This window comes from Paroedura picta, chromosome 2, assembly GCF_049243985.1.
Source record: "Paroedura picta isolate Pp20150507F chromosome 2, Ppicta_v3.0, whole genome shotgun sequence".
NCBI lineage: Eukaryota > Metazoa > Chordata > Lepidosauria > Squamata > Gekkonidae > Paroedura > Paroedura picta.
This window is the reverse complement of record NC_135370.1, coordinates 141,503,570-141,647,748: the sequence shown is the minus strand read 5'-3', so window position 1 is coordinate 141,647,748 and position 144,179 is coordinate 141,503,570. Positions and strand designations below refer to the sequence as shown.

Here is a 144,179-nt window from a genome sequence, read left to right as displayed (position 1 = left end):
ATATATCTGTTTAGGTAACTAAAATTACAATTTTACATATTTAACAGAGACTTTAAAATGTAGATTCAGGTGGGTAGCCATACAGGTCTGAAGCAACAGAACAAAATTCAAGTCCAGTGGCAGCTTTAAGACCAACTGTTTTATTCATAGTATGAGCTTTCGTGTCCATGTACGCTTCTTCCGATACATTGAAATGGAGGTTACCAGTCCATCCATATAGGTGGAGGATGAGTAGCAAATTAGCAGAAGCAGAACAAAAAGTGGTAAACAGATGCAAGGACCAGAAAGGAATCACAAGCTTAGTTAATATAATCATCATTTGTTAGGATTTCATTTTGGGAGGAAAACATATCAAACATATCAAAATGTACCCCTCTCAAGCCTGGAGGTAACTAACAGCATCATTTTCTTGAAGGTGAGGTGACTGGGTGTGCTGTTCTGTCTCCTCCGTCACCAGACCAGAGAAAAAGATTCCAGTCTATCATTCCAAATTACATTAGATTCCACAGTTTGCTGTTGTCAACATTTGCATTATAAATAATTAGTTTGCTTATATTTAATCTGTTAGCTCAAACAATAGGTTAAGGGATGTGAAATGAAAGTTTATTGCTGATTATATCTTTGATCAGATTTGATCCAGAGCTGATGCATTAATGAGATCAGATCCGTACAGCTTGCTTTATATCCTTAAGTCATCCATTATCTGATTTGGCACACAGAGTCACCTAACACTTTAATGATTTGTTTGAATTATTCCTTATTGCATTCTAGGCCAGAAGGCTCCTAAGTACTTTCCAAAAATTAATTAAAGCTATCAAATCAAACCATAGAGTTTTGGAATGTGAAGTCAAACGGGCCTTAGGAAGTTGGAGCAACAATAAAGCTAGTGGAGGTGACAGCATTCCAGCTGAATTATTCAAAATCTTAAAAGATGATGCAGTAAAAGTGCTACACCCTATGTCAGCAAATCTGGAAAACTCAACAGTGGCCACAGGAATGGAAAAGGTCAGTTTAAATTCCAATCCCAAAGAAGGGCAATGCCAAAGAATGTTCAAACTACTGCACCATTGCACCCATTTCTCATGCTAGCAAAGTTATGCTCAAAATCCTACAAGCTAGGCTCCAGCAATATGTGGACCGAGAACTTCCAGAAGTACAGGCAGGATTTTGAAGAGGCAGAGGAACTAGAGATCAAATTGCCAACATACACTGGATCATGGAGAAAGCTAGGGTGTTCCAGAAAAACATCTACTTCTGCTTCACTGACTATGCTAAAGCCTTTGATTGTGTGGAGCACAAGAAATTGTGGCACGTTCTTAAAGAGATAGGAATACCAGAGCATCTTAAGTGTCTCTTGAGAAACCTATATGCAGGTCAAGAAGCAACAGTGAGAACCGGGCACAAAATCATTGATTGGTTCAAAATCCACGGCTTACTGGCTTTGACAGTTTTATTTCTAATATGTCTTTGTGAAGTACAAATGGATTCAAGGTGTTTAATTGGCTGGTTTGGCAGAGAGTTATGTGGCTGTGTTTGGATGCTGTGACACAGTTTACTAATGTAACATGATTAAATTTTGCCTATATATTCCTACTGTTATGTTGGTCAGTTCTTAGTCTGACAAAGTGCTTGCACTCGAAAGCTCATGCCTTGAATAAATCTTTGTTAGTTTTAAAGGTGTTACTGGACTCTGATTTTATTGTGCTACTTCAGACCAACACGGCTACTCATTTGAATCTATTCTACACGTAGTTAATACCCATTACTACATGTCCTATCCTTGGTTGCCAACAGGAACCACTCTCTGCCCACCTCTAAGTGACAACCTGTTGGGATTTTTGTCTTGGATTTGTCCTGAGTCCCTCCAGAGAAATAAAACTGCAGAGTAAAAGAGCATTTGAAAGTCCACAGTTATTAACTATTTTTGTGGATGAGGCACAGATCCAGGCTCATAGCACTTTGAGGTTAAAAATAGAGAATCTTTACTGGGAAAGAATATACATGAAAATATATCATATTCATCTGTCTTAGACTTCTTACTGAAGCAGAGTACAAAAGCTTAAAATATAATTACAAAGAAAACACATTGCAGCCACTTGTAGCTAGGCTGCAGCCATATGCTTGGTGGAAAAGTGTCATCTTGACCACTCCAGTTAATTGATATTGCTGCTTAAATTGAATATGTTACATAAACAGCACCAAATATATGTTCAGCAAAGTGTCTAGTCCCTATGAGTGCAGAGACACTGTCCTCTCATCAAGTGGCAATGGGCAGGACTGGAGTGGGCAAGCACTATGGGGAAGTCATCCTTTCATTGTTTTTAATGAGTTCTTAATGATCTAAACCCATTAAATATTAATGATCTCCTTTCCCCTATTTTGTTTTGTTCTGATTTGTTCATTAGCATGCTGTAGACTATGGGGTCAAATACCCCTCCCCCAATCTCACTTTTCTTAGATAATGCATGTGAAGCAGGAAGATCAATTGAACAAATCCATCCAGACCACTTTCTGTCTTCCCTTGGTTCCTACAAAAGAAGACTTGTCCCTGCTAAGAAACTCATATATGAATCAGGAACCCCTGCCCCAGCTGAAATCTCACTTTGGCTGCCATCCAATCAGATGATTTTAGACGAGAAACAGTCACTTTAAGCGACTCACTTATACACCCATCTAATTATGATCAGAAGATTGTTGTAAGGGTTCCTATGACTGTTAAGTATTTGCTTCACACTGGCCCATTATGCACGGCCGCCGAAACAGCGATTTCAGGTCACATGGAAAACACGGAGGGGGAAGAAGCGAAGCAAACCGCTTATGCACGGGATAGGATGCAACGGCGACAAAACCCAGAGTAACCGATTATGCACGCGGCAACCCCAGCGCCACTTCTGGTTGCGCCCCGGTCACCCGGAAGCTGTGCTTTCTTCCGCGTTTTGCACCGAATCTGCGGCCAGTTGAAGCCGGCTCCATGCGTTATCGGTGATGTTAGTCGCCACCATTCCACCCCGAATGTGCGCTACCCCCCCCCCCCCCCGTGCATAATGGGCCACAAAGATGATGTGAGGTCTCAACACACTGAAGAAGAAGAAGAAGAAGAAGAAGAAGAAGAAGAAGAAGAAGAAGAAGAAGAAGAAGAAGAAGAAGAAGAAGAAGAAGAAGAAGAAGAGTTTGTTTTTATACCTGGCTTTCCACAGCTGAAAGGAGTCTCAAAGAGGCTTACCTTCGCCTTCCCTTCCTATCCCCACAACAGATACCTGTGAGGTAGGTGAGCCTGAGAGAGAGACTGCTCTGTGGGAAGAGCTTCTTTCAGGGCTATGAGCCCAAGGTCACCTAGTTGGCTGCATGTGGAGGAGCAGGTTTGCCAGATTAGAAGCCACCACTCTTAACCACTACACCAAGATTCACACTAGAAGACTAGATCGCAAGAACCGTTACTTACAAATGACCAGGCCTAGAGAACACTGCTAACAACAGCCACCAAGCTAGAACTTCTAGACCAGGGCAGAGAAACAGAAAGCATATTTAAAGTTACAGTGTCTACTTACAGAATTGTTTCATATACTGCAGTGATAAAGTATTTGAAGTGTTTTGCACACTGTGGAGTGCTGTATAAAGAGGACATCAGATTCTATATAAATTGCCCATTTTTATGGACACATGAAGCTATCTTCTACTGAATCAGACAACTGATCCATCAAGTCTACTCTGACTGAGAGCAGCTTTCCAGGGTCTTGGGTAATGGTCTTTCATATTACCCATTACCTGCTTTAAAAAACAACAACAACATTGGAGATGCTGTGTGGTAAACCTGGAACCTTCTGCATGTCAAGGAGTTACTTTGCCATAACCCTTCCCCTAAATCCTCTCAGAAGGCCAACTCTTCTATAGTTTTATTTGTTTCCTCCATTGTAGGTCGGTGCCTAGCTGGAAGAAACTCTATCTCTCTGCAAATATCAGATGAATATACCACAAACAATCACTGTGTCCATATCTTTTTAAATGCCAAATAGAATAGAATGTATTTTTAAAACACAACAAATTAATATTGTGGGGGAAAATTCATTTAATATTAAGATCTTTCAGTTTCACACCTAAAGGAGCAATACGTTACTAAGCTAAGCAGCAATCATAGGCATAATTAAAGAAGTGATTATATGTATATTTAGAACCTCAGCTGATAATTCTTGATTTGAAACAGAAAACAGGATTTCAGGGAAGCAAGGCAGCCTTTACAGTTTCATGTGTTAAATAAACATCTTAATAAGTACATAAGAAATTGTTTCCAATTTATGTTTGAAAACCTGCAGAATTTGAGAATGGAAAATAAGGAGGAGAAGGCGAGAAGATCAAGAAAGTAAATCTGAATGTGTATTCTATCAGTCAAAATTACATGTCAGTGACATTAGGGCTGCTTGTAGTGCAGCATAGGTTCAAAGGGGAGCAAGGTTTAGCACATGTAGTTCTTTCTCTGAATACAACTTACCTTCTCCCAGTTCCTGCCCATACCAAGTCCTGGTGTGGACTATGGCAGTCTAAAACACTGATCTGGATTAATGGAATGGAGTTGTCACAATACCACACTGCTCTACAAAACCATACTTGATTAAAGAAAAGCACGCATTTCAGAGTTGCTTTCAGTATTAAAGAAATGATACTGATTCACACATGCAAATACCTAATATGGTTTTTCAACACGTGATTACTCAGAAACCTGGTGTATGTATGAACAAATTCCATTGGGGGGGGGGGATGTATCTGAAACTATATCAATTGGAATGAAAGTTGTAATGACTGGCCTATGATGGTTCATTCACACAGGTTAAGTTCTATTTCATTATTGCATTAAGTAAAAAAGAGCACATATTGAAAGTCCATAATTAAGCCCACATGCAAACATTTGTATCATAAAACTTATCAATATACTATGTAGGATGGGTACTCCCACTGATACCGTAGAATCAGCTTGAGGGAAGATATGCATTTATATGCCATTTTTTGTTGTTAGTTGCCAAGTCACGTCCAACCCATTGCGACCCCATTGGACAATTATCCTCCAGGCCTTCCTGTACTCTACCATTCCATGCAGTCCATTTAAGTTCACACCGACTGCTTCAGTGACTCAATCCAGCCACTTCATTTCCTATTGTCCCCTTCTTCTTTTGCCCTCAGTCGCTCCCAGCATTAGGCTCTTCTCCAAGGAGTCCTTCCTTCTCATGAGGTGGCCAAAGTATTTGAGTTTCACCTTCAGGATCTGACCTTCTAAAGGGCATACAAATCAACACTGGTTCTAATCATGGAAAATTCAAGCAGTGTGTTACCTTCAGTGGCCATCTCTGCAGTAGATTTAGGGTCCTAAAAATCTTCCAGGTTTATCCTAAGAATATTATAAAATTCCTGAGTCAAACAAAATCACTGGGTTGTGTCATTACTGTCATTTCCTGGAATGGGAAGAAAAATCCAGGATACAAATCACAAACCCTTCATCCGATGAGCCCAGATCTTTTCTTGCTGCACACCCCTGCCTCTTATTTTTGCAACTAACCTCTTGTTGTGGTGATTGTTTTGTCAGCAAGCCAGACAAAGCTGTATATGAATACCATAGACTTCATGGTGAACACAACGGATAAGCAAACATATCATTTTCAATAGCCATCGTTATTCATCACCCCCACATCTGATGTACCTCATACAGCTCTTTGAATACTTTGGAAGTTGGGCAATAGCTATTCTGGTGGTATTTCATTTCCATGCCATCTGAGGGCTTTTTCATCTGTGCAGCTGACAAGGTGATTTGACCATGTGATCAGATAAATAAATTATATGAGTTGGGGAAGTACACAAACAAACAAAGAAGTGTCTTCAGTAAGGCCTATTATGCACGGCCGCTGAAACGCTGGCATGGAGAACGAGGAGGAGGAAGAAGCGAAGCAAACCGATTATGCATGGGACGGAACACAATGGCGGCAAAACCCAGAGTATCTGATTATGCACGCAGATACTCCGGAGTCGCTTCTGGTTGCGCCCTGGTCACAGGAAGCTCCTTTTTCTTCCGCATCTCGCTAATGTGGCTTTTTCGGCAGCATACATTGACTCTGCACCCAGTTGCTGCCTGCAGCGTACATAATTGGTGATTTTAGCCGCTGCCATTCTACCCCAAATGCAGACTTTCCACTCCGTGCATAATGGGCCTAAGACATTTTTCTTTAAACCTAGTATTTAGTTATCATTGGTAGCTGATTGATTGATTTAAGGACTCTATATGTTTGGCTGCCAAATAGCATGCAACAAGATCAGTGAGGGAAGGGCAGAGTAGGACATCAGCCCATTCCATACACATTGGATAATGCACTTCCAATACACTTTAGAAGTAGATTTTCCTGTTTTGCATAGGAAAATCCAGTTGTTAAAGCACATTGAAAGTGCATTATCTAATGTGTGCAGAATGGGCTATCAGCTCAAGCTTATCTGTTTTGACCTCCTGTCACTGGCTCTAGCAACACTTGCTTGTCACAAAGTCAACTCAGTTCTGCCTTCTAGGTACCATCTGCACTCACATTTTTCCCTACTGTCAATCCTGACAAATTCTGATTGCTCTGAACCAGGATCTTGCAATGCTCCTTTTTTCTGACTGGAAACAACTTTTACTAAGATGCTACATTCTGCACTTCAATTGTTCCAATTGTCAGTCTCCTCTCTCCTTTGATTGGGGGGGGGGGCAGCCATGTGCACTTTCACCTCTATTCCAGGCCAGCTCTGAAGCTAGAGTGGGGAGGGGGAAAGCTCCAGATAGCATTGGACTAGCATGAGGCTAGAGAGGGCTTTATTTCCAGCTTTTTGTCCCCAAAATTAAATTACATACTAATTGCCCCCAATATGTATGTAATTTTATTCCAACATTTCTATTATGATTGACTCATCAATGGGGACACAAACCAGCTATCCCTCTCCATTTTATTCTCAGAACTAGTGGCAAAGCTCGTTCATAAGAACGCACTTTGAAAGGGTCACACACAGGGAGGCAGTGAGGCCTTTCCAGGCCTTCGTGAAATGCCCCCACTCCCCCCCACACCCTTAGCTGGATAGCTTCCCAAAAGCCTTGAAAGCACACCCGCAGCCTGTGCGAGGCCTTTGCAGGCTTTTGGGAAGTGGACCCTCTCCCCCCCCCACCCCCTCTCAGCCGGATGGCCTCCAAAAGGCCTGGAAAGCACACCACGAGGCCTGTGTGAGGTCTTCGTGAAGCCCTCCCCCCCCCACCCTGTCTTGGCCAGATGGATTCCCAAAGGCCTTGAAAGCACACCCAGGGCCTGTGCAAAGGCTTTTCCAGGCCTTTGGGAAAACACTCCCCCCCTCCCCTTGGCTGGGTCTCTTACCTGGGGCCCTGCAAGTGGAGCAGGGGAGTTACCACCTGGCTGGCTGTAGTAGTCAGGCATGTCTGTGAGGCAAGGGGTGAGGGCTTAGTGAGGGAGGGCAGGAGGTGTAGGGGCAGGGCCAATCAGGGTACAGCTAGCTGTACCCTGATTGGCCCAGGTGAGGCCAGACAGTCTGTCCCTCAAGGCTGTTTCACAATTATTAAGAGGCACCAAATGGATAAGATCACAGCCATGTGAGATAGGTTCTCAGCAGGTGGGCAGGGTTGGGGTAGGTCACCAAGCAAGCTTGCATGGTAGTGTGGGAATTCAGTTTTGTCACTTAGATCTTAGTCCTGTAGACAAAGTTTAAATATGCAAAGAGGATCAAAGAACCAAGCTGCTTAAAATAAAAAAAAAAGTTTATTATGGAAAGAAACACACTGTATAGAAATATAATAACTAATTCTTCTGTTGTCTTCAGTCTTTCTGTTCTGGGGGCAAGCTGGGAGGAAGTATGCTCAAAGGAGCAGGAAGTCAATCAGGTCCCTGGGGGAGATTATTTTAAAAACATCAGGAAGTTCCTACCTAAGTACGCTAAATGCACATCTCCTCTGATACTGCTTGGTAATGGTTTCTTGCTTGATTTCCCACTTATTGTGGTCAATTAGATTGTGTTATTTATATCAGTGGTCCCCAACCTTTTTATCACTGGGGACCACTCAACACTGGGGACCACTCACCGGGGACCACTCAACGCCTTTTACTGAGGCCCGGTGGGGGGGTAGTTTACTCCTCTACTCTCAACCCCTGCCCTAACGCTCTCTGATCGCTATGGTAATGTTTAAACATCCCTTCAAAATAAGATACAGACACGCCACAACAATTTATATTATTTAGTTTATGTTCTGTGTTTTTGTATTATTTTACTATTTCATTCTAATTTTGATTATGGTTCTAATGTGAATATGAACTGCATTTCGGAAATTACTTGGTTTTAAGGCAGGGTACAAGGAACACCAACATCAATAATAATAACAGCAGTAGCAATAATAATTATGCTTTAAGATGAAGAAAAGTTACCCTTAGTTGGCCCTATTTGTTTGTTTATTCCTATACCATTCTCCGTTGCAGCTCAGGGTAGTTTACAACATAGGCCATATACATGCTTTGATATAATATAAAATGCAGAAGACTCCAAAATTATGCACAGTAAATTGCATCAGTTAACCTTAAAACATTTAAACATTTAATAATTTCTCAACTCAATAGATTGGCCATACTGTAGATTGCCTCATGATGTATCCATTGAGCAATTCTGAAGAAAGGGGATTCTGGAAGGCTCACGGAATCCTAGAAGGTATTTTTATTGAGTAAAGATTGCTATCAGATCACAAACAGGTCAGAAGGTATGTTCTGAATGAGCGGATAACATATAGCAAAAGGTTCATGTCCTTTAACAAAAGCATTGATATTTTTGCATAAGCATTGGTTTGATTGATTTAGACATTAGAGTAAGATGTATTTTTTTATGCAAACAGTTGTATGCTTGAAAACAATTTTGCATACAACCATTTCCATTAATTGCTTATTAGCCACGTTTCATCAGTTTCTGAAGCGTTACTCAAATGAATCCCTCTGGTTATCATTAGATCTGTGAGAACGTGGGAAAACCAAACCAGAGTGCAAGCCAAACTCACTGACAGCTGCAAAAAGAATGTGAGGGTGGTGTGTGTGTGTGTTTTTTTTAGAACAGAAACTGTTATTGTTTTGTAAACACCTCAGCCACTCAAACAAATTGCATAAACAGAGAGAGAAGAAAACATATTTTGAAAATAAATTCATGTTTGAATGGTGTAGGAGAGGCATAAGCCTTATGACCTTGCCATAGTTTTGTAAAGACATGGACTGTGGGAGATCTTTTTTTTTGGGGGGGGGGGATGGATCAGAGTCAAATCCTAAGTCATGAGAAAATTAGCTTCAGAAGCAAAGGAGGAACAGAACACTCAATTATTTTCTTTAAAAGTTTGGGGAAATATGATCAGTGTTAGTTTAGTGCAGGTTGTGGCACTTTGACTATTCTTTACATTTTAGGAGATCAATGGAAAATATCAGAATATTCTAACATTTGCCAGTCAGTCTAAAGGCCAATTGACTGTCCCAGGTCAATCACTAAATTTTATTGTGTTCCCACAGTCTCCTAGTAAAGAATCAAATTTTTCATGACTGGTGTGTAAATAGCTAGAGGACCCTGGCACAAATAGCTTTGATAAATGCTGGTGGGATGAAGGAGAAATCTTAACTTTTTAATGAATATCTGTCGGTGTCATGAAATTACCAACAAATGTTTACTGAGAAGTCTGAGCTTCATAAACTCCATTCTAGATCCCTGACCCAGTTTCTAAAGTGGCAAAATCATATCTACAGCTATCCCTTCTTTTGCTTAATTTGGCAATATCATGGGCCCATTCCGCACAAGGACCAATGTTGCCAATTGGTTTCACAAAGCAATAATGCTATTTTAAATAGTGGAATCTCGGCGTTCCGCATACCTTCATTTATAGTGCAATCCAGTAGCATTTCATTCATTCCCCACAGGTTTCCGGTCTCGCAGGAATTGCTAGAAAGGAAGTGATTTTTTCTGTGCTGGTTCCCGCCCCTGGCCGTCAATCAAACAAACAGCCAATGGGCGGTTGTTATCATGCTCCTGAAAAGCCCCTTTCCCTTTAAGCACCGTTAAAAAAAACACATTTTAACGAATATGCCTTGATTCTTCCTAACATAGAGACCCATCTAGCTGGCGTGTGAGCTGGCGAGTCATCGTTACCACGTTCCCCTGAGTGGAAAAAAAAATCCCCCCCCCCGAACGGGCACGATTTTTGGCTGAAATTAAAGGGAACTGGCAAACGGGGGGGCTGTGTTGTGCTTGGGGACTTAGGGGAGCTTTAAAGCAATTCTGTGGAGGGACTGTTGCCGGAGAAGCCTCACTGGGTGATTGAAGCCTCGCTGGTTCGTTGCTTTCCCCGCTTGCTCCAAGGGGAAAAAAATGGCGATCGCTTCGCTGGAAGTTCAGAGGAGAAAACCAGGGGGAGGGACTTTGTTGCAACTGCTACATTGAGAATGCACAGGGGGTGCATTCTCAAGTGTTGCAGGTTGTTGGCAGGAGTGTAGCGATTTTCTGAGGGTAAATCCACTTTTCTGGATTCCCCGGAAATCGCTACAACGAGTTATTTGGATTATGAAAACGAAGCGATTTTCGTGCTAGTGTTGCAGGAGTGTTGCAGATTGCTCACGACGTCATGCGGAACAAAATGCAAGACTAGTGCTATATTAAAGTCATGCGGAATGGACCCATATCTACAGCTATATCTTCTTTTGTTTAATTTGGCCATACAATGTGATTCATAGGGTATGCAACTGATCCATCCTTTCTGCCAAAGAACACAATAGAGTACATGAAGTTAGCCTGTTGTATCCTTTCAAGAGCTGGCAAACATATCCCCCTATGGTGCCCTGATTGAAGCTGAAGTCCATAAGTCTAGTTATGACACTGGGGACAAAAACTAAGTATTTTTGTTGGAACATGTAAGATCTGTACTGTGAGTGATTTAACAACATGAGAAGAATATCCTGTAGGGAGCATCAGAGGTGATGTGTATTTAGCATAACTAGATTAGGTACTTTCTGATATTGTTCAAAGAATCTCCTTCAGCATCCTGACTATCTCAATTGGACAGTTTCTGCTCCTTTGAACACACTTCCTCCCTGCTTGCCTCCAGAACAGACTGAATTTACAGAACAGTTAGACAGTTAGCTAGGACTCTCTCTCTCTCTCCCTCTCTCCTCTTTCTTTACAAAGTTTGTTTTTCTTCTTAATAAAACTATTTTACTCTTTTAAGCAGCTTGGTGTTTTGCACTCTACCAACATATATGAAGTCACTTTGTTCCTGATAATACTTGTCCATCATTTCCTTTGTCCTGCACATGAACTTTCCCCTGCTCTCACATTATGACTAGGGCATTTGGCTGCCCAGCACAGGCATCATTTTGCCATTCTCCTTATTGGCTAGAAGTCCCAGGGTACCATTCTTGGTAGCATTCTGAGTCACCCAGGTCACTTAGCCGGCTGCCCTGGGATTCTTTTTTGCTGATGGCTGAACGTGGGCATTCTTTTGGGTGGGACAGTATTATTTCTTCAGAGTAACCTGGGGGTTTCAACAGGATTGGATTGCCCTATGGAAGCTCTGTGTGGAATCTTGTTCTGTTGCAAGAATCTTGCCGTTGTGTCCAACAATATTTATTATTGACAAAAATAAATTTATTTGGATTATGAAAAGTCTCAACAATTTTTTGGGGTGGGAAGTAAAATACATTCTCAAACAAGCCGTCAAAAACAATATAGAGGAGAAAAAAGACTGTAAAAGTTACGTTCTGCATCAGTTAATTACTTCAAGGGGGTTTCCATTAGATATATGCTGAGTAGTTTCCTGGGAAATTATGTGACTACCACTTCACTGTGAGAAACCTTTTAAGGACCATTACAGCTCCCTTAGCTGTATTTCTTCCCCCCGGAACAGCCACTGTGGCATTGGGCAGGCTGCTCAAGCGACCCAGCCTTGCATTAATTTCAGAAACCTAACTGTTGATACGTCAGGGAGCAGAGGCTCTCAGCTGTATCAGAAATGGCAAACCTGAGCAGGAATGAATGAAACATGATTATACATTTAAAATTAAAATGCCCCTTGCAAATGAACCAAGGTAAAAAAAACTTTATCAGTTCCTTGTTTGCCGCATTGGACTTGCGGAAAGAAAGATATAAAGTCTCGTGCAGCATATTACTATTCTTTTTTAGCGCTGGAAAAGAGCAGTCTGTGGGGGTTAAATGAAGCTTGTGGATATTCTAGACACTAATACAGAGGTGTGTCACATTGAGATTACAGGTCTGGGCATGCTGAATGTTTGATGCTGGGGGTGGCGGGGGCCTGACGTCTCGGAGACTCTACCTGTGTTGTCCTCTAGGGCCTCTGTGAGCTATGCCACTATGGGAGGCTACCGTTTGTCCTGTATAGCAGAGGTAGTCAACCTGTGGTCCTCCAGATGTCCATGGACTACAATTCCCATGAGCCCCTGCCAGCATTTGCTGGCAGGGGCTCATGGGAATTGTAGTCCATGGACATCTGGAGGACCACAGGTTGACTACCCCTGCTGTATAGCACTGGTGGCTTTCTTCCATCTGCTGACCAATTAACTAACTTTTTGATTTATTACTTCAAAAGGAAAAATGTGAACTGGTGTGTCTGAAGAACACAATTTATTTCTTTACCAAAACAGTTTGGATCTAGTGTGTCAAGGTCATACAAAATTAAACATTTCTAGGTATCCTTCCCTTGGTAAGAGTCACCATGGTATAGTGGTCAAGAGTGGTGGTTCCTAATCTGGAAAGCCAGGTTTGGTTCCCCACTCTTCCATATGCAGCCAGCTTGGGCCAATCATAGATGTCTTGGAGCTCTCCCAACCTCACCTATCTCACAGGGTGTCAGTTGTGGGGAGAGGAAGCATAGGTGATTGTAAGCCACTCTGAGACTCATTTGGGTAGTGAAAAGTGAGGTACAAAACCCAGTTTTTCTTCCTTTGAGTTCTAAATATTTTTACTGAGTTCTAAATATTTTTATATGGAGCTCAGCTTTGTAATGTTCACTAGGTCTAAGGTCACCTAGTGAACCCTCCAGTCTAGTTTGTCTTTTGAATAACTATACCACACTAACAGTTATTTCGCACTTGTTTTAGTCTACTTAGCAAGAGATCTGTACTATGGATCAAGGATTATGCACATGCATTCATAGTTAATCAACTGATGACACTGGTTTCTATCCAGTCAACTTGGTTGCTAAATCCTGATCAACTCTCTCTTCATTATAACCCCCTTTCGCACACATGTTTTGTTCATACAGGCCCAATGATCCCCAACATGTCGTTTTTGGTGGCCCTTCTCCCTTCTGACACTGGTGGAAATTATGGCAGGTTCCTAACCATTATTACACGAGAACAGTCTTGCGATTCAGAGAAGTCCATTATCCAGGTCTTCTCTTGAATTCACCTCCGAGCACTGATATTCAGAAGGTTGCTGCCACAGTGTTTAGCCACTGATGGCCCGATCCTTCATGGATCTACTTAATCACCTTTAGGGTATCTATGTTCATGACCATTACTGTGTTCACTGGCAGTGAATTCAGCCATACCAACACTTATTGAAGAAAGATGTCTGTCCTGGAATCTACTGCCCATCCATATCACTGGATGCCCCTGAAGTTCTCTCTATTCACTTTTCCCACCCTATAGGCTGATTCCGCATTGGCGGTGCCACTCCGGGGTGCCGCCAGTGCAGTGTTGTGGAACTCTATGCTCTGCACCTTTCTGTGTCCCCATGGTGAACATATCTCAGCAGGGCACCTGGTAGACCATTGAATTGTGTCTCCCTGGGGGATGCAGCTGTGGTGGCCAGGTTCCACTGTGAAGGGGCCACAGGGGGTTGTTATTTTGCAGGAAGGTGGGATTGCATGATAATGCAATTCCACCTTTCCTGCAAAAAATTCCACAAAGCTGACCAGAGCATTTTTTGCTCCTTCCCAGCCTGCATAGGGTGGGGAGGCTCCTTCCCATTCACATGGGTCGGCTGTGGAACAGGCCCCATTGGCCCCCATAGTGTGAAAACGGAACATGGAAAAATTAGTATTCCCTTAGCACAGAGTTACTGAGGGCCTAATCTGCACCAGGCAAAGGAAGGTGCCAGTCTAGCAGCAAGATCATGTGGATGTGAGGATTAGCCCCATATGAGCCCCCTCTTGGGCTTTTCCACCAGTGCAGAATCAGCCTATCATGACCCATATTACCCATATTTTTTAAATTGAGAAATCCTAGATTCTTCAGCCTTTTCTCATATAAAAGACTCCCCAACCCCTTACTAATCTTGGTTTCCCTCTTCTTTTTTTCTCCTTCTAGCTGTGCAATATCCTTTTTGAAACTGAAGGAATTATTTTCAGTGTTCACTGCTGGAAACAGTGAACAGAAGGACAGATCTGATTTCCTAAGTAGCAGCAGTCCATAAGAAAAGCAGTTCAGCAGTTGAACTGACTGCCTAAGGAGGTTGTGGGCTCCTTTAAGCAGCAGCTGGACAAATACTTTTCCTGGATTCTTTAGGCTGATCCTGTACTGAACAGGGGTTTGGACTAGGTGGCTTTGTGGACCCTTCCAACTCTATGATTCCATGAAAAGTTTCCCCCTCCCCCATGTCTGGTTCAAGCTAGAAGAGTCTGCACTGTAGTTAAAGTTCTGCAAAGAATTTCTGTGCCATTGTGCAGATTAGCAAAGCATAAATTGCTATGCTTCATATGGCAAGCCAGAACAGAGTTAGATCTTTTTAAGCTCACTGACTTCAAGCTGACACAGAAGGGGGATAATGCTGCTTACTGCTAGTCATTTGGTGGAAGAGAAGAAAATCCATTTGAAGGATTATATTAAATTATCCAAACATTGGGCAGAAAAACGCCGGTTGTTTTACTGTGTTTGAATATGAGGCTTCTCAAAACTAAATAAGAGCCAAGCAATCCTTTTCAGGAAGCCTATTATAGGAAATCCATTTTGACTGAGCTCAAAAGCGACACCTGTGTATGTTGTTATCCGTGGCTCAAAATTGTAAAAGAATTGATACCTCTCTGGATTCTTATTCCTGTTCTATGACAGGTGATTTGGAAGGAACAGAATGTGTTCAAACCATTTTAAGGTAAAGAAGCAAATATTAATTGACATATATTGCAACACTCGATGGAGCATAGTGTGAAGAATTACACTGAGGCTGTGTGAATTCATTCGTCAGTCCTGTCACTTCAGTTTTAAGATGTGTTATCTGCTATGATTTACAGGTACAAGGGACTAAAAAAGAAGACATCACCATTTCACACTACGAAGAGTTCCAATTATACCCTGCTACCTGTATGAGCAATTTACAATTGCAAATATTCAAAGGGATGGGCTCACTCTTCCTAGGCTGTTAATTGATATAGGTGTGAAAGTGCTAATGCATTTTGTAATTTTTAATGATATTGAATGAGAAATGTAACGATTATTTTTATTAACTGCATGTATCTTACAGTTGTTTTGAAAGAAGTCACAGTCCTCTAATGAACATATTCACTTATATTTACTGTGTGCGCCCTCAGCATGGAATGTTTAACTTTTAGGCAGACGTGATAGTTGAAATTTAAAAAAAAATGTACAGGCAATTGGTCAGCTTTTATCAAAACATAATTGCTCTGATGAGAAACTATCTGAATCAGTGTAAGTGGCCTGGGTATTAATTGGGTATATAGTGTGAGCAATGACTCATTTGTAGCTCTTAGCTGGCCAGCATGTTCATATGGAAGAAAGTTATTCTCCTAATCTATAAATCAGTACCAGATCGCTGGATTGTCTCCAGAAATTAGATCTTTCCATGGGATTTGCCGCAAAACTATGCACTAATATGAACCTTATGAACAGTTTTCCAAGGTATCGCCACATAGAAGACACTGCAGGGATTCAACCTGGATTTTATATTTGTTACTTTTATCTGGGTCTATTACTCACTAATGGAATTCTACAAGCTGTAGTACTGATTCCTCAACTTACACATTGTAAGTCGCAACACTCGTCGGTAAGAGGTGGTCCCCTTCTAATGTTATCATAGCAACTTCATGAAGGAGCTTTTATTAAGTGGTGTTTCAGCATTTACATTTTCAGCATTGAGTTGAAAGAACTGCTTTGGGGGAGTAAAATGTTTGGGGGGGAAACTTAAGTTTCTAACTTGCTTCTTACAGTTCTTTCTCCAATGGCATGAGAGAACACTTAGACTAGTTTGAACCACCAGCAGCTATGCATGGCATTAGCCTTCTAAAAACATCTCTTCCACAGGTAATAGCTAAGAACCTTACAGGGATCCGTGCTTTGCCTGTCTCTCCTATTCTCCACTTATGCCTCTTCACACAACTGTCTTTTTACAAACTGCTGCTCGACTGTCAAGAAAGCTCCATGTATTAATAACTTGGCTATCATAAACCATGCTGATTACTTGCTGTTTGTTTGCTGCTATTGAAGCTTGGCTGCTACGGTGCTACAAGATATTTCACAGTCAATGTAACAGTCCTGCTTTGTGGGGGATTGGATATTTTTTACTCCTCATGTTATTCATATTAGAGGATGCAGCTTCCTTGATGCTCTATAAAGCTTACAAAATTCAGGCTACAAAAAATTGGTGACTATGTTTGAGCTGAGGAAGTGGTCACTCCTCAAACCGTGTATTCAAGAAGAGTGATTGTTTTCAGTGAACATTCTCTTCCGGCTTTGATTATAATAGAATATGTTATCTTGAAGTGAACACCAGTCTGTTATGTCACATGTTGTCCTGTATGAATGCAGCAGTGTTTCTTGAGGGGATATCCCTTTTCTGAAGCTTGTGCGATCCAAACTTGTCCACCAAAGCTAAAACCAGCTTCCAGCCTGCGTGATAGAATACCTGCCAGTTCTGCTCATATTCTGTTCAGTGGTTGTGAGCAGATAGCTAGCCTTTCATTGATCTTTTCAATTGCTTGAGAGCAGTTCGAGTCAGTTAAGTTACTTCTGCATGTTCAAACAGTATAGTAGAGTTCAGTGCATATGTCACCATTTCATAAAGGCACGTTTTCATACAGGCCTATGAATGTTAAGGCTCTCCCCCTTTCCCACAAAACTCCTCCCCACCAAAACAAAAAATATTGCCCCCAATTTTTTTTTAAGATTCAAGGCTCCAGATTGCAAGAGGGCTTGCAGTAAAAGGAGCCCTATGCATCTATGAATAGATGTATATGTGTTTAAATACATAAGTCTCATTAAAAAAAAAAGCTCACATCACTGCCCCTTTAAAAGAGGGAGAAAGGTGATTGGCTGCCTGTCTTGATTGACAGGCGGAAGAGAGGAGCGTGTACATACAGAGTCATTGATCAGTCCCTGACAGTTTCTGCAGTGGGAACTTCACTGTTCTGGCTCCCATGCAATCCACAGCAGATGAGGGCCAAATGCTCCCCTGTGTGGGAGCAGGAAGAGGTGGGGCAACCTGTTCTGGCTCAAATCCCAGCCTACAGCCATGCTTCCCCCCCCCCCCAACAAATACGAGCTCTTTGAGGTCATTTTATATATGGAAAAACATGTCAAAGAAGGCAGAATTTAAAATTGCACTCCCTAGCACCACAGTCAGAACTGGAATTTGGATCCTGAACATCTGGTTTATCAGGACATTATGCTACTTTATCCCAGCATCACATTTAGAATATTGTGCAAGTGAGCTGAAAGAATTCACATAGTATACAAATGAATGATAATGGCTTGTCCAGAGATGCATGATGGCATGAAGTATAAATATAATATCCTGTTGGGCATATGCTATTTTTTCCCCTTGGGAAGTCCAAAGGAGAAGGGAAGGAGTAGGTGGAACTGCTGTGTGTACTTAGTATACCGGATTTGCTTTTAAAAGTAAACCTGTTGTGAACTAAGGAAAAAATTACTCTTCTAGCCACCTACTCAGAGAGATCCAATTATAAAGCAGTTTGCAGCCTTTACCCAATAGCAAAGTAATTCCCAAGAGAGGCTTTTATAACTCAAAAAATATCTATAAAACTTCTAATATTAACAAAATAAAAATGTTTTGCCCGTTAAATGTGGCGGGGATCTCTAACATGAAATGTTAACCAAAAAAATCATAGAGATAGCAGCTGCTTTGTGATGTCTGCTGAAATTGGAGGTGCATTTTACACTCTTCCTACAAGCCCATCATGACCAACATGAAAGCAGACAAACGGCTAGATTTGTCTGACAGTGTAATACTACTCAAAGTTATCCTGTATCCTAATAGGCAAGTGGGACTCAATCTGCAGATATCTAAATCCACAGGTAAAGGTCACACTGTCACAAAAGAGATTTTCCTGCAAACTTGGGAGACTACCCAAGTTTGCAAAAGAATCTGAAAACATTTTCTTAAAATTGAGAGGTACAAAATCCCCCCAAACAAGGCTGTTGTCTGAATACACAGAGACAAAGCTCTAGTATTCCTTCTCCATCCCTAAGCTCCTGAGGCAGTGAAGTGACAAGCAGGCAGGGAAGAGTCACTTCCATGAGCAAGGTAGCAAAGGTACCAGGCAGGTGGGTGAGTCACTGCCACAGCTGAGAAAAATTATTTATTGCTTTATTTTTAGTTTGCCACTCTGGCGAGTGGCTCGTGGTGGGTTGCAGTTGCTGCTGCTGAGGTAGTAAATATGATTTATGAAGATAAAATGGAAAAGGAGATAACAAAGTTGTAAGTACTTTGGTTCTCCATTGGGAATAGAAGCAGGAGATGGATGGATGGATGGATGGGTGGGTGGGTGGATGGGTGGGTGGGTGGGTGAATGAAGACATTTCCTGGGTCATGATGGGAAGAAACCAGAGTCTATTTATTGCATGGCGTTCAAAATGCTTCTTTTGGTAGAGAATGTGATACACTTATACAACTTTGTCTACCCCCTGGATGATTCAGCTGTAGCATTGCAGGTCATAATTTATGCTAATACAGTTTTTAATGTTTATTTTAGAAATACTTGGCTAAACATTTTCTTTTGTTTTTGAAATTCAGTCACCTGCACATTCTTGCTGAAAATTAGGAACATTTCAGTATTTCAACCATTATAACAAGGCTTTTGCAAATATTTAAAAACAGTCACACAAACAGTGTAACATCAGAGCCATGAACTCATGTAAAACTGTGCCTCCTGTCTGTAAACCAGCAAAATACTGATGGTCACGGGTTCCTCATATATCCAGGGAAAAAATTCTCTGTGACCCAGTCAAAGGAGTCAATACAAAATGATATGGGCCGATGGTCTAACTTGGCATGCACTTTGTATGAAATCTTATCAACACTTCTCTCCTATATGATAGGTACTGTTTTGATTACTACAAGTTTCCTATCATTTCAGAGCATGGTTGCTACTGGTCAATGTCTGTAAAATATTGTTTTCTACTGCATTCCAGATAATGTCAGACGTCAGATATTAACTATTCAGTAAACAGCACACACTTTTCATTCAGAAGTTCCCTGATTCAGCTCCCAGCATCTACATTTCAAAAGCAACTCAGGGAGCAGAACTAAGACATACCTCTGCATGATGCTCTGGAATAATCAATGCTAGTACTTTTACAATGCTAGTATATTTACAAGTATGCAGGTTGTGTGGACCAATAATATGACTCAGTACAAGGATTCAGCAGTTGTCACAGAGGGAAAGATTCTTAACAATTGTTATGTGTGGTTGTAAAGTACTGTCAAGCAACAGCCAACTCATGATGCCTCCAGCAAGGAGCTTTCAAGGGACGTGAGAAGCAGAGGTGGGCTTCCATCACACTTCTCTGGTGGTCTCACCTCCAAGGACTGAACCTGCTTAGATTCCAAGAACTGACAAGATCAAGCTATTCATGCTGCCTTCCCAACAATTGCTATACCTAATATTAGTGAACTAGAAATTAAGCCCACTGTGCTGTAAATACAGAAGGCGCTAGCGGGGTGACTGTGGGGTTTGGGTGGCTCTGTGGGTCGGCGTGGGCACGGCTGCAGCGGAGGCTGTTCTTGGGGCTATGGGTGGGTTCCCCGGCCCCGTGGTGGCGCCTAACTGACAGGCTTGGCAGGGACGTTGCAGGCTGGCTCCGGGAACATTGGTGGCAATCGTGGCGGCTTGTGGCGGCTTGGGGCGCTCCCAGCAAGGGGTGTTGATGAGGGGCTGGCAGGGACAGTAGTAGGCATGTGCCATAGTCAGCGCATGCCTGGTCTGTAAGTGGGGCGGGGCAGGGGGCGGCCTTGTTGGGCAGCAACCATGCATGCGCGGTTCTCCGCGCATGTGTGGTGCAGTTGTTGCCAGTGGCTGCAGGTGTGCGGGTTGCTCGGCCGGGGTGCAGCCATGTTGTTCCGCGGGTGGGACGGGCCGCAAAGGGGTGACCCAGTGGACCGGTGAGTAGGGGCGAGGGGGCGGTCAGTAAAGGCGGCGGTCGGCCAGAGCGAAGGGAGGTGGCGGTGCGGGTCGGCGATGCATGGGAATGGGTGGGGGGTGTTTGGATTGGGAAAGGGGGGTGAGCAGAGCCGTAGGGGTGGTTGTTGCCATGGTGGGTGGGATGTCGCGTCGGCGTACCGTGGCGACGGCTGCAGGGCAGCGGTCAGGCGACAGTGCGTCATGGCGGCTCCCGGGAGGCGGGTGGCAGCATTGGTGACGGGCCATTCGAGAAGCGCGGCCTGTGGAGTAGGCGATTGGGGGGGCTCGGGAAGGGCCCCCGGCCATCGCTGGCAAGGCTCTGCACGCAGTTCTTCGGGTTGTTCTGCGAGGCGGCAGCTGTGATCATTGGGCGAGGAGGCTCTCTGTAAGGAAGGGCGATGTTTCGGCGCCGGTGGCACTTGGAGGATCCCAATCAGGAGCCGCTTCGCGGCTCCTGATTGGCCCCTCCAAGTTTTTATCCTGGACAGGGCCTGCCCTAACTCCTCCCCAACAGCTCTTAGCCTTTTATTTAATCCGCTCCACAGGAGCGGATTAAAGATACCTAATATTAGTGATGCATTCAGATGCACAGTGACTTCTAATAAAAAATAAAAACTACCCTGACCCCTGGGAATTGTGACAAAGTTGTATGGGTAATATTTGGAGAATGGCTACTCAGGAAAGATACCAGACATCATTCATGTTTTTAACAGTAATTCTTCCTATTCTAAAACAGCCTCATTCTTTAAATGGAAACCCTAATTGCCTCAAGAAAGCTATAGCCATGACCATGTAGTATGTGGAATTTATTGGAATATTCAAGATTTGTAATATGCATGATTCAAGAGCATATGAGGAATATCTTACAGGGGCATCAGAAATGTGCATTTAGCATAGACTAGAAACTTCCTGATATTTGGCTCAGTTGGAGATTTCCGGCTCCTTTGAGTACACTTTCTCCGTGCTTGCCTCCTGAGCAGACAGTATGACTGCAGAGCAAAATAGGTTAGACTATTAGGTCTCTCTCTCTCTCTCTCCTCTCTTTCTATACAAAGTTATTTCTCTTCACCATAAGTCTATTGAATGCTTTTAAGCAGGCTGGGCCTTCGCCCCTCTTTGCATATCTGAACCTTGCCAACAGAATTCATGCCCACAGTCATTGGTGAACCAGTTCTCCCGAGTATCCAGCATCTCAGTATGTCGCTAGTCCCAAGAACAAATGAGCTTGTGTCTGATGAGAAAAGGATGTTACCCTTCAGCAGATTGCAAGGGGTTGCAGGATCCACTCCAAACCTGCTCCTTTATCCTGTCATTATAACCAATGAGTGCATTGAGCAGGAGGGGAAATTACTGGCCCAATTTCAGAAAAGGCCAGCCTCTTGGAAACCAGGCACTGTTTGCTGTTCCCATGCTACCCATTTGGCTTTTTTTTTTTTGTCCTTGGCCACTAATGTCTATGCAATTTTGTGCTGGATAAAATACTTTTTATTTCTGTGTTGTAGCTGGTGCCAGCATGCTGTAATTTGGTAAAGCATGTACTTTCTTATAAATCCCCGTTATTTCTCTCTAAGTCCTAAACTTAAATGCCCCCACTTATTTTCTCTTTCAGTGACACTGGGAACCTATATTTGGGTAGTATAAACTTCATTTTTTGCTCCCCCTATTTTCTGCAGTGTCACTAGTAACAATCTAAAGCTACATTACTGTACTTGTCGTTATTGTTATAACAGCGATGTTGGCTTGCCTCGGGGTTGTCTTTTTCCCAGCCAGTGTGGGACCTTTATGCTCTTGTTCAGCTGATTTCATTATCAGGTTCATTGCAGCTGAAAACACAATAACCTGCAATATACAACCTGTTGTAATGCCCTTTTCCATCCTTTGCCCTTTTTCTAGTTTGGAGGCCTATAATAAACCTCCTGAAAATTGCTTTATAATAGTCTTTCACCTGCTGCTGCTCTATGTCTGCTACTTTGTACCTTGCTAGGATTTCCTGCACCAACTTACGTGGCCTAGCCGGAGAGGTATTATCCATCCGAAGCTGTTGCTCAGCTCCCTTTGCTCCCACGTTACTTAACAGAATAATACCTGTAAGTTTCAAGGAAACGGCAGAAGTCTGAAATTAAAGCTTTACAGTGCTATTCATACCATAAATATTGATTGTTTGAAGGCCTTATTTACTGTCGTTGCCTCTCTTGCATTGGCAATTATATGTTCCTTTCAGAAATTTAGGAGAAAAGCAGCTGAACCATAACAGTCAATAAATGCAATAAATGAAAAATGGCATAAAGCCTATAAATAACTATACATTGCAATAAAACATATTACAAGACTGGCTCGATTCACCTTTTCCCAAATGCTCAGGGAAACAATAAGAGGTTGGATCCTATAAACCGTGAATAGAGGGAGTTTACACAATGGATTGCTAGGCTCCCCCAGCTGCTCCAGAGGTTTAGTGAGCTGGGGTTGCTGGACAAGTCAGGCAACTGCTAGAAGAGTTGAGGGCAGGGACTAGGGTGTCCATTCAGTATATCTGAGCTGAAAAAATAGCAGAATTTTTTTCAGCAGACTATGCCTTTGAAGATTATTTCTGCTGTCCACTGTAGCTGATACCAAGGAACTCAAAAATATTCAGGATTATCTAGGAAAGCCAGATAGCCACAATTAAAGGGTTTGCAGTCACTTTAAAGACTTTCAGAGTGGACAAGCAGGACTCACAGAAGGTGTTTAAAGGGCTACAAGCTATTTGGGGAAACCTTGGTCCATTCTGCATGAGTTAAAAGTAGCAGAAGTCTTACAAATGGTAAACGCTATAAATTTGACATTCTGCATGATGTTGCACACAATCTGCAACACTCCTGCAACACTAGCGCGAAAATCGCTTCATTGTAGCTTCGTTGTAGTGATTTCCGGGGAATCCAGAAAAGTGGATTCACCCTCAGAAAATCACTACACTCCTGCCAACAACCTGCAACACTTGAAAAAAAGACCTGTGCATTCTCAATGTAGCGGCTGCAACAAAGTCCCTCCCCCTGGCTCTCTCCTCTGAACTTCCAGCAAAGTGATCGCCATTTTTTTTCCTTGGAGCGAGCGAGGAAAGCAATGAACCAGCGAGGCTTCATTCACCCAGCGAGGCTTCTCCAGCTACAGTCCCTCCACAGAAGTGCTTTAAAGCTTCCCTAAGTCCCCAAGCACAACACAGCCCCCCTGTTTGCCAGTTCCCTTTAATTTCGGCCGAAAATCGCGCCCGTGCGGGGTGGGGGTTTTCACTCGTGCTAGTGTGGTAACGATGACTCGCCAGCTCACATGCCAGCTAGATGGGTCTCTACATTAGGAAGAATCAAGGCATATTCATTGAAACGTGTTTTTTTTTTAACCTGTGTTTAAAGGGAAAGGGGCTTTTTGGGAGCATGATAACAACCGCCCATTGACTGTTCGTTTGATTGATGGCCAGGGGTGGGAACAAGCACAGGTCCTTGTGCGGAATGGGCCCTTCAGTTTCTACTGCAGAGATTCTATAGTTTACCCTGGTTTGTTTGTTTGTTTGCAGTCCCCCACCATTGGAAACAATGCAGGAAAGGAGCACCCTCTTGGGGAGCATATAGATTGTGTCTCTTCTCGATGTAGAAACACATCTACTGGCACACCCCCTGAAATGGAGATGACTATGAATGTGATGTCTGTTTGTCCCACCCCAGGGAGTGCACCAGAAGAAGAAGACAAAGAAGAGTTGGCTCTTATATGCTACTTTTCTCTACCTGAAGGAGTCTCAAAGCAGCTTACAACCTCCTACCCTTTCCTCTCCCCACAACAGACACCCTGTGAGGGAGGCGAGGCTGAGAGAGCCCTGATATTACAGTTCAGTCAGAACAGCTTTATAAGTGCTCTGGTGAGCCCAAGTTCACCCAGCTAGTTGCATGTGGGGAAGCATGGAATCAAACATGGCTCACCAGATTAGAAGTCCACACTCCTAATCACTACACCAAGATGGATAGGAAGACAGGAGGAGGTGGCTGACGAAGCCTGGCACTGAGCCCCGCTAGTTGCACTGCCTCCTTTTTTGATGCTCATCTTCCATGGCCAGTCCCATCATCAGAATTGTAGGGCTAACCTCAAAAGACAGGTGGTAGAAGCAGCTACTGTCAAGACCTGGTGCTGAGTCTAACTCACTGCCTGATGGCCACCTCTGCTGACTGTCTTCCACATCAGGAGTGCAGTGCCAGCCTTGGAAGATATGCAATGGAGGCAGCAGCAGTGGTACAGCAAGCAGAGCACAGTGCCGTCCCTGCCCAGCCACTGATTCTGCTGTCCCTCTTCGATGCCCAGTCCCACACTCCTTCCAGAATCATTTTGTTGCAGATAATGTGTTTCCACATAATCTGCAACAATTTGATTCACAAAATTTTTTCCAATCTTTTAGAAACTTGGGAGTTCTTCTGAGAAGAGGCGCCAGCAGCTATTTGGCAAATCTATCTCAAAAAACAGGCCCCCAGACAACCAGATACACCCAGATAGATTCCCCATTGAGTATAATGGTCCCCAAAGGGTATAATGGAGCAAAACATTTTTTCAGGATTTCCAAAACATCTCAAATCCGAATACAATCCAGTACTGGAGTAAAGGAATATTGGGAATACCAATGTTTTTCATGTTTAATATACCCAAATCCCCCCCCAAAATCCCTTTTTGGTATGCATACCCCTAGCAGGGACATGGTGAGGAGATGGCATCATAAGTGTGAGGAAATCTTTTCTTGGGAAATCCAGAAAAGATGGTGATAGTTCTAGGTAGCTCTAGGAATACAGTAGAATTACACACTAGTGTAGTCCCAACCAAAATACCAACCATCCCTGGAGAGCTTCAAGACACCAGTGTCAAGGACCTATCTTGGATGCCTTGTAATAGCTTTAATGATGCCTGGCCAATGCCTGTGGACATTGCACTCTCCTTTTACTGTTAAACCCATCAATTTACCTAAATGAAAGTATGTATCCTGAAATACCAGGCGGTCACAAGGACAGGACATTGGAGGCGGATGTAGCGCTTCCTCACCTCCATAAATTTCTTATGCTGGTGGCCTGCTGGTTGTCCATTGGGTGATAGCGCTTTTTAGGTTGGTGAATCCACTTTTTGAGATTCACCAACTGGCCAGAGGCAGGAGGTTGGAGACATCATGCGGAGCAGGCGGAATATAGCATCTTCAGATGGTAAGCATGACGCTAAATGTATGGCGCTTGAACATTGAAATAATTGCAGCTTAAATCCTGATAAATTTTATTGTAGCTTCTGTGCTCCTCAGAGCAGTTTATCATGTGACATTAAGGAAAACATTATTGTGCGGGGCTGTGATTCCAGCAAAACCATCATGCAGCAATGGCTCTATAAACAGATCTCTCTGCTACGGTGTATTCTTTCAGCCTTCAAATGTTTTGCTGACTGCACATCTTCTATGTCTCCAAAAGACTGACAGTGCTTTTGCACTGTAAAGGAGGAAATACATATAGGGTAATACCTACATATTTAGCCGCTGACTTCATTTTTGCCATGTTCCAGTTCTTTGAATGAACTGGAACATAATGGAATGAAGTATTTGTATCCTTTTAAGATGTGGAGAATGGAGAAGAAGAAATATTTTTCAAAATGTTGCAACCAAAGCAGAGTTTCAAATGTTTCCTCTCTCCCTCCAGGTTTATAGAAATGACCATCGAAGGAGTTGGCATCCTTTCCTGGTACAAGTACTGGAAAAAAGTTCAACTTCTACCTGAGTAGATGGTCTAGAGCAGCACAAAAATTTCACAGCAATACAGGGATTTGCCCTGAATTCAGTTCGTTTTTTTGCAAGTCTGGGAGGACATGATGGGAATAGGCCATGCTTACTGCCTTCCCCTGCACCACCGGCCTTGGGGGGGGGGGACGGGCGAAGGGGGAGGTTTGTCAGTGTTTTGGTTTGCTGGGTGGAGATCTGCCAAGCAAATTGGTCTAGTCAGTGCATCATTGCTGGTACACATGTTGGTGGTTCTGAATTCCCCCAGCTTTGAGGATTCAAAATGTATCCTTTTCTGCTGTTGAATGTTGATGGTTAACCACTCCTCAACAGCCTCTCTTTCTCTGTGTGTTCTCTGTTGATCTTCAGGCACTAATAATATTAAGAAACTATTACGATGCTGTGACAAGCAGGTACCTACAAATACTTGCAGGATGAATATTATTTACCTCTTCTCTACCATTTCCTTTTTCCCTCCTTGAAAGCACCCATAACCTCTCTCCCCTCCCTGCTTCCTTCTTTATTGGGCATAATTAATGTGGTGTAGTGGCTAGGAGTGCGGACTTCTAATCTGGCGAGCCGAGTTTGATTCCATACTAATAAAGACTAGATTGATTGATTGATTCCATGCCCCCCCCCACAGGCAACCAGCTGGGTAACCCTGGGCTCGCCACAGCACTGATAAAGCTGTTCTGACCGAGCAGTAATATCAGGGCTCTCTCAGCCTCACCTACCTCTGTTGTGGAGAGAGGAAATGGAAGTCGAATGTAAGCTGCTTTGAGACTCCTTCAGGGAGAGAAAAATGGCATATAAGAACCAACTCTTATTATTATTATTCTTGTGGGGAGAAGAAAGGGAAGGCAAGCTGCTTTGAGACCCCTTCCGGTAGAGGAAAGCAAAATATAAGAACCAATTCTTCTTCTCTTCTTCTTGGTTATAATTAATTTATTTATATCCAGTTTTATCTGCCACAGAGTTACCGTATGACAGGGTTATGTATTTGTAAAATTTGTAAATTTTATATAGGGATTTGTTCTACGTTATCCTGTCCCATGGAGGATGGCCTTGTTTCCATTTTATCTCTGGTTTTATGTTTCATGTTTTACCATTGTTCTGCTCTATGACCTTTTAAATCAGTGGTTCTCAACCTGGGGGTCGGGACCCCTTTCAGCATATGGATGATAAAGCACTTTACCTAGAATGGCTACCACATTGGGAACCAAATGAAGTTTCCAAACTATTTTTAAAGGCAGCCCCATGTAGAGTGCATTACAGTAGTCTAATTTAGATTTGAGCAGAGCCCATGGATTGATGGGCCAGATTGCAATTTTCAAGGATTGGCTGTAGCTGGTAAAGCAGTTGGTAAAAGGCACTATGTGCCATTGAGCCTCCAGCAGGAACCCAAGAATAAGTAGCAACCTCAAACTGCTCTTTCAGGGTGCATGTAATAGGAATGGGCAAGAACCAATCACAAAATAAAATTCGTGACAATTTGTCCTGTTTATGGTTCAAAAACAGTATTTTGTGATGGGTCAAACTTCTACACATTTTTAAGTGGTTGGGACAGTTTGTTGTAGTTTGTGGATGGAGGAGAAAATGGGCATTTAAAGGGAATTTTCAGTCCCTTTAACCCCTGCTTTCTGTTCCCTGTGAAAGCTGCAAAAAAACAAAAACAAAAACAAAAAAAACCCTGCATGGCAGGGAGTGCCTCCTCATCATGCAGTTGTTTTTCAGGCTGTCCTCTGCAGGGTCTTCACAAGACAGCCTAAAACAACTGAGCAGCAGGAGGAGCCTGCTCCCTACCACTCAGCTGTTTTGGGGGGCTTTCTTCAATCCACATTTAAAGGAACTGTGGTCCCTTGCATGGCCACTTGCATGGCCACTAACGGCACAAACCAGTTCATAAACAGACCTTCTGGCTTGGTTCAGTTCATAGTTCAGTTCATAGTTCAGCCATGAACTGAACCACATTTTTCTCATTCATGCCCATCTCAAGTACTGCATATACTCACATATAAGCCGAGGCACCTTATTACACCACAAAATGCTGGAAAAATTATTGACTCACATATAAGCTGAGGGTGGTATTTGGATAGTGGCTTTTTCTCCCTTCCTCCCCTCCCCATTGTTTTGGGCAGGATTTTTTTCACTTTTCTTTCCACCCTCCTCCTCCTTCCTTTTTCCCTCTGATTCCTCTTGCCTTTATTCCTTCCTCTAGGGGTGTTTCCTCCTTTTGCTCTCTGCTCTCCCTCTGAGACAGAGGCTCCAGAGCTTCCTGCAGGGCTTCCTGCAACACGTACTAGCCTTGTGCTGGCCTCGTTAAGGCAGGGAGGCGGGGGGAGGCAGAGACTGCTCTTTCCCTCCCAGGCTTGCTGCATCTCTGCTGTTCCTGCCTCTACTTCTTCAGCCAAGTATACTTGTCTCCCACCCTCCTGTCTTGTCTGGAAGCTGTTTTTTTAATACCCACATATAATCCAAGGGGGACTTTTTCAGCTTAAAAAAGGGCTGAAAAACTTGGCTTATATGCAAGTATATATGGGTATATACCAGCACAGGCTCACTCCACACTCTCCAAGCAGCTTCTTCATTGACCAACAGCACCTCAGTCTTGTCCAGACTGAGCTTTGGTAAATGGTATATGGGGGGGGGGGTGTGCCCTATGAAATAGTGACTCAATGGGGTGGGGAATTGTGTTCTACAACACAAGAGCCATTGCGATTTAATGGTTAAGAGCGGTGGCCTCTAAACTGGAGAACTGAGCTTGATTCCCTATACTTCCACATGCATCCAGCTGGGTGACCTTGGGTCAGTCACAGTTCTCTCAGAGCTCTCTGAACTCCACCTACCTCTCAGGTTGTCTGTTGTGTGGAGAGGTAGGGAAGGCAATTGTAAGCTGCTTAGAGACTCCTTCTGGTTGTGAAAAGTGGGATTAAAAAAAACAACAATCCTTCTTCTTATATGATTTAGTCTCTTATCAAAATCTCCTAAAACCAAACTGAATGGCTTGTACATGAGGCACTAACTTTCACCATAAATCCCCTCCCAAACAGGCAGTCAATCAGTGTATTATGTAGGTGGTACAGTCCTGTGAGGACTGAAGCCAGTGTAGATTTATGTCACCTCTCACTCGTCACCTGGTATGTCACCACAAATCAATACCTGCTGCCTTGTGAAACCAATGTCTCAAAATGGAAATCTAGCTGGATGGAGAAGGTGATAAGCAACCAGGATCTATCATGACTTGTCATGACCAGACTGTTCCTCTCCCTCTTCACCTTAACACAGCCAAAACCTTGTAAATGAGAAATGGAACGAATACCTCATCTCCAATTACTTGGGGACTAATAGCTTCCTTAAAATCAATAAGTGAGAAATCATAACAAAAAACAAACAAACAAAATCAATATTTTCATTTCTGGAAGTTAGAAGAACTTTTCTTGTTCAGCTTCACTTTTTAATCCTGAAGGCATTACTTCAGTGTGTATACATTTATGCTAATCATATACTACAGCCACGGGTTCCTCTATCAATATGAAATGTTTTGTACTTGCTGTTTTTGTGCATCTTGTATTGTTATGTGCAATATACAAAATAATGTGTCTAACTATGCCATTTATGCTTTTGAAAGAAAAAGCAAATTACTTACTGAAGAGAATGGCATTTGCATGCATGTGTGTCAGCTTTCAAGCCATTTCCTTCCACAAAATATTGCTTTCTACACTTAGAAAATGCATCCATCCATCAGTTACAAACCATTTCAAAGCACTTTATGAATCTACAGAGCAAAATGTACTTATCTTACATTGGCAGTGTCCCAGCTGCTACAAAATTGCTATTGTCCTAATACTTACAAGGCAATTTTAGCATCAGTTAATAATTTTACAGGATAGATAACTTCTAAAGCATTATAAAATGACAGACATTAAACAATAGCAACTTAGCATTTTTTGAAACAGTTCATGACAGCTTAAAAACTAAAGTGATTTTAATGTATAGTCTATGCAGTTTTAGTTTCTCATTGACAATTCCTTAGAAGATAAAAATGTGAAAATCCTTTTAAATAGTGGGATGAAAGAATCAAACAAATTTATCTTTAAAAGATATTCAGTAAAAAAAAATCTCAATTATGAATAATGTTTCAAACCTTCCAGTACAGTTAGTAGGTGACAAGAATATGAATTTGGATTGAAAAAAAAATTGATGGTATCGTTTAATGGTAGGGAACCACAAAATAAAAAAAAGTATTTATTCATTAAATCTAATATTAAAAAAAAATAAATACACACTGAGAAGCATTTTGTATAATTCATTATGTGCTCCATTTTCAGAAACTGGTTTCTATTTTTTTTTGCTTAAAACCTGGAGCCCAGGAAGCATTCCAGTTAACCCAACTAGGGTCTTTTTCATCTTAGCTTCAGTATCTGGAAGTGACCCCCTACTTAAATTTTTGGTTAACCATTTATGGTATCCTTCAGCAGTTCATACTGTATGGTGCAGTGTGTGATGATGAGGAAAAGTAGTCTGGTGATGTGTAAAGCACAAAGTATTCCAAACAAATTAAATTAATTGATATTTTTAGGCTTTACTTTGGGAATAACGAAAGAGAACCTTTCCAGTGCAACTAATGTACCCCACAGTGGCCTTTTTCACGAATGTACTTATTAAGTTAAACCAGTCGTACCACTTGCTGTCACATTGCACAGGTAATTGACCACCTCATCAAACTGTACCAAAAAGAATCCCTCAGTGCCTAATTACTGCATTCTTCTGTACCACTGAACACATTAAAGTAACGTTAATGTATTGTGCTATATACATCATTAACTACAAGCAATGGCAAGTCCCTTGTACTGAAGAAAAGAGTTCTGATTAATGTGTGGTAATTTCATATGTTCTATCAGTTTCTATTTCTGAATAGTTAGGTAGACATTGAAAGTGAAGTAACCCAAAATGCTAATATATATATATATATATATATATATGTATGTATGTATGTATGTATGTATGTATGTATGTACGTATGTACGTATGTACGTATGTACGTATGTACGTATGCATGTATGCATGTACGTATATACATACATACATACATACATACATACATACATACATACATACATATATATATATATATATATATATATATATATATATATATATATATATATAAAATCCCTTATTTAACCCTCTAGTTCAGCAGTCCCCAACATTTTTCTGGTTGAGGACCGCCTCCGGGGGTGGGAGAGAGCTGCTGGCCCGGGTGCCGTGCATGCATGTTTTTGCCAGTAGGGGCGCTAATGTGCATGCGCGGCAGCTCCAGGCATTTTCAGTTTCCAAGGTTCAGGTGTCTTCATTACTGTCAGGGAGTTACAGTTTCAGACTGCTGATTTAAAGCATTACACAACCCATTTGAATGTAGGGAGTGGAAGAAATTGCTCCATGCAAATGCCATAGAATAGATTTTATGTTTCAATCTTATGGAGGAGAGCAGAACTTCTTTACAAATCTTCCCACAGTGCATAAGTTCCAGGATCTTATTTCTGGAAACATGGTTAGTGCCAGTGTACAAGATCCATTTTTAAGAAGTCAGTTTGGTGAATACTGCACATGCCAGCCCCACAATAGGGGCCAATAATGACCCTCACAGCCATTTCAGCTCACTGAAACAGGGGGAAGAGGCAGAGGCCTCTTCTCTCCACAAGCCTCAATCCCATGTAGTATTTTGAAAAATAAGATCCCTGAAGCTGCCATTTGGTGATGGGGAAAGTGAGTTGAGCCAGGAGTCCCCTTACCCAACTCAGTAAAATCATATAATGTAAACATGCCTCTGCAAAACAGTGAGGTGTATTTACATAAGATGGAGCCTATTGTCCGGGAGTCCAGTTGCTATCAGACTCCTTAGGGCTCAGGGCCTCCATAAATGAGCACAGCTGATCTGGCTGGAAGGCCAGGAGCTCATTTTGCCAGGTGGCCTGTGGGGCTGTCAAATAAGGTTTGCACCCTTTGACCCCTCCTCATAGGACCCCTCCTCCTTATTGATGGACTCCAGTAGGCAAGGGGATCTGCAATCCCAGCTGAGAACATTGAGGTTCTCCAGGGTGCCTATGGACTATGGGGGGGAGAGAGATGTTCATGCAGTCCACTGACTGCTAGGTCAGGCTCCCTCTCCCATTTGGTGCCACCCCTCTGATGTGAAGATAATAAAGCTGTGGCTATGTATAATGCCAACCAGTGGTGTCACATCTTATTCTAGCCAAAATGCCCTCCCATCAGTCAATGTACAGTGAGCACCAACACACATACACTTGTTTCCACATAAGCACCTGCACAAGATCTGGAGTCTTTGTTTCTGTAGTCTGCTCTTCAATTGAATATGCATGCCTTGGGGCAGGGCCAGTGGCCATATTCCCACTTTTTTCCTTGTTTCAACCTTCAGTCAACCATCAGACAAACATCTGAAGACTGATTATGTATGTAGCTGGGCATGTGGAGATGCCACCAATTCCTAGCTGCGGTGCAGCATGCCTTGCCACTTCACGTGTATGCATGGGGAATGCAATCCCTTAGTGCATACAGTCCACCTCATAGTTTTCTGTGCACACCCCCAACTTTGTGGTGGAAAGGGTCTGTTACACCGCACAGCATCAGCAGCAGGAAGCAGGGGTCATGGTGTGATAGCAGCATGTTGCTATCCCACCATCATGGTGAGTGTACAGATGCCCAATTCAGCTCTGCAGCACCATGAAGCCAAATGGGCATTTTGTGTCCCTGCAGGGACACCACAGACAGGCCTCCCCCTTCTGTGCTGGGCCTCTGCTGGCCATTGCAGTAAGACAGGAAATGTGGAAGAATCCATGTTCTCTTGCCGTGGGTCATCAGAGGCCATAACATGGGTCAGGGCCAGGAAGGGGCCTGACATCATTCATAAGCAGGGATTAGCCCTGCTGCCATGTAGGTGCCAGCCTATCTCTCCCAGCCCATGCATAATCAGTCACTAAGAGCTATTGATTATGCTCGTTGGAATAGTTCTTCATGTTTTTTGGTAACCATGTTCCCAGTCTTGAGAATTTTTTAAAAAATTATTTTAAATGTCAGGTTGTTGATATTGGAATCTTATGGATACTGTATACTGCAAAAAGACAAATAAGTGAGTTCTAGAGCAAACCAAGCTTTAACTCTCCCTAAAAGCTAAAGTAACCAACCTGAGTGTGAATAAATGGACAATTCTCATAATGGAAGAAAATAAGCAGTGGCACCCCACCAGGATTGTTATTGGGACTGGTACTATTTAATTTTATGAGCCTCTTGTGGCGCAGAGTGGTAAGGCAGCCGTCTGAAAACTTTGCCCATGAGGCTGGGAGTTCAATCCCAGCAGCCGGCTCAAGGTTGACACAGCCTTCCATCCTTCCGAGGTCGGTAAAATGAGTACCCAGCTTGCTGGGGGGTAAACGGTAATGACTGGGGAAGGCACTGGCAAACCACCCCGTATTGAGTCTGCCAAGAAAACGCTGGAGGGCGTCACCCCAAGGGTCAGACATGACTCGGTGCTTGCACAGGGGATACCTTTACCTTTACCTTTTACTATTTAATTTATTCATCAGTAAACTAAGAGAGACTAGTGGAGTGGCCAAGTTTACAAATGACACCAAATTGTCATTAACTGAATGTTAATCTTTCACTCATGTGGGAGAAAGAAGTATTCTCAAGAAGGAGAGTAAACCTGAATCAGAATGAAAAGCAGTTATGATTTTCTCTCCTCTCTGTTCCAGATTGAACCTCACTTTTTCATGGAATTTAAAAACCATAGGAATCTAGTCTGGTTGTATCCATAGAGCCCCACCTCTAAATATACATACCCCCCTCTCCTGTGTTGTCTTTTATGATCTTACTAGAATGTACATGTGTAAATATGTAACTAGCTGGCCCAGTGGATATTCAAGGACAGAACTATAGAATTTCAGAATCTATGCTGGAATGCTGTTTATTTATTCCCAGCAGTCTTTAGTGGGCAATAGGAAAGTACATACAATTTTGTTTTCTATTTATAGAATGTTTTTAGCAACACCTTTTTCCTACCATTTATGCTCTTTAAAATGTCACTGTTTTGTGCGAGATACTAAGTGTGGTCCAATTAACTGGCAGTGTTTCTTGCCAAGACTAAATGTTGTAGTATATTAAACAAGCTTAAAGGTTAAATATTCTGAAATGGAAATGTGCAGATTGCCTGGCTACTTGTGAGTAATTCACATTTAATGGCACCTGAAAATACATGAGTCACAAGTTATTACTGTAGGAATAAATTAAACCAGGAATTAATAAAGTTGAAGGGGAAAGACCAGATCCTCAAAGAAAGAAACAAAAAGTTAGAACAACTAAGCTGCATGCTGTTGCAGTTGGCCAGCACAATGCAATACAGTACAAAATATACAGGGCTTTTAGCTAACTAAAGAAATCCCAATCAAGGAATCATATGGATTTTAATCAATGAACTGATTAAATGTACATCAAAGCCCAATAATTCTGAAGATAATGCTTTATATTTAGATGTTTCATAGGATGCATCCTCTTAGAAAAGGCTATTCTGCTGCATGGGTAAGAAGGGGGGGATGCATCTCCTATGAGAGCACATTTTTAAATTCATTTTCTTTTTTAGTTAAAACAAGTTAATTATTTTTTAAAGTGCTGCCTAATTAATGGGGAATACTTTTAATCATGCAAAATGTACAAAATCACTAATTTGGATTAATCAGCCAAACTGCAAAAACTTTAGAATAAATAAATACTTGAGGCCCATTATGAAATTTCTGAAGAGTTTGGAATCCCCCCAAATCCTTCTCTGGGATTCTCTTATCTTTCAGGGGGTTGAATAGGCCTGTTTTCTCCCCATCCTTTTTTTTTTCAGTTGACTCACAAATGCTTTTACCATCCCATCCCCCCCTTCTTTCTTTAGATGCACCAACAGTCAGACTATAATGCCTTTTATTTTGTACCTGCACAGTCAGTAGCACCTTTGAGAAAAAGTGATTGCAATGTTATCTGGATTCATGGGCAGACTTCAGAGGCCCAGAGTGACACCTAAGTAGTAATTCTCCTCAAAAGGTATCTATTTTTTTTACAGTGTACATTTAAAAACTAAAGGTGTCAGAGGATGAGTATCAAGGAATAACATCTGAAATAAAATATTCTACTTATGCAAGAAAACAATGCAAATCTTATACATCCAAAATCACTTGATCACAATAAAATATTCAATGAATTATCAGTAGTTTTTCAAGCATAACTAAACTTCACTATGGAGATCAGGGGCAGGATAAAACCACATGAGGAATCACAGTAAAGAAAAAAAGATGTAAATCCTACCCCACAGTCAAAAAGATTCTCTAAATTCTCAAGGCCCTGAGAAGGGCAGCTTCTTCTCCATCACCCCCTTTCCCCCACTGAAATGAGATTCAGTTGCTCTCAATGCTCTTTCACCACTAGAGCAATTTTGGTCTCATCAGACTCTTGCTTTTTTGTAAATATTTTGCATACTTGGAAAGTCCGCCAAGCGTATAATAACTTTGCTTGTCTGTGAATGAGTTGACTTTGCTGTCTTCATCACCTGCACACAGGCTGGTCACTACTATTGGGTGTAGTGATTCATAGAAAATACCTGAAAGAGGTGTTCATGTCACTGTTTCCTGCTTTGCACTTTTTCAGTCCTGCAGATTCTGTGCTTTATGGAGGGAAGAGGTAGGATGTGATGAGTTAGCATCATTCAAAGCAGGATACAGTGATGAAATTTTCATGAAAATGGCTGAAAATAGGTTCAATATGGAGAATGAAAATAATGTTTGCATTTGATATCTAGACTGGCTAAAAATTGTGAAATTATACTGGTGTGGATAACATCTTTTTTATTGTTCAACATCAATGTTTTTAAAAGTAGTGTAAGGAAAGTAACTTGGTAATCCTACAGTTGTATCTTTACTCGTGAACAGTAAGAAATCGTTGTTCTAAATAATTACGAGCTCATTTTGAAAGCTCCTTGAAACATGACTTGAGGAGAGGCTGGGGCTCAGTGGTAGAACACTTGTTTGACATGCAGAAGATCCCAGGTTCAATCCCCAGCATCTGCAGCCAAAAGGATCGTGTGGTAGGTCATGTGAAAGACTTCTGCCAGAGACGCTGGAGACACACTACCAGTCTGATTGGACAATATGGCACAATGGTCTGATTCAATATAAGGCAGCTTCACGTGTTGTTCATGACTACCATTATAGCAGCACTGCATCATGTCAAAATCCAGCAACATTTCCTCCTCCTCCTTTTCCTCAGGACGGATGCGTGGAAAGGGGAAATAGCATACATGAATTAATACCATTCAAAATTCAGTTTTGAAAAAATATATGCACTTTTCAAATGCGGCAACTGCAGATGGGCAACACACGTCATTGTATTTCCAGACACTTTCTAGCTTTCCCCTGCTTTCTGAACCCTTCCACACACCTTCCTTATCATTTTTAAAGTCCCCCCTGTGCTCCTTTGGCCTTCCATCCTTCTTTTCCCCCTTTCCCTTGTAACCTTGAACTCATGATTGAACACATGAAGCTGCCTTATACTGAGACAGAGCAATGTCAATATTGCTTACTGTAACAAGAAAGAGCTCTCCAGGGTCTCAAGCACAGATCTTCCACGTCACTTTCTGCCTAATCTTTTCAACTGGAGATGCAGGAACTGAACCTGGGGTCTTCGGCATGCCAGGCAGATGCACTTCCACTGAGTCACCGAGGTCCCTTTCTCTGCTGTCTTTCTTCCTCAAGTCTTTCTGTCCTTCCCCTCTCTCTCAGGCTACTTTTCCAAATGAATGTGGTCCAGGCAATGGGAGTAGATGCATATGTGTCCCAATGGAGAAGTTTCACTTACAAATAAACACTTGCATCACAGTCCCTTTAAAACAGGGAAAAACATGATTGGCTTCCTGCCATGAGTAACAGGCAGGGGGAGAGTCATGTGTACAGCATTTCTTTCTCCTCTGCCATTTCAGGCAGCTGTGCAGAGTGCCAGGAAGCAGCAAACAGTGGCAGAAGAAAGCAGGAGTGCATGAAGGTGAGAAATAGCAGAGAGATACTGGTGTTTTGTTTTGTTTTTAATACAGGTCTAAACAGTTCCCAAATACTTTGGTTCATTCTTACTACATGTGGTCAAACTCTAGATATGTATTGTAAAAAGGTGGCCCTCCACCTTGAACACAGCCCACAATGGCCTGGCTTGAAGAATGAAGTATTGAATTTGGCCTCCATGTTTCTGGCAGCAAATAAATCCAAAATGGGAAACAAACAATCACATAATATCATTTACCATTAAATTAGGCTCTCCCAGCTTACAGAATTAAGTGGTCTTGGGATAGGCAAAGCTTACTTTTGGAGAAAGATTCTATTTCTAGTGACGGGGGAACTGATGTTACTCCAAAAGAACAGTATCATTCTTTGGAAACCAAAGGCAGGTGGAGCCATCTGTGTGCCCTAAATGTCTCTATATAATTGGTTTAGTTTTAAAAAGAGAAGAGGGCAAGGGACAAAATCAAGCTCTGGGGGAAGTGGTGGGCCCAAATATAATAATGAAAGCTCTGCCCATGAGCCTGGGAGTTCAATCCCAGCAGCCGGCTCAAGGTTGACTCAGCCTTCCGAGGTCGGTAAAATGAGTACCCAGCTTGCTGGGGGGTAAACAGTAATGACTGGGGAAGGCACTGGCAAACCAACCCATATTGAATCTGCCATGAAAATGCTAGAGGGCATCACCCCAAGGGTCAGACATGACCCAGTGCTTGCACAGGGGATACCTTTACCTTTACATAGATGCTGATCTTTCTGCCACCTACTTTCCAGGTGGTCTGTTGAGATCTCTGAAAAGCTGAGGGGCCTATATGAACAAGAAGTTGTGAGGGGCACGCAGTGAAGGGATGAAACTGGGCAAACCCACGTCCATCTTCCTTGATTCCATAGGTACATGAGGCTCTGTTGACAGACTGTGGAATCAATGTAATTTGCTACACTGTGTGTGTTTGGGGTTGTTTTTTATGGTTGGTTTTTGCTCTTCTGTTATAGTTTCAGTATCTCTTTTGACACAGTGTAATATTTGCTATTTCAATCTTTGTAAAATGATGCCACAGGAGATTGTTTGTGGAATACACAAAATTTACTTAATACTCTTCAACTCTTACTATGTCTGATCTGGAAATGATTATTGCCTTATACTTCAGTTTTCTGCTAGTATTTCCCAGAACTGTTCTCCTCTAAAATCCCAGTCTTGGAACTCCTAAGTTCATACTATCATTGCAGCAGAATACTGTCTGAAATACTGTACTGTCTTCAACAGGACCTGTGTGTGAGGAACACTGCTTGATGGGTGATGAAGTCTAAGAGGACAGGAAGCATGAAGAATAAGGAAGTAAAGCTGCCTGTACACAAAGCTTTCTCATCATGAGCTTATACTAGATCCATTCAGACAATGAAAGCATGTGGTAACAAACTCTACACTGATCTCAGTGAATTAATGGGAAAAGGCTGCAATGGATATATGCCATTTGGCATTTGTCATATTGCTGAGCCCCAAGGATGCTAGCAGGCTTTTCTGTTCTGTTTATAAAATCTCAGTTTGAGAGCCATGGTCCTGGCCCCAACCTGGTGGAATGAGCTCCCAGAAGAACTGAGGACCCTGTCAGAATTGTCAGCTTTCTGCAGGGCCTGCAAGATGGAGCTCTTCCTCCAGGCAGAAGAGTCTATTAGACTTGCCCCCACTCACTCCTCGTGGAAGACGACTCGGCCTCCATCTGAACTGTCTGAATGAAGTGGAATGAGATAGATTATTAGTGTTTTTGACCACTTGCTTGTTTTATTGCAAATTGGGGGTTTATGGGGTTTTATTGTATTTTAATGTTTTATTCTGTGAACTGCCACGGGTTCCAAGGAAATGCAGCAGTATATAAATCTAAATAAATAAATAAACAAACAAACAAATAAATTAATCTGATTGTTTTGAAATACTGTCAAAAAAATCTGAGATATGAACTGAGTAATATGCAAGCACAGTAATATACAGGTAGATTTTGTTATGTACAGGTAGGACGCTACCACTAGCCAAGTTCCTTTAGTATGTTTTTGGCTGATCCTGCATTGAGCAGGGGGTTGGACTAGATGGCCTGTATGGCCCCTTCCAACTCTATGATTCTGTGATTCCTGACTTCACGAAAGAGGCAATGTGTATACAGCAGCACATAGATTGTTGGGATAGACAATGTCTGGTGTACAAAAGTAGGAAGAGAAGAAGAACCTGAAGGAGGCAGCAAGAAGATCATTAGATAGGTCAATGAGATCAGGACCTTTTCTAACCTTCTTCTTTGTCTCTAGATTGCTACTCTTGGGGCAATTTCCCGCTTCTTCTCAGAAGCTTCTCTCTGTTTCTCTCTCTGCTCGTCAGCCATGTAGTCAGGATATTTCTATCTCTGCACTATCAAGTATGGTCATTCCTTAATAAATCCTTTTCACCTAATCCTAAAATACTGCCTGTGCATATCTATGACTTACTTACTCTGCTAACAAATGAGTTATGGGCCCAGAACTCATGAATATGCAGAAGCAGAAATGCAGCCTACAATCACAACCCTATTCTCCCCTCCATTCTAGTCACTGCATCAATACATGAAAGAGGACCACGGGTTCAAACAGTTGTATGACATGGGTATGATAGGCCATCTAGCCATAGCCATGGGGTAAGGGCTGGCAAGGGCAATGCCCAACCCCAAATGTGCCCTACCCAGCCTTGAAAGAGGTCACCTCATCAGTTGTATCAAGGGAAGAGGGAGCTGTATCACGTGCAAATAATTAGTTGGGCTCTGCACCAATGAAGGCAACAGCAAGGGCAAAACAGGAGGCAGGACTAGTTGGCCAGCTGGCAGAGAGGAACAAAATCAAAACGCAGCTGAGCCAAGGCACTGGCCACTTGTATGAGCTGCTCAAGATGTTTTCACACCTCAAGACCAGCCTGTCCTAGATGCTGCCTGCCAGACACCAAGCTCTCTCAGCTGGAAACACTCACCGAGCTTAGCCTCTAGCAACTGTTACACAAAGATGTCATAGCTAGGAGAATAGCAATTTACTTCAGCTCCTGCCATTTTTTAAAATTTATCTTGTGGGTAGCATTCTGTCAGGCTGAAGTTCAAATGGGCCATGTCCTGTCCTTGGAAAACAAGTTCTACACGCAGCCTGCATGATTACAGAATGTAGCTTGATTGTTGGTGCCAGTGGCTGATCTCAGCTCATTTTTTCAGAAGAAAACCTTTCTTAGGAGACATACAGGTAGTCCAATGCAGCTGTGTTATAAGGCTATGGTGCTAAATATGAATATTTGAAGATCTACTTGGAAGTAAGTCTAATTTTATTCACTGGAGCTTTCTCCCAAGAATCAGTCCTTAGATTATAGCCTGAGTGAGACTGAACCAGTCGCAGAGTTCAGCACACAACCTTCCTATTCATTTGAATAAGCAAGTGCCTCCTTCCCTGTAGTCCATGGGAGTTTAGTGTGTTCTTGTGTCTTTTGGTTGAGGCCAGGGGGTGCCCAGAGTTACAAACTGAGTGTCCCACCCTATGCCCAGTGCCTTGCATTAGATGCATAACAAAAAAGTTCTAACAACCATTAATAGCGGCTGCGGCTTGCCGCGGCCGCCATTGAAGCTGCGGGGGGTGCCCTGGGATGACACGGCTCCCAGCAAAGTCATCAGGCCATGCCCGAGGCACAGCTGAAGAGGGGCAGGGCAGCCAGCCTATAAAAGGCCGAGCACAAGGCTGCCCGCCCTCTTCGCGCCAGCCGCTCGCCGGAACAGACACCCGCCCTCCCTCCCTCTTTTTATCATGTTTTTTTTTTAAAGAATTCGTCGCAGCTGCGGTTATGTTTGGTAGGGAGCCTGTTGGTAGGGAGCCCGCCTGCATGCTGGGCTCCCTGAGTTGGGGGGTCTCAGTAAGGAGACCGGCAGTGCCCCAGGCATGGCCTACCCGGCTGGGAGGCCAGAGGCCCGGGGGGGCAAGCAGCTGGGGGACCCAATGGAGGCGGACGCCCGTTGGGTCTCTTGCAGCGGCTTCCCTGTGATTCCGCGGTGGAAGGCGTCCCATCCTCCCGGCTGGGAGTGAGGAGTGGAGCCGGAGCGCCGCGGTTCATGGCAGGCAGCCGAACGGCTGACAGGGTCAGGCTCCCTTACCAGCATATGGCCAACCGTCTGTTGGGGTGGTCTGTTAATAAAAGGCTGCGGCCATGTTATTTGCCAAAAGCTGGAGTTGTGTTGTCACTGGGTTAGTTGCCACCTGCCAGTTAATATACCATCTGAGCCACCTTGGTGGTAAGATATGGGAGCAGGAAAATTATAGGAGTGTTTTGGGGGGTTTTAGACAGCTATCATGTTCTTGTTTTTGTTGCTATTTAATTGTTACATTTGTTAAGGGAAGAGTTGAAGGGGATTGTTGATTTTATCCTTTTATGGTTATGTGACTACTCGCCCTTTTATTCTATAAGCCGCCCTGAGCCAGCTTTGTCGGGAGGGGTGGAATATAAATTTAATAATAAATAAATAAAGATAAAATATACAATGCACAATATTTTAAGAGTATCATCTAACATTCAGCACTGTCTTTATTTTGGCAAATTCAGTACTGATAAAATCATCTGTCATGAATTTGTATTGCTGCCCTATCCCCTTCTCTATCTGAAGTATGAAAGAGGGAATTCAAGTCACTCATGCTATTAGAACTTGTGCATAACTTTAAAAGAACCACCATGCTGCTGGTCCCAAACTGATATAACAGAATAGGCCCTCAGATACTATCTGTTATGTATTTTTATTAGCAGGAGCAATGTCTATTATTTAGCTATCAATTATATTTGCTCAGAGGAGCTCTACGTGACATACAAGGGACTTATTTTATCTTCATAACAATTTTGGGAGATATGATCTTCCAGTGAGCTTTGTAAGTAAGTGGATATTGGAATCTGGGTCTCCATCCAGTATTCTAGCCACAACATCACTAGTAGCTTCTAACTTTGAGATGAGACTGAAATATGCAGCATTTCTAAGAAGAGCTGCCTGTGAAAATTATTCTGGTCTCTCAACTTACGCGAGATCTTGAAATGAATCATTCATTACCTCTCAGGATTTGTTTCAGAACAGAGGTGAAGCAATTTGTTAATCTGTTGAAAACGACAATCCTAATTTAAATGAGAGCTAGCACTTTAGTGTCACTGTCTTGTGAATCTAAACCCTTGTACTTCAAGATGTAGACATTAAGTTTTCATGAACTCTATTCTTACATATTTAAAACTAAGCAGACAGTGTTTGCGCACAAATTATTTTTTAAAGTATTTTTAAAATATTGCCTGCTGTGCTTCGGGATCAAGTAATAAAATCCCAGCATACCATAGCCTCTAAAAAGCTGCAACTGTAATGGAACTTGGTTTTATATGGAACATCAGGCAGATTTCATTCTAGTATATATACCAACTGTAGTGTTGAGGGCAAACACAATCATATGGTAGAGCAGTTATTGAATTAGTTGCTTTGCATGACCATTTGATCAAACAGACTCAGCAATGATCATGTTCTGTCCATAGGCTTGGATGCCACGTAAAATTTCCACAGGTAGTTCAGTTTCCATGGCAGCTCAAAATACCCCACATAATGTGGCTTCTGTGGAATGGGGGACACCCAGGGATAGCTTGGAGGGCAACCAGAGGTCTCCTTCAGGAACTGATAAAAACCACAATAATCTTTGGACCTCCAGAAATTCTAGTCAGGATCCAAGCCTTAGTTTCAAAGACCTGAAACAAATATTTTGTCGTTGATGATGATCATCATCATTATCATATATCAGTATAGTGATTTCACAATATATTTTTATAACTTTTAAATTTATCTTTTGAATCTGAAATTTGACCCCTAAATTTGAAATGCCATTGTTGCAGATCTGTGAATTAAACAGAAAACTAGTTGTTAGGAGTGCGGACTTCTAATCTGGCATGCCAAATTCGATTCTGCACTCCCCCACATGCAGCCAGCTGGGTGATTTTGGGCTCATCACGGCACTGATAAAAATGTTCTGACCAAGCAGTGATATCAGGGCTCTCTCCACCTCACCCACCTCACAGGGTGTCTGTTGTGGGGAGAGGAAAGGGAGGCGACTGTAAGCCACTTTGAGCCTCCTTCGGGTAGAAAAAAGCGGCATATAAGAACCAACTCTTCTTCTTCTTCTTCTTCCTCTTCTATTCAAAAGAATTGCCAGTCAACTGTTAGTTACAGTTAAACGGTAATTATGATTGTATATCAATTGTAAAATCCTGTGAAATACTAAAACTGAAATTATATAACTTCAGATATGAAAGGCAAATAATATTCAACAAATATTTGAGTAGTCAGCGAATATATAGAGAATATTTGACAATCAAATTGACAGAGGAGAATTCTGGTAGAACAAATCTGCTTCTGCTGTAGCCTCATTACAAATGGAGTTTATCAACTCAGTTAACTTTTACCACCAACAAACTATACTGTCACCAGAGGCCCAATCCAGCAATTTAGGAGGCCTTTTTTTCTGAGGCCCTCCCTTCTTCTCTCACTTAATTCTATTGCCATCCTCGAAGTCTAATAAGAGAAGCCCATCTGCTTCCATAATGCTTTGCCTGACCCCCAAAGGTAAACTACGGACACGTATTCCCTAAAATCTCCAGAGCAGAGGGGGGGGAGGAGTAATTACATCCTTTCCCGACCAATTTGTGCATATAGCCATTCAAGCCTTCATTTGCCATTATCATTAAATAACATTTTTATTATTTATAAATGAAAGCTTAAAGGCTAGGAGGGGCAATTAAAATTTGAAATAAGCAATTCTTCTTTGATGTAGAAAAGAAGTAAACAGAGGAACTAACAAAGCATTTGATAGTTGTCGGTAAACAGGATGTTTGCCTCGAGTGCCTATAGATGTTTCTTAATTTAGAATACCATTGATTTTAAAAGGGAAAAGAAAGCCCCTCCTGTAAAATCACATTGGCTAAGGCACTGGCATTGTTGTGCCATTTTTTTGAATGTGCTCACCATGATGGACCAGCTCAGAATAGCCAGAACCCCTCATTTACACAGGAAACAGACGGGGAAAACACACTCGTGTCCTCTACAGACAGTGTGGCAAATCACACTGGTCAGTGCTGAACAATATACAACAGGCAATTATGATTCAAGTGTCCAAATTATAATCAGTTTGACAAATGTCCACAAGCGTCTTCGTTCTATTTTATATTTTCAGTAAGACAAGGCAATCATACAAGCAGACAATTCCATCAGGGAAGCTTGTTAGCTGCTTAGTCTGTTAAACCCTGGTTGCCATAGCATCTCGAGTTGAAAAAGCTGCCGATTGGCATGAAAAAGCATGTCGACAATTGCCCTGTCACAGCATGCAAGCCAGGTCTGCTCAAAGGCAGTACACTACAAGTTTTCTTTCCCAGTTTGCACTACCCCATGCTGTTTAATAATATCCATTTACTGGTATTGGGATTGATCTAGTGCAGTGTAAAATTCGCATCTAGTGAGATTGCTTTTCACTTGGCATGACTTTTTCTTCCTTTATTCTAACAAATGGAGACATGGCAATTAAATCATAAATGAAATTTTGCATTATTCCAAAAGGAAGTCCATGTAAATATGCTATGTCAATGGAAAATCTGAGTGACCAACACATTACTGAGATAATCAGGTTTATTAAAGAGGACAGAAATCTTTTCAATAGCCTTTCAAGCAAGTTGAGCATAGTTAGCCATTCCTTCTTCAACACAACAAAGGACTGTTCTGCATTCCGAATGCTGCATTATATAAAACACATAGGTAGAGTATACCATCTTTTCTCCCCTTGCATAATATAATGAATCCAATTACCAAGCAATACCAATTACCGGTTTGCTTACTGATAATTCACTCCGAACATTTGACAAGTGTGTGTGGGAAACAGAATGGGAAGCAAAACATTTTCCACAAAAATCTCATTTGTACACTTTAGATCTTTACAGATGACCGTGCATTGCTAACAATGCACAATCCTTTCGTTTCAAATAAATGCCTTCACCTTGATTTAATGTATTTTGTAATAATCAGTCTGAACTTATGATAATATTTACAACTCTTGATAGGCTATCAAAAGATAATCCAAAAATCTATCCAAGGTGGATCATGAGGGCAGGGAAATCTTCTTATCAAGAATTTATACTTGGTTTATTCAGACTTTCCCTTTCATTATCGCCTTCTAATCTGTTCTGTCACTTCATTTTACTTTTCCTTCACTGCCACAATGCAAGAAAATCTTGAAAACTACAGACTCAGTAACACAACTGGCAAGTTAAAGGAAAGTCAACAGATACAGTGTTCCCACTGTCACCAACACACACATGAACATTTTCCAGCATAATTTCAGTTTTTCTTCTGATTGTCGCATATAGGCATCTCTTTTTTTTTACTTTACTGCTTACGAATGTTTGTTTTACCAAATCCATTAAGAGCTTCAATACATTCCATAATTAGAAGCAAAGCATGAGAAGCATGACAACATTCACTTTACAACGCGTTGGTACTGCTATCAGCTCATAAAAAAGGAATCTTTCAAATTTGTCTTGCTTTTGATGAATTCAACACAGAGAAAATCCTCTAGAGTAACTTTTGTATTTACTGGAGTTTATTCCTCTGCTTTGCCACGTGGAATACAAAAAGTTCATTCTTCTGAAGGTTAACAGTGTATATTTATTTTAAAAGGGTTTTTGTTATGTTCCATGTTTCAAACCTCTATAATTAAGGGTCTGTTAACATTTCCATTATACTGCTCCCACCCCCGTTCTCCAGGAGCTTATAACTTACAGCAGTGATAAATATTAACCTGAAGCTGAAACTTGTCATATATAGTCTTCGTCTGGAAAAAATGATATTTCCCCTCACCCTGAAATCTGTATGTCCAGTTTTATTTCTGTTCATAACATGTATCTATTTGTGCATGTGTGTAACTGTAAAGTTAATGTTGGCTAAACATCAAAATTTATACAATACATAAATTATACAATATAGATTTTATAGTATACCATTTCAATAGAAAGGCATATATTTGTAGAAATTGGAGTTTTCGCTTCTTAATCCAAGCCAATTAACAAGAGATTATTCCAGGTTATGATTGAAACTAGTACAGATTTTCACATGAGGTTAATGAATTCTATCATTCCATTGCCTTCAGACAATCTGTTTTCACCCAATACCCTCCTTTAGTTGACTCCTTCCATTGGAGGAGGCTGTCTGGATATATGTTCATTGCATGTGAAAGAATTCAAAATGTGGAAAATAGTCATAGAGGGGTTCAATCAAAGCCCTTCTGATCAAATGTGAAAGTATATATGAGATCAACAGATAGTAAGATGGGAATAGGGTCATATTAGAGCCAATGCGGTGCAGGACTCCAGACATATTGATATACCACTTCTAATAACAAATCTCCTATTTCCATATGAAAGACTCCATCTGTTAGTCAAGCTATTCTCTGGAGTTCCTGCCCACTTTCTTAGGTGGGGCAAATAGCTACAAGGCTGGAACCATCTCAATTGTGGCTCCCAAACTGTACAATGTCCTTAACATTGCCTTGATGTCAAGTATCAGGCTAAGTCCTGTATTCATTTGTTGGTATGACATATGTGTACATTTTCTTTTTCTGTCTGCTTTCTTATTATTATCTCTTTGTTTTTCAAAAGCACTCTTGGAATACTTCCATAAATTCATAGTATATTTGATGCTTCCAAATCTGATGAAGGTTCTTAATAAAGTTGTATGTTGTTTTACAGGGGGCGGGGTTACAAATAATACAATATTTGAGGGGGAAACTATTCTTGCAAGCTCCCTCAAGAATCAAGTTTTGATATTTAATGCAGGATACAAATAATTATAATGATATATATATTATGATTAGGCTTCAATTGTCTAGGTTTGATATGGGCTTTTTAGAGGCAAGCACATAATATAGAAAATAGATAAACATGCAGTCATTGCCTGTATATAGGCAAAAGCAGGACAGCACATAATATCACTTCCGGTCAGTATTAACTTTTATCCCACAGTATGGAAGTGGTTAGGGAGAACTTGGGGCTTTTTCACATACAATAAATTTAGCATCATGCTTACCTGGTGAAGACATTAAATTCCGGCCACTACATAATACGTTGCTAACCTCCCACATTTGGCCAACAAACTGCTCACTATATCCGCCATTTTAAAACATGAGTTGGTGAATCCCCCAGCGGACAACCACCAGGCCACCAGCAAAAGAAATGTATGGAGGCAAAAAAGAACTACCTCCATCTCCAATATCCCGCCCTTGCATATCTATCTCCCTCCCCCTTCTTCCAGGGGATGAAGTGCTTTTTAAAAATGGAGAACAGCCTGGAGCAATGAATAGGTGGACAGGCACGCAGGTGATGCCAGAAATAAAAGAATTATTTTCCAAAGTTGTAAAAGACTGCCTTTCTAAAGCTCCCCCCCCCCCCCAAAAAAAAAATCAGGAACGAGATTAATGTTTTAAAGTATCAAAAAACTTGTGATTCCATAAGGGGTGGTGTTAAAAAAAGCATTATGCATCTATGATTCTACACATAGGCATTTCAACGGAGAAGTATGAATTAAAAAAAATTAGTGGGCATTGTGGGACCTTTAAAACATGGAATAAAAGGATTGGCTGTTTGGATTGATTGACAGATGGATGCTCTCTTCTGCCATTTCCAGCAGCAGATGTGAAGGATGAGAAGTGCTAAAAGGTGGCAGACAAAAGCGAGACAGCAAAAAGGTGAGGAGGGGCCAGAAGGCATGATATGATTTGGTGCTACACCATTCAGCTGGCGTAACACTATTTTTGCTAATGATAGCTTACTGGTCTTGGTAGCATCCTTGTGTTCAGTACCAGGAAGGTAGGTCTGAAAGTTAATACCAGTCCAGCAGTGTACCTTTTGGTCTCTTAAAGCAACCAAAGTTGCTTTTCCATCTGATTTGTGCTGTACTTACATATTAGGAGAAAATCCAGTTTAGTGCAATTTACTTCACTCAAATCCTGTTGCTTTATTATATAGGTCTTGGATAAGAAAGAGGTGGGAGTCTCTTTTGCATGAAGGGCTGTATCCACATCATGTTGACTATTGTACTTGCACTCAAGCTGTTATTCATAAATGGATCTTCCAGTGGGGGCAAGCCAATGATTGCTATAGTGTAATGATAGCACAGTATCCTAAGATGCATAGATGTGGGGTGCTGCACAGAAACAGATCCAGATGACTTCCTTCCACTTACCAGTTTAGGAGACTCCCCCATACACTAACGTTTTACAGGCTTGCAACTGATCTCAGCTAAGTCACTTTAAGGCCATGTATTTCTGTTTCAATGATTAATGGATTGTAATAGCTGCCGTTTTGCCTTTGCAGATCCGTTCCTTTAAAACTTCTGTAGTGCTACGTGTAATAGGTGAACATGTTTCAATGACAGCATGGGATTTTGTCATTTTAAATTTATTCCAGTCCTTCAAAAAATTAATAAAGGCAGATTATTATCACCTGCTTAAACACTGTATGAATTGTACTAAATATTTTCCCTTCTGAGTTATGATGCCTAAGAAACATGTGTCAATAGCTGTTTGTCTTCTAATTAATGCTGGCAGTATGCAGTAAACTACCATACACCTGAGATTTGCTGAGAGAAAACAGTGTGTGTTCAAATATTTGTAAATAGGAGGCACTAGTGGGAGAGGAAGAATTATATGTCAAGGCAAATTCAGTCGCTCATAAAGGAAGCATCACACAACAATGCCTACTTGAGTAAAAAATAAATAAAAAGCTTTCTTGCCACAGTTATAACTGGCAAACATGATGCCAAATAACAAAATGGGGATTACATGTTGTATGTCCTCTGTGCCTGTGTGTGTGTAAACTGCTGCAGAATAGCTGTTCTCTGTTGTATTTTGCCTTCTTCTCAAATGTTCTTCAACTGCCTGAAAGCACATTAACTGCCAGATAGGTGTCACACTGATGTCTCCATGCAGTAGCTTACAGACGTGAATTTGCTACGATCTATTTAATCATCAGAATATCGATTTTCCTCAGCTTTCCTTCATTTTAACCCCATAGCAGGCTCCTGTAATTTCCTTTGGACAAAGTGTAACCAAACTGTGCTAAGTGATGTTGATTTGCAGGCATAAGTAAAGGGGTAAATATAAATTAACAAGCTATAAACATTTTACAAGTAGGGAGTCAATAAAAACAGTGTCTGCACTTCTGGAGGGGAAAAAAATGATTTTGAAGCTGCCTCTTAACAAAGGTGTCCAAAGAAACTGACAAGAGTCTGAGAATAATTTTTTGCGCTCTGTGATTAAGAATTGATCAGTCTAAAAGCCTCAGATGCAACTGAATCACCCATACGCGGCTGGACTGAAAGAACTCAGCAGGGGCTGGTATTTGTTTGTTAAACTCCCATGATTCCAAGTAGATAATTGGTCTGTGAAGTTCATGTCAGAATCTGAATTTGCTTTCTTGCTTCCCAGCTGGCTGTGCGCTGGTGGTTTGTAGACTTCTGTGTACATATTTAGCCAGCAGCTAACCTCACATCTTTAATGTAAAAGGTGTTTTGTTGTGTTTTTCAGGTGCTGAGTGGGAAGCCCCTCACTCCAGAAGCTCATTAAAAGAGCCAAGTTACAGTACAGGTTTATTTCTGTCACAGCATTTCTGAAAACAGTGACAAGGATTAATATGTTTCGTCGGTGCTGGGAAAAGCCTGACAGAGCGTCCCTGGTGAATTTGATCATCTGTTTTGTTGCTTGTGTAAGATTCAGTCTCTTGTTATACCCCCCCTGAGGTCGCATCTGGAAAGCAATAAGAACGTAGAACTCACCATGAGAACTTTGTGCAACCAAATGGTTTTAATCAGCATTACCCATCATATCTATGTAGGACTCGGAATAAGGAGCTGCTTATAAGAGCACAAGGGAACTCTGCTGCAACTCGTTTGCCATTTTATCTCCCATGGTGAGCTGCTTTTGAAACTGGACAACAGCTTTCCTTATCAGCTGGGGGAGCTACAGCAACAAAAATACATCCTCCCTCCCTGCACATTGTATCACAGTTATCTCTTGGGGGGCGGGGTTGTATGTGTGTATATGTGTGTATCTGAGAGAGAGCTTGTGTGGGGACATAGTATAGAGATTGGTGACTGGATAGATTATAAGGAATGAGTTTGCTAGCTAAACAGCAGCCCTTGGGATAAAGATTCAGGGGTTACCCTTGATAATAAACTGAACATTAGTCCATAGTCGGAGACTGGGACCTAGGGTGTCCATGCTACTTTAATTATAATTGAAAGGATTGCTGTTTATAATCCACAGGAAGTAACAATGCTACTGTACCGTTGTGTTCACTTTCTGAATTATAGCTGAGGTTCTATTAATTTCATTTATTATTATTTACTAGATTTAAAGCCCATTGTATGACTAAATACAATGGGCGCTAGCATGCCCTCTCCCTCCTGGGCACCTGGGCAGCCCTCCTGCCAGCCCCCCCCCATGCTGCCGACCCTGCCCCCCTGCCCCCCCCCGTTGACCCCAGCCCCTTCTGAGTCCGGGGCCAATCAGAAGGCCACACCCCCAATTGGAAGCCATGGGAAGCTTCTCCATTTTGAGGGTTTGCGATGGAAGGCAGACTCCTCTGGGAACCTGGAAACATATACAAATAGGAAATTATGCTGCCTTTGGGAAATCTCCAGGACTCCCAACAATCCCTGTCACCGAGTCTCCTTCAAAGTGCCTGCGCACAGCCAGAGTGCCCATTAAAGGAAGCAACCTGCGTGGACCTCACCAACTTCTCCCTCACTGCCCTGCCACCGTACTAAGCACCCACAGTATGACGTCGCCGCCCACGCACAGAAGTAAGGCACATGCGTAAATCTCTTGGACGCGTCGGCGTGAGAATCCTTAATTGAGGTTAGATATAAGAGGAACTCTGTTGCGGTGGCATGGCCCTGCGTGCGCACTCAATGGAATGATGGCATTACTCTGGGGGCTTGCTGCAAGTGGAGTGTGCACGTGCAAAGCCAAGCCTGCCTGCCACTGTCTGTGATCATTAGAGCAGTGGGTAATGCTTTCTGATTCTCTATGTATAATGGGCATCTTCCCCGGGGTGCGTGCATCTTGCAATAGGGTTAAATTATTTATTTATTTATTTATTTATAATTGGATTTATATACCGCTGTTCGCCAAAAGGTCTCATGGCAGTTAACAATAAAATATAAAATCAAAGTAAAATCCCATAAAATCCCATAAAACCCCCATTATTACAATAAAAAGTTGGCATTCTATTCTAACTTTCCCCACTTTCCCCGCTTGTTCAGAGAGAGGTCGGACGTTAATTCTTTAAGAGAGAGAGGAGAGAAAGACTGGCTGATGGATTAGGGATCTTGGATGGAACCCGGGCTCTGCCCTGGCCTCAACCATATGCCTGGCGGAAGAGCTCTGTCTTACAGGCCCTGCGGAAAGATGGTAGTTCCGACAGGGCCCTTAGCTCCTCCGGGAGCTCATTCTACCAGGTTGGGGCCAGGACCGAAAAGGCCCTGGCCCTGGTCGAGGCCAGACGAACGTCCCGGGGCCCCAGAACAGTCAGTAGATTCATATCTGCAGAGCGGAGAGCCCTACGGGGGGCATAAGCAACCAAATGGTCCTGCAGGTAAGTAGGACCCAAGCCATGTATGGCCTTAAAGGTTAATACCAACATCTTAAACTTGACCCGGAAATAGACTGGTAACCAATGAAGATGACGGAGTACCGGCTGAATATGGGCCCTCCAAGGTGTCCTAGTGAGGACCCTAGCTGCCGCATTTGTACCAGCTGTAACTTCCGGATCAGAGTCAAGGGTAGGCCTGCGTAGAGCGAGTTACAGTAGTCTAGTCTGGAAGTGACCATTACATGGATCATAGTGGCTAGGTGTTCCAAGGACAGTTAGGGCGCTAGTAGCCAGGTCTGGCAAAGATGAAAAAAAGCCGTCTGGGCTACTTTCGTGACTTGAGCCTCCATAGGCAGGGAGGCATCAAACGTCACTCCCAAGTTCCTGACCACTGGTGTAGATGTTAATTGTACACCATTCAGGCAAGGTGCGCTTCCTGATCCTGCCCTCTTCTGCCCAGCCACAGGACCTCCGTCTTGGAGGGGTTGAGTTTCAGGTGACTCTGCCTGAGCCATCCAGCCACTGTTTCCAAACAGCTGGCAAATGTATCTGGGAGGAGTCCGGCCGCCCGCCCATTAGGAGATAGAGCTGGGTGTCATCCGCATATTGGTGGCACCCTAGCCCATAACCCCGAACCAACTGGGCCAGAGGGCACATGTAGATGTTGAACAACATGGGGGAGAGTACCGCCCCCTGCTGAACCCCACAGGGGAGCTCACAGGGATCCGATAGTTCATCCCCCACTGCCATCCTCTGCATCCGGTTCCGGAGGAAGGAAGCCAGCCATTGCAGCGCAGTCCCCCTAATTCCGGTCTCGGCGAGGCGGTGAACCAATAGCTCGTGGTTGACCACATCAAATGCGGCCGACAGATCTAATAACACGAGAATGGCGGACCTGCCTCGGTCCAGCTGGCGTCGGATATCATCCGTCAGAGTGACCAGCGCGGTCTCCATCCCGTGGCCAGGACAGAACCAGACTGGTATGGGTTGAGGGCCAAAGTTTGCTCCAAGAAGCTAGAAGCTGGTCTGCTGTGGCCTGCTCTACTACCTTCCCTAGAAATGCAAGATGTGAGACAGGGCGGTAGCTGGCGGGGTCCCGCTCGTCCAGCGATGGTTTTTTCAGCAGAGGGTGAACCACGGCTTCCTTAAGCCCCCTAGGGAACTTTCCAGATGTCAAAGAGAGGTTGATAATCTCCCTCAGGGGGCCTCCTATCCATTGGTCACCCTGTTTAAGCAACCAAGATGGACAGGGATCCAAAGGGCACATGGTAGCCCTCACTGATCCTAGTAACTTGTCCACTTCGGTTAAAGAGAGGAGGAAGAAGAAGAAGAAGAGTTGGTTCTTATATGCCGCTTTTCCCTACCCGAAGGAGGCTCAAAGCGGCTTACAGTCGCCTTCCCGTTCCTCTCCCCACAACAGACACCCTGTGGGGTGGGTGAGGCTGAGAGAGCCCTGATATCCCTGCTCGGTCAGAACAGCTTTATCAGTGCCGTGGCGAGCCCAAGGTCACCCAGCTGGTTGCATGTGGGGGAGCGCAGAATCGAACCCGGCATGCCAGATTAGAAGTCCGCACTCCTAACCACTATACCAAACTGGCTCTCTAGCCACCTAAAGCCATCAAACACTAATCCCCTCGGTGGCCACGGAGCTTCCAGTTCACTAACTGTATCAATAGTGGCAGGTAGGTCGTGGTGGAGTGATAGAACCTTATCCGCAAAATAGCTTGAAAATGCCACACAGCTCAGATCCAATTCCCTTAATTTTGGCCACCCTTCTTCGAGGGCGGTAAGTGACCTAATCACTCTAAACAGTTGTGCCGGGCGAGAGCTTGCAGACGCGATTTCCGTGGCATAGAAGTCTCATTTTTTGGGCAATTAGTCGGAGCAGAGGCGACATAACACATTTTTCTTAATGATACCACAATTATGAATTTGATGAACTCAGTTTACTTCTTCATAAGAATGCCCAGGAGTGGGTTGCATGGCTGCAGTTTTGCTCCCCCCGCTCCCCTCCTGGCACTGAAACCTTTTCCATCTCTGATGTGACACCCCAGCTCTTTTCCCCGCTCTGAAGGCTCACCTGGGCAGCCCGCTCACCCGGGCAGCCTGCTTACATCTGGGATGGGCCAAGGGGCAGCTGCATGCTGCGCAGCTCCCAATTGGCCCCTTGGCCCTGGACTGACACTCGTAGGGGCGAATTTAGAGCTGCGAAGAGGCTCCCGATTGGCCCCTTTGAGTTTTTATCCTGGACTCGCCTCGCTCCTTTCTCCGCCCGCATAGCCCTTACGGCTTTATTTTTGCCACTCCCTTATGGCTTTATTTTTGCCAGGAGCGGTTTACAGATTACATGGCAGAGACATACACAGTAAGAATATAATAATATAAAATTTGTAGCCAAGTAAATACAACAGTTATGCAGACAGCAATCCCCCTAAATACTGATATCCAAATGTTTGGTCCACTCAGTTACAGCTGGAGGAGGACAAAGAGTTCTGTCAATCTCCCTGGAAAAAACGACACTCATGTTTCCATGATAGATGGAAAATAGTTTTGTGAGCTGCTTCCCAATTGCATTTGGGTCATATTTTGCCCCATTTAAACAACCAGTTTGGCCAACTGCCAAAGTCTGTTCATATTCTATTAGCCATCTTTCATACTTTCTGGGGCGAGTCAAATCCTAAGGGCCTCTCATTGATGTTTCTCAGGTTATGGATATCAGCCATGTTTGCAACCATTCATTCTCTAAATCAAAATTTTGTGATTGCAGAATTTGTGCAGATCTTATTGTCAGGTGTTGTAAATTTAGTCTGGATTGAATTATGGCAGCCATGTCCTAAGCAGCTCAGTGCTTTTTTCAGTGATCTTTCTAAATCCATGAAAAACAGCATGTAGCCTTCCAAGATGTAGGAGGAGCAACGTGGCCCACCATAAGTAGCCAATAGATTGGAATGGCTTTAATACATCTGCTGATGGTTCTCATTGTTTTATTGAGTTGGACATCAAATTTTGAGACATACAGAAGTGCATTATTCCACAGTACTTCTATCCAGGGTAATCCCAAGATGTATGGTTGTGTGTGTTTGGTATCATTAAGGTAGACGTTCTATTCATGGTTGATAGGATTGTTATTGAGATGGAAACAGGAACATTCTGCTTTCCTTGTACTTGGCATGAGCCATCATTTTTGGTAGTCAGGCTTTCTTGATGGCCTTGGAAGGGTTTTGTCAATTGGGTGGGAGTCAATTAATTTTTTTTTAATTTTTAAAATAATTATTGGGTGATATGACCATATATCTCCCCCCCTTCCCAAAATGGCCAGTGATAGAGTAGAGAAAGAAGGGCCCTGGTAAAAAAAAAATCCTTTCTGGCTGAGGATCATTGTATGTGGTAGTGACTAGAATCCAGAGAGGTAAGTACTCTCATTTTTACTTAACTGCATTAGGGGGTGGCAAGGGGTGACAGAGCAGCAGATATCTGCCCAACCCTTTTCTAGGCCCTGGGGAGTAGGCTGCTAGGCTGTTTCTGGGGTTGGGGTGAGGACAACAGAGAATGATGTCACAGCCAGTGGGAGTTTCTATTTGATGTCACTGCTGGTGATATGTGACTTCCAGAGGTATGGCTGGGAGGTGTGGCCTGATGACAGCAATTCCTGGGTTTTCTGAAGCCTGAAGAATTTTTTAGGGGTTTCTCAACAGTAAAGATGTTGAGAAAGGCTGATGCTAGTAGTCAGCTAAAGTTTTGAAGTCCCTAGTCAATATTTCCTCAATCCATTCAATTGATTTCTGTCTTACTGCAATCATATCCAGGAAAACTTCCAGGATTTTTTCTCGAGAACATCAGAAAGGATTGAAACAAGGACCAGACTTTGGGGTAAACCGTTATTCAGTTTCTTCTGTTTGCTAATTGACTGATCCATAATAACATGGAAAGTCTTTTGCTCAGCTTGTTATTTAAACATTGGAATAACATTCTGCGGGGAAAACCATATAAAAACATTTCTGTAAGTGTAGGCAGGATACAGAAGATTCTAGAAAAATGTGAATGAGACAAATCTTGAGGAATACAGGAAGGAATATATGAGGAATACAGGAAGGTATGTTCAAGGCTTCAACACAAATTTAAATTACAAGGTAAACATCCAGTTTGGGGGAGGAGATGGGAAATCCCAACTAAAAGAGAATCAATAATATGTACTACTTAGGAAAGTTTTTTCCTTAGAAGGTTCCAAGAAAAGTTTGGACAGCCATCGGTCAGAGTGGAACCCTTTGTACAAGGGTGGAACCCTTGTGGAACCCTTTGTACAAAAGCTAGCTAGACAGATAGTAATGTATAATATGAATATGCAATGGAGTACTTTGAATCTGTCTTGCTGTTACTTCTATCTTGTTGTGGCTCTTGAAAAGCTATTTTGATATGTTTGTGGAATCCCTTCCAAGGCTTTTCATAATTCTGTCAGTAAACCTGCATCTACAGATTGCCTAAAAAGTCATATCCATGAATATAGAGGCTGACAAAGTAATTGCTTTCTTGGCCTCAATTCAGGAAAGTAGACTATTTGTGAAAGTGCTGAAACAACTTTAAAGCAATGATCTTCATAATTTTATTTTTAATTGAAATATATGGCATTTTTGGATCACAATTTAATGACTTCCCAATCTGATGCTTAATGAAAATATACTGCATTCCATTTGAGATAAGGAATGTGACAATGCAGTAAGAGTCTGCGTTCAGAAAAGAAGGAAGCCTACACAGATGGCAATGTGTGAGCATTAGAATAGGCCTAAGGCAGCTTTCCATAGATCCACAGTTTTAATGTCCTGGCAGCTAATGATTGCTAAACTAAATAGCAGCTAGTTGGAAGCTGCAGTACACTGTCAGAACAATAGGAAGTGACTACAAAAATGATGAGTTCATTCCCCAGAACAGCAAACATGCCTCCTCAACAATTCTCCCCAACCATGTGGACTAAACAAGGGGGGGTGGAGCCTGTTCCACTGAGAAATGTCTTCCAATGTTTAGATGGAATTTCTTTATCATTAATTTCATCCCACTGGATCTGGTCCGTCCCTCCGGGACAAGAGAGAACAACTCTGCTCCATCCTCTATATGGCACCCTTTTAAATACTTGAAGGTGGTTATCAGATCCCCTCTCAGTCATCTCCTCTCTAGGCTAAACAGACCAATCTCCCCCAACCATTCCTCAAACGTCTTGATCTCCAAACCCCTCATCATCATCGTTGTTGCCCTCCTCTGGACATGCTCCAGTTTTTCTATATCCCTCTTCAACTGGGGTACCCAAAACTGAACACAGTAATCCAAGTGAGGCCGAACCAGAGCGGAGTAAATATTCCGTTTGATACAGCCCCAAATCCCATTTGCCTTTTTAGCCATCGAGTCACACTGCTGACTCATGTTCAATGTATGGTCTAGTAAGACTCCTAGATTCTTTTTACACATACTACTACCAAGACAAGTCTCCCCCATCCTATATTGGTGTATGTGGTTTTTCCTACCTAAATGCACTCTCATTCAACCAAATCTACCACACAGGTCTAATGTGAGGATAATATGAAAAAGACAGTTATATATACTTGGAGGACATATGGCATAAAGAGAGATGAGGTTTTTTTCCTCTCAGTATATTCTGCATGGTAGTCAAGGTCTTCAAAGCCACAGTTATCAGCTGTTGGTTTGGGGCAAAGCAGGGCATCAGCCTGCCATTATTTATTATACATTTAAGCCTTCACATTTCTTTAAAAAATAGGAAAAAATAAAATTAAGATTAAATGCATACATTTTTAATAAGAGGGAGAAGACTTAGCACTTTTGCTTTATCTTCTTTTCTTTCAAGGTTTAATAATTCTACAAGTGGTGTTGGTAGTTTCCACAGATGAATTCACATTGGATGGAAGAACTCATCTTTCTGGCACGTTGGTCCCAGCCCTTCACAACCACCATTTCCCTTTCAGTTTTACATTTTTCTTAGCTCATAGTGCCAACACCAGCTATTCATTCCAGTCCAGTAACCCTTTGCTCCTCCCACCACCCCGAGTAAAAATAATCCTTGTTCTGTAATGTCCTTACAGTCACTCAGGTGGGATTTCCCATCCCAACTGAGGTTTGTTTCCTGAAGAGTGGATGGGACTTAACTCTCAGAGACCTATTTCCAAAACTGATCAAAAATTTGGATTTTGTATATTGTATTCATAGGAAGTACAATTATTCACACAAGTTTTGCAAATAAAGCTATGTGGGGCTAAAAACGATGCATACTATGTTCTACTAAAAGCATTTGCATTTGTAAAATGAAGAATGGTTTTGTACTTAAAGTTACTATTGTGTTTGTTGCAGGTTCATTTATGGTACCCTAGCATTTTTAAGATGGGCAAAAGGAAATCTTTACACATAGTGTGATTAAAATGTGGAATTCAACACCAGAGGAGGAAGTATTAGCCAGAGGATTAAACAGCTTTAAAGGGGGATTAAGTAGATTCACAGAGAATTGGTCTATCAGTGGCTATTAGCCATGGTGACTGATGAGAACTTCCATATTCAGAGGCAATAAACATTTGAATCCAGAGCCAGGAGGCAACATTGAGGAATATCTTGGCCTCTACGCATTGTTGTTGGCCCTCCAGTTTGACTACTGTGTAGAAAAGGATGCTGGACTAAATGGACCTTTGGTCTGGTCCAGCAAGGATGTTCTTGTGTAAGCAACATACATGTAAAGTATGAATGACAGACAGACATCCTTAAATGTGTTGGAGAAGCATGGCTCAGTCAGCACTCCTAGGTAGATGTGTATGGTTGCTAAAGAAAGTGAGTCAATCATGCATACACATACCCTTGATGATAGACCTGCTTCTTGGCAGCAAACATTTATGTTCCATATGGTGCTGCTCACCTCACTTTTCACTATCTAATGGACATCCTGTGCGATAGGTGGGGCCGAGAGAGCCCTGAGAGAACTGTGACTGACTCAAGGTCACCCATCTGGCTGTATGTGGGGCAGTGGGGAATCAAACTCAGTTCTCCATATTAGAGTCCACTGATCTTTAATCACTGCACCAAACTGGCAGAGCCAGTCACATAATTAGTCGCAGAGTGCAGATCTTTATGGTGGCAGCTGCTGTTTTTAAAATCCTGCCTAGCCAATCAAATGTCCAATAGCCAATCAGAAGTCTTGCTGGGCAAAAGCCACACTTTCCAAAAGCACTTGGTGGCACCAGGAACGGACATCCCTATATAGACGCTCCAGACTTCCTAGTGGAGATGGTAGCTCTGCAGCCATGATTGCAACCTTCTATGGAGCTCATAGGTTCTTGAATCTTGGCCTTTTCATTGCTGCAAGAGAAAGACTCCTATTTGCACATGGGCAGTAGTTTCAAAACTAGTCCAACTTCCCCAGTCTTTACCGAAGTTCCTACTCAACGTAGGTGTCAACATTATTTTTAAAACGAGACGTTAAATAAAGGCGATCCCCTCACATTCTCCTCGTTCGTGATTTGCAAGACTGGCAAGTCCAACTGATTGGAGAATCATAATTGCATCATGCCCTACAAGTAGTTGTGCATCTGCCATGTTCATGGAAATGATATGCAAATTATGTTAATTAAAGGCAACTAAGATGCGCACATTAGCTGTGGCATTCTGGCATGATTTATTTCCATTGCAGCCCTTGCTGCTGGATGAGCTGCCCATGCCTAGTCTGCAGCGTATCTAGCTCAGCAGAACATTGTGTGCAGCTGGGAATATGTTGCCTTCCTGCACCTCAGCCCCCACCCAAAAGGCAGCCAAACAGAAAGATGCCAGTCAAAACATACTCGCTCCTTTATTCACACTGTTGCTTTCTATCTCCACGCTCCATTTTTCTCTAAAAACAAATTTCACTTTTGAATGAGAAAGGTTAAAGGGGGGGGAATGAATTGCCAAAATGGCACAAATATTATATATATAAAAAAGAGATCTGTCACTGTTAATCACGGTATGTCTGCTGGAGAGAGAGAGAAAAAATAGAAACTATGAGAATTTTATGGAATAGGCAGCATGTGTGCATCACAATACATATGTTGTAATTGCGGACAGCAAACTCATGTGAACAGCAAACTCTAATTGAATAATATCTAGTGTTCAAATTAAGGTGGCCATTTTGTTCTCACTGTAATATGCATTCAACTGGATATATCTGGCCATTTCTCTGCTCCCTTCTTCCATTTATTTTGACCTTTCCTGATTTTGATGACAGATAGTTTGGTGTAGTGGTTATGTGTAGTTTGATGACAGAGAACCAATTTGGTGTAGTGGTTAGGAGTATGGACTTCTAATCTGGCATGCCGGGTTCAATTCTGCACTCCCCCACATGCAGCCAGCTGAGTGACCTTGGGCTCACCACAGCACTGATAAAATTGTTCTGATCAAGCAGTAATATCAGTGCTCTCTCAGCCTCACCCACCTCACAGGGTGTCCGTTGTGGAGAGAGGAAAGGGAAGGCGACTGTAAGCCACTTTGAGACTACTTCGGTTAGAGAAAAGCGGCATATAAGAACCAACTCTTCTTCTTCTTTTTCTAATGACTACCTAAATATATAAGATCAGTGAGAACCCAACAAGAGAAAGAAGAAATTCCTTCAACAGTTCCTGCTTCCTCCCGAGCCTTCATTTTGCCAACGCCCTTACTGCTCTGATGCTCCCTTTTAAATCTCCTCCACCCCCTTCCCTTCTGTCTTCTCCCCTCCCCACTGCCATTGACTGCTCCCTCCCCTGTAGTCTGTATCACAGCCACTTTCACCAGTCTCCTCTCTGACCCTCTGCCTCATGTGATTACCTGCCCATCTCTACACCCTCCCTTCTGTTCCTCAGTATCTGTACAGCTGTTGCTGTCTCCCTTCTGCCTTCATAGCCTCACTCAGGGGCAATCCATGGGGGGAAGGGGGAAGGGGTAGCAGTTTTCAGTCCTCCTCCTTCACACCAAGGAAAGAAGATGGTGCTTCCATCTCCATCACCGCTCATTGTACATTGTCTGCAGAAGCACAGGGGACATTCCTCTGTTGAGAGAGATTCATTACCCCTCCATTTTTGGTCAGTTTTTTTGGATTTTTGTGCACATATTGGATGTCCTCTAGGACTACATAAATATACTTTGTGTACCCTACATGTCTACAGTTTCTAGATGTAAGAATCTATAGATGGGTCCATGTTAAGAATCAGATATATTGGTAATAGATACATAAAATTCCAAAATATACTAAATTTCAGTTCATTTTGATATAAAAGCAGCTTAAACCGTTGCCACATAGAATACTAGGATCAACAAATAAATTTAATGGTGCCATTATAATTTAGCCTTAAGGATTTAACCATCTGCTTATGTGTGGTATATGCCCTCAAATAAAAAAAAAATTCTGTTCTATATTATTTCTGAAGAGAGGAGCAGAGGGAGTTAAAATTTTACAATTTTAACCAGTCAGTGGTTATTTGAACTCACATCCATGCCTCAATGGAGACCATCACTGTCTCCAGCCTGACAAGAGTATATGGCATATATCAAGAGACTCCAAATATTGACTGCAGAAACATGTATTGCACTGCTTCGAGGGGTTGAAGATCTTTGAAAAGACGGAGCTGGGTGCCATTCATTAGTTAGGAAATTGCCTTTCCCTGGAAAACCTTAATTGTTTCAGGGATATGAGAAGGAGGGATCTGAAGAAGGAGAATGGCTGAGGTAGTTTTGTGGGCATAATAAGCCATATGTGTTGCTTGGTTCTCCACAAACCTGTCAACTGGAAGACTATGCCCATATATTTAAAGGATTAAACTGTTCAATATGTCCCTCTATCTGCCATCTATTTCTTGCATGCCTTTTGGTAATGGTGAGGATTTGGGGGGTGGGGGTTGTAATGTATTACAAGTTTTCCTTTTGGCAGTATGTGGTAAAGGTTCAGAGAGTTCTCCTAAGGGCTACTTGGGAATCAGATAAAAATTACCATGTCATTGGCATATAACAAGGTGGAGGTCACTTTATTTGCTAGTTTAGGAGGGTGGAAACTTGGATTTAATAAAGCCCACACCATGGAATTAATGTAATAGTTGAAATGTAAAGGTGTCAGGATACATTTGTGTTTTGCTCCTTTCACCATTGGGAACCTGTCAGACAGGTAGCCCTGAGGGCTGTATCCTATGTTCAAGGAAATTACTTTCATGTAGCATGTGACTAAGTATGAAAAATCCTCTATCAATCATAGAGGTCACAAGCTTAGCCCATAATCTGCCTCTGGGGTTACTATAAAAAGTCACTTTAAAATCAGCAAAGGTGGCAGATAGCACCCCTTGTGGCCTAGAGCTGTATTTCTCTGCTAAATGATGTCATATCAAGCATTGGTCTGTGGTTTTATGACCAGCTCTAAAATCTGCCTGTTCCTGAATTAGTATATTTTCTTGGTTCATCCAGTCCTGGAGTTCTAGCAAAAATGTCTTGAATAAAGCTTGCTGACCACACTGCATAGGACGGTGCTAACTCCTTACCCAGACTAGTATGTATATTATCTGGGGATGTTCCTCAAGTTTGCTCCTGTGGGAATAAAAAGATGTAGTCTATGTGCCAGTTGTACTAAGTGTGGGATCTTGCAGTTTGATTTATCATTTTTGGAAGAACTGGGCGATAGTGAACTTGTCAATTCATGGGTTGGGGGAATGAAGTTACAATAAATATAAAGTGCTTCATTAGAGGATCCATGTTATAAATTTAATAACATTTGCCTGCCCAAGGGCCACATGGCTCAAGGGTGATAATTGATGTAAGAAGCTTTGTAGACTTGAAAAGAGTCAGGCCTCCCTTAGCTCTACCCTTCCCTTCCCCGGGTAAAGCTAGAAGACTGATTATATCAAACTCATCAGCAAGCAGTGGTTCTTTGCACTGAGTGGTTCTTTGCACATGCTGGGTTAGGAAGAGGTTGAAAGAAGCATCAACTGACTTGGATGTCCATCCTGCAATGTCCCATGATAAGAATTTAAGAGTCCTTTGGGGTCTGTATCTAAAGGGTTTGCAGTGGAATCTTCCTCTCTTGTCTTTGAAGTGGTTTCATCCATAGAAACCATTTGGGAATATTCTGCCTAGAAGGCAAATAGCTCCATCCCTGGACAGAGAGAGAACTATGGTAGGGATTCATGCAATGCACCCAGCTCATGATCTGTTGTGTTGCCACAGGGGACTATTTCTGACCAGTCTGTCTCCACTGATGGGCACTGAACTGGCATTCACTATGCAGTTTCTTCTAGAAATCTAATTATGATGGCAGGGCTTTCAGAGTCTGGCTGTTGTTCTGAGAATTTCAGGCGGGTCTGAGCTAATGTTGAATATAGATGATTTTCTCCTTGGGGAGGCTATTTTCTTCATTTGCTAGAAAGACCCTATATTTCCCCCCTGAATTAGTCCAGAGAGCCAGCCATGGGCCATATTTATACTTTCCCCAGTCAGAAAAACTCTTGACAGGTTAGAGATCTGACTCCAGAATGGATTATTCTGTGTTCCAGTAGCTGTTTATAATTCTCTTTGGAGTTTCATCCTCAAGGTCCAAGGAGACAACTATTTTGCCTCTTCTAGAGAAATTAGCAGGTAAACACATTCATCAGCAAATATTTGAAGTGTGACAAGGAATCTTCACATATTAAGCAACATTGTTGGAATTGTGGGGCAGCTGAAATTCAGGAGACTGCAGTCCATTTGATGTTTAATAATTTTTTTACATTCTCAAGACCAATAGGCTGTGCCTCTATTCTTAGTAGTTGACTCAAACAGAATACATTGGCTTGTCTGTTTGTTCAATAGCCCCCCTTTAGATGATTATCAGCAACCTGTTTTCTTTGGAGCCACTGTGTAGACCAAGCACTTTCCTCTCCCTGGTCCTGTCTCATTCCAAATGCTTGCTGAGACTCTTCTCTGAAATACTAAATATTATTTTGAGGCAGGATGTGGAGAGAGAAATGGTGAACTACCATTGACATTAATTAATTGTAGAGGAATAAACAATTATAGATTCATACAACTAGAAGATAATCAAGATTGTCTATCTGCTACGCATGGAAACAAAGATACTTTAGAAAGAAATATGGTTGACATATATTCTGATATATCTATCAAGATAAATTTGAATTATAGGTCACTCTCAGGATAATTCAAAGTTCTAGTTATAACCTGTACATAGCAGCCTAGGACCTCTGTACAAGGGCTGTCTGCTCCCTTAATAATTTGCTGATAAATTAATATCATCCTTCTTTGTTGGCTGCTACTCTATGAAGTGAGATAGATTACCACAAGGACATGGTCTTCTCTGTTGTGGCACTTTGCCTTTGAAACACCCTCCCCACAGACTTTTGCCTAGTGCCAAATAAAACATATTTTAAATGTAGAACTTCTATGCTGTTTTATCTTACAGACATCTGTTCTTGGATATTGACTATTTGTGATATTTTACTGATTCTAGATTTTGTTGACAGAGCTGCTATTCTGTTTTGTGTTGTAGGCTTTATTGGATTTGAACAACATGATGTAGCCAATATAATATTTATATCAGATTGTTTTCACTATTTTTGTATTCTATTTTTGAGCATGGAATAAAATAGTTTAAAATATATTTTTAAAACACAACAAAATAAAATCTCATTGTGGAAATAGCATTCCATGGATCACAGTCACAATAATTACGCGATCTAATCAAGTTGCCTGATTGCTAGGGTTCACTTGAGTATTCTCAAGTAATCAAAATTTGGCAAACATTCCATTTCTACCAGTCACTTCTGAATTGGAAATTTCAAATTTTATAATTTCAAATCAAAGATGCTAATTTTAACCTAGCATTTTTAGAGTACAATCCTAAACAGAGCTAAGAAGAAGAAGAAGAAAAGGCTGTTATACCTCAATTTTCTCTACCTTAAGGAGTCTCAGAATTGCTTGCAATTGCCTCTCCTTCCTCCCCCCACAACAGACACTCTTCAAGGTAGGTGGGGCTAAGAGAGCACTAATAGAACTGTTATGCAAGAACAATCCTAAGAGAACTAGCCCAAGGTCACCCCACTGGCTGCAGGTGGAGAAGTGGGAATCAAACCCAGTTCTCCAGATGAGAGTCCACCTCTTTTAACAACTACACCGCACTGACTCTCATTCTCCCTAGATGTTCTATTGTAGATTCATGAAAATGTCTGAAACAATCTCAGCCCTCCTCCCAAACAGCTGAAGAATGAACAAGAATTTCTTAGTTATGATGAGGTATGTTAAGTTCAAAAGTGTATGTCCAATATTTCCTTAGCCCTTTCAGCTCTGGCTATGGGACAGAGTCAGCACTGATCACTCTGGTAGATTATCCTTACAGATAAAGGGAAAGTCAGATAAAGGGAAAACATCACTATTAATGCTACTTGTTCTACCATCCTTCAACACAATCATTGCAACATCTTACATTTTATATTAAATTTAATGGAACAGTCCTAAAATGGTAGCTCCAACAGACCTCTGGGAACAAGACATGCCAGGGAACTATGAATGCCATTCAAGAAGTGGATTTTTTCCATCTTCCCCTTCAGTGGTGCTGTGTTCTTTTGCTGAAGCTGAGTCCAAGCCAGTGACAAACACCATGCAACTCTTGCCCGTCATGGCCTCCATTTCCATCACAGAGGATAAGATCAATGCCCTTTTCAAAGCAGCAGATGTGAATGATGAACCTTTCTGGTCAGGCCTGGTTGCAAAAGCTTTGACCAACATTGACCCTGGAAGTGTCATCTGCAGTGTTGAAGTGGATGATGATGCTCCAGCTGCTACAGCCCTGGCTGGAGGAGAGGCCCCCATGGGTGGTGCTGCTCCTGCTGAAGAGAACAAAGAAGAGTCTGAAGAGTTGGATGGTGGCATGGGCTTAGACTCACTCAGGTGCAGTATTTCCCTATTTAGCTAACTTTTTCCTCTGTAAAATTTAATGTGTATGTTTTTGCTTGTGTATTAATTTTGAGTGTATCCCAATATTTTCCAAAACAAATTCCCTTAAGTTTAAGCTTAATTGTCATCATTCTTTAAGAAGGGTTTCTTCCAGGGAAAGGATACCACAAAAAATTGGTAGAAAAGATCTTGTGTTACCCAGCTTATTCATAATTCCCCTGAATTCCCTTGGAGGGATCCAATTTGGGTTACAGGTTTTGGACACATTGACTAAGATGATTCTTGTAAAATATTATACAAATATTTTAGTAAAAACAAGAAATTGGATTTTAGAATCCTCACACAATTATTTACATATGAATTGTTTATTGCCCCTCCCCCCACTTAATATTTTAGATGACCTATTCTGGTTGGGTGCTGGGATGAAGATTTGTCTCTAAAGACTTATTTGTGAAGCTGGGTTATGTTTTTTCCCCCTTTATAGAACTTTAGGATGGACAAGCACTTGGAAGCTAGTTGCACACATATACATTCTATTCAAAGCAGCTGTAGGCTATAGAACGCTATCAGAAGACTAATATATCCCAATCAGATGGGATTTATTTATAGGCTACACTCTTTTTGCAATGTTAGATGCCTCATTAACTTGATTCAGCTCACACACAGCAAAAATATCCCCTCCCTCTTCACATTTTTTGATAGAAGGAATTATCATTTCTTGTTTCATTTCATAAAACACTTTTGCAGTAAGGACATGTTTCAGAAGTATGTTAAGCATGTGTCTATCTTGAATGGCAGAAGTCTTTTCAGTTATTCCATTCTCTGTAAAAAAAATCAGTCAGGATGAATACTTCGTTCACATGCCTATGTCTCATGCACTTAGGCACTGGCCTCCCATTTTTATTCAGAGACAAAATGTTGTGATAAAGACAGGAGCATAAACTTTGTTATATAGAGCTGATGCCTCTGAAGGAAACTCTAGTTGCAAATTTTCAAAGCCTTCAATGGATCTTCATCAGTCTTCAGTATACACTGAAAGTCCTTTGTTATTTTGTAAATTTTGGTGACATATCTAATAACTGAAGCAGATAATTATCTGTATTCTGATCTTATATATCTTTTTCCAAAGAGGTATTCACCAAATCTTGAACATGAGCCTTAACTCCACTTTGAGGCAACCTATGGTTATTTCTGGTCATAGTGCATAGAAGGTGTCTCCTAACACGTTCTGTAATTGGGCAAAGTATAAATGAGACTGACAGATCTCTTCTTTAAAATGTATAAGTGGGTAGGGTGATATGGGGTAATCAAGGAAGCAGAAAAGGGGGACATATGTCCTCATCATATTCACAGTATTTGATTTCTTGCTGCACACCATTTTGAGGAGGAATAGGTTTAAACAATCAAAATTTCAACTTTCCGGCAAGTTGGATATTTAACATAGTAACATGAATGGCACCTCCTAGAGCCCCTTGGTTACCACTTCTGTTTATACAGTATATATAGGGGTGGGGGAACTGGACAGATTTAAATTTTGTAGCATTTTGGAACTGCATAATGAATGTTCAATGAATGTTCAAAAGAACAGACTTATCCGGGACCCAGAATACCAACTGTTTTAGTAATCTGTTTCAGTCCAGGCCGGAAAGAACATCTCTCTGAGAAAGATGGTAATTCATTCTCCATACTCATTCAGTCTTTGGCCTCTTTGTTGAGACTGCGTGCAAGGATTCCAATTAGTGCCATTAAAAAAGCATATATTCCATTATAATAACGATGCTTGGAATTACAGATGTACAATACAAAATCACAATTAAATGGAAACGAGACAAAACAGAATCTGAAATAAGATCTGACTACCAGAGAGTGTTGTTCTATGTACATGTCATTTTCTGTTAGTGTTCAAATAAATTCTGTCATCATGATTGCGCTAGACTTCTGGAATTCCCTGTCTACATATAGCAAGGGAACTTTTGTGAATGAAATCTTCTTGTTCAAAGTAAATGTAGTCAGTTTCTGAAATCTCAGAGAACTAGTAGGTCTTGAAACGATTGTGTACTAATTGTATCCAAGACCTGTGGAGCAAATATGTTTAATTTAGGATATTCATGTTGACTTTCTTGCAACATGAAATTTAATCCTGATAAAACAAGGGTACTACTATGGGGAGGGAGGTCTGACCCAGAAATAGGCATATGTCCTTATCTTGATGAGGTTCCACTTCCCCAAAAGGAGCAAGTTTGTAGCTTTTGAGTACTGCTGGACCAAGACCTCCTGTTAGATAATCAGGTGGCAGCAGTGGCCAGGTTCATTAGCTTAAGCTGGTGACCCTGCTATGGTCCTTCCTGGGCAGAAAGATCTTACTACTGTGGGACTTGTCCTGGTGATTTCTAGATTAGGTCTCTGCAGTGTGATTTATATAGGGCTGCTCATCTGGAAGCCAAAGTTGTGTAAAATGATACAGCAAGAAACTTGACTAGACTGGCCATGGTAACTACATCACTCCAGTCTTGTTTCCGTTGGAATATACAAGATCTATAGTGTGCATGATTCAAAAGCATATAAAGGGTACATCAGGGTACATCAGAGATAGGGTACATCAGAGATGTGCATTTAGCATAGTTACATTAGGAACTTACTGATATTTTTCAAATTATCTCCTCTTATGTCTTGATTGGATCAGTTCAAATGAAGATGGACTGAAAATTGGTGGAAGGAACATTAACAATTTGAGATATGCAGATGATACCACATTGCTGGCAAAAATTAGAGAATTGAAACAACTCATAGAATCATAGAATAATAGAGTTGGAAGTGACCTCATGGATCATCTATTCCAACACCCTGCACTATGCAGGACACTCACATCCCAATCTCTCATTTACTGTAACTTTCCACTCCTTTGCCTTCATAGAATCAGCCTCTCCATCAGATGGCTATCTAGCCTCTGTTTAAAAATTTCCAAAGATGGAGAACCCACCACCTCCTGAGGAAGCCTGTTCCACTGAGAAACCGCTCTAACTGTCAGGAACTTCTTCCGGATGTTTAGATGGAATTTCTTTTGAATTAATTTCATCCCATTCGTTCTGGTCTGTCCCTCTGGGGCAAGAGAGAACAATTCTGCTCCATCTTCCATATGGCACCCTTTGAAATACTTGAAGATGGTTATCAGATCCCCTCTCATTTGTTTCCTCTCTAGGCTAAATGGACCAAGCTCCCCCAACCTTTTTAAATAAGTGTTGGTCTCCAAACCCCTCACCATCTTTGTTCTCCTCCTCTGGACATATTCCATTTTGTCAACATCCCTCTACAACTGGGGTGCCCAAAACTGAACACAGTACTCCAAGTGAGGCCATACCAGGGCAGAGTAAAGCAGTACCATCACCTCCCATTATTTTGACATGATACTCTGTTTGATACAGCCCAAAATCCCATTTGCCTTTTTAGCCACCGAGTCACACTGCTGACTCATGTTCAATGTATGGTCTACTAAGACTTCTAGATACTTTTCACAAATGCTACTGGCAAGACAAGTCTCCCCAATCTTATATTGGTGTATTTGGTTTTTCCTACCTAAATGCAGAACTTTACATTTGTTGATGAAGGTCAAAGTAAAACTGTTGATGAAGGTCAAAGCAAAAAGTGTCAAGGCAGGATTATAGCTGAACATCAGGAAGATAAAAAGTACTGATTACTAGGGAATTAAAAGAAATTGAAATTGTTCAAGATTCTCTATTCCTGAGCACTATCATCAACCGAAAGGGAGATTTTGTCCAAGAAATCAGAAGGAGATTCTAATGTATGTATTTTAAGTGCTTTTTAATGTCTCAGATGTCTTAATATTCTAACATTCTATTTTAATGTTTGCTGCCTTGGGGATCCTGAATTGAGGAGAGGTGGCATGAAAATGTTTTCAACATACACACACACACACGCACATACACACACTTGGGAATGGGTGGGAGTTGTACCTAAAGCATGTTTCCTATTTAAACCAATAGAGATTTGGTAAATTTGAAAGTGTATGCTCAATATTTATTCATATTTTGTTGGCTCTGATAAAAAGATATTACTCTATTATTGGGTTTGGATTTTTTTTTCATGGAAAATCCTGCATTTAGATGTTCAAGTAAAGAAATCTAGTGAAGGAGAAGGATGTTTTCGCAGGACTTTGTTTATGGGGGGGAGGCGGGATCAGCACTAAGAAATGCAGCTTTGTTTGGTTTCTCTGGATTTGCTAATTTGTGCCTCATCTATACTCCAGTTTCGTTAATATAAGAATGAATTCATTTTTTCCTACTTCTGTCGGCCTTAAAAGGGGCCATGTATGCTCCAAACCTTGCTGGTGGCAAGGGTTCATAGGAAATGCAGACTTTTATATTTTCAAAAACAGATTCCGTTTTTGCTTTTGTATCCCAGGAGACCCAGAAGCATCTTGACATCTAATTTGCACCCGGCACCATGGAATCTAATTAAGTAAGTAACACCTCTTGATCTCCATGTTAGGAAAACTATATACTGCAGAATTTGGGGCTCTGCCTACTTACCCTGCATTATATTCCACCCTTTTTCTGCTCCCCAATCCAAGTTGATATAGTTCTTGGATAACTGATAGCTTGTCTTCCCTTTTTTTCCTTCGGTATATTAGAAATACCTTTGTTCTTTTGGGGGGTTCCCCCCATCAATCAACATGGTTACATACAATTTCTGTCTATTAATGGAAATCGCATTCATAATTGATTTGATTTGAATATTAAAGAATCTGATTTAGACTTTTAAAAGACGGGGGGGGGGGGGAACACCACTCAGACCTCTTCCCATTTTTCCCACCTATTACCTAAAAGTATGAGAAACAGAAGAAGAAGAAGAAGAAGAATTGGTTTTTATGCCCCACTTTTCTCTACCAGAAGGAATCTCAAAGTGGCTTATAATTCCCTTCCTCTCCTCAAAACAGGCATCCTGTGGGGCTGAGCATGCCCTGATAGTACTGCTCTATGAGAACAGCAAAAGAGGAGAGGGGAGATGGAATGAAATTTTCTGTTCTTTTTTCAGATCCATTCACCACTATTGAACCCACCTACTTACAATCAACTCCCGGGACAGAAAGTGAGGAGGGCAGAGCTCCTTTTTTAATTCTCCCCATTTTATCCTGTGTATTTTATTGTCCTCTGTTGTTTGAGCTATGTTTTCTCCTGGCCAAGCTCCAGTCCCAGAATGAGGGCAAACCTGAAGAAAAATGGTGAAACCATTGACTCACAGAAAAGTAAGAAATTGGGAGTTTGTAGGTTAGCTCCTTTCTCTCACATACTATTTTGTCTTTTAAAAGACACATGCACAAACATGTCACTTGAGCATGTCACTAATATTGTCATGTCTCCAGGTGCCCATTCTGCAAGTGGTAGCGTTGATTGCCATGGAAGCAGTCATAGTGCCAGGTTCTCTTATTGGACTTCAGTTTCTGAAGGAGAGGGGTTATGTAAGGTAAAGCTATCCCCTGTGCAAGCACTGGGTCATGTCTGACCTTTTGGGGCAACGCCCTCTAGTGTTTTCTTGGCAGACTCAATACGGGGTGGTTTGCCAGTGCCTTCCCCAGTCATGACCATTTACCCCCCAGCAAGCTGGGTACTCATTTTACCGACCTTGGAAGGCTGGAAGGCTGAGTCAACCTTGAGCCGGCTGCTGGGATCGAACTCTCAGCCTCATGGGCAGAGCTTTCAGACTGCATGTCTGCTGCCTTACCACTCTGCGCCACAAGAGGCTCTAAAGGGGGGGGTTATGTAAGAGGGGTTTAAAAAGGAGGAATTAAGAAAGGAGGAATTGCAGGCCAGAATATGTTTCCAATTGGAAAAGGTGGATATAACTAGTTGCAGTTATGATATTAAAGAACCCAGCTCTTATTTTTAAATGACAAAAGAGTTCAGTCTAAATATGACTATTGGTTCTTTACCAAGCCCTGTTCTTTTCACCTTTGATATATTGCCTTAGAAAATCCACATTACAGTAAGGTACAGGCTCAATAGGGCTGCCTTCAAAGAATGTCAGTATCAGTTTTTCCATTTTGCCTAGATGCCTGCTAACGGCACTGGACTGTTTCAACTCCTAGTTGACCTTTGCCCTTTCCATTTTCATGAAACTAGCATCTGAATGGGCATCTGTACTGACACAAGCAGTTGTGAACCCTTTGACCATATATAGTTTGCTCTAAAGGGGAAGAGAACCTAATTATGACCCAGACAGAATCTATGACGATTCCATGGAAACTGAACAAGACATTTCAACTTTACGCTTGAAATGCTGATGCCTCCCAGCCTGGCCCAGAAAATGGTTAAGTCATGGGGTCTGAGACATTATAGTCAATAGTTCTAAATAGGTTTAACTATTAGTCGATAGGCCTAAATCAGCTCCAGTCCTAGCTGTGGATCACCCTTCCTTTCCTCATTTTTGAATTTCAGATCATACACTGCCTGATCTAGATATACTTACATAAAGGTGGATACAGAGACAGAGGATCTGCAGTTTGGGGAATGAGAGCAAGAAAGGAAATGTGTCACTGTCGGCTTTCCCATATAGGAATATGAGGAGCTACTTTAATACTGAGTCAGCCTGCTGTTCCTTGCTATCTGGCAGAGGCTCCCCAGTATTCCAAGTAGAACATTTCCCAATTCTCCAGCCTGACACTGTTTTCACTGGAGTAGTCTGAAACGGGGACATCATTCGTGAAAAGCATATATTGTACTGCTGAGCTATGAAGTCTTCAAACCTATCACATATACGTTGAGAACATCTTCCTCAGCTGAAATTCTGTAGAACTGTACAAACAGCCAAACTGAGTGGGGAAAACTTCCGAGCCCATGTCATTTCAGATTCCTGTGGGAGTAGTATATCTAAATAGGAAAAGCCCTTCTTCACATTGAAGAACAGTGGTTGCTTCCATGCAGCCATGAGTTTGCATAGGTTTGCTCCCATTAAAAACATGTTTGCAGGGACAACTGAGCCTCAGAATAGGGATGATTTTTCCATGCTTTATCCCATACTAGCCTTTCTACCACCAAAGAACAGTCCTGCTGGATCAGCTAGTGGCCCATCTTGTCCAACATCCTGTTTCACATAGCAGCCAGTCAGTAACTCCGGAGGGTCAACAAACAAGGCAAAGAGACCAAGACCTTCACCTGATATTGCACTAGTATTATATATTAAAAAGACAAAAATTATGACCACTGTAAAAAAAACAGACAGATCATGATAATAAATGGTGAAGAGACTGAATGCATTCAAGAAATCATTTTGCTTAGATCACAAGTTCGTAAGAGTGGTGATTGCAGTATGGAAATAAAATATCAAATTGTTCTGGATCGCTCAGCAAAGATAAGCTTGACCTGAACATGGAAAAGCAATGACATAAGCCAGACTACCAAGTGTTATGTGTGATAGAACTCCTCACTTCTGGACTGTCACACAGTGCCCAATGATCCATGGCAACCCCCCATCAGTCTAGGCTTACACCAAGCCAGAATCCATGTTCCCTTGTCAGCCAGAGCACAAGCCTAGCCAGACTCCATTTTCTTTTCAGCATGACCAAAGCCACTGATCTGACCTGACAGCTGCAACCTTCAACGTGTTCTGCATTCCTTTTTCCCCCACTCCATTGTATTACTTATCAAGTGACCAGCAGAGTCCATTTTGCTTTAGGGCTTCCTGCCCAAGTACTTTGTGTTCAGACCTGGGAATCACTCCAGCCAATCTGCCAAGGGGAATCATAGTATCATAGAATAATAGAGTTGGAAAGGACCTCATGGGTCATCTAGTCCAAACCCCTGCACTATGCAGGACACTCACATCCCAGTCGCTCATCTACTGTAACCTGGCACCCCTTTGCCTTCACAGAACCTAGGAGGTGGTGAGCTCCCCCTCACTGGCAGTCTTCAAGCAAAGGTTGGATGCACACTTTTCTTGGATGCTTTAGGATGCTTAGGGCTGATCCTGCATTGAGCAGGGGGTTGGACTAGATGGCCTGTATGGCCCCTTCCAACTCTATGATTCTATGAATCTATTTGCCCATCAGCTTAACTGGATGCACCCTGAATTCTAGCATTATGGCAGAGGGAGTTCCCACTTCCTTCACCCAAAGCATAGTTTTACAAGTTTTTATCAGGTTCCCCCTTAGTCACCTTTCTCCTAAACCGAAAAGTCCCTTGCTCTTTCTCTCCAATCCCCTCATCATTTTGATTGCCCTCTTTTATACTTTTAACAAGTCTGTAATATCCTTTTAATATGCAATGACCAGGATGCTCACAGAACTCCAAGTGAGACCTCACTGAACATCTATACAGGGGCACTACAATACAGGAAATGGACACAGGAAAAGCTTTACCTCTTGATTTTGCTGGCCCAGTTTAGCATGCAGAAAAGATTCCCAGACTTTCTAAAACTGGTTTGCTAAAAAATATTCCTCCAGGAGAGAAAGAGAAAATACACACGTTTAGAATTTGCATTGATTCCATTCATTCAATTGAGATTCCAAGTTGTGATGCTGATTCCTAGGCTCATAATAAATGTATGACAGATTATGGCTGCTTCAGAGAAATTGTATAGTCAGAAAAAGAAATGCAGTTTTAAAATACATCCCTTTAAAATATTTAAATAAGCAATACAATTAGCCAAGCACTTAGGATTTATTAGCTACAGCAAGTAAAATTAATAAGTAAATTCAACTAAAAATGATTATGTGTCACAGTATATGGTTTTTACGTTGACATTTCACATAATCTGACTTTGCTAGAGGAGAAATCACTCATCTGTTAAAATTACTTTTTAAAAGCTGTCAAAATTGGAAAACCTGCTGTCAAAAATATGATGAGAGAAGTTTAAAAATGGTAAAGTATGTTGTCTTAGTAAAAAAAAACATTATCTTTGGAATGGAAAACTTTGATATTGTCTCATAATACTCAAAGTGTATCTTTTTCTATGCATAGACAATTGTGTATGGTGTGTATGTGTGTGTGTATGGATGTTTTGAAAAGTAATATGCTGATGTATTGTCTGTACCATCTCCAGAACATTGGTTCTAACAGAACTCAAGTTAGTTCTCCACAGTCATATTGCAGAAATAATTTTGTGATTTCAGGTTTATATCAATAATCCAGCAATCTTTGGTCAACTGTCCATCTTGCGGTTGACTTTAGCAATTTCTTTTAAAGTAAACACAGTATGACTTTGTAGAGTTTTTGATAATAAAGAATTTTGTTTTGCTGTTCACATCTCTATAGACATGTTTGATATTAGTTATGGTTTATGGTCTATGGTTTATGTAATGCATTGGATCCTATTATTGTGTTCTTATAATGACAGGGTTTTAAAGGATCTTTCCACTGGAACAGAGGTGTGTTCTGCCAAAACGAAGCCTCCTCAGTTGGATAAAGGACCTGCTGTTAGTGGAATGGAATCATAGGATCTAACCCACAGTCTACCAGATGAATGAAGCTTGATTTTTCTGTACTTAGTTGGGTTGGACTACAGGAAGACTACAAGCTGATTTAAATATTTTCCAGTTGATTGAAATTAATATATTTTGCCAACCAAAGGTCAGATATGAAGTAAGTCTACTATTTGTGCTTGTTGCTTGTTTAATCTGTCTCCACTATGGCAATGGCAAGCACTTTGGTAAATGGAAAGAGAATCATCTCATTTCAAGGTCCAGTAAGTATCTTAACTGAAACACTAGCTTGGCAACTTTTTACAATAATACTCCTTAGTGATTTGCAACAGATATCCTGAAATGTACAGAGGAAAAGTACAGCACAGAGGAGATTGGTTTTCATTCTCCATGCCATTCCATTAGCCCTATTAAAGGCTATTTTATGTTGCTCAAGATCCTTTTCTTAATTTTGATATCAATGTATCCAGGATGTAATGAGTTACCTTTGTTTCTTTACGCCTGTCAAGAATGCAGAATGTGTGAGGCAGAATCACATCTATAAGGATTCATTCACTGAAACTTTCCCATTTGTGAAAACTACAGATAACAGAGAGGGGGGAGAGAGAGAGAGAGAGAGAGAGAGAGAGAGAGAGAGAGAAAGAAAGAAAGAAAGAAAGAAAGAAAGAAAGAAAGAAAGAAAGAAAGAAAGAAAGAAAGAAAGAAAGAAAGAAAGAAAGAAAGAAGGTTCCATAGGTTTTATAGGTAGGAGTGCAGAAAACTTCTGTCCCCTTTTCAGACCTAGTAGTGACTCGTGTTAAATTCAAACCATCCTTCCATCTCTCATGGATTACAGTTTTATTGCAGCCCTGGCAGATGTGTTTCAAGCAATATCTTCTGCTCAAAAACAGTAATCAACATTATGTTCTGGGTTCAGACAAAGATTGTATTTGAAGGCTCCCAAAGCCATAGAAGCACATGGCATCTAAACAGTTTTCAGACTAATGGGACTGATTCCAAAATAAGTATGCAAAGCCTGTCTAATTAAAGAGAAACCAAATTCCTTCTAATATAAGAGAGAAATCATACAAGGCTGACCAGCTTCCTAAGAACTCGTCGCATGGCTTCTTAAATGTTTTGCAGCCCATGCTGGCTTTTTCACCCAAACAGCTACTGCCAGTCATAAGACTGCCAGGCACAAGTTTTGAATTCCTTGTAGAGTGACTTTTTGGTTTTGGATCAAAAGTTGTGGTTACCAAAAAGGCACTTCATAGTAATTTCAACAATGTAGTTGGCAGTCAAATGGTAAGTTCAGAAGGCTATATGAATAGATCATCTGCCCTTTTCTTTCCAACTTGAGGTCTTCTGGGATCCTTGTCAACGTACTAGACTGCTGTTGTCACTAGTGAGTGTGGTATGCTTAGAATGAGGTCAGATGACTTTGTGAAGAAATTTATCTCTAAGATGGAGTCTTCACATGACTCATTGGATCACCATTGGCAGACTTTAACTTAAACTGGAAAAGTCAAATAGGATTTATCCACATGAATGCTTAAGATTAAAAATAATATATACAGGTTCCAGCCGACATATCCTGGACCTCTGCCAATCAGTCCCAGGCAAAGTAGGTGGCTTGTGAACTACTATCTTCTTTCCAAGTTTCCACAAGTCTCTGTATTGAAATTTCAGATGAGTGAATTTTCCACATTGTAGTCAGTAATACCACTTTCTCATCAAACTCTGTTCAACTCTAGTTAGTCATGCACTGGGTCAGTTCATTACAATATTGAAAAAACAATGTATATAAAATCTCAGGGATCTTATTTATCATGATAAATAAGATCCCTGAGATTTTATATACATTGTTTTCACTTTCTCTTCCTCACTTCCCTCATTGATGAAAATCTGGGAGGGGGGGCAACCTGGGTAGCCCAACCCAGACTGACCTCGTAAGTGCGCACAATCTAAGTCCTGGCTAGGATTTGGATGGAAGATCTCCAAGTAACACAAAGGTCGTGACACTGAGGTAGGCAACAGCAAACTACCTGGGAACATCTCTTGCCATGAAAGCTCCATGGGGTTGCTGTGAGTCAGCTGTGACGGGATGGCACTTTCCACCAGCATGCAGGGAGACCAATTCCCACAAAGGTGAACATCTTACTTCCCTGCTATTCTGTTTTCCAAATCTTCTGATAAATGTGGTTTTTCAGTTTGCCAGTCAAGCCATTTAAACAAAGGTAGTTCACAGAATCTCACAAACAGCTGAGTCAGAATTCTGCACATACATCTTTGTTGTTAGTTGTAAAGTCATGTCCGACCCATCGCGACCCCATGGACAATGATCCTCCAGGCCTTCCTGTCCTCTACCATTCCCTCGAGTCCATTTAAGCTCGCACTGACTGTTTCAGTAACTCCATCCAGCTGCCTCATTCTCTGTCGTCCCCTTCTTCTTTTGCCCTCAATCACTCCCAGCATTAGGCTCTTCTTTGGGGAGTCCTTCCTTCTCATGAGGTGGCCAAAGTATTTAAGTTTCATCTTCCAGATCTGGCCTTCTAAAGAGCAGTCCTGGCTGATCTCCTCTAGGGCAGAGTCTGCACTTACTTTCTTTATTCCATTGTCAATCCTGTTGAATTCAGATCACTTTGAACTCGGGTCTTCCTCTCCCCCCCCCATCTGCACGTGGTTAGGGAGGCTCAGAAGATGAGGGGGGCTCTTTCTTTCTTTTCTTCTCTTCTTTCTTTTCTCCCTGCTTGGGAGAAGCCAAGCAGGGAGCCTCTTTCTTTTCTTGGAGGGGGGGAGGGGAGAGGATCGAAAAAGGCAGAGGAAGGAGGAAAAATCCAGGACCGACAGAAGTTGAGAGAAGTTAGGGGCTGCTCCTTTAAGGCTAGCGTGTCACACGACCAGGTGTAGCCTATCAGAGGTTCTCTACCACAGAGCTTTCTTATTCGGGATTAACAGCACTCTATGATATTGCACAATAAAGGTAGGGTCACTCCAGATCAATCCTTCTCGCTGCAGAAGGAAAATTTAAATCGCCCAAAACCCAAACAGAAATCTCATTCTGTGTAGAGGGCAGGGACTGGATCAATCTGGGGTTCGAATAAAAGCTCCGTGCAATTTACACCCAGGACTGACCGGTATGTTCACCTTGCAGTCCAAGGGAGTTGCAAGAGTCTAATCCAGAGTTTAAACTCCTCAATTCTTGGAACTCAGCATTCCTTATGGTCCAACTTTCACAGCCATACATTGCAATTGGGAAGACCATAGCCTTGACTAGATGCACTTTTGTTGGCAGGGTGATGTATCTGCTTTTTAGGAGGCTGTCTAGATTTGCCATAGCTTTCCTCCCCAGGAGCAAGCATCTTTTAATTTCTTTGCTGCAGTCCCCATCTGCAGTGATCTTGGAGCCCAGGAAAATAAAATATGTCACTACCTCCATTTCTTCCCTATACACCTTACATGTGCTACATTATGAAATTGAATACTAATTTTTCACATGGCTTCATAATTGAACTATTAGCCTCTTGGATTTAATATAATTTTAGTAACAGTCTAATACTATCCAATTCATTTTGGTCATATTTGGTCTTTATTCTGTTTCATTTATCTCATGGTTGATTGCAGTCTAACAGCTTTCCATTAATACAAATATATGAGCTTTGGTATGAAAATGAGACTGTTCCTTTGCATCCCTCAAGTCAAAATGTAGCCATTTTCAAACTGCCTTTGTATTCTGTTTTAGTGACAAGTTGCTAATAGATTTTCTCTATCATTTCAGACTGAACCATTTTAGTAACTGACTGCTAGCAGAATTTGTTTACCTGCTCATACAAACCCACTTGTGTTGGATTAGCAAAGCATTGTTGAACTACTTTTGAGGGATACTGCTTTCTTCCATTTTCTACACCTTTGTTGTGTTTCTGAATCACTGTGATATGCTGTTTATAATGCCAATAGCACTTCCTACTATGGTGCTTTTTCCTCTTCCTTTTTCATTGTTTGATCTTCTGCGCTATAGTGTTAAAATGAAGCCAGTGAAGTCAAGGCAACTCATTGGTTCTGCTATAGCCCTGAAGTACTAAATTGGTTTAGTGCTATAGCACTCAACTTAAAACATTAAACTCAGAGGAAGATTGTGCATTGAAAAAGGGCAGGGAAGGAGCACACTGTTTGAAATGTCTCATTAAAGGAAGGAAATTCACTGAATGAAGCCACCATCTCTATATAGCTTTACTTGAAATAGGGCCAACAATAAATAACATCCAGTTTAGAACATTCATATGAAAAATATTCAGTATGAAATACAGTCATGTTAAATTATTTATTTTATTTATTTATATTTCAACTTCTATATTACCACTCTTGGCAGTTCACAATATAACAATAAAATTACAATAAAACCCATAAAACCCACAGCAAAATAGTTACAATAATTGGTGGCATAAAACATCTTAATCCCAGCTCTGCTTTTCCAGCCTTAGGACCAATAAACGTGGTCCAAGATGATGTAAGAAAACCCAGGAGTGATGATCATAAAGGAATAAATAGCATAATAGCATAAGTAGCGTGAGACCCACAGGTTAGTAACTCCAGTCATCTCCTTGGCTTCAACCATACACCTGGTAGAAGAGCTCAATTTTTCAGGCCCTGCAGTACCTAGATAGCTCCATCAGGGCCCTCAGCTGTTCTGGGAGCTCATTCTACCAGGGTGGTAGAAGGGTCCTGCAGGGAGCATAAGCAGCTAACCAGTCCCTCAGATAGGTAAGACCCAGGCTGTGTATAGCCTTAGAGTTCCAAACCGGAATCTTGAACTTGATCCAGAAGCAAATTACCCCTAAGACTACAGGTGATTTATGTTAACGTAATTGTTCTTCAACCCAAGTACAATGTGATGTATGTAAATACCACATATCAGCCATTAAATAAATGCTTGTGTTGTAGTTTTACTTCCATTTTTCTTCATACGGATTGCAAGAATACTAGTCTTCACTACTTCCCAGCACAGCAGAGTTTGGGAGATATCTTTCCCCCATGATACCTGCTGGCAACACTGGAATCGCTGTCAGCACCCAATAATACACAGTGGTAAAATATTTATATTATACTTTACTGGGGAAGGGGACTGGGTTTTCTGTTTCATTCCTGTTTGAAACAAGCAACTCACAGTGAAATAGTTGCGTCTGAAAAATGAGTGGATAGAATTCTAAACGCTATAGTAACTTATCTCTCCTCTATCAGCCCTGGGAAAGAATTAATAAAAATAGAGAGGCTTTTACTAGTTCCAGTGAAAGAAATTTTAACTCAGGGTACACAGTGCAGTAATTAGTAGCATCTCACATTCAATGTCATTGGACACTCGTCTGGTAGATCAAACAGTTGTGTATGTGGCCTACTTATTTGGTTGCTGGCTCATAATTTTCAATAACAGTGCTGTTCTTGCTGAGGGAGGGGTGGTGGTCTTCAGCCACCAGAGTACCCTGAAGGATGGTGATGTTCAAGTACAACACTGTGTTTATGTAGTCCCTAAAGTGTATCAAAGCTCAGATCCACAGAAATAAAAGAAAAGTCAAACAAAACAAGCATTAGACTGCGTAAAATAAGGTATGGACAAGGCAAACAGGTGAGGCATTGTTTAGGTGGCTAAGGTAGATCAATATCTCTGCTTGCAAGCCAGGAATTTTGCCCGCTTTTCTCTGGCACTACGCAGATCATCTTACAGCCTGCAGACAGACTGTCGCCTAAATCCAACTGACAGGCAACCTATTTCACCCCCCATGAAAGAAAAAGAATCATACCCATCTTCACTATTTTAGCGTCATGGAAAATAAAGAATATACGCTGATACAAAATCTCACCAAGTCAAACATGTAAAACAGCCTCTTAGTAGAGCTGCTATTGTTTTATGGAGATAAACACATGTCCCAATGAAGCCGAGCTTTCTTTTCCCCATGGCTACTCTGATGTCCCTAGTTCAGAAGATACTACTTTGGTGAAAGACACACATTGACAGGTTTGTAAATTATTTCTGTGCCACGTGTTCTTTCTTTTCCCCTCCTTGAGTCATTTGAACGTTGAGGAATAAAGTTGTTGTGATAAGATGAAATCAAGGCAGTGTGACCTCATTCATCACTCACAATGATCTGTCATTGAAATCCATTACACACACACACATCCCATTTAAAAGAATCTTGGCCTAAAAGAGAGAAACTCTTAAAAACTAGTAGAAGATCTGAGTACTAACCTCCAGCATCTCCACTCAGAGGTATGTCCATATATTTTTGCTGGTATTAATTGAGCTCTTCAGGTGTACTGATGCAGTGTATCTAGACCTTGACGATAATGTAGTAAAGATGCTTTGAAATTGCATGCTTTGAAATTGAGCATTCCTTTATCTCTTCGTTCTTTTTCCTTGCCTTTCCATTAATGTTAACATTTTACTTAAACAATCTTGGATGTCTTCACAGCACATGTTGCCTTAGCTGTCATCTCTGATGCACTTTCTATACAAGGGATCTCCAACCTCTTTGAGCCTGTGGGTACCTTTGGAATTCTGACATGAGGTAGTGTGTGCAACCACAAAATGGCCATCATGGGAGGTGGAGGCACATACCCAGGAATTGCCAGTGCAGGCAGCAAGAGGATTATTTTTGTAAAAAAAAAAATACACCGGGAAAGAGGAGTGACAGAATAAACCAACACTGTAGTGTTAGCTGCCATCAAAATAATTTTATTTTTTTTGCACAGGCTGTCATATTTTCAGGGGCCAATCACAACCCCTATTGGGCAGGAAGATTCTGGTTCAAATCCATACCAGGCCTTGAACCTAGGTGAATGACCTTGGGCTAGTCATCCTCTATCACACAGGATTGTTGAAAAGATAAAACGGTAGCCAGGACCAAAAATACCACCCTAAGTTCCTTAGAGGAAGACCAGAATAAAAATATATTTGCTAAATAATCATGGATACCATCGCAGTAACTTCCATGCCAACTTGGTGTGTGTAAACTCAATAGCACTAAGACCTTGGACAATTTAAAGAAATATATTTGTTTATTTTAGTTATTTGAAACATTTTTATGCCACCTTTTTACCTAACCAGGAACACAAGGCAGTGAACATACAGTTAAAACTATAAAATTAAATTAAAAATGCCTAAACATATTAACACCTTAATCAGCCAGGTACTTCAATCCCAATTCTGTTCCTGTCATAGCTTGTATCTATTTATTTTCTTCCTGAATGTTTTGCACTACTACTCTAGTGAAACTGGTAATTTTACCTAGTTCTGGAATATAGTAACAGTGCTGCTTTGGCACCAATGAAAACTTTATGGACATTATTGTTCCCTATTACCTGCAAGGTCATCAGATCAAGCTGTTACTGTATACGATTATTTCCCAAAAAATCTAAAATACTATACCCTATCAACTGGCATGGTTTTGTTCCTAGCAGAAAGTAATAATTGTTACCCAATTGAGATAACCACTTAAAAGCAGAATCTATGATCAAACATTAAATAAAAGGTCCACATTAGCAGGTCTAATATTTCTGTCTTCTAAACCACCGTTTCAGCTAAGCCAATGATTCATCATAGGTTCAGGGAGATGGATTCCCCAGCAAAAATGAGAAAAAGTTCACCCTTTCATTCTGCTGCAGAGATCCAATCTGACTGAGATCATGGTCTATTTGTCTAAATCACCAGTTATCAATGGACTTCCCTATTTAGCCATTAATAAATATTTATTTATTTCTGACCTGCCACTCCTGTAAAGTAGCTTGAAGTAGGGGAAAAACATTTAACCCAATAAACCCCGCATTAAAACCCCAATACTTCAATTAAGACCAGCATACCCTGGTGGTGATAACACACACACATACACACACACACTGCACACTGCACACAGCATTCTGCCTATAGTACCCAGGCTACTATATAGGTTCATCAGCTGTACTGTACAAGGATGTGGCTCTGGATAAAGCAGAATTCTGGATGGGGATGGGAATGAGGAACAGCATTTTCCATTAAAGACAGCCCAATAGCTTGTAGACTATCCATGGAGTATGTAGCCAGATTTGCAACATGTGTTGTTGTTTGCTGTTTTCATTTGGAACCCACCCTTCTTCCAGGCACCAAAACATGAGTCTTTCCAATCATAATTATTCTAGACCTTTTAGCAGATACAAAGAGGTTGGTAGTGGATGAAATATAATGTTTCTAATAACCCCTCTCAATAGGCTTCCAATCTAATAAAGAGTTGGGAGGGTTGCTGTGTTGGTCTGCAGTAGAAGAGCTGGATGCGAGTCCAGTGGCATCTCAGAGACCAACCAGATTTTCAAGATATACATTTTCTAGAGTCAAAGCTCTAACCCACCCGATTAAGGAAGTTTTGAGTCTCAAAAGCCTATACCCTGAAAATCTGATTGGTCTCTAAGCTGCTAATGGACATAAACCCAAATTTTCATTAAATCTCAGGTGGCTTCTTATTAATCCAAGTTAACACCCATACAGACACTCCCTATCCCAACGCACCACCCCTCCCCCTTGGATGTAGCACTGTAGGCCTGTAAAACTTTTTAGAATGTTTCTTAAAAGATCTGTACTTGGCTAACTATTGGATGTTTCGGGAAAATTTGGTTATAAGCTGATGTTTGTGCAAACGTGCAAAGCGTTAATTTCTAGGTGGAAAACACACTGTTTTCCTTTCCAGAGTGTAATGGTCACCTTGGTAGACAAATGCATATCACAACTCAGAATAAGGGGGGAAAGTGTGCTGCTCCTCAGAGGAACAACCCAAATTACAGATGTGGTAATCATTATTTTCTGCTTTACCTCTCTTTATGGCAGAGGAAATGTAATTTACTTGTCAGATTGAAATGTTTGATATAAATCTTTATCCTTCCTTTCAAACAAGTTTTTCTGAAACATTATATAGCAAACAACTGGCACGTTTAATTAAACAACTGTTTTATTCCCAGCAGAACAAAAGGGTATGATTATATTAATTTGGTACCAGGACCTATGACCAAATTAGAAAGAAAACATGTTTAGCTTTCCAAGGTATGATTAGCTTAATTCTGTAGCAAGACATGTGGCCAGAATTTAAACCAAATATTGCAAATCTGATCCATACCTTTGTTATCCTTAGGACAAGGAAAAGGGGGAGTTTGTTGTTTATCAAATACAGCTTCCCTTCTTATTCTCATTTGATTGGACAAATTAATTTTAAAAAATACTATTTTTGACTGAGAAAACTGAGGCAGTTTTAGTCAGTTATTGTGTTCAACAGCCAAAGGTCAATTGCCTTCAAGTCCCATCGATTTCTAAGGGAAAGTTAAGCGTATTCCCAGACATTTCCTTTTGAAGTCAATAAGACGTAAATTGGATGGGTGGCATCCTTTATTATCTGTCGGTGTCTTTTTATTTATTTACTAGTTTTCTGTTAGGCTTTTTGTCAACAGAGGAACATGCGAAAGTATCTAGAAATCGAATAATAACAGTAAAATGAGCATTAAACTCATGTCAATCAATCAGTCAGTCAACAATACAGACAAAATCAGTCAAACAGGCAAACTAAGAGGTCACAATAGGATTAAAATAGCTTTCTGCTAAGCCCTTCAAAGACTTTCTGAAATAAACCTTTTAGTCAGCATTCAAAAACAAGAGATGTTGCTTGGTGAGTCTCTTTGGGTAGAGAGTTCTCCTGTGATGGAATTGTTTTATTCCCAGAAGAATGGCATAGCTGGCTGCATATGGAGGAGCCAGCTTGGTTGAGTAGTTAAGAGTGGAGGTTTCTAATCTGGCAAGCCAGGTTTGATTCCCCATTCCTCCTCCACATGCAGCCAGCTGGATGACCTTGGGCTCACCACAGATGACTGAAAAAGCTGTTCTGACCGAGCAGTGATATCAGGGCTCTCTCAGTCTTTCCTAGCTCACAGGGTGTCTGTAGTGGGAGAGGAAAGGGAAGGTGACTGTAAGCCACTTCAAGACTCCTGATAGAGAAAAATGACATGTAAAAACCAACTCTTCACCTTCTTTATTTGACTGACAATACAATACAATCTGAGGCACCTTGTTCTATCTAGAGTACCTGAACAGCAAAAGGTTGCTAGGGATGTTGCTGCAAACATAATTTACAATTCAGAAAGATACTCAAAGAGCAGTGGACTGTTTACCCAATGCTGAATGTATAAACATCTGGCTCCAAACTGTTAGTCAACACTTAGCAGGACTGATATTCTTTTGTGTGTGGTAGAAGTCTAATTCTGTCTTTCAAAATGTGCTTTCCAGAAAGAGGTGCTGTTGTGGGGATCTGTGAGGCTCTTATGGGGGGAAGAATCCTATCCTATCCCCTCAGCCACTTCCTTCAACCCCTTGCTAAGCAGCCTATTATTCCCATTTCCCTTCACCCACAAGAGACTCGCAGCGGAAGTAATTTCACTCACCCATCTACCTCCCCAGGTCTGGTGGTGAGCAGTGGGGATGGAGGTGGAAGTTCCTGCTGCTTCTTGCAGTGGTTTCAGCAGGGGAAAGACAGAGGCAGTGGAGGCTTCCCCTCCTCTCCACCCATCACCAGCATCTGGTGGTGTCATCTCAGTGGTGGTTTCAGGGCAGAAGCATCATAAACTCACCCAGTCTGCCTGCACACCTCCAATGAGGCTGCCTCATTGGTAGGTGGGGGATAGTTGTGCTAGTGCAGACAACTGCATTTTGTTTGGAGCTTTTGGGAAGGGGGGAGCTCCACCTTTTTAAGATTTCAGATTTTTCTGCAAATCTCTGGAGTCCTCAAATGGTGAGGAAAAATCTCTCTGTTCTCAATATGGCTCCAGTCTGTGGATTTAGATATTTGCAGATGGGGCCTTGTTGTTAGATATATCTATTAGACATATCTGTATAAATTGAAGGTTTTGCATATAAACACCAGTATCAGATCTGTTCAGCATTCCATGTGCATCTTTAATCCAACAGTACAGTCTGCATTGTAGCTGTTGGATATCGGCATCTAGCCAAAGGGTCCATACGTATAGGACACGCTGAGAGTTCCCTGCATTCATTACTCTTAAACATAGTTAAATCCTGATCATGGAACTGGATTCTTATGCAGAAACCTGCTTAATGAACAAATTTGTGTACAGGCTTCCATTAAAGAGTGGGCTTGTAGCAACGCATGGGGTCCCACATTTGTTATTCAGTGAGACGGCATAGTTTTCATCGTTCCACACAGCAGCCAGGACTGCTGATTCATATGCAGAAGCCAGCTTCTGAATTGGACTGCTTTCTTTAGTTTGGAGTAATTACATGGAAGTAGGTCTCATTATTTTTCCTGGAGTTTATTTCTACACCATTGATGCAGAAGTTTGCAACTTTGGTATCCACAGCTTCACAACAGCAAACGCAAAATATCTTCATTGTTTTGTCATTTACAATGAAACTCTCTTGTGCTGTTCATTTCAGATCCACTTTTCCATCCTAAGCAGAGTACCCCTTTGAGTTCAGGAAGCTTAGAAGGGTATAACTTGACTTATCATGGCAAATTGTTTCAGCATATTACAAATTTAGGTTATAAACTGCTTTGATATCATGATGGGATTAATTTTAAGGGTTGTATATAATTTTAAATATGTACACTAAAGATCAGGTATGATATATTGGATAGTGTGTCACACCAGGCAACCAGGTAGAACCAGGACCAAATCCCTGCTCAGCCATGAAACTTAGTGAATGATTTTAGGCCTTTTATGATCTATCGGCATGATGTAACTCAAAGACTTGTTTTAAAGATGTTAAATTAACTGCGTGCCAGGCTGAGATATTTATAATAATAATAATAATAATAATAATAATAATAATAATAATAATAATAATAATAATAATAATAATAATAATAATAATAAAAATAAAAATAAAAATAAAAATAAAAATAAAAATAAAAATAAAAATAAAAATAATAATAACTATAACAAAATTAGACAAGAGAATCAAAAATACAAGTGTAATTCATATCCTATTTGCTTTTTTATTTAGCATGTTTATTTTCTTCTTCGCTGTCCAAGGAAGGTGGCAGCAACATACAATCATAAAACAATCAATAAATGATCAATTAGTTTATTTCAGAGATGCTTTTAAAGAGAATGAAGTGAAGGTGAAATTAATCTTATTTTTTACAAAACATATACCCCGCCTCTCTGTCTTTAGCAGGGCCTCCAAGATGGCAAAAAGGTTTCAAATATACATAATAAAAACAGGTCTTAAAAACTATTAAAACCAGACACAAAATACCACAAATGACCATTAAACCAAGCTAACATGTGAATGAACCCCCCCCACACACACACACACACACTAAACACAACATTTAAAATATAGGGCAATAAGGAGGGATCACCTAAGGAACATCAGATGAATCAAGGAAATCTTTTCCAATGGGAGGAAAAAGCCAACAGAAGGAGACAGACAAATCTCTTTGGGGAGAGAGCTTGCTGTCTCAAACAAGAAGACCCTTCAGCTAATCTATGGAAGGGAATCAATATTTGCTGGGGCACCTGAGGCAGGATCTCAGCAAATGTCCATAGCAGTTTGGTAGGTTTGTAAGGAAGTAGATGGTACTTTGAATGTAATTATTCCTGAGAACTACTGCATCTCTGACCAAATTCTAGACACAGACTGTTGTCATATTCAATTCCGTAGACTTATGTTCCAGGTATATATGCCCAAAGCACCAGCCCTTTGCTTTAGAAAAGGATTCATGAGTTCATCTAGTGTTGATAATACTGCTATACTTTTATTGACTTCAAAACATCAAAATGAATGATGTTACAAAGTACTGGAATTAGGGATGCTAGACCTCTCCAGTAGGAGGGGGGTCTCCTACTCTCAGCCCTCACCTCTCCACCACTGGCCAACTAGTCAGTAGGGGGGAATTACCCTCCCTAAAGGAAGGAACAGCAGCAATGAACACAACATGCCTACATGATCTGGAATTGATGTGGGGACATTGGGGACATCAGGGAGGTGGGGTTGCTCTGTTTTTGGGTAAAACTCTTAGGACCTTCTACCATACAGTTTTACTCAAGAATCAAAGCATCCCCCCTAGACATGACTACATCACTTCCAGGTCATGTAGGTACATCATGATAATTTCTGGCATTTCTCCCCACTCCCAGTAAGTCCTACTGTCAGCTGCTTTGAGGGACCTGGAAATTCTAACTGGAATGTATCCAAAAATGAGGGTTTGCCTCTTGATCAACCTCCTCCACTGTCATAACAGGCATGGCTCTTGTTTGCTTTTATTTTACTAAACATACTGCTTGCACAGTGGCTCTGATATACAACTTTTTAGACTAAGAAGTAGCAATCATTAATAACCAGAGGGTTTATTTATAGACTCAATGATTTCTGCAGCTTTCATTTACCCTGCAGTGATATGGAATCCCTTTGTTTTGGTGTTCATCACATTTCACAGAATTCCTTCATGTGTCCATTACAAGACGGTAGTTATAAAATATTGCAGATGCTAAGCACAAGGTCCGCCATCCAGCAATATCAATATAGCCAAAGTCTTTAATAGTAGGATATGAGGGTGATCTGGCTGCGACATCTGTCACCCCATTAATTGCCAGGGTTGATTCCGCTGATCTGGCTGGTTAGGCAGGTGTCCCCTACCTCTCTCACTGCTCCACTGTCATGACCCCCCCTGGTTCATGCCATCCTGTTCCCGGCTTCTCTTGCATATTTTACTTTCTCAGGCCTCTTCTCACCCAAGGCCATAAAGCAATAAACCTGTCCTCTGAGATGTTCCCTCCCTTCCTGTTCTCAGCGGGCGAGGAGGCCCAACAACTGTATCAATCTCACTGTAAGTGTCCTTGTGGAGACAGCCAAATCTCAACAATGTGCCATCTCCCCGATAAGGCACCTGGCCATCTGGTAGCCTGAGAACAGAACCCCCTTTGCCTCTCTACCCACTCTCCCGCCGAATCTCCTGCGCACCCCTCCCTTATTTGGTGTACCCTATATCTACCCCACCCGTTTCACTTGTACTTTGTTATTATCAAGATCTTTGCTTAGGAAGATCTTGGCTTGCTTTAGCTTTCTGTGGACTTTGCCTAATAAAGCTCTTCTTGGAAATTTGCAACCGACTGTTGGATTTCGGATGTGCTTTCACTTGGGATTCCACAGGCTGGGCTCAGCCTGATTCCTGACAAATTGATAATAACCCCCACCGAGCGGAACTGGCCCATTTGGGAAAAAGAGGCGGCGGCGGTCAAAACCGCCCTGTCCACTTGGCGGCACTTCTTGGAGGGTTCCCCCATCCCCTTCGAAGTTTGGACCGACCACAAGAACCTCGAGGCCCTGCGAAAACCCCGCACGCTCAGCGCGAAGCAAATTCGGTGGGCGGACTTTTTTTCCCGATTCGATTTTACCCTAGTCCACATCCCGGGGCGCAAGAATTTCATGGCGGACGCCCTCTCCCGCATGTTCCCGGGAGAACACCGCCCTTCCCGGGTGGACACGGTCTTTACCCCCAAGCAGTTGGGGCTCTTGGCTCAAACCCGCAGCCAGACCAAGGCGGGGCACCCGGCCCAGGGCCCCCCCCCAGGTTCGCCAGGGCCCCCCACGGGGCCGCTCTCCATTCCCCTGTCGGAATTCCGGTCGGCCCTGGGCCCGGACCCGCAACTCGCCAACCTCCGCTCGCAGCTTCGTGCCCACGAGGGGGTCTGGTACAAGGGGGAGCGCCTGTACGTCCCCGCTTCGATGCGCAAGACCATCCTGGAATTGTGCCACGACAGCAAGGCGGCGGGCCATTTTGGCTTCCTGAAAACTTGGGGGCTGCTTCGCCGCCAATTCTGGTGGCCAGGGGCACGCCGGGACGTGGGGAAATACGTCGCTGGCTGCCCAGTGTGCCTTGCGCACAAGCGGGGGGTGGGTAAACCCCAGGGCCTCCTTAAGCCCCTGGAAATCCCCGACCGCCCCTGGGAGATCATCTCCATGGACTTCATCACCGACTTGCCTCCCAGCCAGGGGAAGACGGTGATTTGGGTGGTAGTGGACCAATTCTCGAAGCAGGCGCACTTCGTCCCCTGCCCGGGGTTACCCACTGCGCAGCGCCTGGCCGAATTGTTCGTCACCCACGTGGTGCGCCTACATGGTTTCCCCCGCAAGGTGATTAGCGACCGGGGGGCACAGTTCGTCGCCAAATTCTGGGGGGCCCTCATGGACCTGGCAGGAGTGTCTAGGGGGCTAAGCTCCGCGTACCACCCCGCCACAAATGGCCAAACCGAAAGGGTTAACCAAGTGCTCGAGCAGTACCTCCGCTGCTTCCTGAATTACCATCAGGACGATTGGGTTTCCCTCCTGCCCCTCGCAGAATATGCCTACAACAACGCCCCGCACTCAAGCACGGGAAGGGCCCCCTTCGAAGTGGTTCACGGCTACGCCTCGCCCCCCTTCCCCACCCTCGTGAAGCCGCCGGGTGATCCCACAGCCACCCCGCCTGGGGTGGACGAATGGGCAACCCGGGTGCGGGAGGCCTGGGGGGAGGTAACGGAGTCCCTCACGAAGGCCAAGGCTGATTTCAAGAAATGGGCTGACCGCAAACGCCAGCGCCCCCCTGAATATGCGGTGGGGGATGAGGTGTACATCTCCACAAAAAACCTCAAAAACAGGCGGCCATGCAAGAAGCTAAGCTACCAGTTTGTGGGCCCCTTTAAGGTAACCCAAGTGCTAAACGAAGTCACCGTGCGGGTAGACCTCCCAAAGACCTACCGCAAGGTTCACCCGGTGTTCCATGTTAGCCTGCTCAAAAAGGCTCCCCCACCTGATAAGTGGCACCCCCAGTCCCGTCCACCTCCCCCCGTCATGGTGGGGGAAGAAACGCACTACGAATTGTCCGACATTGTCGATTCTCGCTTGTTCCGCAAACAATTGCAGTATCTGGTTTCTTGGAAGGGCTTCCCCGACTCCGACAATGAATGGGTGGACGCGGAGGACGTCGCCGCTCCGATTCTCCTCCGCAAATTCCACTCCCGCTTCCCCGATAAGCCGGGTCCTACCCCCATTGCTGCGGGGGCTTGAGGGCAAGGGGGACGGGGGGGGGGCCTTAAGGGGAGGCGAGTGTCATGACCCCCCCTGGTTCATGCCATCCTGTTCCCGGCTTCTCTTGCATATTTTACTTTCTCAGGCCTCTTCTCACCCAAGGCCATAAAGCAATAAACCTGTCCTCTGAGATGTTCCCTCCCTTCCTGTTCTCAGCGGGCGAGGAGGCCCAACAACTGTATCAATCTCACTGTAAGTGTCCTTGTGGAGACAGCCAAATCTCAACAATGTGCCATCTCCCCGATAAGGCACCTGGCCATCTGGTAGCCTGAGAACAGAACCCCCTTTGCCTCTCTACCCACTCTCCCGCCGAATCTCCTGCGCACCCCTCCCTTATTTGGTGTACCCTATATCTACCCCACCCGTTTCACTTGTACTTTGTTATTATCAAGATCTTTGCTTAGGAAGATCTTGGCTTGCTTTAGCTTTCTGTGGACTTTGCCTAATAAAGCTCTTCTTGGAAATTTGCAACCGACTGTTGGATTTCGGATGTGCTTTCACTTGGGATTCCACAGGCTGGGCTCAGCCTGATTCCTGACATCCACATGCCCAAAGCTTCACACTCAGTGGAAGAGGATAAGCATCCCAGATTGAAGGAGAGTACTATTCTTCAAGGATATACAATAGCTAGAACCTGCTAGAACCTCCAAACAAGCTCAAGATCTTTAACAGTGATATCCTAAAGAAAAATTACCCTCTTAACTTCATGTTCTTAGTAACTGTAAATGATTTACTACAGATTTAACTTTGGATTAAGGCATGATACATTTAATGAAAGAAATATGATTTAGCAATGTAACAAACAATAAACAAGAACTTTATATGAATTTATATCATGCACAGAACAAAGGATTTTATACTTCAATCACAACCAGATTTACTGATTTCTGCTTTATGAGTGGAATAACATGTTTCAAGATTACCCTGTGGTCCTCAAGTTTATGGTTGACTTGGAAGGCTAGTGGAAGGGCAAGGCATTAGCCAGTTTGTTTCAGCTTTCTGTTCAGTATTTCTTGTTTCCTTTTCAAACTAAAATATTTTCAGATCTTTGAGGCCCTCCTCAAGGCTGCCTAATCATATTTCTCAGCTTTATTGCACACATTGATTTGCTAACAAATTTCCAAGAAAAAAATCTATATCTCTAGTAGACCACAAATATACATTGGTTGCAGTTCATTTTTTTTAAATGTCATAAACCAATATTTTGTTGTTAACTAAGTACTGGAAAAGATTTGATGGTAGTTAGCTAAGTACAGTTCTAAAGAAGGATAATTTGTTGAAACCAGGCATATGAATGATCTGTATGATTTACGAACCAACAGAGCAAGATATTTGAGTAAACAAATCCTCCACCTTCTTTTTCTACCACAGTTACCTCATGCCCCAAAATGCAAAAACAGCTCCTGCCTCTACTCCAAGAATTACAGGAGCTCAGAGGAATAAACTCTGTGCTCACTTTAAGTGGGAGTGAACAATTTTGCCCCATGCCTCATACTCACTAAAATCTCAATGCTGTGTGTATCAGTGTATCCTAATCATCCACATCAATTGTTGTTTTTTTTCTCCAGATATTTCTGAAGGTGGCTATAGGAAAGAAGAATTTGGGAATGTGCCATCCACAAATTGCTTGGTCTAGCAGATCATAAGGTAAAGGTAAAGGTATCCCCTGTGCAAGCACCGAGTCATGTCTGACCCTTGGGGTGACGCCCTCTAGCGTTTTCTTGGCAGACTCAATACGGGGTGGTTTGCCAGTGCCTTCCCCAGTCATTACCGTTTACCCCCCAGCAAGCTGGGTACTCATTTTACCGACCTCGGAAGGATGGAAGGCTGAGTCAACCTTGAGCCGGCTGCTGGGATTGAACTCCCAGCCTCATGGGCAAAGCTGTCAGACGGCTGCCTTACCACTCTGCGCCACAAGAGGCACTCTGCGCCACAAGAGCAGATCATAGGATCCAACTAAAAGGCTTTATTCATGGTAAAAATTATTTTCACACCACATAGAATGTTTGAGGTTCACATCATCCAAGGCTCAAACTACACTATGTCAATGGGACAGTTAGAGTGAAGGGTCATCAGTATACAGTTCTATTTGCCATTTCAAAAAAGTCCAGTGTATTCAGAAGTTATTATGGATTGGATAAGCACCAGTAAACTAAAGTTCATTCAGGATAGGACTGATAAACCGTTTGGTGCCTGGACAGGGTTGCATTACTCATTAGGGGCCAATGCAATTTGGGGATATTTTTAGATTCAGATTTGCAGTTTGGATACTTTTGGATTCTAGCCTAACAATGGCTGGGCAAATCTCCTCTGTGACACATAAAGCATTATCCAACTTTATTTGGCTCACCAGCTATGGCTGCTTCTCAAAAGGCATGACCTGATCAGTATTATCCAGATACTGCTTGTGTCCAGGCTGGACTACTGAGATTCAATTTACATGGAATGGCCTCTGAAAGCTTCAGCTGCTCCAAATTGTGATAGTCAGATTGCTTACTGGTGTCAGCTACAAAGATCATATTTGGCTGGTTTTAAGAAATCTGCACAGCCTTCAGATTTGCCTCCAGAACATTTCAAAGTGCTGGCTTTTCCCCATAAGCATAATATCTTCCCATATTAACTGAAGGATCATCTTGCTCCATACATACCTGCATGCTGGTTGAGTGGGGAGGCAGCATTTAGCTTTGATCTCAAACTCAAAGGGGATTTTTAAAAAAGGCTAGAAAAGTATTTGTCAAAGTTATGCCTCAGTCTTTTTTAGTGTCTTATTTTCATGTGATAGGACTGGAATTTCAAAAAATGGAAATGACTTCTATAGATCTCTAAGAGGGTCTGGTTGGAGATCCCACCAATTATAGTTGAGAAAGCGAACACAAGAGGCATGGCTATCAAACCTCACCTGCACAGAAGTTCATCTGGCATTTAAACATTTACATTTTTAGATGCCAGTAAAGAAATGTTTATTTTAAATTTTCTAGAGCATTTTGATAATTTTATATCTTTTATGTTCCTGATGCAAAGTCTGCACTGGATGGGCTTATTTGGAGGGAGGGATCATTCCTACATCCATTATGGTTTTATGAAATCTTAACCACCTCAAAGAACCAAGTTAAGCAGAGTTAAGCACTCTTCTAAGTGCCAAACAAGACATCATGGCCTACTGGCCAGCATGAAGACACCACAGTCATTTTAAACCACAGCCCACAGTGTAGCACCCTTGATCCCCTCCTAGTAGAAACAGCCATCGGGCAGGGCTGAGTGTGCACGTGGGGGGGGGGTGTTTCAGACCTTGAGATGATGCAAGCTGGACAACAGCAGCTCAGCCCACTATGATGCAATCCTGATGGAGCCCTTGTGGCATTTTTAAATCATTTTAGAGCAGCAGCAGTGTCCTCCTGGTGGCCACAAAGGCAATATTACATCTAGTTTGGCTTTAAATCAATGGGCTTGGGAGAGTACTTCAAGAAGTGTGTCATCTCATCTCAATTATAATAATCACTTAAATCCATGTGGTTACAGATACTTACTTCTGTACTGGATTGTGTCTTGCTATATAAAACATTTGCTCTGTATATAAAACAAAGTCTTAAGAGAAGCTAAATCCTCCAAAGTCTCTTTGTTTAAGACCTAAAGTCATACTTAATTTAAATAATTTGACTTTTCATAAATTAAATTGGGACACTCACGTATTTTTTCCTGTTCTCTCTATAACTCCAGAATGATTCTTTAGAAGGCATGATAACATTTCTTTTAACCCGTCAGTGGCCAGTTGACCACTTATCTAACTGACATATTAAGAAATCAAATCCATTATATTTTGAACTACTTTAGCACTTGAAAGGCAGTTAAATCTGCAACCTAATTCAAGCGAATTCAGTGCTTTTATTTAAGACAATTTAGTCCAACTTAAATCCAGTTAACTAATTTTAAATGAATTGAAGATTCTGCTGTTGCACCCAGTCACTTTGACTTCCACAGGGACTCAATCCCTCACTGGTTCCAACAAAAGGAAAGTTAAAGAACTAGACTCCGATAGACTAGATACATTTGAAAGTACAGAACAGCTTTCATTTAAAAGTCAGCACAATGTATTGCATATCAAATAATGCCAAGTAACTATCAAAATAAAGTGGTTAGTATACAAAGCACAGATTATCAAAGGATTGAAGGTTGAATACATCTAATTGCACCTAAACCTGGGGATTTTAGGAGCTTCAGGCAACCTATAATCATCTGACTTTCTATGAAGTACACAAAACATTTTTAAAAATTGAAATTTGTCTTTGATTTTTTTCCAAACTCTTGGGCTATAAACTGTGTTGTTTGAAATGTATCTTGAAGAATGGCACCTACCCACCCACCACCATGTTGGTTTATGAAGAAGAAGAAGAGTTAGTTTTTATATCCTGCTTTTCACTGCCCGAAGGAATCTCAAAGCAACTTACAATCACCTTCCCTTAATCTTTAAAACATTCTCCATGTGGAAAACTCATAGTCCAATCCACATTGTGCTTAGGTCAATGTGTCTATGTTCTACAGCTGTGACAGACACTAATGGGTAGGATCAGATTTTGGAGCTAAATGAGTAGCATAATACTTCCATGAGCTACCCTAGACAGTTAGGAAAAGTTATAGGAAAGACTCAAGATTATCACACCACTAACAAGCATTCTTCCCGGATATAGCAGAGTGATAATGCATAACATCATCTATATAGTACAAAAATGCACATGGAACTGTTTTGTAGGACTAGACTGGTAGAAGGTGGTCTGCCAGAGGTGGGGGGATGTTTTTAGGAATTTGGGAGGTCAATAAGCTTTCAGAAGCAAGATATTGTCTAATAAAAGGGTAATTTAAATAAAAATAACAAAACATAATACAATTATCACTTGTTAGTGGATTCAGACTCCTCTCCCACACGCAACTTATATCCCTTCAGTTTCTGGGAGCTCTTGTAGCAACAAACACACTCCAGGACCTTATTCTACATCACCCTCTTCCACCTGGTCAACACTCAAGTTCACTGAGCTGTCTTCCATTCATCTTTTATGCTGACTCAGTCTGCTGAGTTATGCTTGTCAAGCTTAATGATCAGCAACCCCTGGTGCTTATGCCCCCAGACTTAGGAGACAGAGAATAACAGAGACAGCCCTGCTATAAGCAGGAGGTTTCATCAGCCCAAGGGAATTAGTGACTATACTCCAAAGGCCAGAAGGACTGCCGGACAACTCTATTACTAAGTCTCCTCAAGATTCTGGTGCATTTGTACCATAGTCTACCCCTTGGTGTTGTTAAGGTGCCATGTCTTGTCTTTTAAAGTTTATTAATATGAACATCCTTATCCACCCATGATGCCTCTTAACATCCATGTTTCCACAGTTTGATTCTGTAAAGGCAAACAGGAACATTAGTATCAGACAGCACCTCCTAGTAGATCTCTCCTGACCCCATAGCAATATTTTTTGCAGGCCTCTGTGGTTGATTGGTACAACAAAATCTTTATTAGGGGACTGGAAACTCCCCTATTGCTGCCTTAGAGGAATGTTCAACTTCTGTTACAATAGGAAGCAAGATTAAGATGACCAGATTGCCCCACTTTTGGAGGGACATCTGGGGGTACCTGGCAAATTGTACTTATGTTGAAATTAAAAAGATGGGGCTGAGAGAACTCTGAGACTCAAGACCAACAGGTTCAACTTTCTTCATCTGAACCTGTGCACCAGTTCTATTCATTGGTTCAGTGGTCAATTCTTTTTTTCTCTGTTTCCCCCCCTCCTTTGTGCACTTTCTTGTGGGAAACCCTGCTTAATACTTCTAAGTGTCTAGAAAGGAAAGCAATGGTGCTTTTGTGAAGGAGCTCAGTGGTATGAAAAAGTATGTATTTCTCATTTGGTTCTGATGGCTGGATCATCTTCTTTAGTGACATTGTTCAGTGATTCCTAATTATTGCAGTGCCGTTGCAACAGGCAAGCCGTGTACAAGACAGTCTGCTTACATAGGATTATAACTGCATCATACAAAGTTGCTATGGGGCGAGCCAGACCAACCCATTCACAAATGAGACCAGATCTGATTCTATTCAGGTCACTGACTTAAGAGAATCAGCTTGTGAAGGAGGCCTTGAGGAGTTTCTTTCTTTCCAAGGACTGCAGTGCCAAACACCTTGAGAAGTCCTGGGCTGTCTTGAAAAGGCATACTGAACATTCACAAACCATGCCTGTGTGAGATAATTGTGCAAAAAGTGAACAGAAACATTCCTGCGTGATGTATGTAATTAGCCAGCATGTGTATATCTGCAAGCACTGCCAATAAACTTCCCGTGAATAATCCACAAATACATGTGGGTATAATATAGGCATACTCTTTTTGTGAGAGCAACCAGACAATTTTTGATAATGCATATGTTGGGAAATTTTGCAAGCTGCTCCTATCATCTGAAGAAATGGGAAGTCATCAAATCAATTATTCATTGTGAATTATTCATTCAGCTTTGGTTAATATCATATCCAAGATCTTTTCAGGGAGCTTCTCAATCTCGTAAGACACACACTTTGCATAGGAATGAAAGAGGGCCATTTGCTAGCCAGCTCTATCTACATTTCCCCCCATTTGCACACATGCAGAGAGCCAACAGCTTGCCCATGCTGTTTACTAGATGTCACATGTATTGCCAATCAAACATCTGTGGAGCACAATATCTGCTAAAAGTTAGTCAAGGATCATTTACCTTCAAAGGGACTGTTGATCCACCATCGAAGCAGCTTATAAAATTAACTTCTTCCAAGGGGGAAAGAGCCCTACACAGTTTTCTTTTATTCTTACTCACTCAGCATCTTGTTTAATGGAGACAAAAGAGAGAGAAAAAGGAGATTCTCCAAATGAGAATCATCTCTGATTTATTTTAGGTATAAACTGGTATTGGTAATATTTGTAATTCTGCAGTCAAAGGATGATAATGTCCAAGATTGCCTTTTAAAACTGTTAATGAGCACTGGCAATGTGAAAAAAGATGGATTAGGTAGATGTAATGAGATATGATTAAAGGGCGTAAGCACTGAAGGGTGTTGGAGAATTCTTTTCTGAAAGAATATAATTAGTGTCTGATAAAAAAGTACTTAGTAGATAAGATTTTTTTAAAAAGAAAGGTTAAAATAAAAACATACCATACGATAAACCCACTTAATTATTTCTCCCCTCTGGTGTTTTTATGTTCTCAATAATCTGCAGGATTTTTCTAGATAAATAATGTTTGTTGAATCTTCAACATACAATTCAAGTGATTTTAATTGCAAAACAGAAAAAGGCCAAGTTTAGAAATGTCCTATTCCATTGCCAATGTAGATTTCTTTGTTGATTTATGTAATGCAGCTAATAATATGCAACATACCCAGGATTTAAACAAACAAGGGAGCTTCTTTAAAGCAAACCATCTTTAAGTTGCTTAGCAACTTTTAGCACAATTCTTTATTAATTTGAAAGGGGTTGCTTTTTGGTATCCATGATTTCAAAATATACAACATCCACCTGAAATGTACGGGTGGAGAGGCTGGCTTCGAAGTACAACTTTCAAAAGAGCTCACTTTGGAGTTGTGTAGACTATAAGACCTGATACAAATGTTTAAAAATAATTTTGAATTTCAGATCACTGCTGCAAATGGCATCATGGGAAATTCCATGGGAGTCAAACACAAAAAGGAGTGTTACATTCTGACACTTGATCTTTTACAGTTTTCACTCTGTGCTTCAACACTCGTTTACAACTTGTGGGTTTCCCTGAACATCAGTCTTTTAACTGCCCATAATCTAGACTTCTTTACATCTCCATGTGTTCAGAACTCAGTGGTACATTTCATAGATAAAATCCTATAAAACTGGAAAGAGCTTGTAGAAGAGCAACAAAATCAGAGGCCAATAGCACCTTTAGACCAACAAAGATTTATTCATGTAGATAGAAGGGATTATTTTTGGCTAATTCCCACTGCAGCACCCTGCAATTCCTGAACAGTAACTCCTAGGGGACAAGGGACTTTCAGGAACAGCCAGGGATGCAGTGAAGGGACCTGCAACCAAAAGAAGAAATCTATGGGAATAATCCTTCTTCACACAGTTCTACCACTTGCCTAACTCATTGGAGAGCGCAAGCTAGAAGTATGACTACAGAGCCCAGCACCACATGCCATGATATTCCCGAGGGTCTTTGGAGCCTCAGGAGGCATTGGGGTGGGGCTTTTGTTGCAAGCAGAGATGGCAAACTCCCCTTTGACAAACATGGACTCTTTTGTTTCTCTAAGATCCATCCCTTCCATAGGTTGATTTATATTATTTTTCAGAGTATTGTGATTGTCTAGACTATTCAGATTATCACCATAATCTTTGTACTATAACATGAGAAACATAAGTGAGCTCTTGTCATCATTTCTTGCAGTTTCCCAGCTGCCATTTACAATGACACTTTTAGCAAATAAACCAGAGTTGAAGCACAAGACTCCATGGGAGGCTTGGACACCAACCTAAGGAGAAGGGGGTCATGACCTTGTCCTTCTGATGTTCCAGCAGGGTCGGATTTTCCCTTCCTGATAATTTGTCTTCTCCCATTTTTGATAATCTGTTTGAATGCTAATGGATTCACACCAAATGAAACTAACAATTTTTGTTTCATCTTTGCCCAGTCTTACGACATTAGCCTGAGTTCTTAACCCTCGCCCCCATTTTCAATTAGTTAGATCCAAAGTCACCCTTCACCTAGAGAAATGGAGTTTTTCTTATTTCCCCCTAGAAAAGGGTTTGCACTGACAGCTTCTTTGGTCCAGGCAACAAAATGGGAGGGCAGATGAGAGTTTACTTGATCAGACATCATGGAAGCAAGCTGAGCCCCAATTGCTTTGCCAGCACCTTCGGAGCTTACCTCAGTTGCTGGGCAAAAAACCAACTTGGCATGTTGTGGTTTGGCACACATGGTGGGAATTGCCTACTCCGGCACTAGACTGTAGGACAAGAGAAGGAAAACTGAATCCAAAGGTGCTCTTCCACATACTCAATATTCTGTGCAAGCAAAAACACAGAGAAGCAGCGCTGGCACCAGTACGAGAATTTGCACAAGTATTTCAGACATAATACTAGTCACTATTTCCCTTCTGTTCAAAGGTCTTTGGATCAACCACTTTTGGATCTGATCCGTTTAACGGGGCATATTTTTAGACTGCTTAGAGCCAGCATGGTATAGTGGTGAGAATGTTAAGCTAGGATTGGTGAGACACCAAGTCCGATATTTACTATACCATGACGTTGTGACTTTGGGTCCTTTACTCTTACTCACTAACCGACTTACTTCACAAGGTTGTTGTAAGGATAATTTGGGCGCACAGTCTATGTGGCCATACAGCTCCTGAAGAAAAAATAGGATTAAAATGTTTTAAAGAAATTGTTGTTATTGTTAGGTACAAAGTCGTGTCCGACTCATCGCGACCCCATGGACAATGATCCTCCGGGCCTTCCTGTCCTCTACCATTCCCTGGAGTTTAAAGAAATATATTATTGTAAATGTTTTTTTTTTATTAACTAGGTGATTTTTTTTCATGAAAAGGCCTTTACAACACTATGAAGACAAAGTGGGAGTTTTTGTTATGCTAGGTTTATGTCAGATAGCTACAAAGAGATATTGACAGGCATGCAGATAGATTTATGACAAGTTTATGTCAGATAGCCACAAACAGATATGGACAGGTCCACAAACTTTGTCAGGTTTACCAAATGGACCATCCAGAAACATGAAGGCCAATGTTATCTACTGTGGGATGGTAGGTGACTTTCCTCCAGGCCATGCTGGATTCTGGAGATTTGTGGTGGGGGGATCACTTGGGCATAAAATTGGGGTCATTGTGGGTGGGCTGATAGTTGTGAGTTTCTGCATTGTGCAGGGGGGTTGGACTAGATGACCCTGGAGGTACCTTTCACCTCTATAATTCTACTTGCTTGCAAACCTGTCAATGAAAGGGGAGTAGAGCTTTTCCATATATGTCTTTGTGCCATCTGCTCAATCTGGGGGCTCCTTTAGTCCTTTCATAGTGGTTTTTGGGCAGAAGATAGTGGGGATTTTGTCTGGGATGCTTATGTTCAGCCATGTGCTTATGGCTGTTTATTGAATATTGTTTTAGTCCCCTAGTTATGTTGTGATCTTCAAGTTGTTGTCAACTGAATAAGTAAATAAATGTGTGGGAATCTGTAGCTCAAAAAAGATTCTTGGAAATGGTTTTAGGACCACACAGGTTTGAAAAAGCTGGTTGAACAATGATCCATTGCAAGGAGCCAGAGAGGCCTAACCCAATGCCAATGGTAACCCTAAACATCAAAACTGAAAACACTGTGAACTAATAAAAGCCTTGGAAAGTTTGGAGGACATTTTTAAAAAAAACTTGTTATTCTAAAGACAGCCATGACAAACAGGAGCAGTCCAAGAGCTGGATACTGAACAGAGGTACATTGTGAAGGAAATGCCACGGACTATTCCTCTGCTTTTTCTGAGCAGAAAATCAGCTACAGAGAAGTCAAAAACAGGTATTTATTAAACAGTACTGATTAGTTCAGTAACACAGATCTACAAGTAGTGTCTACAGCCACGTGATGGACCAATGCGTGCCACCCCTTGTAGTCTGATTTCAACATATGCTGCTTTTGTTCTCTTTAGGTGCCTCTGTAGCTAGGGTGGGTATAAAGGCAGTACTACATCATGCAAATCCATAGTTTATTATTGCTAGCCTAAGTTAGCAAACCAGCCTCAGAGCATAACTTCAGAACCTGGTTTGACAGACCTTAACTAACCCTCGTTATTGGAATGATCCATGTTCAGACAACCACACTAGCCATAGTTAGTTTAATTAAACCATGGTTTCAAGTTATATCCAAAGAAGAGCTCAGTGAAAACAGGACAATCTGCTGCTCAAACCAGTTTGCAACAATGTCACCTGTAGAGGATCCCTACCAGTGGAATGAAATTATTTAAACCACATAGGGTTTTCTCCCACTAGATTCAGAATATGTATGGCTCAAGAGAAATGGAACAAAATAATCTGGAAAGCCACTTTGAAATCAGCATGTTCACTATTAAAAAATGCAGTGGGTTTCTGCCCCAATTTATGGTCACGATCCAGCCAAAGTAAAGCACTTTTAAGCCCTAATGATTTCATTCAGAGAGTTAAGCACACACTTAAATCCAGGGGCCTTAAAATGAGTAACTTTGGCAGGATTATGCACCTTTCTTTCCAACCAAAAATAAGTATATAATTTAGCTGCCACATTTACATGCATAATAGGGTAATTGCTTTGTGTTCTTGTCTAGCTCCTTTTTAATAAAATGGTTTAATAAGGCTAGAATACTAGTCTTATTAAACCATTACATTTAAAAGGAGCTAAATAAGGACACAAGGCTAGAATATGAGCTGTGTAGAAAACATTCTGGGCACCTGACTGAAGCCCAAAGTCTTGCCAGTCAATATTGTCATATCTCTCTCTGGTATTAAAAACGTTGCCTGGGGTTTCTGTTCTTGCTCTTTCATTAACGTTGTAAAATGCCCATGATACAGCTGAATGCCATTCTAAAACTGAAGCTAGAAAAGAAAAAGACATGCCAGCAGAGAAGACGAAACTATTGGGGAAGCTGCTTCACTGTAATGTAGAAAAGAGGCTTTCTGAAATCTGTTCAGGGGGTTGCGGTTCCGTATTTGCTTTTATCCCACTAAGCAAGTACTTTCTGGGGCACTGTTGATCTTTTGTTGTAAAGAGAGAGAGAGAGAGAGAGAGAGAGAGAGAGAGAGAGAGAGAGAGAGAGAGAGAGAGAGAGAGAGATTGAACAAAAAAACTCTCATTGATCACATTGAATATAATTATGTCTTTGAAATCAAAAGGATCCAACCTGATTCAGTTTGGCAGGACCCAATTCAATGATCCAAACTGTATCAATGTTATGTTTTGCCAATCTTTGTTTGTGATACGTTTGTCTCAACCGTCATCCAAAAAGCTCAAGGCAGTGCACATAGTTCTTCCTTCCTGAAATCTCTCGCCCAAATCCCTTAAGGCTAGGTCTATGTGTATTCAGGCCACGTGTATTTGAAAGGGAGGAATCCTGCAGATGGCTTTGCTTTACTCCTTATTCTCTAGCTAAGTGTTCACTGTGGTTTTCTTAGGAGAATTTCTCACACTGTAAAATACCACGATGGTTAGGACTTACTGTCATGATAATTGACGATGATCTTTTATTTTCACTTACAGATATTTTCCCCCTTTCAGGTAATGCTGTGACACATAGAGAAGGACTAGGAGGCTGCTGAAGGGTATCATGCATCATCGCAAGAGGAAATATAGACTGAGTCCAGAGCAAGGGTAAGCAATTAATGTGCCAAGATGTTAATATTGATATCCAACCTATATTTAATGAGCCAGCAATATAGTGCAAGCAAGACAAAATGCATTGGATGTCGACCAGATTCTGCTGCTGTGGTTACAATTTATCACACTCTCCATAGAAAATCATTGCCCATCCTCCTTATAACATGAAGAATTTCAGTAGTCAAACACATTCATATACGTACCACAGGATCCTCATAGCTTAGCACTGTTGTCCTTGAGGGGATGCAGCTCAGTGGTAGAGCATCTGCTTGACATGCAGGAAGTCCCAAGTTCAATCACCAGCATCTCCTGCTGAAAGGACTAATTTGTAAGTGATGTGAAAGACCTCTGCCTGAGACTCTGGAAAGGTGCTCAGTCTAGTAGAGGATCACTTCCCAAGGATGTGATTCAGTATAGCAAGAAAAAGAAGAGGCCACTGGTTCCTTGCACTGGGGCTGTTAGGCCCATGCTTCCTGGGTCCAGACAGGGGAAGATATCCCCCGCTGGACACAGTCCACCCCGGATTACTACCTCCACATGAGGCAGCCGGGGCACAGAGGTTCTAACACATTTTGGGATGGCGGGGAAGGGGGAGTTATCTTTACAAAGATGGGCTTGCATTGCATTTTCATACAAAAAAAATATTAAATGCCCCAGTTAGCTCCACACTGCTGCGAAGTGCTGCATAGCTGACTGGGGCATTTGTTGTCTTTTCCAGGACACTATAGGAGGGGAAAGGAGCCGGGCCTGGAAGGCCTAACTCTTTCCTTTCCATATGGAGCCTGGCCTGAGATAGGCCCCGTTGGCACACGCGGCAACAAAGGGAACACAGAAATATCTGCGTTCCCTTGCTGTGGGGTAACCGAAGGCCTGATCTGGGCCAGGACTGGGCCAGTGTCAACATCATGCGGAAGTCAGGATGAGCCCCTCTGCCAGAGAAGTGCCAGCCCGGCCTTTTCCCCCTGTGCAGAAATGGTCATAGTGGCTCACAATCACATTCCCTTCCTTTCCACAAAACAGGTACCCTGTGAGGTAGGTGGGGCTGAGAGAACTCTGAGAGAAACTGCTCTATGAGAACAGTTTCTAACAGGACTGTGACTAGTCTAAGGTCACCCAGCTTGCTGCATGTGGGAGAGCAGGGAATAAAACCCATCCTGCCAGATTAGAAGCCACTGCTCTTAACCACTACACCAAGATGGTATGTGTGTGGCATAGCTGGCAAGCACAGCTATATAACAATAAATAATTCAAAAGTTCATGAAAAGTTGTCCTTTTGTTCAAGTTGAGTATGTTTTTCCACATTGATATGTGGCAAGTCCCAGTATTAAATACTTTGTTTCACCTCAGTTTTATCACAGCTTCTTATTTCAGCATAGACAGCAATGTAATATCCTGTATAAGATGGACCCAATCTTTTTGCATATCCATACAGAAAAACATATGCAACTCGAATAAAAGAAGACAACCTTTCATGAACTTTTGAATTCTTTATGCCACCGTGTTTCTTTTATACTGCTGTTGAAACCAGTTCCTGTAGCTGCCTATATTTGTTTGCTTGTGATTCCCTATAAGAGAGTTTCATATGTTCACATGCACTAGTCTAAAGGCTCACGTATGAACAGCTTTCCAAAGCAAAAATACTACAACTTGTGCATCATTTGATGTGACATACTAATTCTTATGCTTTGTTTCAGTTTTGCCTTTCAACTTCTGGTTCGCTCTACAGTCCTCATTTCTATTGCATTGTTCACTGACTTAATGGTGTTATAATCCATCTTGAGTTCAAGTGAGAAAGGTACACTATCAATAATGCAATCTTAATCAAGACTGAGTGGGAGGCATTAGACATTTGTTCAAACTGAACACAGCAAAGAAATGTTGGTGCCTTCCTTGGTTCATATCCCTTAATACTTTAGCTTGATTTCAGTTTAGTGCTGCTGGATCTTTTTTGTATGCCAAAAGTCCCTCATGTGATGGCTAGTCTCCCCCATGCTGCACTATGGGGAAAGGGAGCCCAGTAGCACCATGGTATTCACATATTAAAGAGAGCTGCTAATCCTTTTATTCATTCTTGAAATGCTGGGATATTTTGCTTTCATCACATTTTGGACTGTTTAAGGATATAAATAGTACCCATGACAAGAATTCAAGTGAGGGGACAGGGTATGAATGTTTAAAGAGGGGCACGCTCCCTGCTTTTAGAGCAATCTAGTCATATATGGGGTTGTTTTTTCCTTCTTTCCCATGATGTTCCTTCCTTTTTAGAAAGCAATATATAGTCCAGCACAGGGCTAATCTTCACCATCTCCACAGTTTCATTTGTGGTAGCAATCCCATAGATGGCAATGTGGGATGAGGGGCCATGTTTTTGTACATAAAGAGTAGAAGAAGAGTTGGTTCGACCCCAAAGGGGTCTCGAAGCGACTTACAATCGCCTTCCCTTTCCTCTCCCAACAACAGACACTCAGGTGAGGCTGAGGGAGCCATGATATTACTGCCCACTCAAAACAGCTTTATCAGTGCTGATAAACAGTAGTCACCACAGCAAGCTGTGGTAAATATAAGTGTGCCAGCTTTGCTCACACCAGGCCTGGGGGGAAATGCCCTGCCTCTTTAACAGAAGTCTCATGTATAGAAATGAGCATGTGAAGATTTTCCTGGCATGGAGGTAAATGACACCACCTAGTAAACAACCTCATATTAAGCCGTGATGAAAGAGTTGTGATATTTTTTGCCAAGACAGTTGGCAACCCCATGCATATCTGTAGCCATACCCATCCATACCCCAGTTCAATGACTCAATTTACAAAAGAGTGTGAGATTTGTCATTTTTTGCAAAGAGCAAAAGATAATCCAAAATGGAAAACCTAGGGGCTTTACGCACCGGGATCTTTGTTGCAAATTGGTCACTGAACGAAAAATTGCCATTTAAAATAGTGGAATTCGTCGTTATGCATACCTGCCTTTGTAGTGGAATCCAGTTGCGTTTTGTAGCGTTTCCCACAGCTTCCGGTCTCGGCAGAAAAGGAAGCGCTATTTCCAAGCTCGTCCCGCCCCTGGCCGTCAAGCAGCCAATGGGCAGCCGTTAGCATGCTCCCAAACAGCCCCTTTCCCTTTAAGAAAGGTTTTTTTTTTTAAACAGACACATTGTAACGAATCTGTGTAGATTCGTTGCAACAGAGAGACCCATCCAGCTGCCTAATGTGAGCTGTCGTTTGATCGTATGATCGTTGCCACGCTGCCTCGAGTGATAAAAAAAAAATCCCCCCCCCCTCTCACGGGCCTGATTTTCGGCTGAATTAATGTGTAAAAAATAAAGGGACTTTATTTCAGCAAACGGGCTTTTATGTGGTTTGTGCTTAGTGACTAAAGGTGAAGGACTGAAGCCAGGGAAGCCTCTAAACAGAAAGAGGCTCGCTGGTGCGTTTATCCCCGCTCGCTCGGAGAAAAAAAAATGGCGATCGCTTCGCTGGAAGTTTGGAGGACAGGCTCAGGAGGAGGGACTTTGAAGAAACCGCAACAATGTTAATGCACAGGTCTTTATCGCTAGTGTTGCAGATTGTTTGCAAGAGTGTAGCGCTTTCCGGAGGGTGAATCCACTTTTTGGGATTCCCCTGAAAGCGCTACAATGAAGCGCTTTTTGCTGATCGGTTTCAGGAGTGTTGCAGATTGTCTACGACGTCGTGCGTTATGGCAAATCAATAGCGTTTCCAATTGGCAACCATTGTGCGATTTTGAAGCCGTGCAAAAAGCCCCCTAGATCCCACACCCACAAGGCTGAGTTGATGTGCAAATGGAAAGCAACAACTAGAAGAACAGGACCTGGATGGGAGTGTGGGACTTCTGGGAGCAGCGCTTAAAGTGAGTTAGAGCTTATTCTCTACCTGGTTTTTAGGTGCAGAGTTCATTCTCAGGAAAAGCATGTAAGAGAACAATAAGGAAATGAAAGACTCTGAGCTGCAGACTAGGATCACCCCTGAGGCTTACATTGAATCGTCCTCAGCTAACCCCAAGCCCACAAAGGCAGGAGTCACATCACTTCATGAAACTTCCGTTCTACAACCTTTCATTGCAGATACTAAGCCCAGGTAGTGCCATTTAATCAACAGAGTCATCCAATTTTTTAATTAATTAGAGGAAACCAGTTTTAGGGTGAATTCTGATTGATGGGGCTGAGAAATAAACACATGCTTGAAAAAAATTGAGGCTAATTTTCTTCTGCTGAACAAAGTTTGAGTTCAGTGGCACTTTAATAGCAATGAAGTCTAATTCAAGGTATAAGTTTTTATGGGTGTGCACATCTCATCCAATACAAAGGTTTAGGGCAGTGGTTAGGAGCTTGGACTTCTAATCTGGCATGCCAGGTTCGATTCTGCACTCCCCCACATGCAGCCAGCTGGGTGATTTTGGGCTCATCACAGCACTGATCAAGCTGTTCTGACTGGGCAGTGATATCAGGGCTCTCTAAGCCTCACCTACCTCACAGGGTGTCTGATGTGGGGAGAGGAAAGGGAAAGCGATTGTAAACCACTTTGAGATGCATTTGGGTAGAGAAAAGTGGCATATATGAACCAACTCTTCTTTTTATTGTACTACCTTCCAAAACTTTGCTGGTCTTTCAGCCTTACACAGGACTGTTCTAAGAATCAAAAGGAAGAGGGGTGAATCATATCCATCATGCTGAGCTCCTTTGAGAGTGGATGGGAGAAAACTGTACTAGATAAGTATTCTGGCAGAATGAATAAGGAACAGCCTGAGCCTGCTTCCTCCATTTGTGACAGAGTTTTGGTCACAGCCTTCAGGAGTTCTAGCCTTACTGAAAACAAGTTTCTGCAGGCCCTTTTAGTCTCCTTGAACAAAACCCCAGTGTTGAAACCTTCTTGTGGCCTCCATTTCTTTCCACATGCCCTACTCAGGAAAAAAAAAAACAAGCCAATTCCATGGGAGAATATATGGTTTGGCTTGGAACCGGCAAGCAACAAATCTTCATCTCAGTTTTAGGGCACCCTGTGTATGGAAGGGGACCTAAAACTTTACTTATCTATTTTTTTATTTCAAGAAACTGGGAGGGGACCCTTTCCCCTTTTTAGCATAGCCTTGAACATTCTTCTGGTTATAACTAGTGATAACTGATGATATGTGGAAGGTGGTATGGTGGGAAAATGTTTTAGAAAAACAGAGCTTTGGGCAGACAGCCAACACAGGAATCTTAGGCTATTTAAACTATGAACCACCAAAAAGAAACAATATGTTTCTTCAGATGCATGAAGCAGGCCTAATAGGAATGCCAGTTCCCAGGTAGGACCTGGGGATCCCCCAGAATTACAGGTCATTTCCATACTAAAGAGATCACTTCCCCTGGAGAAAATGGCTGCTTGGGAGGGTAGCCTCCATAGCATTATACAACACTTTGATGCCCCTCCCCACCCCAAATCCCACTCACTCCCAGCTCTAGCTCCAAAGTCTCCAGGTATTTCCCAACCCAGAGCTGGCATCCCTAAGGACTAAGCTTTTTTTCGTGGGAGTAGGAGGAACATAATGTGTATGGAGGGAGGTATGAAACATTGTCTCTCTCTTTGGAGAGATCTTTCCACCCTTTGTGGAATAAGTAGTACTTCTGTTCAAACTGATGTGAATGTTGTTGTTGTTATGTGCGAAGTCGTGTCCGACCCATCGCGACCCCATGGACAATGATCCTCCAGGCCTTCCTGTCCTCTACCATTCCCCGGAGTCCATTTAAGTTTGCACCTACTGCTTCAGTGACTCCATCCAGCCACCTCATTCTCTGTCGTCCCCTTCTTCTTTTGCCCTCGATCGCTCCCAGCATTAGGCTCTTCTCCAGGGAGATGTGAATAGATCCCACTAATTTCAGTGGAATATTCAGACAATCACCTTCATATAGTTAAGAGACCTGAATCTACTGAAATTTTATTAGTTTGGGTATGTCTAATTGATTCTGTTTAGGGTCGGGCTGTTAGGACTGCTGATTGAATCTCTGGTTTCAGTAGGAGACACTGGAATAGAAGCATACTTAAGAGAAGTATAATAGTCCATTGAAATGAATGGGACTTCCCAGTTTTTAAGCACAAGTTTCACTTGTCCAGGCAAGCATGGTAGACCAGCTCAGTAACACAACCCCAAGACATCACTGTGAAAGGCAGTATATAAGCTGAATGAATAAATAAAGAAATAAACAACTGATATGGCTTGGAGGTGAAGTTTGGGGAGAGGAAGGAGAACAGCATGGATATAATATCATAGAGTCCTCCTTCCAAACTTGTCTTCTTTTTTTTCTCTAGAGGACCCAGTTTTTGGACTTTGAAGAGAACTCCAGGACCCATTTGGAGGTTGGCAAACTATTCACAGAGTTATTATGAGCAGACATATTCAGAATCCTACTCAGGTCTATTCATAGGGTCTTGCACACAGGAAAATGTTTGTTAGATCGCACTGCGAGACCTTCTTGATCTTCTATGTTTGTCATTGACTAATTTGTAACTAGAGAGCCTCTTGTGGTGCAGAGTGGTAAGCGGCAGAAATGCTGTCTGAAGCTGTCTGTCCATGAGGTTGGGAGTTTGATCCCAGCAGCTGGCTCAAGGTTGACTCAGCCTTCCATCCTTCCAAGGTCAGTAAAATGAGCTTGCTGGGGGGGTCAAATGGTAATGACTGGGGAAGGCACTGGCAAGGCCACCCTGTATTGATTCTGCCATGGAAATGCTGGAGGGTGTCACCCCAAGGGTCAGACATGACCTGGTGCTTGCACAGGGGATACCTTTACCTTAATTTGTAACTAAAGTTGTGTGAAAAGGACTGGTAAGAAGACTTTTCACAACTTGCAAAAAGATGCTGTGTGGGGAAATTCCGGCAGTAGAAAATCTTCAATCCATAGCAATAAACTAGGAAGTAGTTAGGCATATATACATTCAAGTATACATATTTCCATGGAAGGATTTATTTCTGGAATAGAGGAAGGATATGGAAATGGAGTAGAAGCATGGGGTCAAACAACACTGCCGAACCTAAGATCCAATTGTGCTCCGTGCCTGGATAAGAGATCTTTTGGGAATCCTATGTATGCTCCCATTGGTTCTTTCATGAAAGAAAAAGTGGCTATAAATATACAACACAAATATGTCTAAATATATGTTATAATGACTTTGGAGAGTGATGGATTGCTCACTGGCAATCTTTAAGCAGTGGCGGAACAGATACTTATCCTGGATTCTTTAGGCTGATCCTGCACTGAGCAGGGGGTTGGATTAGAGGGCTTGTATGACACCCCCCCCCAAAGAGCCTATTGTGGCGCAGAGTGGTAAAGTAGCAGAACCTCTGAACCTCTTCCCATGAGGATGGGAGTTCATCCTAGCAGTCCACTCAAGGTTGACTCAGCCTCCCATCCTTCCGAGGTCGGTAAAATGAGTACCCAGCTTGCTGCTGGGGGGTAAACGGTAATGACTGGGGAAGGCACTGGCAAACCACCCCGTATTGAGTCTGCCATGAAAACACTAGAGGGCATCACCCCAAGGGTCAGATATGACTCGGTGCTTGCACAGGGGATACCTTTACCTTTACCTTATGACACCCCCCAACTCCCAACTCTATGATTCTGTGATGTTCCCTGTCTCACATTGGTTGCTGTTATAGCCAAAGGAGAGAGCCCAGGATGAGAAAACAAAAATAGTAGATTAAATTGATGTAATATTGAAATCAGCAAAATTAACCTTGTTACAAAATAGAAGGTTTATACAAGTCTCTGGCTGGAAACTGGAACAGTGCTTGGTTGATGGTGGAACTGATTCTTACATGTATCTCTCCCATCTTTCAGATTCAAGTGGGTTTCTCATCAAGGACAATCAAAATGAAGGAACAGGCATTTGGAGAACTCAATAGTCCAAGTACAACTGCAATCCTGTGTGTTCATACTTTGGAGTAAGTCCCATAGAACTCAATGAGACTTACCTCCTTTGGGACTGGATGCGAAGTTTGGTTGAGGCCTGGTGTTGGAACATCTGACTGGATACCTCCTCTGAATACTTAGCCATGAGGTGTTAGGAGACTGATGCTATCCATGGAGATGACAGGAGGAGGGAAGGAAGAATGGGTGGGTTGGGGTTGTGGCTTAGGTTTAAAAACTGATGCTTTCTATATTGATGTAAACCACCTCAAGCCAGCTGGCCAGGAGTGGCAGTGACTAAATGTAAAAATAAGTAAGTAACTAAAAAAGTGTTGTCCTAATATCCCTAGGGAACAACCCAACACTGTTAAATCCCATTGAGTTCAACTGGAAAGTTAGAACTATACAACTCTGAGATGGAAATGAATTGGACTAAAAAACGTTGAACTTTGGCTGGATTCTACTCTTTTTTTGGAGGTCAGCATGCCTGAAAAAGACATTACGTAGTGTTTAATCTCTATCCATTCTAACTGAAGTGAGAGGAGGAACTAAAAGGAATGACAGGATTGCCCAATGAAAACAATACAAGAGGCTTGAAGGCCCACTGGACCCTTGGAAGCCAGAAATGTCAATTGACTTCATGGACTCCATTGAAAGGCATTCCAGCACAAAAAAAGTTGTCATGAAAATGTGGGATGGATTTTCAATTAAAGTCTCTGGGCCCAGATACACTGCTCAGGGACTGGAATGAAAGGACTCAGAATAGCATGACAGTCCCTAGAAACAGTTCTCTGTGACTGGAACAACAGGCCCCTCCACAGTGGAATGATGATGTTCTGAGTGTTCTGAGACCAGTACAGCCCTAATCATGGGATGGTGGTCCCAAGGAATAGAATCAGTATTCTGGGTGAGGAAGGACAGCCCTTTGGAGCTGAAGAAGGACAAATCACAAAGTGGAATGGCAGCCCCTGGAAGTCAGAAGGTGGAGGGCTGAACTGGAGGGCCCTTTGTGGTCTCTTCTGTGATTCTGATTCACAAAAATATTCTGGGCATGGAATGAAAGCCCCTAAAATGGAATGACAGCATCTGGGAATACCAGAAGGGCTCTGGGCCAGGATTAAAAGTTGATTTATGACCCCTGGGGTCTTACTCCCTGGGAGTAGCAGAAGTATTCTGGGATCAGGCTGAAGGCCCTGCTCCCTTTGGAATGATGCCCATGGGGAGAAGTAGAGGTGTTCTGGACCTAGAACAACAGGTTGCAGTGTGGAATGACAGCCCTTGGGAATTTGAAAAGTGATCTGGAACTAGAATGGCAGCCCCTGAGAGCAGCAGAGTGTTCTGGGACTGGCATGAAAGCCCTGATAGTGGAATGCCTAGTCCCTGGGAATAGAATCAATCCTCTGGTGATGGGGATGACAGCCTCCCAGCAGAACGACAGCCCTGTGAGTCAGAGGAGTGTTCTGGGCCTTGAATGACAAGTTGCAGAATGGAATGATGCTCCCTGAGAGTAGCAACAGTGTTCTGAGACTGGTATGGCAGCCTCCCCACAGTGGAATGACATCTTCTGAGAGTAGCAGCAGTTCTCTGGGCCTGGAATGAGAACCCCCTGGGTGTAGAGTTGCTAGCTCTGGGTTGGGAAATACTTGGAGACTTTGGGTGTAGATCCAGAGTTTGGTAAGTGTGGGGCTTGGTAAGTGTCAGGAAAAGTATTGGAGGGCATCATAGCACCCGCAGGCACCACACTGGGAACCCCTGCTGTAGGTGACAGATTCTTTCATACGTGAAGGTTTTATTACGGAATATCTTGATAGCAACAGCATGCCAGATGGCCCTCTAGAGAAGTGTTCTGCTTGCCTCTGGCTCACCCGTATCTCAGGCACAGGCCAACCATTCTCTGCTTCCGGCCTTCCCTTTGGCACCCCTGACATTCACCTCTCAACACACATCCCTCCCCAATGTTCAGTAGGGCATCTGCAAGGAGGAGGCATACATTAAAATTTACTCATACAGTATTAATGGTTGAACAAAACTGATTTAGTGCTATCTCCAGCGCACACATTGTTAGCCATTGGATGGTAGCTGGTAGTAGGCAAGCTGCATGACCCCTTGTTTAGAATGAATAGACAACTAAGGAAGGAGGGGGAAGGAGTTTTATATGTCAATAATGTCTATACTTGTGAGACCACAGATGAATCTGAGCATAGAAGGTCAGTTGAAAGTCTCTGGGTAAAAATGAAATGTACAAGCAAATGTAGACAAAAGGGACGGTTTGTAGTGTATACAACCAAAAAGAAAGAAAAACCTCTCCCAAGGCTACTGGTAATGTTTGCAAACTTTATACAGAATAAAGAAAAATAAGATAAAAGGTCTCTTCTTTCTGTGTGGCTTTATTGCAGGATCCAACCAAAACGGATTTCTAGATATCTCCCGTTTTCAATTTAAATTTTCCTCAGTGGTTGTTCCTCACACTTGTAAATGAATTGGTACTTCAATACCATTATGAAAAGAAATTATTTAAAGTATAACCCGGCCTTTGCTCTGCAGTGTAGGGATGCTAGTAATCCAGCTGCTTTAAATAATTTCTTTTCATAAAAATGAAAAGGGAAAAGAATCAGAGTGTTATTATGGCGAGGGTCTGTACTACACCATCAAGCCAGGTAGTAGACCTGGATGAGACACTGCTAGACCACATTACACACTTCACAAAGGGACATAGTGGTCACTGAAGCACAAGGTAACATCAGAAAGTGCCCTCCGTTCCCTCTCCACCTCCCTTACCACCTGAAGACTGAAAATAATGCCAGAATCTCTATGACCTCTGCGGTCAGAGTCGGAGTTCTCAGTTTAAATTTTAAATTGTTGTTTGTAAATGTTTTTGTATTTACTTTGCATAAGTCAGTCTTAAATGAAGTTGCAAAGCTAATTTTAACAAACATAAAGTTATGCTGGGTAAATTCCATGGTTGTAAATACTTAAGGAGAAGGGTATTAAAGAGGGGTGGAGTTTCTTAACATTATGATATTAAAGGCACAATCAGAAATTATTCCAGTGCAAAGAAAACCTGGTAGGAACCTAAAGAATCTGGGGTGTTTCCATAAACAGCTTTCTAAAGATCTGAGAATTTTAAAAGACTCATTTAGAACATGGAAGGAGGGCCATATAACCAAAGATGAATATAAAAAGGAAATAGTTGGTGCTTGTATGGATAGTGTTAGATAAGTCCAGTAGAAGCTTAAGCCAGTTGCACGGAGAGGAAAATAAAACAGTAACAGGTGATGAAGAAATGGCAGAACTGCCCAGTTCCTACTTTGCTTCAGTGAGATGGTGTTCAACCTGGTTAAAACAAAGAAGGAACACATGCTGAGACAGGGCAGCTGCAGCCTAGGATGAGGCTAGGATAGGCATAGGGGTAGTACATTAACACATAGTTTCTCCAAATGAAATTGATGCCAGATTAATTGCATCCAAAGGTACTAAAGGGACTCGCTGATGTAATTTCAGAGGCTCTGGCTATTGTTTTGAGAATTCGTGGGGAACAGGTGAGGTGCCAAAAAAAACTGGATGTGCAAACAGGGATATAAAACCAGCTCTTCTTCTTCATCAGACTGACAGTCCTTGATCACTTAGAAAAGATCGCTGTGATCAGAGACATCATGGGTTCCTCACAAAAACAAACAGGAAGAAGAGTTGGTTTTTATACCCCGCTTTTCACTACACAAAGTGTCTTACAATTGTTCCTTTCTTTCCCCACAACAGACAGACACCCTGTGAGGTAAACAGGGCTGAGAGAGCTCTGACAGGACTGCTCTGAGAGAACAGCACTAGCAGGCCTGTGAGGAGCCCAAGGTCATCCAGCTGACTGCATTTGGAGGAGCAGGGAATCACACCCAGCTGTCCAGATTAGAAGCTGCCACTGTAAACCACTACACTCCTTGGAGAGGAGTGACAAGTGGAAAGCCTCAGAGATTCATCCTAACCCCTACCTTGTTCACCATTCTCAAACTTGGATGAAGGAATAGAGAGAAGGCTCATTAAATGAATCAGAAGGGTAGCAAATGCAGGAGGAGACAGAATCAAGACAGGATGGTCTTGGCATCCTGGAAAGCTGGACTAAAACTGACAAAACAAACTTCAACAGAGATCAATATAAAATTATGAATTTAGATGGGGAAAATTAAATGAATTTTAATTCATGGGGATGGGGAGACTTGTCTTGAGAGTAGCATTTGCAAAAAGGATCTTGGGGTCTTAGTCAACCATACACTGAACATGAGTCAACAGCATAGATGTGGTGCCTGAAAAGACAAAAGCAGTGTTGGGCTGCATCAAAAGAAGTAAAATGTCCAGATCACTTTGCTCTGATTACATCTCACTTGGAGTACTGCATTCACTTTGGGTCACTGCAGTTTAAGAGGGATGCTGAAAAGTTGGAATGTGTCCAGAGGAGGACAACAAAGATGGTCTGGAGACCAAGTCTTATGAGGAAAGGCTGAAGAAGCTGGGACTGTTTAACCTGGAGAGGAGACAACTGGGAGGTGATATGTATTTGGAGAACTGTCCTAGAGAGGATGGAGCAGAGTTGTTTTCTGTTGCTGGATGAGAATCACTGCATTGAAATGAAATCAAAAGAGTCTTTGGCTGCACATCATGAAGAACTTCCTTACAGGGTGGTTCCTCAGAACAAGCTTCCTTGGGAGGTGGTGGGCTGTCCTTCTTTGAACATTTGCAGCAATGCAAATTTATGAACTTAGGCAGACTGTGAAACGTAGGAAAGAAAGAGACGAGCCAGAGCTCAGCTCTCACAGCTCTTTCTTACATGTCACCACTTTGAGGTCAGGAAGGAATTTTCTTTTTGTTAGTTAGTTAGTTTGTTTTTGCCTTCTTGTGGACATAGAGCAGGAGTCACTGGGGGAATGGGGGGCTGAATTTCCTGCATTGGGCACAAGGCTGGACTAGATGACCCTTAATGCCCCTTCCAGATCTATGTTTCTACGTCTTTAGCTGCACAGAACACCATGCAGTCTTCAGGGGTGAAGTTGCCCTGGCATGACTCTTCTGGGCAGGCTGACTATCTTCTGGTGTATTTATTATCAAACAGCAAAAGGTACCATAGCAGAGATTGTTTCTGTATGTATCCATTTGTTTTGGGTTTTTTTTTTTTTGGGGGGGGGGGTGCTGTCATTCTAGTTCTAGAATGCATCTGCTACTCAAAAAGGCTGTCATTCCATTCTGGGCTTTGTAATTCCAGGCCCAGAACTCTTCTACTCCCAGGCGCTACTATTCCACTGGGAGGGGGGGGAGACTATCATTCCAGTCCCAGACTACTAATTCTATCCCCGAGGACTGTCATTTCACTTCAAGGCTGTCATTCCACTCCCAGAAATGTCTACTCCCAAGGCCATCTTTCCACAGGTGGACTGTCATACTAGTCCCAGACTTCTGCTACTCCCATGGACTGTCACTCCACTCTTAGACCTGTTCTCCCAGTCCCAGAAAGGGGCCTGCCTTTTCAGACCCAGAGCAGTCGACCTAGGCCCAGAGAGCTTTGCTGAAAATCCATCCTGCATTTTCATAGCAACTTTTTGTGTGTGCTGGAATGCCTTTCAATGGAGCCCATGCAAGTCAGTTATCAGTCCTGGCTGCCATGGGGTCCAATGAGCCTGCAAGCCTCTCCCCTTGTTTCCAGTGGGCAATCCTGTCATTCCTTTTAGGCACCTGTGTCTACTGTGGGTGGACACTTGTAACCAGAGGGAGGATCCCACTGAAATCCACAAAATGAGCTTCTTTCTAGTAGTTGATTTTGGGGAGGCCTCTATTAAAGCACAACTTAGCTTCCTCCAGAGGAATGTCCTGGGAGTCATGGTGGTGGTGATGGTGGAAATGCAAACCGGGCCATTGTGCACAGCTTTGCTCTGTTTCCTTTGCTTCTGGCATCTACCTGTTATTTATTTATTTTATCATATGGCAGTTACACCTGATTTACATAGGAAGCATGTGTAACCAAGTAAGTACAATGGGTATGCAGACTGATTGAGGCATCCCCCTAAATAGTAACATCTAAGTTTTCAATCCACTCAGTCACAGCTGGAGAGAGTTTAAAGAGCTCCATCACATCTCCCTGGAAAGCACAATGCTCACATTTCAGAGACAGCTGGAAAATAGTTTGGCAGGCTCAAATCCAATTGCATCCAGTATTTTGTCCCATTTAAACAACCCATCTGCCCAACTGCCAAAGGCCATTAACATTCCATTAGCTGTCTTCCATACTTTACATGGCAAGTCAAATCCTGCAGGCCTTTCCTTGGTGCTTATCAGGTGATGGGTTTCGGGTGGAACTTCTTGTGAAGCAGGGAAACGGGGGCCACACGGAGGATCCCGAGGAAGCTGGAAAATCCTCCTGCCCAGGCGACCCCCTCCCTCCTCAAGCGGCGCACATCTTTGGGGTTGCTGTTAGCGCCTGGCGTCTGTGGTGAATCCATCCTCCAGCGGGCGAGTGTGCGCCCCTTCTCTTGGGCTTCGTTTTCAGTCCGTTTCCACGGGCTCCCTCAACTCACTGAGACCGGCGGGCAAACAGAGCGGCCTCCTGTCGCCGCACGTCTCTGTTCCCCGGCTATAGCGGCTGCGGCTTGTTTGTTCAGGCAAGGGACTCGCAGAAGAGAGGTGATCTGCTTTGTCAGGCAAGGCCACCAGATGAAGCCCCCAGCCCGCCAAGCCAAGAAAAGACGCATCTCCCCAGCCCCACCCGCGTCTCCGGACCCTGCCAGGCAGCCCTTTCTGTAACTCAGCAACTCATAAAAATGGGGGGGGGGGCTGTTGTGTACCTCCCCAGTTAGAATTTGTTGCCAAATTATGTTTAAAAATATCAAGTAGAAGCTGGTGCTTGATATTCCCATGACGGGTGGTGCATATTTCAAAGGGGTCATGACGAACGGCCATAGTCCTAGCACCCACTTGTCTGGAGGGGGAATGGCCCTGAAAGTGGATGCCAGTTATATGCAAAAGCAGCCCTCCTGCAAACCTCCTGAGAAACTGACCTGTCTAAGGGGGTGGGATCTACCCCCTCCCCCCATGCAGGAAGGGCAGGACAAGCCTCGCCAAGCCAGCTGACAACTCTGCTCGGATGGTTCGCCTATTCCCTCCTCCCCTCCCTTGCAATGTGGAAGTCATGTTCACCTTCGTTGCACTGCGTTTGGAAAGTACTTCCGACTGGTTGGTTTGTATCGGAAAGAGATCTGGCAGCATCCTGGGCTGAATGACCTGTCCAGGAGAATGCAATCAGCGGAACCTAAGCATGGGAGAAGGACGTGTGACGGGAGAAAACGCCCGGGGTCAGAACAAGAGAAGAGCTGGGGTTTGTACCCTGCTTTTTACTACCCAGCAGACTCTCACAGCGGCTAACAATTGCCTTCCCTTCCCACAACAGACACCCTGTGAGGGCGATGGGGCTGAGAGGGCTCTGGGAGAATTGTGATTGGCTGAAGGTCACCCAGCTTGGTTGCAGAGGACGAGTGGGGGTGGAATCAAACCCGCTTCTCCGGATCAGAGGCTGCTGCTCTTAAACACCAGAGCACGCTGGCTCCCACCTGCCAAGGTCCCGTCCTCTGACTCCTCGGAGCCTTCCAGATTGTTTGGCCATTGGCTTCCATCGCATCTAGGGACCGGGCCCCCAGATCAGCTTGCTGGATTCAGGACAAACTCAGTCCCGCGTCCTTCCCTACCCCACCCGTTCCCTGCCCTGCTTACAAGCCCCTGAATGAGGGCATGCGCTCCTCCATGCCCTGCCCCGATGCCCTGCCACAGTGGGGGCCGACTCTCTGCAACGGTGCGCTTTGTCCCAATAATAATGCAATCATTATTGCATTTGCGAGGTGAGGTGAGCGTGTTGAGGACTGGGATGTAAAATGGATCCGCGTAGTTGCCAAAAGCCGGTTACTCCTGTTGAAATAGCAACGACACCTCTGAGCCATTTTTATTGCACGTAAATCCCCCCCCAAAAAGTTCTCCCAGCGACTTATGTCCGATTGGCTTCCCTTTATGAGCTCTCAAGGCCAAGCAGGCTTATATTGCCAAACGTTTGGATTTGTGTATGAGGTTTGAAAGCTCCAAAGGCCTTGACATCACTCCTTGGATGGATGTCCCACTGTGTTCAATAGCGCTTATGACCAAGAAAACAGGCAGAGGGACCCCCAAAGCAAGTCTCCTAACCCAGATCTCTTCCAGGGCCTGAAGCTGCCAACTGAAGGTGGGGAAATGTGAATGGCCGTACACATCACAAACTTGGCTGGGAGGGGAGACAAGCGGGCTCCCAGTAGACAAAGCAAAAAAGGGCAAAACCGCCGGATGTCCAGAGCAAGCATCTGCCCGGCTGTTTCCTCCTCCACCCCAGTGAAGAGTGCCAACTTGACATGGAAGCCTGTCGGAGGGGGAAATCCCCTTCTCAGATCCAGCAAAGGTCCCAGGAAATGGGGATGATCTGAGGAAGGCGCCCTCTCATCTCCCCCCACCCCCTTTTCATTCATGCTGCAAAGAGAGCCAAAGAGGCATTTGGTCCCAGAACCTTCCTCATATTTATAGAGATCCCCAGACTCGCTGTTGGGTATTTGGGAGATCAGATGGCGACGAAGCCATGAAGAAAAGCAAGAAATGTGATCCCTGCTTTAATGCTTCAGCAAAAAGCGGAAGTGGTAATGGACTATGGCGCAGGTCAGCAAGGTGTACCACTCCAACTAGTCTCTAGGGTGCCCATGAAGGCCAAGCCCAAAAGCCCATGCCTAGCCCGTTCCCTCCTGACAGCCGATCCAAGCAGTGAATGGAGCCTGGCCTCCTGGGTGGTGCAGCGATTGGAGGGAAGGATGTCCACTATTGCTTTCATGTTGTGGTAGTTAAGAGCCCGAAGTCTAACCCAGAGAACGGGGTTTAATTTCCTCCTCCTCCTCCTCCCCCACATGCAACCCTGGGTTAGTCACAGTCCTGTTAGAACTCTTATAGATCAGTTCTGTCAGAGCTCTCTGAGCCCAGCATACCTCACAACTTATCTGTTGTGGGAAAAGGAAAGGAAGGGATTTTAAGCCGTTTTTAGACTCTTTTGGGGAAGTGAAAAACAGGGTATAAAATCCAACTGTTGTTCAGTTTAGTAGCCGCCGACCCTCTCCCCACTCCCTCAGGGCAGGCGTAAAGGTGCTGCTTTCGCATCTGCTCATCTGCCTGGTTTAAGATTCGGCTAAGGGGAAGAGCTCAGTGATGCTTCCTGCCCACCGAGGCGACTGGCCTTTGAAGAGCCTCAGTGAAGCGCGTCTAGAATCCACCAGGAAGAGGCCAGCTGGGTGACCAAGCGTCCTCTCAGAGCTCTCTCAGCCCCACCGACCTCTGTTTGGGGAGAGGTGGCTGTCAGCTGTTTTGAGACTCATTTTGGGGAGGGAAAAGCTGGGGATAAGAAACAGCTTTTCTCCTTTTGGGGCCGCCAGATTCCCTCCCCTTGTTCTTGCCAGGATGACCAGGGAGGCGGGGAGACCTTGAGGGAGGGAGGGAGGGTGGGAGGGAGGGATGGAGGGGGGAGAGGTGCGATTTAAAAGATACTAAATAAAGTGATCAAAACAGAGGCACTCCTGAAGCGTGCTCGGTTTGCTTTGCAAAGGGGTTGGCCCGGGGTGGTCCTAACTCGGGGTATTTGACACTGAAATGTCACTCGTAGGTGGGGAAGATTCCTGGACCCCGCGGAACAGCCCTGCCTGCCAGCCTCACCCCATCCCCCACGCACGCGTGCACGCACACACACACACACACACACACACACGATCGGTGATCAAAAGGGGGAGGGGTGGGACCCATGCATCCAGGAGAAAAAAGGAAGGCAGAGCCGGGGGTGTCAGGTCATCCGCTGCCCATCTCTTCCCATCCCTCCACCCCCTGCTTGAGCTGCAGAGGATGGGCCGCCTCCACACCAATGGGAGATCCGTCCTTTGACCCACCAAGGCTCGAGGTTTGGCCTCCCTAGCCATCCTCTGTCGGGTCATTATCCTGAAAACAATGCGGGAAGAAAAGACAGGACTTTCCCAAAAGGCTGCGGAAGAGACATTGTTTGTTTGTTTTCATTTACTTCCGTTTGAAGATCCTTCCTCTGCCAGCGCCCTTCAAAGATCAAGTCCTTGTCCACAGCGCCGGTTTTATTGTCTCTGGGTTGCCCCCCTCCCACGGACTCTGCTGCCGCCGCCTTGATCCGGTTTCTCTCTCACTGAACTGTCTTCCATCCTGTTCCATCTTCCACAGTGCCTTGGCCTCAGTTGTCAAACTCTGCCCCGCAGCGACTTCGCCTCTTCTGCCCCTGAAATCTACAAGAAGGCAGGAGAGATCAGACAGAGGCCAGTAACGGGCACCACCCAACAACATTCCCGAGCAGCCCCGAGGGAGGGTCTCCTGGGTGACCCTATTGGGACCCAAAGGTGCTCCCCACACCACCCCACCCCCAGTCGCGCAAAGCCACCAAAGCAAACACGTGGAAAACGGAAATCCCACCCAGGGTTGGTAAACCGGCTGATCCAAGACTCCAAACAGATTTCCGTTCCTATGCCTTGGATGGTGTCACGCGTCGTGTGGATGGCGGAGGCTGGCGAGGGTCAATGCCAAATTCACAGTGGAAAAGCAGAAACCAAGCAAATCAGAAAAGCGGTTTTCCAGGGAGAAGAAGGGGGCCGGTGGGGAAGGGGTCCTGCTGCCGCCATGAAACAGGCACTGCTGTTTTCCTCGGCGTTTCTACACGGGTCAGAAAAACGTGTTGGTTTTTAAATGTCTTTCCCACTTTTTTTCTTTCTTTTTTTTGTATCTATGTCTGAACTGTGTTCATGTAGGGAACATCCATTTAAAATCTATTCTGGCCAATATGGAGCTTTTCACTGGTATAACCAAACAAACCATATAAATGGAAATCAAATGAAACCTCACAGACAAAAATGTCCTTCGCGTCCCATGCAAAAAGACTGGGTGAATACGTCACACGTTGCACAGTAAAGGTTTACAACTGGGTCATCATTTTTGTCCAGTGTGGATTGTGTAATTGAAGTTAAAATAATGGTGATGTTTTGGTATGGCCGGCCATGTCGCTCTCTCTCTCTCGCTCTCTCACTCACTGTATATACATACACACACACACACACATATATACAAAGAGAGAGAGGGGGAGGGAGAGAGATCTGAGAATAGGCTGAATGTGACAATGCGGAAGTGTGTGGGAAACCCGTTTGGAAACTGGACTGGGCAGTCCAGCCAATGAAACACTGAGACAGAAAATACGCATCCTGCAAATCTTAACGGCAGGTCCATTTCATTTGCGGCAGGTCCACTTGTGATATCACAACTCCAGCAACAATGAAATCGTCTCTCCTCCAGCCTCTCCTGCGCTGAGAAAGCAGGAATCACGTGTAAATGACTTATTAAATAGTAATTCGCCCTCTCCCGTGATTCAGCCTTGAACTATGAAAAACAGCCTAAAGAAGGCCGGGAATCCGCGCAGGCCTAGACTGTGTTGAAAGGCTTGGAGAAAGGAGTTCCCTCACTTTTGGGACCCACTCCCACCCCGACCGCAAGTTTTTACAGTCTTCCCCTCGCCCCTGCTTGAACAGTATTCCAGACTAAATGCTTTATTCTCATTGTGTTTTTGGAAGCCCCTCTTCTCCCCCCAACTCCCCCCATGCAATTCATACCTCCAATGCTGAGAAAACAAACACCTCTATAAGATTCCCTTCCGAAAGGTCTTCTGAATGGAAGGCTTCCTTCCTTCCTTCCTTCCTTCCTTCCTTCCTTCCTTCCTTCCTTCCTTCCTTCCTTCCTTCCTTCCTTCCTTCCTTCCTTCCTTCCTTCGCTCAGCCAGGGCCCCTTGCTTGGTTGTTGCCTGTCATATATGGGAGGCAGGTGCCATTCCCAGAAGGAAAATGGACACCCTTTGCAACAGAGAGTATTTTATGTTGGTGGTGGTTGTTTTGGTTGTCGTTGGGGATTGCCACTGTTAGATCATTGACTGGGAGATGATGTTCCACAGTTGGAGGATTAGCCAAATTCTTGGGAATTGTGCAAGGGGGGGGGGAGGAGATGTATCTTGGCAGGTTTGTGCCCCTCTGGAGCCGAGCTGGTGGTATTTGTCCACAATGTCCAGGTGCCTCTTGAGACTTCCTTGCATCATCATCATTATTTGGAGAGAAAGAGGGAGCAAGACTGGCCATCTTCCCTTACCCATTTTCAAAGGCCCACACAATTATGCCTTGTCCGAGTTCATCCATGTCTCCCTGGAAGTAAAACCTGCCTTGTTCAGTGGGAATTGTCCGTGGCAACACTCACCAAAGCGCCTAGCGAAGTATTTTTCATGAGATCCTTCCTCCCGTTTAAATCGGAGGAACTGAACTTCATGCCGATCAAACTCACCACTGATGTCCAGGGCACAAAAAAAAAGTTTAGAAGGCTTCTGGAAGCACCAGTTATCAGGGTTACTCGGCACCCTGGTTTATTAAATGAGGCTTATGGCCAAGAAAGTGTGGTATGGATTGCCACTCTGTAAGCCCAGAAGTGCTGAAAAGGAGTATGTCTCTAGCTGTTTTTTTAGGGAGGAGAGGGGAAGAAACCAAGAGGCTTGCGTAGCCAAGGGGCAGCAGTCTTAACCTGGGATGTTTGAGCACTCTTCTGCACACCTGGCCAAGCCTTAACCATCACTGTGGGGGGTTAGCTCCCCCTTCGGTTAACCTTAACCCCACCCCGTGGCCACAGCTTCAGGCCTTTGGGGGATCACCCTTCTTTCCAGCAGGTGGAAGATCCGTCTGGATCCTTCGTGGGAGTATTTATTTATTTATTTGCGGGGGGGGGGTGAGCGACCTGGCCTGACCCATGAGAAGATGTCATCCTATTCCTTAGGAATGTTTTGGGGCCTGCATTTTTGTCTACGGAGCACAAGGAAACGGGAGAGCGGCTGCGTCGGGGCTGCCTCCAGCCCTGTTTGTTTAGGACTTGTTTAGTTCCTGAACTCAGTGAGCTTGTAGGCCTGAACTACATTTTGTGGGTCATCGAAGGGAATGGTCCTGCGCTTTAGGCCTTCAGCCACAGCTACCACAACCCCAAACCACTGTGTTTAGAGCGGATGAAGACTCGATTCACACACACTCACCCCTGCCCCTGTCTCAGCCGCCTTTCTCTGCCCAGCCAGAAGTGGCTGACCGACTGCAAATGCCAGCAAGGCCATTAGAGGGCAGCTTTGGGCTTGGTAGATGGGGCCAACAAAATGGGGGGGGGGTGTTGATTGAGGGGATATTAGATTTGCCTACTTCCCTCCTGATAATAAAATTCCAGGGCCCAATGGGCAGCCCTGAAACACGGGGGTCCTTCCTGAAATACAGGGATAGGCACTTGGAAGAAGTATACTAATTGTTAGGAGGACAAAGGGCAAGGGCTTTAATAAAAAGAGGGAAGCCCCCCCCCCAATCTGGAACCGCCCTCAGTTTCCCCCAGCACCAACAGTTCCACTTGTCCGTCCATATAGAAACACTCAGGGCACCTTGAAATTAGGGCGGGGTACAATGGGATGGGGGGGGAGAACTAAGGACAATTGTGCCCCTTTTTAAAGAAGTCAAGGCGCCTCTGAAAAGGGGGAGTCGGTATTGTTAGCTTTGGGAGCCACGTCTGAGTCTTGATGCACAAAGATTTCTGAAAAGCCACTGGAATCAGTCAGATGTTCCATCCGGTGCCTGGCTCCAGAGGTTGACTGATGGCAGCAGCCTTGATCCACGGCTACGATCTGTCCTCTGGCTGGGACTTTTTTCCTTCATGAGGTTTTTATCCAGCCCTTCTCCTCCAAAGGTGGCCTAGGGGTCTCTCCCCCCCCCCTGCCCCGTGCAGGATCGCGATTTGAAAGTAAGTGCGGTGAATGGCCCCCTCCACGCAGGCATGCTCGCAGACTTACTTCTTTACTTCTTTTCTCACTAAGACTTAAATGACCACCCCCTCCAAAATCACACACACCTGGCCTTTCACTGGGAGCCGTTTACAATGGTGGGGGTGTATATAGCATATACAGAGAGAGAGAGAGCGCGCGCGCTACAGTCCTATTGTTTAACTCAATAATATTTACTTCTGAGTTAAGCTACATAAAATCAGACTGAGCAGAGGTTCAAACGGTGGGTGTGTGTGGGTCAAGCTCCAACAACTGCAAAACTTCACAGGCTTCTTGCTCGGCGGTAAAGGTGCCCATTGTTCACTTGCTTGCTTGTTTGTTGGCAGGCTTTCTCTTCCAGCTCTTGACTTAAAACTGAGATTTCGAGGAGGCTTCAAGTCATCCGCAGGATATTTTGAGCTCAAAGAGAGCCAGGGACCCTTCTTCTTGCCTTTCTCTTTGGGTTTCCCAAACCAGCGTCTTGATGTTCCATCTCCCGCAACCTTTGGCTCACCTGATTTCAGACACCTGGGCTCCCCCCCCCCCTCCCTGGTGTGTTTTGGCCCTTCCCTGGGTGCACGTGCCATGTACAATCAAATGGCAACCCACACCTCTGGGGCCGTTGCGCAAAGCCACGGGAGAAGAAGGTGACCAAGTTAGTCTGACGAAGAGTGCTTGCACTCGAAAGCTCATGCCTTGAATACATCTAAGTTGGTCTTAAAGGTGCTACTGGACTCTGATTTTATTGAGATCCAATCAAGTACAGCTTTGTATGCTGCCGTGGGAGTCAGCAAATAGAGGCCTCCATGGGTGGGGGTGCCCTGTTGCTCTACCTGGTAGGCTGTTTTTTATTACCCTTTCTCTCTATGGCACTTGCACTCCAATTTGCAAGCGCAGATCATTGACTTTAACTTCATCCGCTACGCTAGAATTTTCATGTCAGCCCAAATCTTATGCCTGCTCATTTGGAGGGAAGCCCCACTGAATTCAATGGGGCTGGTGCCCGAGGTGCTTCGAATCATGACCTAAAGACAAAACGAACCTTGATCTTAAAGACATTTCTCGCCGAGAGAGCCTTCACGGTCTCAGCGCAAGTTACTCTCAGGTGGTTACTGCTGAGTAAAAGAAACCGAAGTTAACAGCGACGCCAAAACTGGAAACAGTCCCTGTTGATTTTGAAACAAGCAAGCAAACACCGTCACCCCACGCAACAGGTCTTGGGAAGTATGTTGGGGGGAGCATTACTCCTGAGTAAAGGTGCCCGGGATTCCTGCTCCCTGCGAATTAAGCAAACTTTTCTCCCCTGAGGCCACGCTCAAGATCCTGCGGTGTTAATTCCTGTGCAGAATACTGCACACAAATAGCATCCCAGATACCTGTTTGGCTTGCAAATGGTGCCACTCTTTTTGTTCACTAATGTTCAAGAAGATCACACTTACGCTCGGGAAATATTGTTAGTTTTCTTTAATGGGGAAAATTGGACTCCCGCGAGTTTAGATCTGTGGTTTTTCGGGCTGGGATGGAAATTGGACTGACACCACTTTGCACTTTAACAATCGGATTTCGTCAGGGTACAAGTTGTTTGTTTAACCCGACAGCTCCGTGCACCCCGTCGCACGCTTTACACACTCATTAAAACGATTATTCACGACCCGTCGAGTGTTTTCTCGTTCCTTCACAGGAAAGGGCCCGCGCTGGTGATTTCGAGCCTCGACCGTCGGCGCTGCGTCTGGTGCGCGGCTGGCTTGTCTGCCGGTTGCCAAAGAGTGGCCTTTCCAAAAGATCGGGACCAACACCACCGCGCCGCACTGCCCTGCCCTGCCCTTCAGGCCTCCGGGCAATCCCGCCCAACCTGCCATGGCTTCCCTTCCCAAAGACAGCCCTGCTGCAGATCACCGCCCTGCCCTGAGTGTGGGGGGGGGGGCTCTCGATCCTCACGCAGGATGTGCTGAAATCACCTGCAAGCCAAAGCTTCGGTTTGGGGGGAACTGATTTAAAACCCGGCTTGAATTCCCTGAGTCAAGGGTCTACCGCCCTCTTCTGAGCCCGCTCTGAGCTTCCCCAATCAAGTGTAGAACGCTTTCTGTTTCAATTGGGGGGAGAGAAAGAAGGAAGAGTGGGTTCACTTGGATCTGAATTCAGTGGGATTCATAACGGAAAAATCAAAGTAAGTGTAGAATTGGGCCAGGAGTTAGTTCCATGAATTTCCCTGGGAGCGATTTCCCGACATCGAGTCTGTGCTTCCCATACAAAATGCTTTCATGGATGGCGGGGGGGGGGGGGGGAATGGAAGGCGGCATCCCTTTGTGTACCAAGGCTTCCAGTGGGTCCTTTTTTTGGATTTCCTATAATAACATGTCCACTAAACATTGTTCGGAGAACAGACAACATACCTACAATGGTTCAAGGGGGTCTGGGTTGCAGAAGTGCAAAGGCGGGGCAGGAGGAGGCGAGACAACCTGGGAGGAAGGTAAATATATGGGACAGAGGAATCTTTGGTGAATTTGCAAGACATTCCTGTTATGGGAACTTTTCCTTTTTAATGTGTAGAGAAGGAGCAAGACTAATGGCAGACTCTCATCTGCAGCATATTCCAGGTGAACCACAAATCAATCAATCAATCATATATCTATCTATAGCACACTCTCTCCATATATAGCATACACAGAAAGAGAGAGAGAGAGAGAGCGCTACAGTCCTATTGTTTAACTCAATAATATTTACTCCTGAGTTAAGCTGCATAAAATCAGACTGAGCAGACGGTTCAAACACCGGCAGGAAATTGCTTAATTTAAGCAAAACAAAACAAAAACAAATCAGAGAGGAACAATTTCATATGACAAACTACCGGGCGGTGCTGATCCTGGCAGTGGCTATTGTTTCCTTGGAGAAATGGATTGGAGCCGAGAGAGACCAGAGAAAGAGAGGGGCAGAACCCCTCTGTGTACGCAGCAAAGACGGTTCAGTTCCAGGCGCCTTAACCCAGAAAGGGACTGTGAAGCCGCTGTGGCGCTAATCTCGAGGTGCCTGCCTTGCTTAGATCCCCTTTGTGGGCCTGGAGCACTCCGGATCCCGATGGCACTTTCCAATGCAGGGAAGGGGAACCGGATCTGGTTGACAAAGTTGAAACCCCTTCGACAGGAATTCAGCCTCAGCAGCTTCCGAGAATGCGGCTTGGACCCGACCACTTCCCAGGAAGAGCTGGCCTTCCTTTCGCTTTGGCGGCTTTCAAGCCATTTTGCAACTAGATCTCACAGTGTGCAATGGCAACTTCCATGGGCAAACCACGGGCTGGAGTGGATTGGAAGGGGGGTCATTTAGTGGTTGGGGAAGTGCCCTTCGTCCAGACGTTGAAGCCAAAGACTTCTGGTGCTTCTTGCCTTTAGCAGGCGAGCCCTAACCAGTTCGCTCCTCACTGCTCGCATGGGAAGCACAAGGGCTTCAAGGGATATCACTCCCCTCCCCACCCCTCCCCAAGAAAATGAACGGCTATGAAAGGCTCTTCTGAAGCTGTTTCTTGGCCTGGGCTCTTCCTGCCTCAGCACCACCCCGCTATGATAAGCTCGAGACAAAAGGCAGCGAAATCTGTCCATAAATACTTAAAACCGGGCGCATACAAACACACCAATCGATAGGAAGGCAGCCAACACTTGTTCTGTTGATGGGGACACCATCGATTTTGCCCTGCCAACCGACGCGCCTCGCTCCCGGCCAGGGCACGATTCGGAGTCAAACGGCAGGGATTTTAATCGGCGCCAGCAAAAAGGAAAAGAGAAGGGCCGGGGAGGGATGGGAAGGCTGTCCCTTCCACCTGGATGGCGATCCCCTCTATCAGGGCACAAAGGAGGGCAGACCTGGAAACATTTTTGTTGCTCACGGAAACACAAAACTCTACAGCACTAAAACAAGCAAACAAATTGGGACGGGAAAACTCCAACCAAAGATTCTCTCGATTCTGCAACAGAAATGAGACCAAGATCCAACATCAGTCTTTCTTTCTCTGTTTCTCTCTCTGTTCTCGATGATACTATGCCCATGATAATGATGCTAACAACAACAGCAACAACAACAACAACAACAATAAAGACAAGCGGTTGTTATATCCCAAGCTTTCTGGCCCTGGGAGTTCTCATTTCAGCATCAAAGAGAAGACAAGTCCTTTTCCATTGTAAGAGCCCTGTAATTTTTGTTTCTTTCTTAAATTTTTGTTTGTTTCTTTCTTTCTGATTTTTTTAAAAATAGAAACCTTCTGGAAAAAAAAACCTGGAATAGCTTTTTAAAAAATGGATGGGGGGGGGGGGAAGCGAATCTCTTATTTTGCTCATAGCTGCAATTTGAACAGAGATACAAAAATATCCCCCCCACTCCGCTGCCGCCTCTTAAAGGCCGGTTTATTTTATTTAATATTTGTTGGGGCCGGTTAATTTCTCTGTCTCCTAAGAGACATTCTGCCAAACCAATCCCTGCCCAACACTCCACCTCTCATGGTTTTAGACAAGACCCTCACATTCCTCATCCACAGAAACTGACCTGGGGAGGAAAATAAATGCAGAGGGTTTCTAGAATAATCCCGAGTTTGCTGTCAGACACCAAAAGGGCCCACAAAAAGCTGCCCCCCAAACAACGAAAGTGGTATTGAGTCCTTTCCTTCTTCATGCCTGCCAATTCCCTTTTAAGGAGCCCCCTTTTTTTTGCTGAGAAGCACTGAGTCAATGTTTGGGATTTTTCCACAGAGACAAGTTCACGTGCTATAATGAAATTATAATGTAAACTGGAAAGTATACAATTAAAATATGGCTTTTGGTAATTGTCATATATAATAAATATAAAGCATCAAGCACAGGAAACTGGAAAGATTTAATTTTGCATCCACTATTGGCTTCATACCTTCTCTTGAAATGCATTCTTTGGAAGTGAGGGCTAATATATTTCATTGACACTTATGTCCAAGTAATGGGCATGATCCGGCCAAACCTGGGCATTTCTGATGCGATGGAAGAGATGTACAGCTCAGTCTTAACCATGTTAAGTTAATGCAAATGCCGTTCAAAAACAATGTGCCTTGAAAATTGAAAAGTACTTGACTCTCGCTTGAGGGCATTTGGTACTTAGGACTCAAACACAATAATTGCTGTGCAGTTTTTCTTCAGGTGAATAGGTTAGGGACTGCAGGCTGCTAAATTATACTAAGACCAAGAGGAACCCAGACTCAAAAATCCATCTTGAAGTAAGCCCTGTTTAATCTCATCCAGACATTCAGTAGGATAACTAAAGAGAATAAATGAAGGAAATTTTTTGTCCCTCCTGTCTTTGAAAAGAGATTTTGGCTGACTGGCAAACAGTGTAGCATAAATTTTGGGAGCATAGCCATATTGATCTGAAGCAGCAGAGCAAACCTTGAGTCCAGTGGTACTCTTAAGACCAACAGAGTTTTAGTCAAAGTATAAACTTTCATGTGCAAGCACACTTCTTCAGTTACATTGAAATAGAAATTAACTGTCCATATATACAGGTAAAGGTTGAGCAGTACATTAGCATACAGCATAATTAAGAGGTTTAACAGACTCAAGAGCCAAATAGGAATTAGCTTGGTTTATAAGGTAGCCATTTGTTTGGGTTTAAATCGGGGGGGGGGCATAGTGTAGGAAATAAGTTAAAATTGGCGATTGCTGGGCAGATACATCTCAGCATTCCCCAATTCAAGATATATCTGCCCCTCAATCTCCAATTTTGACATATTTATTTCCTTCACTATGGTTCTCCATCCACCAAATTAGACCAAAAAATGGTGACCATATAAACGAAGCTTATCATTTCTATTTGGTTCTTGAATCAGTGAGGTATAAAGTGTGTGACTGAGAGTGTATGAGACAGAGATGTAGAGAATTTATTCTCCTACATCATTTTGGACACTGCGTTAAATTATTCCACCTTTCTTTTCTCCTTTGGCCTCCAGGTGGATGTTCCCAGTTCCCTTATTGTATCCTGACATTATTGTTAAGATCCAGGCTTGTAAGGGGCCCAGAAGGTGGTGTTGGTTGCGTTTGTGTAACCAGTTCTCATGTTGTTGTCATGGAAACACACCACAAACCTCCCACAATGCCTCTTTTTCAGGGTGAGCCACACTGAAGGCCAAGCAGTTGAAATAATGATGATGATGAAAAAAGCAACAACATTATCCCTCCAGATTCTAAACAGATGTATTGATGTATGTCTGCCTACCAGCCATTCACCTCAAATGTGGAGCAAAAGAGATTAAATCCAGAAGTTCTGTGAGAACTGGGTTGCAATTGTACTGCCAGGGCTGGGGGAATGAGAGGGCCAACTTCCTAGTCTCCTGAAGCAGACTCTGATATGGGGAACAATTTCATTGGATTTAATACAATTTACTCGCACGGATTTACTTTTTGGAGCACAGCGACTGATTCAGATCTACTGTGAGAAAGAATGCCTTTTAAACATCTATAGCTGCTGGGTTGTGTGTGTGTTTTTTCCCTGTTCACAATTAGAAGACAAACGTTCAGAGATGTGAATCATGTAGTATGTAAACAGTAAAGAGATATTAAAGAGAGTCCAATTTCTGGCACCTGAAAATCGAACGTGTGTTTGGGAGAGAGGGGCTAAAAAAACCATGTTTGGGCTTCCTTGTGCTTGGCAACAGCGCCCTCGCCTTGCAGATAAAAGGACTGCAGGGCCGTATTCTTCATTTGATAGCCACACTACTAAGTCTTAAATTTCACAGAAGGTACATTCCATGCATTCCTGAAGCCAGATCCACCTCCAGTCTCTCTCCCTACACTTCCAAGCTATCTCTGCCCACCAACTGCAGAAAGCTTTGCAAGACACAGACGGTGCACAATGCTGAGTCTGTCCAGAAGCATCAAACATCCGAAATTAATGTTTCAGGTCTCCCCAAAAGGGGAGCATTTCCACAGCCTGCCTGCCTTCAATGTAAATGAACTAATTTATCCCCAGATTTCTGCAAATTATCACCATTATAGGTCCACCGTCTCTCTGCTCCTCGTTTCATATAAATTGCCCGGGGAGGGGGGAATGAACTTCAGCCTCGCTCTATTTCCTGCGAGGGGAGATAAACCCCTCAGTACTTCATTACCGAAGGCTCTGATTGCGTTCAGCAGGTGTTTTGTCTTCCTCGCATTTGGGTAACTCAGACTGCTGTATTAACAATTAATTATTTTCTTGAGATTACAAATTACAGGCTCAAGGGAACTTTTTTTTCTTTCTTTTTTTTTAAGGAGGAAAAAAAATCCATCCCGGAACACAAGGTATTGTCTCTCTTCCCAACCTCTCCTGCTCCATTCTAACATTCAGATGGATTTTCAATTTTTAAAAATTAAAATGTCCTAGCCAAGAAACCTCTTGTGTCTCTGGAAATAATGATCCCGCCCCCGTTCCCAAAATGTAAGTGCCGTACACTCTGATGAAAACAGTTAGGACACATAGTTTTTAAATAAAGAAAGGTTAAAGACCTATCCAAAGTTAAGTTCCAGACTGACTCTCTCTATCCCGATCCCCAATGAAGTTAAGCCTCCTTACTTGGGTGTAGGCTGACTGGGATCTCAAGCCTAGGGCCAAATGCCTTTCCAAGTTAGCGAATTCAGGAATGCAACCTGAGGGATCTTTTCCGAACACACCTCTCTTTAGAAGTAATTTGGACAGGGAAACTTCCCTTCGGAGATGCAGACTTGCGGCCGAAGCCTCCCTCGGAAAGACGCTTCATTAAGCGAACAGGATCTCCTTTAAAAAAGGGTACGATTCAGGCATACTGAAGCGCTTTCCATTCCCACCGGTTGTTAAGGGGGGGGGGGCAATGGGACCTTGAAAAGTTTCCCTGGGGTTGGCTTTTGCTTCGATTTCAGGTGAGAGGAGAACCCCAATTTGGCCATTCTAGCAACTGCATCGAACGCCTTGCAGAAAGGCAGCCGACAATTGCAAAGCAGAGTTACTCGCCACCAACGTCTCTGCTCGGAAAAGAATTCACTTTCCTGCACATTAATACTCTCACACAGCATAGCCTCGCAACGAAAGCCTCACAACAAAACTCCAAATGGAATAGAAGCTCTGTACATACTGGGCAGAATCCACTGAGAAACCGCTGCAGACAAACCTGGTCAAAATCGCAATCTTTTTTTTTGGTGGGGGGGGAGTTGGTGAGGAGGATGCGGACTACTTGCATCTTGAAAAGCTGGAGAACTTTACCCAAGGTCTGTGCTGCGCCAGGATTCTTGTACACACACGGCTAGAAATACGTGCAATTGTCAAAGACACACTGCACTTCTGCTGGGGAAAAAATCATGTCCAATTGTTTTGTGGGAGAATTCAACATGCACATCGCTGCCATTGAAATCGTAAACATGCTCAACTTCCTCCGATTTAAAGGCAGGCCTCTTCGGGTAAGGCGCATTTCTTATTGTCAAAGGTGTGAGACCTCTTGTGTCTCAGAGTTCACACTGGGGAACCACAAGATCACGCAAAAGTGATTTTTTTTTATGACGAACGGACTGAAGGAAGGAAGGAGTGTGAGAAGTTGGAGACAGCAGGACAGCGAAGGGCCCGGTGCTCAGGCGCGCACTCACCGGCTGGCCAGGGCTGCAGCAAGTAAAGCGACTCCACGGGTCCGATTCCTTCGGCTGCTCGGCTGCTCTCCACTGCAGGTCACTCTTCAAAAGACAAAGGACAGAGTTTAGCAGGGGGGGAATGCTCAAGGTGTTTCCTGACCTTGACTGCATCGTCTAACCTTTGGCTATGGCGCCCGAGATCGCTTCTTGGTGGGGAGCTGTAAGCAGGACTGGACAGTAAAGTCTCGCTTGACTGGTGCGGGAGGGCTTGGGTTTATTTTCCTTTCCTTTTTTGTTTGATTAGAGATTTATTTTCTGGGGGGGAGCGTTTAAACGGAGTGGCAGCTGTGAGTTTCCCCTCTACCTACTGGGGGCTATTTCAAACCTGTCGCTGGAGCTCCAGGAGCACGAAGACACCAACTTACAGGCGTGGGAGTTGGCGCTGGGTCTTTGTGTGTGCGTGGGGCGCCGGGGGAGCATGTCATCCCTGAGCTGACCAGGCCCTGCCCAAGGGGAGAAGCCAGCCGCTGCTGGCTGGAAATTCACCTACCCTGCTGCTGCCGGGAGGCCTGGCGGGAGCGGAGGTCTTCTTCTTCTTCTTCTTCCTCCTCCTCCTTCGGGAGGTGCCCCCTCGGTCTGCGGTGGCGACCAGGGCAGCTTCTCCACTGCGGTCGAACTCCGCCCTCTGGGCATGGTCGCCCCAAGCCAGCCAAAAGAGCCATGGCTGCCCGGAAATCCCTTAATGAGTTTCAGCTCTGGCGAACCCCGGGACCACTGCGGAGAGCCAGGGCCCTGAGCCGCCTTCAAGGCCTCCCCCCACGCCTCCCTCCATGAGACCCCTTGATCGAAGGCAGAAAGGTAAAGACCCCAAAGCAAAGCCTCCAAGTAGAGGCAGCTACTGGCCAGCAGCACCGGCGGAAATCTAGCCATTCATATGCAAATTGGCCCATGGAGCAGGAAGACCGTTAAGAGGGAAGAGGAAACCTCCGAGAGGCAAGTCCGGCCACCGAACCAACTCGGGCCCACTTGGACGGGGCTCTCAGAACCGGCTTCCCAGAGAACCGCCTGTGGAAGGGGGTAGGGGGTAGGGGGTAGGTGGTAGGGGAGGGAGCGGACAAAGAAATGCCTTCACGCTCCTGAAGCCAAAGAAGGAAAGGGGGGCACAGAAATGCAGCTGGAAGCCAAGCACCGCTCCGACCTCGTTGAGAAGCTGGGCCAGAGCGCCACTACCGCCTTGGTCAGTTTGGCCTTTTTGAGCTTTTAAGCCCCCCCCCCCAGCAAGGTTGTGGGAGTCCGAGTCCACCAAGGGAGATGGGATCATGCTCTCCAGCTCGCAAAAAGTGTGGCCTGCTTTCCAAAGTGCTCTCTGCTGGCACATAACTAGACCAGACCAGGCGAGCCCAAAGCGGGAGGAGGCTCACAATTGCCCAAGCCAGGTCAGGAAAACGGAAGAGCTAGACAAGAGGCCTGGAAAGCCCAGGGGCCCATGCAGGGCTGGGGGCCTCCCTCCTCGCTTGTCTTATTTTCTCAGCTTCCAAATAATTTTGGACACTTCAAGAGGGTCACACCTTCCGCCTCCTTCAATTCAAACCAAACAAAGCCAAGTGTCAATAATGAGCGGGGGGGGGGGGTGGATGGGAAGGAGGTCCCCATGCCTCCCCATCCAGCTCCCCATAAGAAAGGACCACGCAAGCTTAGCTACAGCACCTTCATATTATTCATTGATTCATGATGCGTAGCCGATCTGTGTCCACGGCAGTGGTGTCCCAATCACACACACACACACACACACCTATATGCCTCCAGGCCTGATAAGTTTTCAGGAAACCAAACCCATATGGATTGGGATGGGAAGGAAGTTTGAACAGTGCCTTGTCTTCCACCTTATGGGCTGGACATCTCGGAAGAACAAATGGTCAGTGGGGGGATCCCAGGAGAGACAAAAGAAAGAAGTGGAGGTTTTCCATGAAGAAGCAGGGCAATCAAATATATTTCATTCTGGCTTTGGAAAGAAAAGAAATGACAATCAAACGCTCCTCCGAGATCAAACAGACAAGCAGAGGGTGTGCTCAGTCCACACTTGGGTTGGCGTCTTCCTTTCTGACTGGAATGCCACCTTCTCAGTCCGGGCCGGGTCACCTGGATCCGACTGCAAGACTATGGGTAGCTCCAACCCTGCGCCCATCCCTCTCTTTCTTTTCCTTCCCCTGCCACCTGAGTGGCTTGGGCTGGCAAAATCAAGCCTAAGCAGGGGCGGGAGGGGACGGGGGAGGGTTCACCTTGGCCTGGGAGACCCAATCTTACTCCTCACCTAACTGACCCACTTAATGATACTTAGTGCGGAGGGGGGGGATGATTCTTGTATCAAATCTCCCCCTCTGCTGCACCCCCATCCTGCACACTGGTCTCCTGCCATAGCTTGGAAAGGCCATAGCTTGGACTTCTCCCCCCATCCTCACCTCCTTTCTGCCAGGGCAAAGCCAGGCAGCCAGATCCCCCCCACCCCAGATGCAACCCACCATAAGTACTAAATAATACATCAGCCCCTTTGTCAGCTGCGCCCCCAGCCACTTCTCCTTGCTGGCTCCTCTTTGGCAAACATCACTGCATGGGGACTCCAGGCTGGGAAACCGGCACAGATTTATTATTATTATTATTATTATTATTATTATTATTATTATTATTATTATTATTATTATTATTATTATTATTATTATTATTATTGGTGGGGGCACTTGGTTCCCGGAAGTCTTCATGCTTCAACTGTCTGCGGACTCCCCCCCCCCTCCCACACACACACACAAACACACACACACACACTTTGTACCCCAATCATTTTTTGCAGCACTGTCCTACCGCGCCTTTTCTGGAAAAGTAAACGTTGTTCTTTTCCCCCCACAGTGGGCTAGCAATCCTGCACGCTCTGGCTTTTCAAGGGGCTGGAAAAGGCCTGGAAGGTTTCCTCTGCTGATGAGGCTTGAATTTCGCGGCAAACTAAGAAAGGCCCTTCACCTTTTCCCTCCTCCACCTCCACCCCACCTCCTTTTTCTCTCCTCACCTTTCAAGCCCCCTTCCCTTCCGTTTGCTTCCCAGAATATCTGCCTTCCCCCTACCTTCTTCTTCTTACCGGGTCTCCCCCTGATATCAACCCTGTCACATCTGCTCCTATCCACCGCCACAATTCTTTCGCGCGCTCTCTCCCTCTGCCTCGGCTCCCCCTGGCTTCTTTTGGGAGCTCTCCTCTTTAAAGCGCCGGGCCCGATAACATCATCAGGAAAGGGATTCTTTTCCTCCTTTCCCCGTATTGTGCGAAAGAGCCGGCAGATTGCATTACTGCCGAACACTTGGGAGACTACACCATTGTAACAAATGAACAACTTGTCCTCCACGGACTCGCTGCGGGATCCAATTAGCTTGGAAACTCCCGGCGCAGGTTTGCCAGCGCTTTGCAAGGATTGCTCTCCTTTCCCTCTGAAATTCTTCCCAGAAACATAGCTTTCTCTCCCCCCCCCCCCAGGCTTTCTCAACCCCCCTCCTGCTCCAGTCCCCAGATTCTCTTTTCCTAAAAAGAAAAAAGAAAAACAAGAAAACGAGAGGATCCAGTGGCCAACAAATGAAAGGGACTTTTCAGCCCCCCCCCCCAAACCCACAACTGGAGATTCAGTTAAAAGGAGAACAGGATTTTTAAAAAGAAAGGGGGAGATCAAAAGGGTTCATTGCAGCAGCAGGCACTTTGGAAAAGGTGAAACTCTGGCATCGTTCATGACATCACTGCAACACTTCTCCCCCACCACACACAAGAAAATCCTGGATTCTTTAAATAGATAGGATAGGTCAACAAAGGGGGGGGAACCTCAGTACTTTGACAAAGACGATGTTTGCAACATTCAAAGTCACTGTCCCTTTAAATGCACTATCGGAAAAAGGGGAAGAATTGTGTTTATGTACATCCATAACACTGGTACTTACACATTCACACGCACATAGGGCTATGGTGGGATGATAGGAGCCTGCCTGTTCACCTGGCTAGCTGCTCATCCCTCCAAGAACTGGCACTTAGCAGTCCGCTTTGAAACAAATCCATTGAGCCATGTGCCCTCGCTTCCTGTACAAGGATCTTTAAGATAGCAGCATGCCCTATGGACATCCATATGGATTGAGAAAGAAATAGGAAAGGGAGGAAATAAAATTGTTAAACTAGCCAGGAGCTACTGAATGATTTTACACGGAGAGGTGAGGAAGGCAAACCTTCCTGCCTTGGGGGGGGGGGGTACAACTAAATCTTTCCAAGGAGCTGGTTTAAGACACAAATGCTAAAGAGGAAGAACTCTCCCTCCTGGTTAGGTCAGCCATGCACGTCTTAAGGCAACCTGTGCAAAGTATTTTATTTCAACAACAGCGCTGTGAACAGGGAGCTGGGGCCTTCCTTATAAAATTAAGGATCAGATTAACAGGTACGCTGGCCAAAGAAGGAGCAGTTCTTGGAGCAGGAGGGCCTAACGCTCTGGGGCAGCTGCAGGTCCCTCCAGATTAAACAGCTCTACTCCTTGATTAAAAAGAGACAAAAGAACTATCAAGTATATATGAATTTAGCCTATTTTTTTATTTCTGTGTGTTCATAGTAAACATTTTTTGTAAGTGACAAACACGGGCATATGACCACAGTATCACAATCAAGATTTTTTTTTAAAGACGACATTAACAATCACTCAAATTTATGCGGCATTTGCGCAACACAGGTTACATATTTGCAAGGTTTACCTATAAGTACAATAGGTATTAACATTTCACTACATTTAAAAAAAAATAAAGGTGACCTGTTAGTGACCACATACATCAAAATATACACAACACAAACTGAAGGCAATTCATGATTTTTTTTTGTCCCCTCGGATTCATTGGGATGGGCAGTGCTGCAAAAACTTAAAATGTTATCGCTCTGTTTTGCTTTATTTCATTATTATTATTTTTTAAAAAAACATTTCGTACACTGAGTGCATTTCCTAAAACCCAATCTTTGGTCTAAAAGTAAACAAAGGGGGTGGGGGTTGGGGTGGGGAGACAGGCTCTTCAAAAGTGGAGGACAAAAGAATCCGGGTTTTAAAAAGCGGTATTTCTCGGGCTACTTTTTGCCGAATCACTCTGCTTCGATACAAATGACAAGCTTGCATGGTGTTCATCAATTTAGTCTTTTTATTTTATTTTTTTAATTGTCATGGTCTGCATCCACCAAACATATCCATGATAACTTATAATACTGCAAACATGGAAAATCTGGCGGCTCTGGAGTAAGAGCGACATGTCGTTGTCGGAAGGAAAAAAAGCAGTCACTAGTTTAAGATACACGTCCTACTAGAGATTTTTCTTTCTCCCTTCCCAACTGCTTCGTCTACCATGTATTCTTGCCCCCATCCCGCCCCCCATATTTGCACATAACTGATTCGCCTCGCTTGGTTGGAATCATAAACAACCCTAAAGACTGAACAAACGTACAGAAAAATGGGGGTAGAGAAGGGGGACTTAATAAAAAATACCTGGACTTTATTTTTCCTGGGTGAGTTGCTTTTGTTTTTGTTTTGTTTTTCCTGTTTTGTTCTTTTATACTCTCTTGCTCACTCGCGCTCTCTCGCTCGCTCTCTCGCTCTCTCTCGCTCGCTCTCTCTCCTTTTTTCATCATTTACAATGCAAAGGTGTGTAAAATGTTCACTTACAGTCTGGACTCCGCGCGAGGTTAATGTATTAAGGGGTTGGAGGAAGAGCCCTGATTTTGATGCGTGAAGTAGTCGGAGAGGCCTCCCGACAGTCCCGTGGTGAAGCTGGGCAAGGAAGGTCTGAGGGAGTCGCAGGGGAGCGTGGAGGGCGCCTGCGGCGAGGCGGACGACGAGGCAGCACGGGCCGACATGGCGCTGCTGCTCTGGGAGGTCATGGAGGGGTGCGGGACGTGGGGGAAAAAGTAACTGGTTTGGCCAGCGGCCAGCAGGTTGACAGAGCAGGGGTTGAGCGAGTAGGTGCCCGAACAGGGCACGGAAAGGCCGCAGGGCACGGAGGCAGCCAGGGCGGCAGCGGTGAGGTGGTGCGTGGCGTAGGGGATCTCGCCGTTGACCAGTCTGTCGACACTGAGGCCGTTGGAGGCGGAGAAGGAGGGGTTGTTGCCCAGCGAGTTCTGCGCTAGCACCGAGCTGTAGGGCATGGGGTGGCTGGGGTAGGCCGAGGCTGTCCCATTGTAGCTCAGCGTGCTGCTGGCGCGCGGGTGGTGGAGCGACAGGAAGGGCGACATGGGCCAGTAGAGCGAGCCGGCGCGGTCCATGAAGGTCAGGCCGGTGGAGGTGAGGCGGGCGCCGCGCTTGAAGGCCAGTTTGGCCCGCGAGGTGGTGGAGCGGCGGCGCAACTTGCCCGTGGTTCCGCCAATGAAGACGTCGTCACTGGACGGGTCCAGCATCCAGTAGTTGCCCTTGCCCGGGTCATCGTAGTGGCGGGGCACCTTGACGAAGCACTTGTTGAGCGACAGGTTGTGGCGGATGGAGTTCTGCCAGCCCTGCTTGTTCTCACGGTAGTAGGGGAAGTTCTTCATGATGAACTCATAGATGCCGTTGAGGGTCAGGCGCTTCTCCGGGCTCTGCCGGATGGCCATCATGATGAGTGCATTGTAGCTGAAGGGCGGCTTCTCATACTTGCCGTTCTTCTTCTCTCCCTCCTTGCCCCCACCGCCCTCGCCCCCGCCGCCGTCCTTGGCCCCCTCCGGCGCACCCTTCTTCTCCTCCGACGGGCCCTTCTCCTTGTCGTCCATCTCAGCCACCGATATGGGCTCCCCTTTGCCACCACTGTTGCCCAAGAGGTCCCCCTTGACCACCTCCAGGGCACCCGAAGCCGCTGCCGCCACTGAGCCGGCCACGCCGCCGCCGACCCCAACCCCTGGGGGCTGCAGGAGGAGCTGGCTCTTCTCATCGTCCTCGTCGTCGTCCTCAGCCGGGGCGGCCCTCGGCGGGGGCTGATGGTGGTGGTGGTGGTGATGATGGTGGTGGTGGTGATGCGGGTGGTGGTTGTTGTGGTGGTGGCTGTGGCTGTTGTCGCTCTGGACGGCTTCGGGCACCAGGCTGTTGATGCTGAAGGACGACTTGGGCAACATTTTCACTTCCTTCCGATCGCCCATGTCCAACATCACACTCGCCGCCGGGAGGTGGGCAGCAGCAGCCAGGTGCCGCCGGGTCTGTCCAGGAGGAAGGCAGCGGGGGCGCTGCGACGGGAGCAGCGGCGGTGGCAGTGGCGGCAGCTAGGCACTTGCACCACCAGCTCCAGCGCCTGGCAAGGCATGTAGCAAGGACGGGAGCCGCCAGGCACAGGAAGGGAAAGACCAGCAGTGCCTGGCGAGGCAGTGCAAGCCAATGTGCCGGCAGGGGACAAGCGGGAGGGGAGGGGGACCAAAGCCTCCCCCCTCCGAAGAGAAGAGGGGTGGCGGAGCGTCCTGAAGGGGAGGATGGCGGGAGGCCCCCAAGCCCAAGCCTTGCGGGCCCCAACTACTTCATGTTGCCCGAAGCCCCCCTATTCCACCAAGCATGGGGGGGGATGCAGCCGCCGCTAGGGCTCGGGACCGGAGCAGTGGAGACGGCTTGAGCGACAATTAATTTCCGAGCTCCAGACACACAGTAGGGCTGTAAAAAAATTTTTGGTTTAACCTTTCCCACTGGCCATCCAATGAGAGGCCTCGGCGTGCGGGAACGTCTCCCTCTCTGCTGTCCAATCAGAGTGCATCTCTCTCCTCCTCTTCCCCTCGCGCTTGCCAGCGCCGGCTTCCTTTTGCCCGGCCCAGCCCTACCGGGGCGCAGAGATACCAAAGTAGCAGGGCGCATCACCGCGGCAGGTTACCTTGCCCATGGCCTGCCTGGCCTCCCTTCCCCTTGCCTGAACCCCCACCCCGCCTCCTCAGCCTCCCAAGCGCACCGTAAGCCCTTGGGAACCCAGAGCAGCTGCGCCTCTCCCTGCAAGGAGCTCCAGGGCGCCCCAGGCCTTGCGCCCCGATTTTCTCCTTCAGTTTCCTGCTGGGCGGGGAGGGAGGGAGAGGAAATGGTGGCTGAGGGAAAGGAACGGAAGGGAAGGCGCACTACTTTGCCGAGCCCACCACGCGGGGCCGGTGCGGCTTCCTTTGCCTAGGCCTCTGGAGCTGGCTTGGCTTGCCTTCTGTCGCAGGGGAAGCGCAACGAGGGGCAAAGTGTTGGGAGAGATGCATCGGTTGGCATTTTGGAGCCAGCCAGGGCAGTTTGAGTACGGAAGGGAGGGCTGGGGGGGGGGGTTGAGCGTGCCGCTGGCCCTTTGCTCCTGGAAAGCGGACTCTGCACGGACAAGCCTGAGGAACAGAAGCCACCTACCAGCGACCTCCACACCCTTCGAGTCCCTTTCAACACTGGCTTGCGAGCAGCTCTTTCAGGGGCTTGCCATCCTTGCAAAGAGGGGGTTAAAATGACCCCATCCCAAATAAATAAATAGGCAGCAGGTAATGGAGCTTCTTCCTTTGTGTCTTTAACTCCTTCCTCCCCCCCCCCCTCCCGGTCGATGTGCTCCAACAAATCGTCTGACGCGCCCGTTCTTCTCGGGCTGACTTCTCGCCATCCGCCCAGCCCAAGCCCGAGGCAGGGGCCGCGCTCGGAAGTCGGAGCCGCCGCGTTCCCAGGGCCGGCCTTCCGGCTGGCGGCATCCCCTGAAGTGGGCTCCTGGCCAAGTTCAAGTTTCTATTGGGTTCGGGAGGGGGGGGGAATTGACTGAGTCTTCTGTCTCCCAGGGAAATGGAGTCCCACGCAGGTGCAGCCTAGGCGTGTTTACTCGGAAGTAGGAAACACTTTGTACACTGTGCCTGGCTTCCAGATACATGTACATAGCATCCCGCTCTTAAAATGTTCTTTTGAATACCAAATATGAACGTGGGCAGGACTCCTTTTTAAACTATTCTTCTGGCCTAGTTTCTATCTTCTACACACAGAAAATATGCAGTCTGTCTATCCTAACATATGTAAAAATATGCAACATTGCTTTCAGGTTTTTGAAATTCCACCTTAGCTACCTTTTGTATTTGGATTGTGCTGTGGTTTCTCTTGATAGGACGGGGGGGGGGGAGGCAAAGTTGTGTTGGGGCAGTGGGACTCTTCTTACATCTCCACTCCCCCTTAATGTTCTTGCAGTTCCTCCGTTCCAAGGTACAGATCTGCCACCTAGCCAGGATTTCCGTGGAAGGGGATTGCAGTATTAATCGGAATCCAGTCCTTAGCTTGGGGGTGGGAGCTGGAAAGAGCCGGCTCAAAAGCAGAGATCAAAATGTCAGTGTTGATGGAGGGGAGATAAGCAGGAGAAATATCTGGCTTGAACTCCAACCCTTTCACATTTAGGCCTGACACATCTTGACCCTGAAGACTTTGGTGTCCCTGAAGATGTTCAGCCCCAATTATAGGAACAACACAGGGGAAATGACCAGGTCAGATCACTTGTAATAGGGACCTGAATTTGCTCCAAAGGAAAAAAAAAATAACTTCCAACTTTCAAGGTGATGTTGGATTTCTACTGAGAAGGGGGGGGTAAGGTAGAGCGGGAAGAGGAAAGACAATTGGCATGGGGCTGCCATGAAGTCTGTGGATTGGCTTAACCTCGATTGACCTTGTCTAGATGGGATTTATTTATGTTTTTTTTTTTTTACAACAGTTGGGGGGGGTGCGGCAGAGTGTAGGATCATCCCCCCCTCCAACCATACCCAGTAAGAAATTCAGGCATTAGTTTTTTGGTGTGTTTGTTTTTGAATGTTCTGTGATTTGAGGAATACAGACGATTCCCCACCCCTGAAACCGAAGCGGGCGGATTCTGCAAGGTATTGTTCTTGGGCTCTGTGTCAACAGAAGGAACTACCACGCACCACCACAATAGCGACGGCTCGAATAATATGCATGGCGACTGTGTTTGGCTGTTAGGTGGCCCGCTTGGCTTTCGGATTTGATTTTCTCCTGAAGTGCTTTTCCTTTGGGGAAATCGGATTCTGGAGAAAGGACAGGTTAGGTAAACATTTAC

General features: G+C 43.6%; 1 protein-coding gene across 5 annotated transcripts; it reads right to left on the bottom strand.

The window, feature by feature from the left end:
* Positions 1-64,285: 64,285 nt before the first annotated feature.
* On the bottom strand, positions 64,286-142,006 carry FOXG1 (forkhead box G1). Of its 5 annotated transcripts, XR_013228471.1 has the most exons (4): positions 134,686-136,577; positions 134,154-134,237; positions 122,163-122,399; positions 121,725-121,978 (listed from the first exon to the last, which is right to left on the bottom strand). XR_013228471.1 is itself a non-coding variant. In XM_077323007.1 (2 exons), the coding sequence occupies exon 1, from the start codon at positions 141,292-141,294 to the stop codon at positions 139,867-139,869; it is 1,428 nt and encodes a 475-aa protein (XP_077179122.1). In that variant the 5' UTR covers positions 141,295-142,006; the 3' UTR covers positions 64,286-65,806; positions 139,847-139,866. The 5 variants fall into 5 exon arrangements, 3 of the variants coding, with proteins under 3 accessions (XP_077179122.1, XP_077179121.1, XP_077179120.1); XR_013228470.1 differs by lacking the exons at positions 122,163-122,399; positions 134,686-136,577 and adding an exon at positions 139,847-142,006; XM_077323007.1 differs by lacking the exons at positions 121,725-121,978; positions 122,163-122,399; positions 134,154-134,237; positions 134,686-136,577 and adding exons at positions 64,286-65,806; positions 139,847-142,006.
* Between the last annotated feature and the right edge of the window lie 2,173 nt (positions 142,007-144,179).

Coding starts and splice junctions, on each gene's coding strand:
- FOXG1 (XM_077323007.1), bottom strand. CDS start 141,294: ATGTTGGACATGGGCGATCGGAAGGAAGTGAAAATGTTGCCCAAGTCG.